This window comes from Saimiri boliviensis, chromosome 2 (assembly GCF_048565385.1).
Source record: "Saimiri boliviensis isolate mSaiBol1 chromosome 2, mSaiBol1.pri, whole genome shotgun sequence".
NCBI lineage: Eukaryota > Metazoa > Chordata > Mammalia > Primates > Cebidae > Saimiri > Saimiri boliviensis.
This window is the reverse complement of record NC_133450.1, coordinates 133,682,265-133,826,443: the sequence shown is the minus strand read 5'-3', so window position 1 is coordinate 133,826,443 and position 144,179 is coordinate 133,682,265. Positions and strand designations below refer to the sequence as shown.

General features: G+C 41.3%; 3 pseudogenes and 4 gene segments (V, D, J or C); 6 read left to right on the top strand and 1 right to left on the bottom strand.

Annotated features, from left to right (window-relative positions):
• Positions 1 to 8,613: 8,613 nt before the first annotated feature.
• Positions 8,614 to 9,076, top strand: LOC101052471 (immunoglobulin heavy variable 1-18-like). The segment is given in 2 exon segments: positions 8,614 to 8,674; positions 8,760 to 9,076. Coding segments are annotated over 2 exon segments (363 nt in total).
• A 24,083-nt stretch (positions 9,077 to 33,159) lies between these two features.
• LOC104650424 (immunoglobulin heavy variable 3-23-like) lies at positions 33,160 to 130,587 on the top strand. The segment is given in 3 exon segments: positions 33,160 to 33,246; positions 127,066 to 127,484; positions 130,480 to 130,587. Coding segments are annotated over 3 exon segments (573 nt in total).
• LOC101054271 (immunoglobulin heavy variable 3-72-like) lies at positions 53,586 to 54,292 on the top strand. The segment is given in 2 exon segments: positions 53,586 to 53,688; positions 53,792 to 54,292. Coding segments are annotated over 2 exon segments (547 nt in total).
• On the top strand, positions 104,806 to 105,290 carry LOC101052781 (immunoglobulin heavy variable 5-51-like; annotated as a pseudogene).
• Positions 116,890 to 117,849, top strand: LOC101037490 (homer protein homolog 2-like; annotated as a pseudogene).
• Positions 124,180 to 125,124, bottom strand: LOC141582808 (F-actin-capping protein subunit beta-like; annotated as a pseudogene).
• A 1,545-nt stretch (positions 130,588 to 132,132) lies between the features above and the next one.
• On the top strand, positions 132,133 to 134,358 carry LOC101035993 (immunoglobulin heavy variable 1-18-like). The segment is given in 3 exon segments: positions 132,133 to 132,216; positions 132,301 to 132,613; positions 134,172 to 134,358. Coding segments are annotated over 3 exon segments (546 nt in total).
• The last annotated feature ends 9,821 nt before the right edge of the window (positions 134,359 to 144,179 follow it).

Genomic DNA, 144,179 nt, shown 5'->3' with positions numbered 1-144,179 from the left:
GCTAAGTATTTTTTGTGGCACTATCACGTAATAAGAAATATTTCCCCAGGTTCTTTTATTGCCACTGAACTTCTCCAGGACTGGGCCCTGCCCTGTCCTGTCATCCCACCTTCGAGCTTCTATGTAGTAGGAAACTTTCAAATAGGGCTCTCCCTCTGCTGACAAAACCCACCCCAGTTCTGGTCCTGCATCTCTGGGAGAGGAGCGCCAGCCCTGGGATTTTCAGGTGTTTCTGCTTGGTAATCAGGACTGAACACAGGGGATTCAGTATGGGCTTTGAACTGAGCTAGATTTTTCTTCTTGCTATTTTAAAATATTATTCATAGAGAATTAGAGCTAGTCAGCGTAACTAAATAGAAGTGAGAGGAACAGTGAATGCCTTTGGCAGTTTCTAACCAGGATGTCTATGTATATGAGTTTCAGCTGGTGGAGTCTGCAGAAGGGCTAAAACAACCTGGAGCTTTCCTGAGAATCTTTGTGCAGGCTCTGGAATCAACTTTAGTATCTACTGAATAAGCTACTGAATGAGTAGCTACTGAATTAGCTTGGTCTACCAGCCTTCAGAGAAGCTGCTGGGGTGAGAAGTGAATATAAAGTAACATGGAAGTCAGATATACCAGGCAAACTCTGTGAAGGACAGATTCTCCCTCCCAAGACAATCCCAAAACCTCGCTATGTCTGTGAATGAACAGTCAGAGCAGGGAACATGAACTTGTGTATTACTTTACATAAGGTACCAATTGAGGGAACATCAGCATCAGCCAAAACACAAAATTTCTTGCAGCAAGAAGAAAGGAGGCTGTGGCTGCAGGGGGTAGATGCGTCCACAGAATTTAGGGACATCCCCAGGATAGGTGTAGTTGAATGTCAAAGTCTGCTTTCCTTCAGGGTCTGTGGCTTCCTTTGCATCAGTTTCCCTTGGAGCTTCTCTATATTTATGTTTCTGTGCTTAACACTGAGATCTCTGGATTAGAAAAGTTTAAAAAATTTTTATTTGTACCAATGTCAGATGCAAATAATGGAGGCAGAAAAATATACAGGAGGCCAACTGAGGCTGTAGACAGTATCAAACCAGGATGCCAGTATCACAACCAGTGATGGAGAAACATGGAAGTTTGATGGAGCTTCCTAGTTAACCTGTGTTCCAAGCTAAGTCCAGAGAGGCCATTGGTGCCTCCCTGATTACTGTTGCCCATCAGGAGTCTCCCATCAGTACCAGCAGCAGCCATACATTAATATCGCCCCGGTGCACAGCCGTTTTCTGGGAGGAGCTCCCATGATTGACGCATTTGAACACAAACCAGGTGATGATAGCTGTAAGAGAACAGAAACTGGTTGACTGTGTAAATATCAATTTCTGAGTCAGTGTTGTAAATATTTTGGAACACAGCCACTAGATCAATTTTCTTTTTTGAGATAGAGTTTCGCTGTTGTTACCCAGACTGGAGTGCAATGCCACAATCTCAGCTCACCGCAACCTCCACCTCCTGGGTTCAAGCAAATCTCCTGCCTCAGCCTCCCAAGTAGCTGGGACTACAGGCGTGCACCACCATGCCCGGCTAATTTTTGTATTTTTAGTAGGGATGGGGTTTCACCTTGTTGACCAGGATGGTCTCGATCTCTTGACCTCGTGATCTACCTGCCTCGGTCTCCCAAAGTGCTGGGATTATAGGCATGAGATACTGTGCCTGGCTCTAGATCACATTTTAACTCTACTTTTATCTGTGTTAAAAATGCCAAAATGTATTTCATTTTGTGCACATACCATTTTGGATTCCCACCAACCATGCATAATAGTTCTTGTTTCTCCACATTCTTACTGCCATTTGGCACTGTGAGTATTGTGCATTGTAATCATTTTAATAGGTCAGTAATGGTATCTAACTTTTCTTTCAATGCACACATCCCTAATGAAAAATTTGTACTTTAAAATTTTTATATAATTTTGATGAACTGCCTGTTCTGATATTTGGTTCATTTTTTTTCTGCATTTTAAATTTAGGTGTAAGTATACTTAAGTAACCATTATAAAAGTCATCAACTAAATTAAAATAAGTCATTTAACAAGTATGTTAATTGAAGATATTTTCTCCAAGTCTGACCTTGTGTTTTTACTCCCTTATTAGTGCATATTGCAGAAAAAAAAGTGTGTGTGTTCACACGTTTACAAATTTGGATAAATTAATATGTATAATGTTATTCATTGAACATGTTTTTGACATTATACCTAAAACCTCATTATAAAGTAAACTAGCAGTGATTATTTTTTCCATATCTATAATCTCAGGCTACAATCAATACATGAGTGTTTAAACCTCACCTACTTGATAAAAAAGAGTACCATCATTTTAAGATATTTTGAATGCTTCTGTAAGGGAGATGTGTCCTTCTTTCTGAGTTTTCTTTATTTAATTATCTATTAATAACAGTATTGTTTTATGGATGTTTAACTCTGAGCAAGATCCATGCTTCCTTATTTAAGCTATTGCTCAAATCACCACAGCTTTTTCAACACAAAGGCTGGGACCTCATTTAATTAGGATCCTGTGTCCTTACAGGATATCTTTTCCTTTCCTTTTGAACACTTTACTAATTCCCAGTATTATAAGAAATTCTAAGCTCATTTTCTGTACTATCTTTTTCATACATAGAATCAGTCATTTTTTCGAGGGATTTCTGCCTTCTGATCTTGAAGAATAGTATTAAAATAAAACATTGTTAAGTTGGGCGTATGTGTGGTTAATGGTCTATAAGTCCTTCTAGGACCTTTGAACTAACTGGCCTAGAGAATGTGAATGTGTATATTAACCCATGTTTACAGTCACATCTAAACTATTTATATATCTAATCTTATCTAATCTTGTGAACTTATATTACATTCAAAATGAGAACACGCTTATATCTCCACCCAACAAAGATACCACATGAACATTTCTAGCTTGACTGCCTTGCCTGCCAATCACCACCCACCTCAAAGTGAGGAACCCCATCCCACCATTGACATTGTATTACATATCTGCACAATTTCAGGAATGATGCATAGCAGAATTTCAGGAACCATGAATAGCAATAGTAAAACTGTGAAGCTGTACCCCAGTTGGAAACATTTTTACCTAGAGTATGGTGCTTATGTGCAGTTAACTTACAGTATAGACTTTCAGAATTCCCTCATTTCCAAAGTTATTTAGATCAGAGCCTATTTTCCACTTTCTTCAATGAAATATTTTAATCTAATTTATTGTATGCATATTATGCCAAATATGCAAAACTTACTAGCACATTCGCCCTAATCCAATACTATGTGGACATTTCTCACTCTTCTTCCTCGCTGTCTGTAACCTCCCACTCCGTCTGTGAGAACCCCTTCCTAACACACAACATCTGTTCCCTTTTTTGTTTAATTCTAGGATTCCTGTAGCGTGGACTCACAGTTGGTAAGCTGTGCTCCTTTGTGGAACATCATCATCAACTACAGGACAGTGCTGATGTGCATTGTCTTTATTTTTCAGTCTTACGGACTTTATTATTTCTAAAGCTATTTAGCAGCTCTTTTTATTTGGTCAAGTTGTTTCATACATTGGGAAAGACATCAAATATTTTCTGTATAGTCTGCATTTCATCTTTAGGTTCATAATCTCTTACTCACTTTTAATTTTTGTAGAGTAAGATCTAGCCTTCATGCTGTATAGTCTATGGGTTTTGACAAATTCATGAGATCACATATCTACCATTGCAATATTATACATAATAGTTTTGTCATCCTTTAAAGCCTTCTACTTTTTACCCATTCAAACTATCTTCTTGCCAGATTCCTGGCAAATACAAAATTCCTGGCAAATACAAACTTTGTTTAATGTTTAGCCATCTCCAGATTAGCAAATAAATAATGTATTATGTAGCTTTATCAGATTTAACAATACACATTTAGATTCATTCATATGTTTTCATAGTTTGATAGCTCTTCTTTAAAATGGCTATATTATCCCATTATGTGAATTTACTACAGATTGCTTATTAACCTACAGAATAATTTTTGAATGTTTATAGTTTAGGGATAATGTGAATGAAGCTATTGGAATTATTCATGTGCAGTTTTCCTCACGGACATATTTTTACATTCAAATAAATGAACACTTAAAAGCAAGATTGCTGGATTGCATAGTCAAAGTACGTTGGAATTTGACTAAAATTGCCTCTTGGCATTTCTGTGAAATGGGGGACACTCAGCTGACCCTGCCTTCTTGCTGGGAGGAAGCCCAGTGTTCAGGGTGGGGCCACCTTTGTGGATCATGGCCCAGCTTTCACTCAACCGTTAGAGACAGCAGCCCACCCTGTGGATGCACATATAGGAATCAGATGCCCAGACGTGCATTGTCCAGGACCACAGAGCTGCTCAGGACTCAGGCAGGGAGGAGCACACTGAGGAGCAATTGCTGGGATAGACGAAGAAGGAGATTCTGGACAAATCCTAGATCCTCTTTTATGAGCAAATTATGATTTAATTTCCAAGAATAACATCTCACACATACACACAAAGGTTTTTAATATTTGTTGTGTTTTCCATGATAATCTCTTACAGTGTTTTTTTTTAATCTCTTACAGTGTTTTTAATATTTGTTGTGTTTTCCATGATAATCTCTTACAGTGTTTTATATATATTTAATATATTTATTCTATTTTAATTTCATTAAGGGTCCTCACTCCTTCATGTGTGTGTTACATTCCCTGGAACTATCACGTATTTTATGTACTTTTTATGTGAAGCTCCTGGTTGCAGTTGTCTGTGCAGCCAGCAGGCGGAGCAGAAGGAAACGAGTCACACTCCTGACCCTCCCTGCACAGCTGCAGGCTCCAAAGCAGAGGCCCCTGCTCTGCCCTTTCCCTGGGACAGCTTTCTTAACGATGGGTCTTGAGTTAATAAGAGTTTCTGTTTTAGGTGCGTGGGCCCAGGTGCAGCTACCAAATCAAGTGCAGGAGTCAGAATAAGCTTCCAAAACACAGTGTCACCTGACAGGTAACTGAGTCCATCCCTGTATTACCAGCTGACGTCCAGCTTCCTCGGAAGAGCCTCAGAATCATAAAAACTTCTCATATGTGTCCTGTGCTGTGGGTCTTCTGTGTCACTGCATGTTCAGCCGCATCCGTGTGGTGCCACTTACACTTAATGAGATGAGATTCCTGCTGTTGTGTCAGGTCAGTGGTGATCTCTGAAGCTACTCCTGGTTTTTGCTTTAATATGTAAAGAGCATGTCAATCATCACCCACATTCTTACAATAATACAAGCCTGGAAAATTATAAATGATTTATTGGATCTGTTGAATAAATGAAACTGCAAAGGAAACCAGGACCCAAAAACTAGAAAGACATTAAAATAAAGGTCATCAGACTGATGGAACAAACTTTCTGTGGCAAAAAAATATCAAATCATAAACAATACCTAAGGCCATGCCAGGCAAGGATTAAGTCATTCACCCCTACTCTTAAATAATAGACTATGTTGTAATTCCACAGGGATTTTTATTTTTCTCTAGCAGCCATACAAGCACTGATTCTGATATAAGCAATATTAAGACATTTATAGCTCATGGAACTCAAGACATGGGGTAACTGTGCCCCTGTTTCACAGCCATAAATAGAGCTTTGATTGGACAAGAGACTGATTTCAGTAAATTTCTCCTGATAAGAGAACACTGACTGTGGATTATACTGGCCAATTTTTGAAGGCTGTGCACTGTGTGTCTTTCTGTCCCTGCACAAAGCCCTTTTGATGTACAAGGTCCAACTGTAATTTACTTAGTTTTAAGTCCTCACCCCAAAGCAATCATGAAATACATGTAATGGTTGTGTCTTCCTATTACACATGAGAGTTTGGCCACCCACCACATGAATACCCATAGTTTCTTCTACAGCCTGTTGAGTGTGTACACTTGGTCAATCCATTCGCATGAGTTCATTTCTCATCTTTCCTTCTCTTGAAGTGCCTAATCACTGTCACTTTCGGAGGCTTTGCTTCCCAGCCTGTTAAGTTGGCTGTTCTGCAGCTTCAACCCTTTATCAGAAATAAAGTTTCCTTTCTAAATTTATGAGTTGAGTGATTCCTCAGTTGACAGCACAAGCTGGTGGGACAGTTACATGGTAATTCCAGAAAAGCCTAGAGAACAGGTGTGGCCAGGAATAGGGTAATAACTCCTGGGGATTGCACATCCCACACACTTTCATGGAATTTCCCTCCAGAAACTACTAGGTTCACAAGATGGGACTCCAAACAGATTCCCTCATGGCTCTGTTCACCAGGAAATATATTCCTGATAAATGTGCCCAGAACTTTCTCCAGACAGACCCTAAAGAGAAAAAAATATTTTTCAAGATCTCTATTCTATGTGAGGGGAAGGGATTCTTCTCCATCACAGACAGTTTCATCTTAGAGTTTCTGTGTCATGAAAAGGGGTACAATTAATAAAACAACTGGGGTCAAATTCAAGAAAATAATATGTGGATACTGCAGCCAGGAGGGGGAGTAGAGGATGGAGGAAAATCAGCTGAACCACTGGAGACGCCTCATAAAGGGCACAGCATAGAGAAGAAACAGCAAGAAAACATTGGAATTCAATTTCCAGAACATATCTTGCTCCCCTGCCCATCATATCACCTCCTCAACAATATGATTAATCTGGATTAAAGAGAAAAGTGTGGCAATGAAGACTCTGTCTGAGGACTAAAATTTATGGAAACCAAAGGCAGCGGGAGACAACAAGTCAAGGACAGTGAAGGGATTTAAATCCTCTGAGACCAACAGCTTCAGGACCAAGATCATGGCCCCTCCCTCAATGGCCTTAGATTTACCTCTCATGGGGCATCTGCAGGGCTCCGGGTGAGAAGGGGCAAAAACAAGGTTAACACACTTTCCAAATCTCCAGTAGTACTGAGTTTGCTTTAGCTCTGTTTGGAAAAACAAAACAAAACAACCACCACCACAAATATAACCAGTACTAAGCTCAGTTTTGGAAGCACTTTTTTTTTTTTTTTTTTTTTTTTTGAGGCAGAGTCTTGCTCTGTCACCCAGGCTGCAGTGCAGTGGTGTGATCTCAGCTCACTGCAACTTCTGCATCCCATGTTAAAGCAATTCTCGTGCCTCAGCCTCCTGAGTACCTGGGACTACACATACACCACCACCCATAGCTAATTTTTGTATTTTTAGTAGAAATGAGGTTTCACCATGTTAGCCATGACAGTCTTGATATTCTGACCTCGTGATCTGCCGACCTTGTGATCTGCCCACCTCCGCCTCCCAAAGTACCAGGATTACAGGCATGAGTCACCGTGCCTGACCAGAAGCACTTTTCTTCGGCAACACCCTAGAATGGAGGGCAAATTTGAGGCTTGTTACTGTGATATATGGCACTCTGATTGTGTGTGGGGGCCTTTGAGACATAGGGTCTGTGAGTAAAGTTAAACTATGATGTGATTTTTGACCAAAGAATCCTAAAACAATGTGTCTGCCCCAAAGTCCCCATCAGTTCCTGGACTTGCCATATGCCTGTTTCATATCAGTGCATTTGGAGCTTAAGCGAAGCTGTTTCCCTAAGTTCTAGTCCTGAGACAGAGTCTGTGCTTTGCCACACTTTTCTTTTTAATCCAGATTAATCATTATTGGTAAGGAGATGATGTGGTAGGCAGGGGAGAAGTATATTTTCTGGAAATTGAATTCCTTGCTTGCTGTGCTAAGGTGACCCTGTAGATTATGTTGGGTTTTCTAAGGTCTATTTCCCATTGTAAGAGGTGGTGTGAGAAGTAATTTCTGCCATGGAAGGAGCATCCTGAGACAGGGAACAGCCACTTCATACTGTGCTTGAGATGCTTGGAGACTTCTCCGTGAGCTCAGACAGGAACTTCCCTGCAGGGCAGGAGCTGAGCTGCAGGGGTGCACTCAGGATGCGCCCAGCACAGGACCCAGCCCTGGAACAGGTGCACAGTAGGAGGGGAGGGTTTTTTCCCTCTGGGATTGAACATTCGTTTTTTCAAATCAGTAATGACATAAAATTTAAATAAGAATTTAGTAAGTACTGATATGTCTTTAGGTATTCTCTCACATATGCAGCCTATACCTAACCCAATAATTTAGCAAACCAAACTTCAAAGGAGAAATGTCTAGGCCTTTCAAATGTAATTATAGTTAGGAACTGAGGGGTGATTTTATTAATTCAGTGGGTGTTACTATCAGGAGACACACTCATCCCAGAAGTTAGATGTGCAGAGGGCAAGGCCCAGGAAATGCTCAGTTTGTAAGTGTGCCATAGGAACAAGGACTCACACTGAGGACCATGTTCTGTGAGACTCTGGGTTTCTGGAGAGGGATTCTGTCTTCATGGACTTCTGAGAACACCAGAGGACAAATATCATTAAACAAATTTCCAGGCAGGAAGCTCAGCATCCCACTGTGGCATGGTCCAGGTGCCAACTCTCTTCTTCCTCAGGGTGGGGTGGCTTGAGCTATGAAACACCTGCCTCATGAATATGCAAATTCACTGGTGTCTACCGAGGTAAATACAGATCTGTCCTTGCCCAGAGAGCATCACACAACAACCACATCCCTCTCCTACAGAAACCCCAGAGCACAGCACCTCACCATGGACTGGACCTGGAAGATCCTCTTCTGGGTGGCAGCAGCTACAGGTAAGAGAATCCTCAGTTCTAGGACTGATATAGGAACTGGGTCCGGTCAGGTGAGATCTCACCCACTCCTGTAACCTCTCCACAGGTGTCCACTCTCAAGTGCAGCTGGTGCAGTCTGGGGCTGAGGTGAAGAAGCCTGGGGCTTCCATGAAGGTCTCCTGCAAGGCTTCTGGATACACCTTCACTGACTACTACATGAACTGGGTGCGACAGGCCCCTGGAAAAGGGCTTGAGTGGATGGGAGATATTGATCCTGAAAATGGTGAAACAAGCTATGCACAGAAGTTCCAGGGCAGAGTCACCATGACAGCAGACACGTCCACAAGCACAGCCTACATGGAGCTGAGAAGCCTGAGATCTGAGGACACAGCCGTGTATTACTGTGCAAGATACACAGTGTGAAAAACACATCCTGAGAGTGTCAGAAACCCTGAGGGAGGAAGCAGCTGTCCTGGGGCTGAAGAGATGACAGGACATATGAGGTTTAAACGTGTTTAGAAAATGGGTTAAGTTATGAATGAAAAGAAGCAATAGAAGGATGTATACACTCTGATTGTATAGAAACAGTATTTCAACTTCCATCCTGTAAGTAACACCCACAGAGTGGGAAAGGCAGCAATCAATCCAGCTGATGCAGACATTCCCCTGGAGGCTTTATGGGGCATAGGGTTTAAAATCAAATGTATAAATCATTAGGAACAAGATTGCTGCATCACATGGTAAGACTAAATATAATTTATAAGATGTGGCCAAATTTTTCCAAAATGTCTTAGCCCCTCTTTTTACATTGAATTCATTTTATAGCAGTTTTAGGGTCACAGCAGAGCTGAAGAGAAGAAGCAAAGTTCCCGTGTACTCCTGCCCCACACGGGCTCAGCCTTCCCTGCTGTCAACACCCTGCACCAGAGTCATAAAGCAGTTACAGTGGATGAAACTACACAGACACATTGGTCGTTTCCTTTTCTGGTGGTCCCTTGTGCAACAAGCCCCAATTATCTGGAAGCATCCCAGATTCTTCAACTGGGTTACTGGGAATGATGCCAGGCAGAGGGAAAGTGGGTGGGCCATTTCCCTTTACATTCTTTCCTCAAGGGTCCAAAAAACGCACATTGACTTGGGGATCCTCTTTCTCCTGGTTTTCTATGTCCCTTCCTAGAGGGTACGGTCTCCAGGCATTTACAGCAGGAGTTGCCAAAACCCAGGCTGTGGACTCCTTAAGGTGTGCAGTGTGTTAGGAGCCGGGCCGCACAGCAGGAGATGAGTGGGAGCCTGTGAGCATCATTGCCTGAGCTCCCCCTGCTGTCAGATCACTTGTGCGTTAGATTCTCCTAGGAGCCGTATTCTTTTTTTTTTTTTTTTTTTGAGACGGAGTTTCGCTCTTGTTACCCAGGCTGGAGTGCAATGGCGCGATCTCGGCCCTAGGAGCCGTATTCTATTGTGAACTGCGCATGCAAGAGATCTAGGTTGAGTGCTCCCTATGAGAATTTAATGCCTCATGAATGTAGATGCAACAGGTTTATCCCGTAACCACCCACCATCATCATCCATGGAAAAATTGTCTTCCGTGAAACTGTTCTCTGGTGCCAAAAATGTTAGGGACCAATGGGGTAGAGGCAGGTCTGTGCAACTGAAATGCCAGCAGCTTCTAGTGAATCCCATAATTAATGTCATTTAATGAGCAGTGGAGACTTTTGTCATGAGAGGCTTTTGGAATAATTCCTTTCAGCTGGATTCCAAACACTATAAGCTCTTGGGGTGTTTCTAGGTAAAGCCCTTTGTGCAGAAAATGCAAACATATGCATGGGATGCAGGCAGTAACAAAGCTTCCCTTACAAAGTGGTTTGGCACCTGGAATGAGCCCTCAGGTTTGGGCACTGGATCCCTTGCTGGCTGCACTTCAGCCAGAGGCCTCAGCCTGATTGGTCTTGCAGTAGGAGCGCCTCAATGGTGTCACGGGTTACAAAAATGCCTGTCATCCTCCAGCTGAGCAAGCCCATCTGCCTGCTTGTCAGTGTCAACCTCACGATGGGTGCACTCTGGAAGATGGCAAGATGCACACAAACCTCCTCCCACTAATTATACACTACTACACACTCAACTGCAACCTGTGCTCTAGAAAGGGACAGGCGCCTGCAGGGATAAACAGAATGTAAATATTGTCTTACCTGGGAAAGACACTGCCAAATATCACATGTTTCAGGAAGGTTAACTCATAAATATTCAGGAGGTGACTGAAGGGGAATGGTGAGTGAGGTGACGTGACAGCCTCAGGGCCGCACCTGAGGAGGGCTCCCTCCCCCATGCAGACTTTTCCTCCAGGACCCGCACCAGGAACTCATACAGGATCATGAAGTACTCTGAGAACATTATTCTGTGATGCTACCTAAAGGGAGAAGATAAATTACACAAAAGCAATCAATTCTAAACAAAATATGGCATTTGTTAATGGAGACTATTTCTGAAACCTGTGGGAATCTTGATATCAGCCACCATTATCTGTGAACAAACATTTAAACCCTCCTTCCATGGGGAGGTTGACTAGGTTGGATCTGTTCTTTCATGGATAATCCCCAAACTCTTCTCTACTCCCTGCATATCCTGATCTCTCAGTGACAAGTTTTCCTCAGCAGAATGTGGTTGAGGTAGTGAGATCTTCAATTTTCCTGTCTTCTGTGTTCTCACGTTTCTCTCTTCATCTGAGCTTTAGAAACTCGCCTGCATGTAGTACACGACAGCCCAATGTCTCTCATGGACAAAATAGTGGCCAAAAAACCAACCCCGTGGATTCTTGTGACCATTGGCAGCCACCATCCCCTCCACAGCCCTGTCGGGACATCAAGTGAGTAATTGTGTTAGCAACTTTCTGTGAGAATCATCTTAAAAATGCTGTGTCCCATTTCACATGAAGATGTCATCCATCCATTTTTCTCTTCATTGAAAAATAGAAGGAGATGAATACCAAATACACATCATATCTCCAGATTATTCAAATATAAATGTTGCTTTATCATCTTCGTATTTTTGGTCCACACAGAACATTCCACAATTTTTTCTCACTGGTGTTATACCAAAACTGTTATATATTCCAGATACTGAAATAATTTTAACCTACATTATTATTCTAATAATTCTAAGAATTTAGAATTACAATTATCTGCACTGTGGAGGTTGTCACCTGGCCTCCTTCAGGTCCTAGATAGTGGAGGCCTCAGGAACTGTTTCTCATTTGTAATGCATTTGCCTCAGCAGATTTTGCATTGGGTTATTCAGTTCACCCTTCAAGTTAGTAGGTGGCTTTACAGATTCTAGCTGACTGTGGTGGAAGTAAATGAGTCATGCTTGATATCTGTGCACAGGGAAAAGTTCTGTGTCGCCTCAGGCAATGGACTGGTCTGTTGCACAGTGTACAGTAACCTGAGTTCTCTGCTCAGCCCCTGAGAGGGGGACAAAGCTGGACAGATGTGAGCCACCAAGCCTGACAAGCAAAAGCAGTAGCCTTGACAGAAATGGCCAGGTGAAGAGCATCTACTCTGTATGATTTCTTTTGTATTAATAGCTTCAGCGTGGTGGCTTTTTCAAATTCCAGTAGTAGTAATATACTGGGCATGTGAGCAGCCCATGGTCTTCTGCGGAGCTGTAATCACCGAAGTACTGAGACGCGAATCTAGTTTTCACGTGCTGTGCACTGGTGGTGGTGACTCTGTATTAGGTCGTGCAGTTTCACCGTCAGGCCAGTAGGTGGTGCATGAAGGTAAGAGCCGGCTATGGTGGCAGTAGGAGGGTTTATGCTTCACCCGTTTTAGTGGGAAATTTGTCCTTTTCCAGATCCAAGAGGAAAGACTTTTATTTATTTATCATCCCATATGATACTACATGAAAGTCTCTCGAATATAACCTTTATTATGTAGAGATGTGTTCCTTCTATACCCTTTTTTTTTTTTAAGAATTTTCTTTTTCTTTTTCTTTTCTTTTCTTTTTCCTTTTTTTTATTGCATTTTAGGTTTTGGGGTACATGTGATGAACATGCAAGATTGTTGCATAGGTACACACTTGGCAGTGTGGTTTGCTGCCTTCCGTGCCCTCACCTGTATCTGTCATTTCTCCCCATGCTATCTCTTCCCACCTCTCCACCCCCCGCCCCTCCCCCATTTCCCCCCAACGGACCCCAGTGTGTAGTGCTCCCCTCCCTGTGTCCGTTTGTTCTCATTGTTCAACACCCACCTATGAGTGAGAATATACGGTGTTTGATTTTCTGCTCTTGTGTCAGTTTGCTGAGAATGATGGTTTCCATGTTCATCCATGTCCCTACAAAGGACGTGAACTCATCGTTTTTGATGGCTGCGTAATATTCCATGGTGTATATGTACCACATTTTCCCTATCCAGTCTTTCATCGTTGGGCATTTGGGTTGGTTCCAGGTCTTTGCTATTGTAAACAGTGCTGCAATGAACATTCGTGTGCACGTGTCCTTGTAGTAGAATGATTTATAATCCTTTGGATATATACCCAGTAATGGGATTGCTGGGTCAAATGGGATTTCTATTTTTAGGTCCTTGAGGAATCGCCACACTGTCTTCCACAATGGTTGAATTAATTTACATTCCCACCAACAGTGTAAAAGTGTTCCTATTTCTCCACATCCTCTCCAGCATCTGTTGTTTCCCGATTTTTTAATGATCGCCATTCTAATTGGTGTGAGATGGTATCTCAATGTGGTTTTGATTTGCAAATCAACGTGCAAAAATCACAAGCATTCCTATACACCAGTAATAGACTTCAAGAGAGCCAAATCAAGAACGAAGTGCCATTCACAATTGCTACAAAGAGAATAAAGTACCTAGGAATACAACTAACAAGGAACGTAAAGGACCTCTTCAAGGAGAACTACAAGCCATTGCTCAACGAAATAAGAGAGGATACAAACAGATGCAGAAACATTCCATGTTCATGGTTAGGAAGAATCAACATCGTGAAAATGGCCATACTGCCCAAAGTAATTTACAGATTCAACGCTATTCCCATCAAGCTACCAATGACCTTCTTCACAGAACTGGAAAAAAACACCGTAAACTTCATATGGAACCAAAAGAGAGCCCGCATAGCCAAGTCAATTCTAAGCAAAAAGAACAAAGCAGGAGGCATCACACTACTGGACTTCAAACTATACTACAAGGCTACAGTAATCAAAACAGCATGGTACTGGTACCAAAACAGAGATATAGACCAATGGAACAGAACAGAGGTCTCAGAGGAAATACAACATACCCACAACCATCTGATCTTCGACAAACCTGACAAAAACAAGCAATGGGGAAAGGACTCCCTGTTTAATAAATGGTGTTGGGAAAACTGGCTAGCCATGTGCAGAAAGCAGAAACAGGACCCCTTCCTGACACCTTACACCAAAATTAACTCCAGATGGATTAAAGACTTAAACATCAGACCTAATACCATAAAAACCTTACAAGAAAATCTAGGCAAAACCATTCAGGACATAGGTGTAGGCAAGGACTTCATGACCAAAACGCCAAAAGCAATGACAACAAAAGCCAAAATAGACAAATGGGACCTAATCAAACTCCACAGCTTCTGCATGGCAAAAGAAACAGTCAGTAGAGTGAATCGGCAACCAACAGAATGGGAAAAAATTTTTGCAGCCTACCCATCTGACAAGGGGCTGATATCCAGAATTTACAAAGAACTAAAGCAGATCTACAAGAAAAAAACAAACAAGCCTATTCAAAAATGGGCAAAGGATATGAACAGATTCTTTACAAAAGAAGACATACAGGAGGCCAACAAACATATGAAAAAATGCTCATCATCACTGGTCATCAAAGAATTTTCTTTTTCATAAAAGAATGTTTAGTTTCATCAAATGCTTTTTCAGCATCAATTGAAAAAAACATATGTGGATTAAAGATCTAAATGTAAAACCTAAAACTATAAAAACTCTGGATAAAACCTAGGAAATACAATTTAGGACATAAGAACTGACAAAGACTTTATGATGAAAATGCTAGAAGCAATTTAACCAAAATCAAAAATTGACAAATGGGATCTAAGTAAACTGAAGAGCTTCTGTATAGTAAAAGATACTGTGAACAGAGTAAACAGGAAACATATAGAATGGGAAATAAAATATTTGAAACCTGTACATCTGACAAAGTACTAATATTTAAAACTTAAATGGAACTTAAACAAACATACAAGAAGAAAAGTGGCCATAAAGCATAAAAAAGACCCTTAAAAAAAGACCTAAATGTGGCCAAAAAGCATAAGAAAAAATGCTGAATATCACTATTGTTAGAGAAACACATATCAAAACCACAGTGAGGTACCATCATACATAAGTCAGAATGGCTAATTAAGAAAATAAATAACAGAGGCTGCTAAGGTTGCAGGATAAAAGGGAACATTTACACACTTCTGGTGGGAATATAAATTAGTTCAACCATTGTAGAAAACAGTGTGGTGATCTCTCAAATAATCTAAAACAAAAGTTTCATTTGACCCACCAAACCCACAGCTGGACAAATGTTTAAAGGAATAAAAACATGTAGGTTCATTGCAGCACTATTCACAATATCATAGTCATGGAATTCACCTAAATGCTCATCACTGGCAAAATGGATAGAGAAAAATGTGGTGCATATACACGTGGACTACTATGCAGCTAAGAAAAGAAAGAAATTTTATCCCTTGAAGGAACGTGATGGAACTGGAGGTCATTACTCTTAGCAAACGAATGTAGGAACAGAAAAAAGATAATATATGTTCTCATTTATTTGTGGGAGATAAATAATGAGAAATACTCTCTTAGGGCTTGAGTCTTCCTTACTTTAAAAAAATCATTCTAAATAAGTGTACACAAGTTGCTGATATGCATTTATTTTTTCTGGACCATTTATATCACTTAATAAAGCAATGAGAACTATATTTAAAAGTGGGATTCTATTATAATAATTATCCTAATAGTAAGAATATGAAAGATATGGATGGTTTTATTAATTCAATAGGTACATAGCTGTGGGAGACACTATATTCCAATGAATAAGATATTCAGATTTCAGAGCTAAGTAATGTTTCCTACGTTGTGTCTGTGACTCGGCAGTGGTGGATTCCAGACTGCGGCAGGTGCACAGACCAAGAAGATCAGAAATCAATATGGAAAGACAATGATCTATGGCTATGAATGAAAAGTATGTATATACTTCAAATAATTCTATTTAATGGAGTTTGAAATAAAACCCAACTTATTCAAAATGCAAAATACTTGGTAATTATTTGAGGACCTATGAAGTCATCGAAAAACTCAAAAACCTATTCCTATTTCAAATCCTGATTTCTTCTGTCAGTGGGAGGGAAAACTTAGAACCCATCACACATTACAGGGCAAACCTGTAAACCAAGAGTCTTTCCATTTAAGGGCCTGGGAGCTCAGGACTCTCAGGCAGGTGCTGGGGAGTGCCCAGCAGATCTCAGAACTGTCCATCGGCCCTGCTGAACACTCATGTGGATAACCATTGGCCACTTTTCGGTGTTACCAGTGAGCTCTGACTGTTCCTAATGGGACCAGGATGGAGTCAAGGTCCCTGCTCAATGTCAGAGACAGTGATGGCCCCAGATACAATCCAGGTAATCTCTATGCCAATAAAATGTGGGTTCACAGTGAGGAGCACATCCTGGAGTGGGGCTTGTTCTTCAGTGGGAAGAATGCTGCCCACAGAAAGCTTAGAAATGGGGCAGGGGATGCATTTCCTCAGGCAGGATTAGGGCTTGGTCTCTCAACATCCCACTCTTGTATGGCTGAGGTGGCATCTGTGTTTTCCTTCTCATCCTAGTTCAGGCTTCAAGCTGTGAAATACCATGCCTCATGAATATGCAAAAAACCTGAGGTCTTCTGAGATAAATATAGATGCGTTGGTTCCCTGCAAGCATCACCCAACAACCACATCCCTCCTCTGAAGAAGCCCCAGTGGGCAGAGCTCATCACCATGGACTGGACCTGTAGGATCCTCTTCTTGGTGGCAGTAGCTACAGGTAAGGGGCTTCCTAGTCCCAAAACTGAGGAAGGGATCCTGGTTCAGTCAACAAGGATTTTATTCACTCCTGTGTCCTCCCCACAGATGCCCACTCCCAGGTGTAGCTGGTGCAGTCTGGGGCAGAGGTGAAGAAGCCTGGGGCCTCCGTGAAGGTCTCCTGCAAAGTTTCCGGATACATCTTCACCAGCTATGGTATGGACTGGGTGCGACAGGCCCCTGGCCAAGGGCTCGAGTGGATGGGTTTTATCAACACCAACACTGGTGGCACAGACTATGCACAGAAGTTCCAGGGCAGGGTCACCATGACCATGGACACGTTCACAAGCACAGCCTACATGGAGCTGAGCAGCCTGAAACCTGAGGACATGGCTGTGTATTACTGTGCGATATACACAGTGTGAAAACCACATCCTGAAAGTGTCAGAAACCCTGAGGGAGGAGGCAGCCATGCTGGGCTGTGGAGATAAAAGTGGTTATTAAGTTCAAGGCTGTTTACAAAATGGATTATATATTTGAGAATAAAGAACAATAGAAACAAGTACACACTCTCATTTTAAGAGAAATATTCCATTCAATTATCATCATATAAGTCAAATTCACAGAGTGGGAAAGGCCACACTCAATACAGTTGATTCAAACATTCCATGAAGGTGGTACTATGAACAAGGTTTCAAATTAGAGAAATAAATAATTTGCAGCAAGGTTATTTGATCATGTTTTAAGACTAAGTATGATTCTTCAAATAGTGACAGAGATTTCTTTCAAATGTTGTCACTCCATATCACAAAATCTATTTTAGAGCAGTTTTAAAATTACAATGAAATTGTTTGGAGGATTTGAGAATTCCGATGAGTCCCTGCCCTAGTGGATCTCTCTTCAGTTTATCTTTTGAATACTTAGGTAACATTACAAACTAGTATAAAGCTGCCTATTCGGCAAAACGGTCTGCTGCAGAATGTTCATCTTCTATGTATCTCTTTTGCGGTAAATCTAAGTTTATATTAGTCGTGCATCCAGAATATAGAAATATGTCCTAATGTTCTTTTATTTTTAAAAAGTTTGTAGGGTTTCCAGAAGGTGTGAGAATTCTCCTTACTTATAAAATACCTGATTCCATATTGTTAAATAGTTTCCTCTTTGCCTATCTCCTCTCACATTATATTACATTAAGCAAGGATAAATCAAAACACGCCATCCATACTTTACTCAGAAATCTCCTCAATGAAATTTTAATTGGCACTTGACATTAGAGATATGCAAATTAAAAACACATTGAGATACCATCTCATGCCAGTTAGAATGATTATTATGAAAAAATCTGGAGACAACAGATGCTGGAGAAGATGTGGAGAAATAGGAACACTTTTACACTGTTGGTGGGAGTGTAAATTAATTCAATGATTGTGGAAGATGGTGTGATGATTCCTCAAGGATCTATAAATATAAATACCATCTGGCCCAGCAACCCCATTGCTAGGTATACACCCAAAGGATTATAAATCATTCTATTACAAAGATGTATGCGCATGTATGTTCATTGCAGCACTATTTACAATAGCAAAGACTTAGAACTAACCCAAATGCCCATCAATGATAGACTGGATAAAGAAAATGTGCCACATATACAATGTGGAATACTATGCAGCCACAAAAAAAGGATGAGTTCATGTCCTTTGCAGGAATATGGATGAAGCTGGAAACCATCATTCTCAGCAAACTGACACAAGAACAGAAAACCAAACACTACATGTTCTCATTCATAAGTGGGTGTTGAACAATGAGAACACATGGACACAGGGAGGGGAACATCACACACTGGGGCCTATTGTGGGTAGGGGTGCTAGGGGAGGGATGGGGAAATTGGGGAGGGATAACATTAGGAGAAATACCTAATGAAGGTGACGTGGGGAATGGATGCGGCAAATCACCATGGTGTGTGTATACCTATGCACAATCCTGCAAGGTCTGCACATGTACCTTAGAAATGAAAGTATAACTAAAAAGAGAGATCACAAAGAAAATTTAAGTGTCACTAATTTTAATTTTATCCAATGTAACCTAATTAAGATAAATTCTGTAACAAGGTACACATGCTTTTGAGGATACAGTACCATGTTTGTGACAGAAATAAAGCAGGTGTGTTCTCTGAAATGTGGTCATCTGAGGCCTGAGATGAGGGGGCTACACAGGTATTGTTCTGGTTTCTAAGGGTGGGGAAAGCAATAGCGATAACAACTCCAAACAACACTGGCTCCTATCTAAAGGGTTACAGGTAAACTTACTGCTGCAATTTTGTATTAACACCTTGTTAGAATGAAGCTCAGAGGAAAAGGCCCCATCCTAGGTCACAAAGTGAGGAGGAATGGAGCTGTGCTCTGCTCTGCACACTACTTACAACATCCCAGGCAGAATTCAGGTTCCACTGACGCATGGCATCTAGAGTGCAGTTCTCAGGGGGATGATCTTAGGGCACCTGCTTCCTGAGGCAGGATGTTTCCTTCTCTCAATTGTGCACTTGCTCCTTCTGCAAACTATGGAGTGAGCACTTGCATTTCCATGAATTATGCATGTGCTCTCCCCTAACATGGCAAATATATATATATATATATATATATATATATATATATATATATATATAAAATTTTCAGTTTTATTTCCTCTGAAGCACATTGGGTGAGCAGAAAGAAATAAATCACATTCCTTATCCTCCCTCACAGCCAAAGATTCTTGAAGATAGAGCTGATGTAATGTACTCATAGGCAGATCTCTGCCCCTCAGAGGTGGTCTTAGTCTTCAAGTTTAGCAATTCTGGGAAGCCAAGGACACCTTCATCTCCTGCTCCCTGCTCTGAAACTCACTTGGAAATGGCTTTCTCATTGGAATATCTTGTGTTTAAGGAATAAGAGAACCTGTTTCAGGTTTAGGCCTGGCCTGGGGCTGCCATGTAGCTGAATCCCAGCCATGCTTGCTGTAGAATAATTTAATTCTAATAAATGGAGTTAAAAACTAACCCAAAATTATTCAAAACACAAATTTCTTGACAATTACTCTGTGAGTAGAGAGTTTATAAAGAAATCCAAACTCCTGTTTTATCTTCTGATACCCATTGTCTGTGAGATGAGAAAACCAGCCCTAATTATGCATCATGGGGAAAATCTGTAAACCAAGAGTTTCTACTGAAGAGCCTGGAGGATCAGGACACCAGGCAGGTGCTGGAGACACTGTCAGGAGTGCAAAGTAGACCTCAGAGGGACCTGCTGGACACTCACTTGGGGCATCAGCAGTCACTTTCTCAGAGTTGCCAGTGAGCTGTGCTGCTGCCTGATGAGTCCAGGACAGGGCCAAGGCACCTGCTCAGTGCCATGGAGAGTGACAGTTCCAGAAATCATCCAGGTGGTCTCCATGATAATCAGATTTAGATTCCAGTGAGGAGTGTATTTTCTATGGGCTTATTCTTCAGGGAAAGGACCTCTGCCACAGATATTTGTAAATGGAGAATGGCATGGATTTTCTCAAGCAGGATTAGAGCTTGGACCATCAGCATCTCACTCTTGTATGGCTGATGTGTCATTTATCTTCCCTTTCTTATCATAGATCTGGCTTTGATCTATGAAATCCTTTGCTTTATGAATATGCAAATAACCTGAGATTCACTGAGGTAAATATGGATATGTCTGTGCCCTGAGACCATCACCCAACAACCACATCCCTCCTCTAGAGAAGCTCCTGTGAGCTCAGCTCCTCACCATGGACTGAACCTGGAGGATTCTCTTCTTGGTGGCAGCAACTACAGGTAAAGGGCTCTTAAGTCCCAGTGATGAGATGGAAACTGAGTTCAGTCAAGGGGGCTTTCATTCACTCTTGTGTCCTCCCCACAGGTGCCCACTCCCAGGTGCAGCTGGTGCAGTCGGGGGCTGAGGTGAAGAAGCCTGGGTCCTCAGTGAAGGTCTCCTGCAAAGCTTCTGGATACACCTTCACCAGCTACTATATGCACTGGGTGTGACAGGCCCCTGGACAAGGGCTTGAGTGGATGGGAGTGATCTACCCTAGTGATAGTAACACAAACTACACCCTGAAGTTCCAGGGCAGAGTCACCATGACCAGGGACACATCCACGAGCACAGCCTATGTGGAGCTGAGCAGCCTGAAATCTGAGGACATGGCCATGTATTACTGTGCGAGACACACAGTGTGCAAACCACATCCTGAGAGTGTCAGAAAAACCCAAGAAGGGGGCAGCTGTGCGGGAATGAAGGAGACGACAAAGATTATTAAATTAAAGACGTTCTTAGCAAATGGCATTAAGTCATTAAACAATGAACCATATTAATGTGTATTAGAGAAATTTTAATTACTTGAGAGATTTTTCATACATTTGTTCTGTAAGCAAATTTCAGGGATTAGAGAATGAATCACAGTAACAAATCTGATACAGAACTTGCTCTAAACATATCTTTGTAAGCATCAATTTCTGAATCAGTGATGTAAATAGTTTGGAATGCAAACACAAGTTCACATATTAAATCTATGTTTCTTTATAATGAAAATGCCAAAAAGTCTCATTTTGTGCATGTAGCATTTTGAATTTCCACCATCAATGCATGATAGTTCTTGGTTTTCCACATTGAAATGGCCATTTGTTATTATGAGAATAACCATGCTAATAGGTGAGTAATGTCATCTAATTTTTATTTAAATGCAATTGTCCCCAATAAAAAATTCATATTTAATAATTTTATATAATTTTTGGTGAGATGCCTCTCCTGATAGTTGGTTCATTTTTAACTGCATAGTTTTATTTTTGATTAGTGGTCAGTTTACTTGTATATTGATTATAGATTCATTTACTGAATGAAAAGTATTCATTTAACAAATAGGTGCCTTGAAAGTATTTTCTCCAAGTCTGTGGCAGCCTTTTACACCTTTATCAGTGGGCACTACAGAAAAATATGTGTGTGTGTTTGCACAAATTTAGATAAAAACATTACAAATTTTATTCACTCGTAGATTTTCTTTGGCATTATATCTGAAGTCTCATTATAAAACGGGATAACAGTCATCATTTTTCTTCATGTCTCTAATCTCAGGCCACAATCAAATCATGAGGTTTAACCTTTACCTACCTGATTGGAGGACTATCCATCTAAGGTATTTGGAATGCTGTAAGGAGATGTGTTCTTCTTCCCATTATTTCTTTATTTAATCATCTATTAATATCCGTACTGGTTTATGGATGTCTATTTCATACTCTGAAGTGGATCTATGCTACCTTACTCATTTTATTGTTGAAATCACCACAGATTTACCAGGCGCTGGGAGCTCATTAGTTTGGATCCTGCATCCTTACAGCACACCTCATCCTTTGGTTTTTGAACACTTCCCTGCTTCCTGGTAATACAATAAATTCTAAGCTTGTTTTCTATGTTACATTTTTATAATAGAATCAATCATTTTTCTAAAGATTTCTTGTTTCTGATTTTAAAGAATAGTATTAAAATAAAAAACGGTGACACTGAGTGTGTTGTTAATGTGGTATGACTACCTGTAGGGCCTCTCCACCAACTGAGCTAGTAAATGTGCATGTTTACATGAGCTCATGTTTATGGGCACATAGAAACTATTTATGTATCTAGTGTCCTGTAACTTCATAACATTAATAATGAGAACGCTCTGGCCTCTCCACCCAACTATGTCTCCACATGGACCTTTCTAGCCTTCTTTCCTTGACTGTCCATGACCACCCACTACAAAGTGAGGAACCCCATCCCGCAATATGCCATTGTATTACTTAGCTGCACAGTTTCAGGATACAGGAATGGCCGTATCAGAAAAGTAAAGTTGTACCCTAGTAGGAAACATGTTTATCTTCTAGGATAGAGTGGTTTTGTGTGGTTTCTTTTCCCTTTAAACTTACAGAAATTCCTTATTTTCAAAGTTCCTTAGGTCAGTAACTTCATTTTCCACTTTCTTCAGAGAAGTCATTTCTGTGACACAGTATAGTTTCATTTATTTGAAATTCTAAAAAAGCCAAAACTACAGACAAATATACAGACAAGATATTCAGGAAGTTAGAGAGTGTGTGTAAAATAAGTAAACCTGGCACTGTGTAGGAAGAGTAAGACTATTTTTAATGATACACTATGGTGGAGACATGGCACAATTAATTTGTCTAAGCTCATAACTTTGTGGTGAGAAATATAAACATAAATATTTAAAAATTAAATATATCTTTAGCAATTTATTAAGCCCTGAATTAAATGCAGACTGTGTAAAATTATCTAACAACTTATTTGGGAGTTTGGATGTGGTATGAGATGCACGCAACAAAGAATGAAGTCATGCTCTTCACTTGCATATACAGCATTTCCATTCACTAAATACCTTTTATTTATTTTAAAAAAAATTCTACTTGATGCAGGTTTTTTCTTCATGACAAGCAAATAACCAAGAGGATCCTTTCCTTTCCTTGATTGAGAAAGATTTCCCACAAAGTTCAGTTTAGTTCAGACATACACTGTCCCTGAATGGGCATTTACCCTCAGATGGGTGCACACACCTGTCAACACACGGACTCTTCTGTCAGAGAAACACACCTTTGCTCTTGTGGATTCTTCCCTCAGACAAACACAGCTGTCCCCACATGGACTCTTTCCTAGACTACCACATATGCCCTCACATTTACTCTTTCCTTAGGAAACCAACATTTCCTCATGTGGACTCTTGCCTCAGACAAGCAAACATGTCTCCATGTGAACACTCAGAAAAGTATACGTGTTTCCACACCTACTGTTCCCTGACACAAGCACATATATCCAACATTGAATGGCTTTATGGCAAAATGAACTCAAGATAATGAAACGGTAAATGCCCTCCATGACAAGGTGTAGATCTGCATTTTTTTTTTCATTTTAACTTAACTTTGCCTCATTTTCAGGAAAAGTGGTTTGCAGTTCTAAATGCACTGATTACAGACAGATGTGAATTTTCTCAGGAAATCTATTTCTTAGGTTCTTAGTGGACTTATTTGCTGATAATGTTTGCTACTGTGAAGATACCTGGACAGTGTCCACATTAGAGAACAAGAAAGAGTAATGGGCAGATTAACCCTGTGGATCCAGATCCAGGAATCCTATGACCCTGCCCTCCCTGAAATGGAGACACAGGATGGATGAGCAATGCTGAGCGGTGCACCATGATCACAAAAAGAAAGACATGGAAAAGTGTCCCCTCCCCTCCGGATGAAAGGCAGCTCATCCCTGTTCCTTCAGGCCCTGGTGAGGAGCCACTCCATGTCTGTGCCCTTCCCCAGTGTCCACACCGTGAGGTCCGCACTGATCTGGATTCCCTTCAATATCAGGATCCCTTGTGGATCAGGTCCAGCTGTGGCTGCACCACATGGGGCTGTTCTCAGTCTGTTCCCTCTGTGTCTGCAGAAGTCTTGTGTGAAGTTAACTGGTGGAGTCTGGAGGGGGGGGGGGGCGGAAATTGTACAGCCAAACAGTTCAATAAGCCTCTCCTGCAAAGCCTCTAGATCCACCTTTACTGATTGCAGCATAAGCTTGGTCCAGCACTTCAGTTTGTGTGGGTGGCAACAGGGAGAAATTCAAGAGGAAGTTCTCAGCGGTGCCCTCCATGGGTACACAGAAGCTTCACGGTCCCCAGAACTCCCTTACATACATGGTCTCACTGATATCTTTACTTCTTCTACCCTGTTTGCTCTGTAAATCACAATGATTGATGCTTTCTTCATCAGTTACATATTTGGTAAGGCTTTTTTTCGTGTCTTTTAAAACACTGGTAACTTTATCCTATATAATATCCCTGTTAAGACCTAAAAGTTTTTTTTGATGTCTACTTTGTCTGAAATTTACACAGCTATCATAACTTTCTTTTGTTTCATATTTTCATAATCCATGTTTTCTCATTTTATCTTTTCTATTTCTGAATATGTAGGGTAACTTTCTTGTACATAGCTAATAGTTGGGTCTCACCTTTTTAAATCAACTATAATAAATTCTATTTTTAAACTAATATGACTTTTTTCTGTTAAATTTGTTTAAATAAGCATTTCATAATGATGTTTACCTATTAATTTATTACTAAATTCCTTTTCTAACTGTTGTATTTGTTACTGTAAGGTTTACAATAAGAATTGTATGTAACCAGATTCTAATGCAAATACTGATATGATCTTGATATGAAGTACAGAGAGAGTATAACTGTGTGCTTTGAATTTCTCCTTCCCACCACTCTCTTGTTTATTCTCACTTACATACACTATGAAATGTAATATTTAATTTTTTATTGTTTTATAAGTTTCATATTATAGTAATTACAAAGATAAAAACTGCAATTCATCTTGATATTCCCATTTTTTACAATCTTAATTTCTTTGCATAGATTAATGTTTTGAATTCATATCACATGGTTACTAGCAGAGAAACTTTGTTAAAATGTGCACTGAAACATAAATGTGCTGACAGCAAATTGTGTCAAGATCTTTTTTAATGACAGAGTTTTATTTGCCTTTCACTTTTAATAAAATTGTAATGCCAGTAGAATTACAGTTAGCATTTCCTGTGCAATTTATTTTCTTTATGTATTATTTTCTTCCTAGACATGATCACATATTATATCTGCTGGGCCTTTATTACCGTGTTTCTGTGAATCTAGTCAGGGTTGGATTTCAAATTTATGTTTGCCAGGACTGTCAGAGTTGAAGTCAGCTTCTCCTCTTCACAAAATCTTCAGGTTCTTCTGGCACTACCTGCTTTTGTATTCCTGTTTGGGTTTGGGTCTTCACTTTTCATTTTCCCCAGAGCTTTTCAGCTGTGACAGGTGTATTCTACTGACAGTTTTACTTGATGACTGTTTGTGTGGTGAAGGGGCTTGAACACAGGGGGACATTTTCCAGCCTTCTGACTGAACCTCCTTGTTAGCTATGGTGGTGAGACTGGCTCTGAAGCACAGCCTTCCAAGCATTCCTGTTCCTTCCCTTCCCCAAGTGTCGGAGTGTCTCTTCCCGGCCACAGAGGTTTCTCATCAGTGTCCACAGCTTCTGACCCACTGTCCTTACCCCACAGATTCAGGATTTCATTTCTCAGGAAAGAAATAAGAGGTGTTTCTGGGTAGAGTTTCCCTGGTGTCCTGTGTTTCCTTGTGTTCTAGTTGATTTTATCAGTGCCCCAAGACACAAGATGTAATCAATGTTTCCCACATATAGTGAAGGGGCATTGATTGGAGGTGCTGTTCAACCTCCTCAGTCAACACCACAGGACAGCAGGTGGGTGAGTTGTCTTGTCTGGGGACTTCCCCATTTCTGTGGGAAAAGCCTACAAGTACCAGGAGTTTCATACTCTAACATCATTAGCACACACATCCAAGCAACTCAGTAAACATTTCCAAGTTAGCTTTTTCCTATCTTAAATACCATGCTGTGAGTGTCACCTGCCCTAGGAAGTATAATAAATGGTCCCTAGTTCTCTCTACAGGCCCCTATTTTCTCAGAATTTAGGTTTTTTCTCTGTGACGTCATCTCAGATATTCTGAAGGGTTAATTTTTTTGTTGTTGTTTATGTTTTTTGTTAATGAGGTCAGAATAAGATAACCATTTTCTCATTTTTTACATTCCCATGCTTCATATTGGTTTTCTAAATAAAATTCGTAAACTAACACAACATATCAACTGTGCATTATTTGATGCATTTTTAAAAGAATTTGAGAAATATTCACGTACTGAAATGCAAGCAACCATTGAAATCAAGGCATGCCTCATTCACATAAGAACACAGGGACATTATCCAATAATTGTGCTACGTGAAGGAAGCTAAAGAATTAACAGTAAATTTCATGTGATTTCATTTGTGTAAATTGTAGAAGGTGAAACTATTCAAAATTGACATGGAGAAGATCTGATTTTTTCTGAGAATAGGGTGGTGAGAGTAACAAGGTGGTGAAACAAAACTACAGAGAAGTGGGAGGAAAAAACAGAGGTTAATTTAATTGCTAACAACATGATTGAAGTGCTGGTTCAATGTCTGCACACATATATCAACATTTTCCAAATGCTGAACTATACATTTGAATTGACTATTGATTGATTTTTTTAATAAAGCTGCAACAAAAATGAATCTATTGGCTAAGAAAGAGAAAGAAAGAGATGAATATTGGCACTTGAATAATCACAGAATCCTTAAAGAACACACATGTGAACACTGATTGTGTATTTCAAGTAAACACTACAAAAAGCAAAATTAATTAAAGTTGTTATGACAGGTGGGTCACCCTGAAAACCTCACTGGGCATGTCCCACACTGCCCTGGAGCTGTCTCAGGGGAGCAGTCTTCTCCAGTGTTTACAGGTGCAGGCACAGATAATGTGGCTAACTCTGTCCAGATGTGTGATATTGGACACACTGCACAACTGCTCTGTTCTGCATGTAATTTATCTTCTCTAAAAATGTAACATTGACACTCAAATTAAACATATTTGGCAAATATATAATAGTAAATAAGATGATGACTGCTAAATGATTATCAAGGCAGAATCACATAATCTGAAGATATATTTTCCTGAGAGACAGGATTACAGCCAATGTTTTCCAGGACACTCTCATCTGCTCTGGGCCCTGCCCTCTCCTCAGCCGCCCCACCCGAGAACTTGCTATATAGCAGGAGACATGCAAATTGAGCTCTCCCTCTGCTCATGAAAACCAGCCCAGCTCTGACCCTGCAGCTCTGGGAGAGGAGCCCAGCCCCAGAATTCCCAGGTGTTTCTATTCAGTGATCAGCACTGAACACAGAGGACTCACCATGGAGTTTGGGCTGAGCTGGGTTTTCCTTGTTGCTATTTTTAAAGGTGATTTATGGAGAACTAGAGATACTGAGTGCGAGTGGACATGAGTGAGGGGAACAGTGGATATGTGTGGCAGTTAATGACAAGGGTGTCTCTGTGTTTGCAGGTGTCCAGTGTGAGGTGCAGCTGGTGGAGTCTGGGGGAGGCTTGGTCCAGTCTGGGTGGTCCCTGAGACTCTCCTGTGTGGCCTCCGGATCGACCTTCAGTGACTACTACATGCACTGGGTCTGCCAGGCTCCAGGAAAGGGGCTGGAGTGGATTGGACAAATTAATCCTAATGGACGTAGCACATACTTCACAGACTTCGTGAAGGGCCGATTCACCATCTCCAGAGACAACGCCAAGAACTCGCTGTATCTGCAGATGAATAACCTGAAAACCGAGGACACGGCGGTGTATTATTGTGCTGGAGACACAGTGAGGGGAGGCCAGTGTGAGCCCGGACACAAACCTCCCTGCAGGGGCGCTGGGGGCCACTAGGGGGCGCTCGGGACCCACTGAGAATGGGGCAGGTCCCAGGAGCAGGTGCAGGGGTGAATCTATTTCTTAACTGCAGGAGGCAGGCTTGTTTTTGCAGGGCTAAGCAGTCTTATGAGATTGTCATATTTTACTGTGGTTAATTATCATGAGTTTTTATTGAGATTTGCATTTCGGTAATTTTTAAATTTATATGTAGGGGTATTTTTAAAAAATACATGCTTTCAAGAAATAATTTTACTTATTAATTTGCACTTATTCTTCCAGAGTTTTTAAAATATCTGTTGATATCATCAACTACATAGCTATGGGGACATTAATTTACATCCACAGAAATATGTATAAATACACAAACATGCATATATCTGTAGTCTTTTTTATTTAATATAATAAAATAATTATGAAATATGTCCTAAAGAATGAAACTTAATGATTAACAAAATATAAATTATAGTAATCCATAACTGATTTCAGCCATTCTCTATAGTTTACATAAATTGATGTCTATTTGTAAGCTTAAAGACAGTGTACTGCTTATTTTAAAATAGCCAAGAACAAATTACAAACGTCCTTGTCATACACAAAAACATAAGGATTTGAGGATTTGAGGTGATATATATGTCAATTACCTCGATTCAATTATTCTATATTGTATTCATAAATCATTATATAGCTTTGTACCCTATAAATGTATACAACTAAAATTTCTCAATTTTTAATAAAATTTTAATTACATATTTTCGAATCCATCCTATGTCATGAATTTTTCTCCCTGCCCAGGTGTGATTAGATTGTCTTGAGAAACTCATTTACCTTCCTGTCTCCTGAAGCCTTCAGCAAGTAGCTCCTAGGTGGGCAGAAGCAGGCAAACCATGTGTGTCCCTAGAACTTGAAGCCTCTCTCTCCTTGGATTAGGCCACATCCTCAAGATTACAGGACTCTTCAGTTTTTTCAACATGCTGTCGTACCAGATAAGCACAGAAACACCTAATTTCATTATGCTTTGCTTCAATTTTTCAAAACAACATACATGAGACCCTTCCTGTGCTTCAAAATTTCTTCTGAGGACCTTGTATGTGTTACATACTTTCAACTTTTTCTGAGATGGAATACTTACTAGAGATTACTATTTTAATTTATCTCTTAGAATTATTTTTTCCAGAGTCCCCACCCTCCCATTCAGAACCATGGAATGGAGTGGTGCCAAGGATGAGCCGGGTGTCCGGGGCCACCGAATGTGCCAAGTGGGAAGCGGATGCTGAGTGAGCTGCAGGCTTTTGTCAAGGAATTATTTGAAGACACGAAGAACGCAGAAGTAAACAGTAGAGCAGTGGTTATAAGATGCTGGGAATGGGAGGAGACAGAGAGATAAGAAAAAATTTGTTAACAAACGCACAATTACAGGTAGACAGGAGGGACATGCTCTGGTGTCCAGCAGCACAGTAGGGTGACTCCAGTTAGAAATATATTGTATATTTTATGTTTACAGGTAGACAGAAGAGGGGATTTTGTATGCTACCAACACAAAGAACTGTTAGTGTCTGAGTTCATGAATTTGCTCCTTGTTCTGATTTCGTCACACCACATGGCACACATGTATTGAAATATTACACTGTACCCCATAAATATAAACAGATTTCATGTGCCAACTTTAAAAAATTCTTTTAATTAAAAAGAATTATATTGGCATGCATTACACATGATTTAACACAGAGCCAGGAATGAATGCCATTTTTATTTGAAATAGTGAATTTCCTAACAATGTAGTTGCATTCATTTGCACAAGCTGAGGAAATGTGTGCATAGCATGTGATATGTGAGCCCTTTCTTTTCTTTTCTTTTCTTTTTTTTTTTTTTTTTTTTTTTTTTTTGAGACGGAGTTTCGCTCTTGTTACCCAGGCTGGGGTGCAATGGTGGGATCTCGGCTCACCGCAACCTCCGCCTCCTGGGTTCAGGCAATTCTCCTGCCTCAGCCTCCTGAGTAGCTGGGATTACAGGCACGCACCACCATGCCCAGCTAATTTTTTGTATTTTTAGTAGAGACGGGGTTTCACCATGTTGACCAGGTTGGTCTTGATCTCTCGACCTCGTGATCTACCCGCCTCGGCCTCCCAAAGTGCTGGGATTACAGGCTTGAGCCACCGCATCCGGCCATGTGAGCCCTTTCTTGTGCACCACTCTGTCCATGGTGGATGTGTGGTGTGTGTGTCTGTGTATATTTGCATTTGTTCTGCTTGGGGTTCTCTGTGATTCTAGGATCTGTAATTCAGTGTCTTCCACAAAATTGAGAACATTCTCAGCCATTATTTTTTCAAATATTTTTTCTGTATTATAATTTCTCCTTTTCAGATTTAAAACATATATATAATATACTTTTTGATATTGATGTTTAGTTTATTTCTTCACTCTTTTTTCCTTTGCAATTTACTTCGTGAAATTTCTAGTGATGTTTTATGCATATGGTTTCATTTAAAACTGACTCAGCTCTATTGATGGACGTGCCCAAAGCTTGCTCAATGTTTATATTGCACAGCTTTTAACTTCTTATGCATTTCCATTTTTTTTCCTTTTTAGTATTTTCATATTTTAGTTCCCTATCTAGTCTTACATTATATCCACAGTTTCTGTAAGAGATGTTACAAATGAATTGTAGTTACTTTATATATTTTATTTAATTAGATAGTTACAATATCTGTATCATTTAGAAACCTCGTGATGGTCATTTGTTTATTATGACTTTGGCATTTCTCATTGATGTACTTAATAATTGTCGATAGACACACATGTTGGTTTAGACAGTTGATATTGGCTTATTATTTTATTTTATGCACTTTCTGTCTGTATTTGTCCACACTACCTTTGCGGAGCCTTTATTGTGTAAGTGTCTGTGAATCTTCTCAGGGCTACATCTGAAATTTACTTTGGCAGTGGTCGTCAGAGTTGAAGTCTGTTTTTCTGTGTCCCCCAGAGACTTTAGATCCTCCAGTGATACTCTGTTTTTCTTTCCTGCTTGGTTTTGCCTCTTCACAGTGTTTTCTGCCCCAGAGAATCTCTTTCAACTCCCTCAGGTGGATTAAAATATTATTTAACTGACAATTGTGAAATTCGTGGAAGGCAGCAGAATAAATGGAGATTTTCTGGCCTTTCTTGGGTCCAAATTGTGCCTATGAATCTGAGTGTGACCTTTCGCATGTTTGTGAACTTCCTCCAGATGAGACGTTGATATGTGTGTTCTTGCTCTTTTCCTGAGGTAGAGTCCTCTTGTTTTCCCCAGTTGTTCCCTCCCACAACTCCAATGTTCTCTTCTGGTGTTATCACCTTCCAAATTAACTGACCTGACCCACAGATTAAGACTGATTAAATAAAAAATAGAGCGGAGACAATTCTCAGTGGAACTTAGGTGAAGGCCTCTTTTCCCATCTCAGTTCCTAAGGGGTTGCACCAGTGCCATTAAGATGCTGATTTTGGTGGCTGGTCCCTGCAGAGTAATTTCTTAGTTCTGCAGTGGGGATAAGGGAGGTGGGTCTAAATGCATTTCAGAGTGTGGGCTCCTTTTCTCTCTGACAGACACATTGGGACAGAAAGATTTTTGTGACTGTCCCCATTTTGGGGAAAAGGGATTCAAGAGACTAGGAAAGCTCTTCAGTGTGTGGTCCCTGAGAAATTCACACTTCAACACATTTACCACACTTGACTTCAAGGTGTCCAATATGGAAGTGTGTTTTTATCTTGTAATAGCTTACTTTTTTTTTTTTTTTTTTTTTTTTTTTTTTTTTTTTTTGAGACGGAGTTTTGCTCTTGTTACCCAGGCTGGAGTAGCAATGGTGTGATCCCGGCTCACCGCAACCTCCACCTCCTGGGTTCAGGCAATTCTCCAGCCTCAGCCTCCTGAGTAGCTGGGATTACAGGCATGCGCCACCATGCCCAGCTAATTTTTTGTATTTTTAGTAGAGACGGGGTTTCACCATGTTGACCAGAATGGTCTCGATCTCTTAACCTCGTGATCCACCCGCCTCAGCCTCCCAAAGTGCTGGGATTACAGGCTTGAGCCACCGCACCCGGCCAATAGCTTACATTTTATATGCCATAATCTGCCTCAGTTCAGCTCATACCCTAGCTTTCTTACTCACTGCAAGAACTTGCCTCTCCCTAGATTTCACATTTGATGTTTACCTTGAAACTTCAAGTATCTAAAGTATTTTTTAAAAATTGGCCAGTTGTGGTGCCTCACGCCTGTAATCCCAATATATTGGGAAGCCAATGGGAGTGGATCATCTGAGGTCAGGAGTTCTAGACCAGCCTGGCCAACATGGTAAAACCCACCTCTACTAAAATTACAAAAAAAAAAAAAAATATCCAGGCTTGGTGGTGGGCACGTGTAATCCCAGCTACTCGGGAGGCTGAGACAGGAGAGTCACCTGAACCTGGGAGGCAGAGTTTGCAGGTCAGACCATTACACTCCAGGCTGGGCAAAAGAGTGAGACTCTGTCTCAAAAAAAATGCAAATTCCAGCTTCTCTGTTTATCTATTATTGTTAAAGTTATGGTGGTAAAAAATAAGTAAAATATACTATTCATCTATGTACATTTCTAAGCTGTGTAGCAGATTTTTTAGTAAGACCAAGAGTAATAGAAGAATGCAAATATTATTTAACTGGTTAAGAGGAAAACAAATGATCATAAATGTGTTTCACTGGAATACTATCCATAATTTATAATAAATAAATGCCTGATACACAGAACAACAAGGTAAAATATCAAAGTATTTATGTTGAGTAAAATAAGCCATCTGTGGCGAAATGGAGAAAATACTGACATAAAAAAATAGCTGACACAAATATTTAAAAATGAAATAGGGTGATCAGGGCAAAATGTTTATCACAGCACAATTTCATAAGACAGTATATGTTCCAAACACCATCATTGTCAGCAAACTTCTGCAGGGCACCGTCTTCTTATCTGGGCACAGCCTTCTCCTCAAGCGTCCCGCCCTAGAGCTTGCTATATAGTAGGAGACATGCAAATAGGTCCCTCCCTGTACTGATGAAAACCAGCACAGCCCTGACCCTGCAGCTCTAAGAGAGGAGCCTTAGCCCGGAGCTTCCAAGGCATTTCCACCTGCTGATCAGCACTGAACACAGAGGACTCACCATGGAGTTGGGGCTGAGCTGGATTTTCCTTGTTGCTATTTTAGAAGGTGATTTATGGGAAACTAGAGAGACTCAGTATGTGTGGACATGAGTGAGAGAAATAGTGGATGTGTGTGGCAGATTCTGACCAGGATGTCTCTGTGTTTGCAGGTGTCCAGTGTGAGGTGCAGCTGGTGGAGGCTGGGGGAGGCTTGGTAAAGCCTGGGGGGTCCCTGAGACTCTCCTGTGCAGCCTCTGGATTCACCTTCAGCAGCTATGGCATGAGCTGGGTCCGCCAGGCTCCAGGGAAGGGGTTGGAGTAGGTCTCATACATTAGTAGCAGTAGTAGTACCATATACTACGCAGACTCCGTGAAGGGCCGATTCACCATCTCCAGAGACAACGCCAATAACTCGCTGTATCTGCAGATGAGCAACCTGAGAGCCGAGGACACGGCCGTGTATTACTGTGCGAGACAAACAGTGAGGGGAGGCCCGTGTGGGCCCGGACAGAAATCTCCTGCAGGGGTCCCCGAGACCACCAGGGGGCGCCCGGACGCTGCGCAAGGGGCTGTCTCGGGGCAGGTGCAGGTGCAGCTGAGGGCTGGCTTCCTGCTGTGGTCTGGGGCTGCCTCGTTGTCACATCTCCCCAGGGAACCTCCCAGATTCACAATTCTGTGCTAACATCTGATGTCTCTAAAGGCAAAACTTTTTTTCTTTTCTTTTTTCTTTTTCTTTTTTTCTTTTTTTTTCTTTTTCCAACAGGAGGAAACATCCTCACCTTCACAGAAGCTACAGTGTCACTTTGGGCGCAGAAATAATCCTTTCGTGGTCAACAAGATGAGAGTCCTGAGGAATCCTAGCCAAACCTGGGAGTGTTTTCCAATTAGACTCAGGCCAGAGACCTCCATAGGAATCTCTGATTAGAACAGGCTTTGAGTTCTGATGGGAGCCAAGGGACAGGCTCGCCCATGGCCGGAGTCCTTAAAACCTGATGGCTTTCACAGCTATCTCCCCTCGTCTCGTAAAACTATGTACATCTGACTCAGACTGATTCAGTTAACCCTGTTTCTGCTAATCCATTTTTCTTCCTTGTAGACTCAATTCTCACAGTCCCCTTTCTTTTTCTCTTCCCTGAAAACGGAGGATGTGTTTTCTGTACTCAAAATCCCAGGGCTCAGGTCTGCAGGACCTGGATAGGCTGAGGGACTTTCTCACTCACCATTTCCTGGATGCTCCTGTTGTCTTCTGTGTATGGAGGTATTTGGGAAATGAAGGGGACATTAGCCATGAAGGGAATACTAGTTTTCTTAAATGGGATATTAATGTAGAGCTGATCTTGAGCTTCTCACACTGTCACACAGTGTGACTTTGAGGAAAGCTGAGGACAGACACTCCATTGTGCTCTGATCTCTGAGTAACAATAATTACAGGGTCTGGCTAGGCATGCCTAATAGGGTCAATAGTGCTGGCCATAAGGAAAGACAGGCTGGAATTCCTGGGAAGACCTGCATCTGCCATCCACCATGGCATCCCATCATCTTCTGTTATTCTCTGATTCAATCAGCTTCACCTAGATTATCTAGAACACTCTTTGTGACTTAGGAAAAAAATTTGCAGGCTCTCCTAACACCTGTATAATGCCATAGGAGCAACACCTGGGTTAGTGTGTGATTCAGGAGATAAGACTATGGTCTTGTCAAGGTGACATGTAAAATTGACTGTTGCCATCATGATATTTTATTTTATATTTAGTAATACGATCATCCTCATATTGTAGAGGCTTTGGAACAAGAACAACTTCATCTTGAATAAGGGCTAGGAAAATAAGACTGAGACCTGCTGGACTACATTCCCTGTAAGTTAAGGTGTTCTTAGTCACAGGATACCCAACAAGTCTTGTGCATATCTGGCCCTTATCCATACTATATTTGTGTCCCTTGGAAAGAGCAGAGATTTGCCTGACTGCAGAATCCCTCAGACAGGCACATGCTGTCCCAGTGTGGACTCTTCTCTAAGACAGGCACACAGATGTCCACATGGTTAATATCATCTGCTGGGGCTCTGCTCCCTGGGGATCCCTGTTCTCACTGGGGCAGGTTAACACCTCAATTCTCATCCACACTGTGGTCTTTGATGCCTGTGGCCTGCACACCCTTCCCTCAGTGTCCTGAATAGTGAAGTGGCCCACCAGAGGGATGGAGGAAGATCTCAGATTTCCCTGTGAAGGAGACAGAATGGAAACCCCTCACATTCCTGTTGGGTCATGTTCTGGGCAATGTCTTTGAAGGCACCCCTGGGGATATGTCCTAAGATATCTTCCTGTATTTCCATAGGAAGGACCCACAGAAAGACAGATAGAAAGGTTTTCTACTAGGACATCAAGAACTTGTGCTTTACTTATGTGACAGATGATTACTTTGAATATTCTTAAATTAGGTATGATATTAATTATAGCAAACACTATACATAAACATATATATGGTATATGTATATATAATGTATATACAGTGTATATGTGTGTATATATATACTGTATATATAATGTATATGTATGTATATATATATATATTATATGTACATATAAAACAAAATTTTATGATATCTTGAAATTTAGGGTTGTTTATTTGTATATATACCAATATACACCTTGGTGGACATGATAAAATTAATTCTAATATTTTTGTGGGCCATGATCACTTTCAAACAAGGTGTAACAGGGAGATGCGTCTTTCAACCAGAAATAATTATGGAACTCAGTGAAATTTCTTAAACACGATTTTATGATATGCGACATCAGGTAACAACACAGTAATTGCTGTGAGAGGAGAAATTAAAGAAAGGAGACTTCTGTTGAATGCACACCTCAAATTCTTCTTTAAGGGGATTTCCAGACCACAGTGCTGAAGTGGGACCTGGCAAATATGAAGTTGAGGAAAAGGAGCTGAGATCCCAGACCAGGCTAAGAAATGTGGAGTCCACAGATTAGACAGTGGATTGTAGAACCCTGTTCAGAGAGTGAGCCTCACAAATGACAGGAGGGAGACTCAGCCTTGATAAGAGTGCAGATCAGTGTGTGGAAACCAGGCAAGTTGTACATAAGGACACGCCTTGCCACAGGGAGCTCTCCTTAAAATGTAAAACTACCCTAAAATATAAAAATATTTACTTAAAAATTTAAAAATATGCAGAAAGACCCCATGATAAAGACAAATAAAGGAGAGGTGGATTTGCTATATTAAAATATGAAAAAGTATATTTCTGAGCAAATGATAATACTCATGAGGACAGACAAGTTTATTCCATCATGAAAAATTATTTTTCAAAGAGCAACGTTCAAAATGCTTAGGGCGCTAATGAGGAAACCTCAAATAGAAATATGAACAGAGTTATCTCATTACCAGAGTGATGGCGTGAGGAGCCTCGAGCTTTCCAATGAAACAACCACATCTGGTAAAAACTATAAAATCCCAAACATTTGAAGTCAATGCAAATTATTCTAAGGATATACAGTAAATAAAAGGCATTGACTGATAAACTCTGCTTCTCTAGACTGAATAGTGATGACCACCATGATGCACTTGTTGCAGTCTTCACCCGAATAGAAGGTTGGGGCTCTAGGTCTTCTTTGGAAGGTGGTCAGGATCCGTCCTCATGAGTGGAATTCGTGCCCTGATAACAGACCAGAAATCTACGATATGGTTTGGCTCTGTGTCATCACCTAAATCTCACCTCGTATTGAAGTAATTCCCACATGTCAAGGGTGGAACAAGGTGCAGATAATTGAATCATGGGGGTTGTTTTCTCCTATTCGTGAGTGAGCTCTCACAAGATCTGACACTTTTATAAGGAGCTTCCCTCTTCACTTGGCACTTCTCTCTCCTGTAGCCATGTGAAGACACACTTCCACATCATGATTGTAAGTTTCTTGTGGTCTCCTCAGTCATGCAGAACTGTGAGTCACTTAAACTTTTTTCTTTATAAATTATCCAGCCTCAGGTATGACCTTATTTCGAAGCATGAAATCATAATTGAGGTGCAGAAACAGCTGGATTGCTTACCAGTTGGATTCTGCAAACCAGTCTTGGCTCCTTGAGCTCTGTCCTAGAATTAATTAAGAGCAACTGAGGCCAGCTGTGAAGAGCATAGGCCCAGATACTGGGACTCACTCATGCCAGATATGAGCCCTTAGACACACACATAGCCCCTCCATGTGTGTGGGTTCACAACTGTAACTGAAGAAACCACGGACTCCTAAATGACATAATTTATGCACATAGGTAAAAATTACTAAAAATGTGATAGCTATGAAATGTTTATCACAGATACTAAGGTTTTAAAAAGCTACATACCTCCTTCAAAATTTGACCACAAGGAAAATCCTTGTGGACCAAGGACAGACAGAGTCATTTCTCTGCTCACATAAGTCAAATGAGTGTCTCAGTGCTACATTGGCTCTATTGTTTCGCTAAGCCAGACTAATGCCTACATGACTATTCCTGTAAATTGTGCATTCAGTTAAAGGCTAATCAGAAACTCAAAATAATGTAACCATTTGTCTCATACCTACCTATGATCTGGAAGCTCTCTCCCCACTTCAAGTTGTCCTGCCTTTCTGAACCAAATCAATACACATCTTACATTTATCGATTAATGTCTCAAGTGTCCCTAAGTTGTATAAAACCAAGCTGTGCCTGACACCCTGGGCACACATCATCAGGACTCTTTGAGGCTGTGTCACTGCCATGTCCTTAATCCTGGAAAAATGAACGTCCTAAATCTATTGGGATTAGTCTCAGGTGTTCTTTGGTTTACAGGTTTCTTTCTTATCTCAGAACTTAAATTATCTGAAATATTACAGAAAATTTGGCAAATAGCGCATTCTCTTGTTACTGTTGCTGCAAAAAATATTTATATAATTTATGTATAATTTATTATCTATGTACATTAAAGAACTGAGTAGCAGATTTAAAAATTAAAATATCAATTAGCAACTTAATAGAAAAACAAATTATGCTACATTTGTTTACTAAAATGCTACCCAATATTTGTAAGAAATTAAAAAATGCAACATAAAAGGTATAATTCTCTGTCGACAAAAATAAGCCAAATATAAAAGAGTATATACTGTCTTATTTCATTCTTATAAATTCAACGAAATAAAAATGAGTTTAAAGAAATAGGGAAACATGAGTAGTTTTATAAAGAAATGGTAGAAGAATGGAAGGAGAAAAAAACAAAAAAATATAAAAGAGCAAGAGGAATGCTGGGGGGAGTTGACTTGTCATCTTCTTGAAAATAGAGATTTGTTTTGAAGTTTATTATTGTACAGGTTAAATATGTGAATTTTATCATCTGTCAGTTGAAACATAAAATTTATTACAAGTAAACAACTGAAATTTTAGACATAAGGGATGATAGGAAGGAACAAATAAATATGTTAAAGATCAGATACAACTAAAATTTGTCTGCCTGACACCTAGTTGTCTCTGAATTCATAGGTAAATACAACAAAATCACACAGGTTATCATGGCAGGTAGTGGATTCTGCAAACCATGCTAGGCCCGTTTTGCTCTGTCCAGTGTTGGCTAAGAGAGCAATTGAGGCCAGCTGAGAGGGGCATAGTCCTGGATACTGGGACTCACTCATGGCAGATATGAGCCCCTAGACACATACACAGCCCCTCCATGTGTGGGTTCACTTTTACATCTGTAAATGAAGAAAATACTGACTCCTAAATAACATAATATATACACAAGGGTAAACATAATTAAAATGTGAATGTTGTCAAATGTTTATCACAGAACAATTTTACAATAAGACAGCATGTTTTCCCAAATTCAGTCATTGTCATCTAAATTCCCAGGATGCTCTCATCTGCTCTGGGCTCTGCCCTCTTCTTATGCATTCAGCCCCAGAGCTTGCTATAGTAGGAGACATGAAAATAGGGCCCTTCCTCTCCTGATGAAAACCGGCCCAGCCCTGACCCTGCAGCTCTGGGATAGAAGTCCCAGCCTTGGGATTCCCAGGTGTCTTAATTCAGTGATCAGGACTGAACAAACAGGATTCACCATGGAGTTTTTGCTGTGCTGGGTTTTCCTTTTTGCTTTATTAAAAAATGATTCACGGAGAAGTAGAGACATTGAGTGTGGGTGGACACGAACGAGAGGAGCAGTGGATATGTGTGGCACTTTCGGACCACGATGTCTCTTTGTTTGCAGGTGTCCAGTGTGAGGTGCAGCTAGTGGAGTCTGGGGGAGGTTTGGTTCAGCCCGGGGGGTCCCTGACACTCTCCTATGCAGCCTCTGGATTCACCTTCAGTAGCCATGACGTATACTGGGTTCGCCAGGCTCCAGGGAAGGGTCTGGAGTGCGTCTCAGCTATTAATTCTAATGGTGTCACATACCAGGAAGACTCTGTGAAGGGCCGATTCACCATCTCCAGAGAAAATGCCAAGAATTCTGTGTATCTTCAAATGAACAGCCTGAGACTGGAGGACACGGCTGTGTATTACTGTGCGAGACACAGTGATGTGAATTCAGTGTGAGCCCAGACACAAGCCTCCCTGCAGAAACGTTGCAGGGAAATCAGCTGCAGGGGGCGCTCAGGAGCCACTGATCAAAGTCAACCCCAGAGGCAGGTGCACACGGAGGCTGATTTCCTGTCAGGATGTGGGACTTCATCATTTTACAGTTTCTCTAGGGATCCTCACCAAGTTTAGAATTCTGTGCTTACCAATGTCATCTCTACATATTTAAAAATGATTATTTTAATTTGAGAACCTATTGTCATCTGCACAAAATGCAGACTGATGCTTAGAAATGAGAAGTCCTCAACCATGGTCACCAGGATCAGCGTCTTGAGGAAACTCAGGAGTTCCTGGTGAGTCTTCTCCAATCAGACTCAGGACAGAAACCTCTGTGAGATTTCCTGACTAGAACAGTCTTTAGGAATTTTGATCCCAACCAACAGTGAGGCTGGGCCAGGACCAGTGTCATTTACAATCTCACATGCTTCATGTCTGACCCTTCTCCTGACACTAAAGGAGGCAAATCAGCATCAGCACTGAACCAGGGCCCCTTTTGCGAATTGCCCATTCTATTTCTTTTTATTTGTTGTTGTTGTTCTTGCTTTTCCTGGTACTCTTCCTGCTCCCTCTAAAGTGGGGATGTGGTTCTTGCTGCTAAAGCTCCAGGCCTCCAGCCCTTTCCCTGCAGCTCAGGTGGGGCTCATGCTGTGACTCCTGCAGCCACGTGGGAGCGACTGACAATACTTTCTTCTCTCCCATTGTTCAGCACCCTCCAGTGTGTTGTCTGGAGACTCACCTGGGAATGCAAGTGGCCAATAGTAGTGAAGGGAATGAGCTTGTTTGGTCAGAATGGGATGTGGATGTGAAATTTATCCCATGCTGTGCAAACTATCACAGAGTCACGTTCCTCACCAGTAGTGTTAGAAGGAGAGTGTGAACGTTGTCAGAATCAAAATGGAGCCACTTGTGTTAACACCCTGACAAATGGAACTAGGAGCGACATGCAGGAGGGTTCTCAGGCACACACTCCTGATAACGAAAACTATCATAAATGGATGCTGCTTAACCACAGCCTTGGATAGAAGCCACCACAACCTTACAAAAATCTCTTCCACAAGGAAATCTTCCCAGCAACTCCCCATTTAACCCTACACTGATGCCTCCCTTGGTACTGATTCTACAAGCACAGGATAATCTTCTGAAAACAACTTATGTAACCCACTTCATTTGCATTTCTTAGTCCTATGGATTGACAACCTGGAGTCACTGCTGTGTGTGTTGTTGTGTTGTTAAGCCTCTTTTACAATATTTGAGGCCGTTTTTCTCTGATATCTCTTCTAATATAAAGAATTTCCAAGTTGATGCCAATAAAGAAGCCAGTTAGGAAGATGTGATGGGAAGGCATCTTTAACACCACGTGGAATGTTTCTGCATAGAACATCAATCCCCTGAAATACCTTGCTGTATTGGCATGTGATGAATCAGAGTAAAATATTGACAGTAAAATGGAAAATACATGAGCTTTTGATGAATCAAGTGACAGGGTGATAATGTTCATGCCTTGAGGAAGCAGACCATGGGTGGTAAGTTCTAGTGGGAGTACCTTTGGCAAAGGGAGTTTCTGAGTTTCTGAACAGTATGCTACTTTTAAATTAAGAATGCAATTTGTGATTTACTTTTACTGAAATCTATTCAGAAGATTTTTGGCAGTAAGGGCAGAGTAGCATTTGTGCACTACTGATGATTTAAATAGTTGTTTTGTAATTGCTCCTGTAAAGTATGCACATTGCTCACTTGATACAGTTCAAATGTCACAGTTAGGAAAACAGGAACAAAGCAAATTTTATGTACTGTCATGGCTGTACTTTTTGACAAAGAAGTGCTTCATGTCAACCTGAAAACAAACAGACAACAATAAAACATATTCAAATCCACAGGGAGTCTGATAGCTTTCTCTCTGTCTCTTATAAGTACAAGGCTTTGCCACATGCCAATTATATTCAGGCTCCAGGATATAAAATGCTTCTGGAATGTGGAAGCTAACAGCTCTCCCCTCAGGCAAAGCCAAGGTATCTGAAGAACGCAGAGTTGTGTTCATGAAGAAGATGGCATTATTGTATCTTCCCCTGTGCCTGGTGAGAGCTCCCCAGGGTGTGTCTTGGATGTCAGACAGTGGTCTGTGGGGTGAACGCAGGCACTTGTGACAGACAGGCATGGATCATCCATGTACTCACATGCCCTGTCCCAGGAGCAGCTGCAGCAGTCAGCCCTGGACCTGAAGAGCCCGCACTGTCCCTCTGCCTCATCTGCACTGCATCTGGCCGCTCCATCACAACCAGTTCTTACTATTGGACTTGGATCTGCCAGCTCTCAGGGATGGGCTCAATGGATAGAACACATTGGTAGTGGTTGTGGGAATCCACTTGTCTTGTGGACAAGACAAAAAATGGCAGCATCTCCTTATTTTATAAGGCAGAATAATGTTGTGTACATGTACCACATTGTCTTTATCCATTTGTCTATTGACAGATAGTTTCTGTATCTTGGCTGTTGTGAATAGTGTTGCAATAAGCCTAGAAAGGCAGGTATCTTCACAAGGCGGTAATTTCATCTCCTTTGAGTATATTTTCTTAAGCTGGATTGCTGATCATATGGTATTTCTGTTTTAATTTATTAAGAAGCCACTTTACTGTTTTGCATAATGGTGGGAATATGGAATGTCATAGCCACTGTGAGGAGCAGTTTTAGTTTTGAGGTATAATCTAAAAACAAATAATGTTTGATTATGGTTCTTCGTATGAGGCTCTAATAACTCTAGTCAAAGTCCCGAAACTTTTCCACATTGGGCAAGGATAAGTTTGCCTCTAATTATCTTTGAGGGAGAAGATTGTCAGAATGTGAGATGGAGGCTGTCGGCAGGATTCAGGATGATTCAGTAATAAATAGTAATGACAGAGGAAAATAGAGATACAGAGACATGATGAGAAAGAGACAGAGAGAATATAAATCTATAAGAGTAAAATGCGCTGAATATCAGTGTGGGGTTTTCAGTCTCAGACACATCTACATGAGTGAGGAACCATGAAGTCAAGTGAGGTGTGGAGAACATGTTCAGTTTAAATCAACGTATTCTCGGAGACACCCATTGCCCCACCACACGGGTGAGAATCTTTCAAACCAGTGAAGTGGGAACTCATAGTAAGTTATGAAGTTACCATGTTTTCACAAACTTTCATTAATATGTCAAGGACTTCTATAGATCACTCGTACAAATATTCAAGATGTGTTTGTTCATTTATGGATGTCTAGAGAAAAATAATGTTTTGAGAAAACTTTTACAAGTTACAGAGATCTGCTTAAGTTGGAACTCTCAAAGGAGAGTGTGAGTGAATACTGGTCTATTACTTAAATAGGACAAAATTTCCTCTGTTGGAGTAGTCTTCCAATTACATAGATTTCTTTATCGCTTCTTGAGTTGTAAAACATAAACCCAAGGATTGATTTACTGGAATTTGACTGCTGTGTTGATAGAATTTCTGATGAGTTTTCTTCCAATGCTTTGAGAATGCCTTTCCTGTTTCTCTACTACAGGAAATGAATTTTCATGAGGTCTCAGGACATCACGTTTTAGGTGCTTTAGTTAAAGAGACTGACTTGCCTGGGGGAGGCAGCTTTCTTCTAACCATGAGCTCACCTCTTCTGCACATGATTCAGGTTGTAGCTCTATTAACAAGAATTATGAAGATGTTACACTCAAATGCACTGAAAATCCTTCCCCTTCAATTAGATGTTGATTGGCATGGACATGAATTGGCCACTCTAGGATATGTGTCCTCTGTTATGGGCTCAACCTATTAGTGGACTGAGAATCCTCCATTAGCTGCCTCTGATTGTGGCACAAAGCAGATTGACAATCCTCAGAGTCATCCATGAAAAAAGGAGTCCTAAGGTTCATGTGGTTCTTGAAGACATTCAGGTGAGTGGAGGGGAGAAACAGGATTGGGGCTGCCAGCCATTCCAACAACTCTGGGAATGATTAGCACCTAAGTATAAAGGTCTACATTATTCTAAACACCCTCCATGACAGGCTGATAGGAAGAAGTCCAGCCCCACAGCAGCTTTATAGTAACCCTTTAGGATACTTGGTAGTGAAGCTGTTTCAAGGAATAAATGTCTGCTCAGGTGAATCAGTGATGCTGCTCTGAGCTACAATAAACAGTGGATTGGACCCAGGTTTCTCTGGGTTCAATGTGATTATTACACTCAGCTGCTGCCCCGGTGTGTTTAAATGAGCATGTGACAATTTAGCTGAGCCTAGCTGTGTGGTTTGTTGTATATAAATCTGAACTGCATAAACACAGAGGGCTGGTCTGACCTAGTGTGAGGGTGTGAAATCCTGGAGACCCCACACTCCACACTTTTGTGTTTTTTTTGCTCCAGGAACCTCCAAGTTCTTTGGGTGAGAATTGAGATAGATTATTTCATAGCAAAGTCATCGAGACACCTAAACTCTGAGAAACACACAGAGAAACTTCTCCAGATAGACCATCCAGGGGAAGGACATTTTTAGCACCTTATCTATGTGGGGAAGGTTGTCCGTCTCCATTACAGACCCTCCCAGCAGCCTTCTTTCATCATGAAAATGGGTCAAATTAGCCAATAGGGTAAGGATCCTATAATGCTGCAGCCAGAAAAGGGAAAGCATCAGTTTAGTCTCTGGAGACTCTGTGTATAGGTCACATTCCAGAGAAAGAAGTCCACTAAGTTAATTAAGATTCAATTGTAACAACATGTAATACTACCAGGATGCACAGATTGCCTTCTCACCAGTATGGTTATTCTGGATTAAAGATGAAAGCCGGGCAATGCACAGACTATTTGAGGAGGAGAACGTAGGGAAAATGAAAGAGAATGGCAGAGAACAAGACAAGGTCAGAAGAGTCATCTGAAACCTCTAATATCAATTCTGTAAAGACAAGGTCTTGGCAACTCCCTCATGACTGCAGTTTGTTTTATCATGGGACACTTGCAGGGTTCCTAGCAGAGGAGCAAATAAAGAACTGCATGCACTTCCCAAGTCTCCACTTGTGTCCTGTTTACACTGGATTTCTAGGAGATAAAAAGGCATAAACCTAGACCTAGTGTCAGTGCAGGAGGCACCTTCTGTAGGCGGGATGCTGGGAAGAAGGGAAAATGTGTGCTATTGGAAGAGAAGATACAGAGACGGCTGTAATCTGAATGTACATGCACCTGCAGGTATTCTCAGATGCAACGTTCAACTACAAGAACCTAATGAAGAAACGGGGGCTTCCCAAAGTCCTGCAAGTTCCTGTATTCACTGTGTGTCCGCTGATTCAAAGCACCTGCAGCTTCAGAGAAGGGTGTCATAGAATCTTTTCTTTGGGTCTTTCTGCAGAGTTCAATAGGTTTAGTTAGGCTAATCAATTGTTTCAAGAGAAGTGTTGGCAGCAGATGTTGTAGCTGAAAGAGTATTCTAGACCAGGACACGGCCACTTTATGCTGGACTAAAGACTCTGGAGGAAAATGCTTTGTGAGCCCTGACAGGAACCTGCTTGCTGGAGGGGGCGCTCAGGAGCCACGCGGCACAGGGTCCAGCCCAGAGCAGGAAGCTGGAGGGAGGTTTCCTCTCAGGGCCTTGGTTTTCTTTAGTCAGAAAAAAAAAACAAAAAAACAAAAAACAAAAAACAAAACAAACAAAAAAAAAAAAACCCCGCCTAAAATAACTGTTCTACAAGCTGCTGATGTGACATTAAATATCCTGCCTCAGTGGAACAATTCATGTAACTTGGGGCATTGAGAACTATTTTTTAAACTGAGCTTCTAGGATTACAAATATCTTAATAGTGAGAATATGATGAATAGGGATGGTTTTACTAATTCAGTGGATGCAGAATTGTGAGAGTCACTATATTCCTATAAAAAATTCACATTTCGCCGGGCGCGGTGGCTCAAGCCTGTAATCCCAGCACTTTGGGAGGCTGAGGCGGGTGGATCACAAGGTCAAGAGATCGAGACCATCCTGGTCAACATGGTGAAACCCCGTCTCTACTAAAAATACAAAAAATTAGCTGGGCATGGTGGCACGTGCCTGTAATCCCAGCTACTCAGGAGGCTGAGACAGGAGAATTGCCCGAACCTGGGAGGCGGAGGTTGTGGTGAGCCGAGATCGCGCCATTGCACTCCAGCCTGGGTAACAAGAGCGAAACTCCGTCTCAAAAAAAAAAAAAAAAAAAAAATTCACATTTCACTGTCAGGTAATGTTGCCTACATTGTGTGAATGACAGGGCAGTGGAGGATCTGAGAGTGTGGCAGGTGCAGAGACCTAGTGAGTCAGAAATCAATATGGAAAGGTGAGGATCTATGGATATGAACTGATAGTATGTAAATACTCCATGAAATTCTAATAAATGGAGTTCAAACGTAACTTAAAATTATTCAAAACATAAATTTCTTTATGATTATTTTGGGTGCAGTGAGTTCATAAAGAACTCCAAACTCTGGTTTCATCATGTGATTCCTATTGTCTGTGAGATGAGAAAATCAGCTGTAATCACACATCACAGGGAAAATCTGTAAACCAAGAGTGTTTCTATTGAAAGATCCTGGGGGATCAGGCACCAGGCAGGTACTGGAGACACTGTCTCAGGAGTGCCCAACAGATCTCAGAAGGACCTGCTGGACACTCACATGGGACATCAGCAGTCACTTTCTCAGAGTCACCAGTGAGCTGTGCTTGTATCAGATGGGTCCAGGATAGGGCTAAGGTATCTCCTCAGTGTCATGGAGAGCGAAGGTCCCAAAATGATCCACGTGGTCTTTATGCTAACCAGATTTAGGTTCACAGTGAAGAGCCTGTTCTGTGTGGTTTTATTCTTCAGTGAAAGGACCTCTGGCCACAGATGTTTATAAATGGAGCAGGACATGTATTTTCTCAAGCAGCATTAGGGCTTGGACCATCAGCATCTCACTCTTGCAAGGCTCATGTGTTATTTACCTTCCTTTTCTTATCATGGATCAGGCTTTGAGCTATGAAATGCTCTGTCTCATGAATGTGTAAATAACCCGAGATCCACTGAGGTAAATATGTTCTGTGCCCTGAGAGCATCACCCAACAACCACATCCCTCCTCTAGAGAATCCCCTGAGAGCTCAGCTCCTCACCATGTACTGGACCTGGAAGATCCTCTTCTTAGTGGCCGCAGCTACAGTTAAGGGGCTCCTAAGTCCCACTGATGAGAAGGGGATTGAGTCTAGCCAAGGAGGTTTTTATCCACTCCTGTGTCCTCCCCACAGGTGCCCATTCCCAGGTGCAGCTGGTGCAGTCAGGGGCTGAGGTGAAGAAGCCTGGGGCCTCAGTGAAGGTCTCTTGCAAGGCTTCTGGATACACCTTTACTAGTTACTATATGCCCTGGGTGCGACAGGCCCCTGGACAAGAGCTCGAATGAATGGGATGGATCAACCTTGGTAATGGTAACACAAAGTATGTGCAGAAGTTCCAGGGCAGAGTCACTATGACCAGGGACACGTCCACAAGCACAGCCTACGTGGAGCTGAGCAGCCTGAGATCTGAGGACACGGCCGTGTATAACTGTGTGAGAGACACAGTGTGAAAACCACATCCTGAGAGTGTCAGAAACCCCAGGGAGGAGGCAACTGTGTTGACGTGGAGGAGATGACAAAGAATATAAGATTGAAAAATTTCTTAGGAAATGAGATTAAGTCATTAAAGAAAAGGAACAATATAAATGTGTATTTGATAAATTTTAGTTATTTCAGACATTTTTCATACAACAGATATTCTGTAAGTAAATATCAGTGACTGGAGAATTAATCAAATTTATAAAGCTGATATAGAACTTCCTCTGAAGGTATCTTTGTAAACATCAATTTCTGAATCAATTTTGTAAATATTTTGGAACACACACACAAATCACATTTTGACTCTACTTTTATTTGTATTTTTAAAATGCCAAAAAAATCTCATTTTGTGTATGTAGCATTTTGAATTCCCACCGTCAATGCATGATAGTTCTTGTTTTTCCACATTCATATTGCCATTTACCATTATAAGAATTGTGTATTTTAACCAATCTAGTAGATGAGTAATGATATCTAATGTTTATTTAAATGCATTTCCCTAATTAAAAAAAATTATATTTAAAATTTTTTCATGTAATTTTTCATGGGATGCCTCTCCTGATATTTGCTTCACTTTAGCTGCATTGTTCTCTTTTGATTAGTTGTAACTATACTTGCATATTGATTATAAAAGTAATTTAACTAATTAAAAGAATTAATTTAACGAATATGTGACTTGGAAGTATTTTCTCCAAGTCTGTAGCTATCTTTTACTCCCTTATCAGTGTGTATTGTAGAAAAATATGTGTGTGTTTGTATAAATTTAGATTAAAAACATGTAAAATTTTATTCACCCATAGATCATGTCTGTGGCATTATACATGAAGCCTCATTATAAAATACACTAATAGTAATTATTTTTCTCCATGTCTCTAATCTCAGTCCACAATCAATTCCTGAGTGTTTAAGCTTCACCTGCTTGACTAGAGGACTATCAACCTAACATATTTGGAATACTTTTGTAAGGAGATGTGTTCTTCCCATTATTTTTTATTTAATAATCTATTAATATCCATATTGGTTTATGGATATGTATTTCACACTCTGGAGAAGGTCCATGTTACGTTATTCATTTTATTGTTGAAATCACCACAGCTTTACCAGCTGCTGGGAGCCCATTTAGTTTGGATCCTGCATCCTTACAGCACACCTCATTCTTGTTTTTGAAAACTTCCCTGCTTCCTGGTATTACAATAAATTCTAAGCTCATTTTCTATATCACCTTTTTGTACATAGAATCAGCAATTTTTCTAAAGATTGCTTGTTTCTGATGTTAAATAATAGTATTAAAATAAAAAATGATGATACTGAGTATGGCTGTTGTTAATGTGGTTTAAGTATTAGTAGAACCTCTCAACCAACTGGCCTAGTAAATGCGCCTGTTTACATGAACCCATGTTTATGGACACATCAAAACTATTTATGTGTCTAATCTTCTGTAACTTTATTAAAAATGTGAACACACTTGTCTCTCCCCACAACTATGTCACCACATGGGCCTTTCTAGCCTTCCTTCCATGATGTCCGTAAATACCCACTGCAAAGTGAGAAATCCCATCCCACCATATGCCACTTTATTATTTAGCTGCACAGTTTCAGGACATATCTATAGCAGTATCAGAAATGTAAACCTGTAACCTGGTTGGAAACATATTTATCCACTAGAATAGAGTGCTTATGTGTGGTTTCTTTGCAATTTAAAGTTCCTTAGCTCAACGACTTCATGTTCTACTCTCTTCACTGAATTCATTTCAATTACACTGTAAAATTTGATTTATTTGAAATTATGTAAAAAACAAAACTATAGTCAAGTAAACATATAGAGAATATTCCAGGAATTCAGAGTGTGGGTATAAAAAAAAGTGTAAAAGTCACTGTTTAAGAAGAGTAAAAGTATTTTTAGTGATATGCAATATGAGACATTACACAATTTATCTAAGCATGTGCTTTTGTGATGGAAAATATAAACCTAAATATATACAATTTACAAAACATATTTAGTGGTTCATTTACCCCAGGATTAAATGCAGACTGTGTAAAATTATCTAATAACTTATTTTATGAGGGTCGGGAAGTCTTGTGATGCATACAACAAAGAATGAAGTAATTTTACTCATTTGCATATAATATAAGATGTTACCATTCACTAAAGACTTTTAATTTAATTTAAAACAAATCAATTTTGTATGTGACCCAGGCTTTTTCTTCCTGACAAGCAAATAATCCACAAGATTCTTTTATTTTGTTGGTTGAGATAGATTTTCCCTAAATTTCAGCTCAGTTTAGGCATACACTGTCCCTGAATGGGCATCTACCCTCAGATGGGTGCACACACCTCTCAACATGTGGACTCTTCTGACAGACAAACACACCTTTACTCATGTGGATTCTTCCATCAGACAAACACACCTGTCCCCACATGGACTCTTTCCTTAGACTACCACATATGTTCTTATATTTACTCTTTCCTCAGAAAATAGACATTTACTCATGTGGACTCTTGCCTCAGACAAGCAAACACGTCTCCATGTGAACTCTTCACTCACCTAAGTACACGTGTTTCCACATGGACTGTTTCCTTACAGAGGCACGTATATCCAATGTTGAACTGTTTTGTGGCAAAATGATCTCAAGATAACGATAACTATAAACTCCCTCTCTGACGAGGTATAGATCTGTTATTTTTTCATTGTAGTCTAATATTTCCTTATTGTTAAGAACTGTAGTTTGCAGTTAAAAATGCACCAATTAGAGACAGGTGTCAATTTTCTCTGGAAATGTATTTTTAGGTTCTTACTGGACGTATTTGTTGATAATGTTTGCTACTATGAAGATACCTGAACAGTGTCCACGTTAGAGAATAAGAAAGCAACAGGCAGAGTACCACTGTGGATCCGGACCCAGGAATCCTTTGACCCTGCCCTCCCTGAAATAGAGACACAGAGGATGGATGAGCAATGCTGGGCAGTGCACACTTTACCACAAGAAGAAAGATATGGAAATGTGTCCCCTCCTCTCCTCAAGAAAGGTGGCTCATCCCTCTTCCTTGAGGCCCTGGTGAGGAGACAACCCCATGTTTGTGCCCTTCCTCTCTGTCCACACCGTGGGGTCTGCCCTGGTCTGGATTCCTTCTCATCACCCTCAGTATTAATGCCCTTTGTGAATCAGGTCCAGCTGTGGCTGCTCCACATGGGGCTGTTCTCAGTCTGTTTTCTCTGTTCACAGGATTCCTGTGTGAAGTTTGCTGGTGGAGTCAGAGGGGGAAACATTGCACAGCCCAGCAGTTCACTGAGACTCTCCTGCAAAGCCCCTGATTGCACTTTTACTGGCTACAGCACGAGCTTGGTCCAGCAGGCTTCACAGCAGGGATTGGTGTGGGTGGCAACATGAGTGACCAAGTGGGAGTTCTCAGGGTTACTCTCCATGAGCACAAATAAATTAACATTCCCAAATGACACCCTTTCAAGGGCAGTCCACCTCACAACGACCAACCTGAAAGCCAAGGACAAGGCCATGTACTGCAGTGAGGGACACAGGAGTGGGAATATCTGGGTGAGCCCAGACGCAAAAATCTCTGCAGGGAAACAGGAGGGAACTGCGTGGCAGATGCTGCTCAGGACCACCAGGGGGCGCCGAGGTCACCACTGGGAGCTCAGTCTACGTGGGTTCTCTGTGGAGGCAGCTTGACATCAGGAGTCTGAGAGACTGGTTTCCTTTTACACTTTGGTAATTCCTGATCTGGTCAAGCAAGTCTTCCTCAGGGTCTCTCAGCATTTTTTCCTTGTAACTCCATGATTTCTTTTACCTACAAAACATTGACTTAGAAGAGGGATTTCATTCAACCTTTAATGCCGCATATTTTCCATCTAATACTAGCAATGATCTCTCAGGACAATTATTCAAATAGATTATTTATTTATTTTGTCAAATGGTAGTTTTCTCATCCAGCCTGCTGTTCCTGAACCACACTGTGTGAAAGACCTCAATAAACTCTATGTCTTGTTCACTGATCTAGGTTTATTTCTTTAGCCTATTGTATATGATGCCAGTCCTATTGGAGTCAATATTGGTTTGACATGACATCCAGTAAACCTGGCAAAGGTAAAGAAAAAGAAATCTCAAGAGCACCCAGAAAATGAAATCTAAAAAGAGGAGACCCCTATAGAAATCCCGGACAGGCTATGAATTTTTATTTGGGGCCCAAAAGCTGCTGTCTGTGATGGATGGGGCCGAGTGCATGAGTATGGGGATGCTGCAGAAATGCCGAAGGTTCTGGAAGAACCACTACAGAGGGTGCCTCTTACGAAGTGCAAGTCAGATGCCCGAGCTATTGCATTTGCAAATGGCTATTTTCTCCTGGCTGCACTCTGAGCAACTGCTAAGGCAGTACTTACTGTTTAAGCTACAGTTAGTCAGTCCCAAGAAGAGCTACTAGAAAAACATGCCTGACTAGCTCAGACTAATCAGAGACCTTTCTGTCCTGGTGCATAAGCAGAATGGTAAATTGGGGATGGTGGTTTGTTGAGAGCACATTTGAAGGATTTCTGACCATCACATGAACTAGGTAGGGCTATGATGACTAAATTTTGATGGGGCCCTAAGACCTAGGATCCCCTGAGGAGCTCTAGGCTGGACACGGTGGCTCAGGCCTGTAATCTCAGCAACTTGGGGGGCCAAGTTAGGTGGATTGCCTGAGTTCAGGAGTTTGCAACCATCCTGGGCAACAAGGTGAAACCCTGTCTCTATTAAAATACAAAAAAAAAATAGCTGGGCATGGTGGTGCACATCTATAGTCCAAGCTACTCAGGAGGCTGGGGAAAAAGAATTGTTTGAACCTTAGAGGTGGAGGTTGCAGTGAGCTGAGATCATACCACTGCACTTCAGCCAGAGCAAGAGTGAGACTCCATCTAAAAAAAAAAGAGCCCTAGTGGGGAGGAGGATGAATATTGGGGTAAGTCCATGGGGGTTCCAGTCCTCTCCACACATCTGGTGGCCACCACCAAGATAAAAAATGGGCCAACTGTACCAGCAGAGGCTAGACCCTCAAGACAGTTTCCCACTTGAAATAAGGAGGCACACCACAATGTGCGATTTCCCCACTGGGAATTGCTGAAACTAAGAAACAGGTTGAGATAGAAGTAGAGAGAGTTGATCATAGGGTGGCTTCTCCATCTATGAGGCATGGTGGAGGAGGGCATTATACTTCCTGAACTCAAGATTAGTGAAATGGCATCCATCACAAACCATCTGGGCCAGAGGCAGCCTCGATGGTGTCAATGGAGACTGGACCATCCTCCTCCTTAGATGGGTGATTGCAGACTGCAAGGGGCCCTGGTGAAATGAGGAAGATGTCCAATTTATTAGTTTGGTCTCTCATCACTAGTAAGTAATACCTGAAACTGAGTAATTTATAGAGAAAAGAGGTTTAATTTATCCATGATTCTGCCGGCTGTAGAGGAAACATGTCGATGGAATCTGTTCAGCTTCTGGGGAGTCCACAGGTACATTACAATGATAGCAAAAGGCAAAAAGGGAGCAGACACTTTATGCAGTGGGAGCAGAAGCAAAGAAAGAGTGAGGGCGGAGGTGCTACACACTGTTAAACAGCCAAATCTCATGAGATCCCATTTACTATTATAGCAAGGGGATGGTGATTAAACCATTTATTATAAATCTGCTCCCATGATACAACCACAGGGCCCCATCTCCAACGTTAGGGAAGCAAAATCACAAAAGGTTGTGACAGGTGGGACATCCTGAAAACTCACTAGGCATGTCCCACATTGCCCTGGAGCTGTCTAGGGGAGCAGTCTCCTCCAGTGTTTAGAGGCAAAGGCACAGATACTGAGTCTAACTGTCCAGATGTGTGATATTGGACACACTGTGCAACTGCTCTGTTCTGTGTGTAATTTATCTTCTCTAAAAATGTAACATTTGACACTCTAATTAAATATATTCTGCAAATCATAGTAAAATAAGATGATGAGTACTAAATGATTATCAAGGCACAATCACATAATCTGAAGATATACTTTCCTGAGAGACAGGGTTACTGCCAATGTTTTCCAGGACACTCTCATCTGCTCTGGGCCCTGCCCTCTCCTCAGCCGCCCCACCCGAGAACTTGCTATATAGAAGGAGAGATGCAAATAGGGCCCTCCCTCTGCTCATAAAAACCAGCCCAGCTCTGAACCTGAAGCTCTGGGAGAGGAGTCCCAGCCCCAGAATTTCCAGGTGTTTGTATTCAGGGATCAGCACTGAACACAGAGGACTCACCATGGAGTTTGGGCTGAGCTGGGTTTTCCTTGTTGCTATTTTTAAAGGTGATTTATGGAGAACTAGAGATACTGAGTGCGAGTAGACATGAGCGAGGGAAACAGTGGTTGTGTGTGGCAGTTAATGACAAAGGTGTCTCTGTGTTTGCAGGTGTCCAGTGTGAGGTGCAGCTGGTGGAGTCTGGGGGAGGCTTGGTCCAGCCTGGGGGGGTCCCTGAGACTCTCCTGTGCGGCCTCCGGATTCACCTTCAGTTACTACTACATGCACTGGGTCCGCCAGGCTCCAGGGAAGGGGCTGGAGTGGGTTGACCGTATTAGAAACAAAGCTAACAGTTACACGACAGAATACGCCGTGTCTGTGAAAGGCCGATTCACCATCTCAAGAGATGATTCAAAGAACACGCTGTATCTGCAAACGAGCAGCCTGAAAACCGAGGACACGGCCGTGTATTACTGTGCCAGAGACACAGTGAGGGGAGGCCAGTGTGAGCCCGGACACAAACTTCCTGCAGGGGCGCGCGGCCACCAGGGGGCGCTCGGGACCCACCGAGGACGGGGCAGGCCCCAGGAGCAGGTGCAGGGGGAGGTTTTCTTTCTCAGCGCAGGTGGCGGTTTTGTTTATGCAGGGCTTGGAAGTCTTATGAGGTTGTGATATTTTATTATCTTTATTTATCATTTTTATTGATATTTGTGTTTTAGTAATTTTTTACATTTATATGTGGGGTGCTTTTTTTAAAAAAAATACATACCTTCAAGAAATAATTCTTCCTGATCATTTGCAACTGGAAGAATAGTTCCAAATGATTAGGAAGAATTATTTCAACATCTGTTGATGTCAGCAACTACATAGCTATGGGAACATTAACTTACATCTATAGACATAATTATATAATATGTCCTAAAGAATTAAACATAATGATGTTTCAACTTGTCTGTATGGTTTACATAACTCAGTGTCTACTTGTGACCTTAAACACTGTGTGTTGTTCATTTTGAAATAGCAAAGAACAAATTTCAAATGTTCTTGTCACCAAAAGTGTTAAAGATTCGAGGACTTTAGGTAATATATATGTCAATTGGGTCGATCGATTATTCCATATTGCATTCATATATCATACCTTTGTACCCCATTAATATATGGGATACCACCAAAATTTCTCAATTTTCAGTGACACTTTGATAGTATATTTTTTAAACCGAACTGTCTCCTTGAATGAGGCCACCTCTTGAGGATTACAGAGCTGTTCGGTTTTCTCAACATGCTGTTGTACCAGATAAGCACAAAACACTTAATTTCCTCATGCTTTGCTTTAATTTTTCAAAACAACAGAAACATAATAATTTTAAACATAAAAATATTACAACCTACTGTACATGAGTCCTTTCTTATGCTTCAAGGTTTCTTCTCAGGACTTTACATGCATTGTATATTTTCAACTTTTTTTCTGTCATGGAATTCTGATGTCTCTTTACTACAGATTATTCTTTTAATTTAACTCTTAAAATTATTTTTTTCAACATCCCACTCAAAACAAGCATACTATTAGAACACTGAGGTGAAATAGTGGACCAGCATTGAGAATGAATTCAATTTAGTTCATGTACTTTGCAATATCTCTTTTTCTTTAAAAGTTTTCAGTTGTAATATCACACATAATAATAATTTATACTAATGACACAGGTTAAAATATTGTATAAATAATTTAATGACATTTGATTAGAAAAAGAATACATATTCCACAAGTCTTGACTATTTTTTCTTCTCCATGAAAGGTATGCTTATTAATTATTAAGTTTCAGATGATACCCTTAAGTTTTTTATTTCTGTTATTTAATTTTAGTTGTTTTACTGGAATGCATTTTATTAAGTCATATAATAGTGTTTACATTTTGGATAGGGTTTTAATGTTAATTGTATTATTTACTGAATTTAAACTATTCTACATTTTATTTATTCTTTGTTTTTATGAGATAAAATTTACATATAATAAAAAATGAATAGATCTGAAATGTGTCATTAGGGAGTTTCTGGCAAGCATGACTATCCTTGTCCCCAACACCTAAGGTAGCCTGAAGAGCAAGTCTATCCCCCAACACGGGTCTTTTTAACTCCTACATGGGGAAATGTTTTGATTTCTGAGACTATAGATCCATTTTTTTCTGTTTTGAAATTAATATAAATGGAATCAAATATTATAGTCATTATTTGGAAAGGGGCTACTTTGCTATTTTTAAGGTTAATTCATGCTATTTAATGTGTGAAGTTAGATCAACATAGTGTCATTTATGGAATCAATGAATTGACTGTGATATGAAACCTTGAAGTCTTCATGTATGTATGGACAGAGAAAGAGAGGAAGGACAGAGATTTTATATCTGAGTCAGTCCATTAATTAAAAACATAACAATATATTGATCTATTCTTTTGTCAGTGGACTCTACATTTGTCTCTAGTTTTCTGAATATTGTAAACAAAGCTGTTATAATTACTTCAATGTAAGTTTTTCTATGTTGTCTCATTTTTATTGAGAAAATATAAGGTATATATATATTTATTATAAGTAAGTTTAATTTTTTCAATTTTATTGATGTGCAAATGAAATATTTTTTAAAATATATAGGTTTAAAACAGTGCACCAACTGATGTTTTGATGGTGTATTAGTCCATTCTCACACTGCTGTAAAAAAATCCCTGAGATTGAGTAATTTGGAAAAAAAAGATGTTTAATTGCCTCATGGTTCTGCAGGCTGTACAGGAAGTGTAGCGGCTTCTTCTGGGGAGACTCAGGAAAGTTAGAATCATGGCAGAGGACAAAGGGGAGCAGGCACATCACATGACCAGAGCAGGAGCCACAGGAAAGGGAAGGGGGTTTCTACACACTGTTAGACCACCAGATCTTGTGAGAACTCATGCACTGTCATGAGAACAGCACTAGGAGTTGATGCTAAACCATTCATGACAGACCCACCTCACAACCCAGTCATCTCCCACCAGGTCCCACCTTCAGGACTGAGGATTCTCATACAACACGAGATTTGGGCCAGGACACAGATGCAAACCATATCAGATACTCATTGTAAAATGTGCATCATGGTTAAGGTAATTTTGGTATCTGTCATCTCACAGAGCTACTTTTTTTTGAGACAGTATCTCGCTCTGTGGCCCAGGCTGGAGTTCCATGGTGAAATCTGGCTTTACTACAACCTCTGTCTCCTGGTTTCAAGAGAGTCTTCTGTCTCAGCCTTGAGAGTAGCTGGGATTACAGGTGCCCACCACCATGCCTGGCAATTTTTTTTTTTTTTTGTATTTTTAGTGGAGATGGAGTTCCATAATATTGGCCAGTCTGGCAGTCTGGTCTCAAACTCCTGACCTCAAGAGATCCACCCGCCTTGGCCTCCCAAAGTGCTGGGATTACAGACATGAGCCACTGTACTCAGCCCTTTTATTTTTTAAAAAACGTGCTCTCTCTCTCTGTGTGTGTGTGTGTGTGTGTGTGTGTGTGTGTGTGTGTGTGTGATGAAAATATCCAAGATCTGCCCTTTTACCAAAAATTATGTGTACCATTCAGTATTAAATACAGGAACATTGCTGTATGTTAGATCTCCAGAACTCATCCCACCTGTGCAACTTAGACTGTATGCTTTGACCAACATCACACAAGTTCCCTCTCCTCACAAGTCTTGGGACCCACTATTCTACTCTCTACTTTCAAGAGCTTGGATAGTTTAAATCCCACACATAAATGAGTTCATGAAGGATTTGTCTTCTGCATCTGGCTTATTCTACTTAGCATCATGTCCTTCAGGCCCATCATTGTTGTTGCAGATGTTAGAATTTCCTTCTTTTCAAAGCTGAATAAAATTTAGTTTTACGTATATATGTTTTCTTTATATATTCATCAATCTATGGGCATTAAATTCTTTTACAAATCTAAGCTATTATAAATAGTCTTGCAACAAACATGCGTTTGACATAATTTTATTTCATCTGAACATATAACAAGAACTGGGATCACCAGATCACACGATAGCCTTATTTTTCAATACATCGCATAACCAATCCTACCACACCATAAAAGGATTTTCTTTCCCCACATTCTTGCCAACATTTGTTATCTTTTGTCTTGCTGACAATAGCCATTTTAAGTGGTGTGAAGTGACATCTCATAATGCTTTGGATTTGAATTTCTCTGAAAATTAGTAATGAGAACGTTTTTATGCTCTGTTTTTCATGAGTGCATCTTCTGAAAAAAATCTATCCAGGTTTTTTTCCCTTTTTATCAGGTCATTTGTTACTTGCTATTGAGTTATATGGGTTATTTATACATTTGGATAGAAATTATTGTTGGATATATAATCGCACATAGCTTTTTCTTTCCTGTGCTTGCTTTTGGTATTAAATTCAAATAAGTCATTTCTGAATCAGTGACAAGAAGTTTTCTTTCCATGTTGTCTGTGAGTTTATGGCTTCAGGTGATGTTCATTTTTAGATGATTTTTGTATATGGTGTTAGAGAAGGTCTAATTTTATTTCTTTTGCATATAAATGTTCAGTTTTTCCATCATTTATTGAGGATACTGCCCTTTCTTCACTGTGTGTTCTTGGCATTAAAAATCAGGAAGACACGTAATTTAAAAAGAAAGCATCAGATGAATATTCCTGATGAACATAGACCTAAAAGTTCTGAACAAAATACTAGCAAATAGGATCCAGAAGCACTTTAAAATGTAACACATCGTGATCAAGTGGGCTTTAAGGCAAGGTTCATTCAACATCCACAAATCAGTAACTGATTCACCATGTAAACAGAATAAAAGCAAAAACCACGTTTAATGGATATTGAGAAAGCTTTTGAAAGGATCCAACACCCACTCATAATAAAAACCCTCAACAGACTAGGCATTAAAAAAAAGCACTTCCAAAATAATAAGAACCGTCTATGACAAACCAACAGTCAGCAATATACTAAATGAATAAAATCTCAAAACACTCTAGAAATGAAATAAGATGAAGATGCCCTCTCACCCCTCCTATTGAACATAGTACTGGAAATTCTAGTGAGAGCAACTAGGCAATAGCAAAAATAAAAGGCAGATGATATGGTTCGTATTAGTGTCACCACTCAAATTTTATGCAAATTGTAATTCCCAGTGTTGGAGCTGGTGCCTGGTGAAAGGTGATTAGATCATGGGAATGGGTCTCCCTCTCTTGTGCTGTTCTTGTGATAGAGCCCTCAGGAGGTCTGGTTTCAAATATGTGGCACTGCTCTCTTCCTCCTGCTCCAGCCATGTGAGACATGATGCTTCCCTTTCTGTCATGATTGTCTGGTTCCTGAGGCCTCCCCAGCCACACTTCCTGGACAGTCTGCAGAACCATGAGACAATCACAAATCCATACAAATTACCCAGTCTGCAGCAGTGCTTCTTTATAGTGTGTGAATGGACTAACACAACATCCAAACAGATAAAGAAGTCAGTGTATCTGTCCAAACTGATTATATAATTCTATACACAGAAAATGCTGAAGACTCTGCCAAAATAATTCTGGACTACATAAACTTACAACTTTGGTAATGTCTCAGGATACAAAAATCAATATACAAAATCACTAGCATTTCTATAGCCCAGCTACATTCATGCTGAGAGTGAAATTAAAACCACAGTCCTAGCCTACTTGTAATATTCACAAACAAGTAAGGGCCTGGAAATAGGGGTAACGAACAAGGTGAAAGATCCCTTCCAGGTGAACTATAAAACACAGAAGAAATAAGTCATAAATGACACAAATAAATGGGAACACATTTTATGCTTACCATTGGAAGAATCAATAGTGTAAAAATTCATACTGCCCAAAGGAACTTACACAACCAATATTCTTTCTATAAAATTATCACCAGCATTCTTCACAGAATTTAATATATATATATATATATATATATATATATATATATATATATACTAAAGTTTATATGGAACCAAAAAGACCCTGAATAATCTAAGCAATCCTATGCCAGAGGGATCATGATACCCGACTTTAAACTACAACATAAAATCACAGTAATGAAAACAGCTTGATACTGGAACAAGGGCAGACACGCAGAAAAAAATGCAACAACGTAGGAAACAGAAATAAAGCCGCATACCTACAACCATCTGATATTTGAAAAGTCTGACAAAACAAGCAATGGGGAAAACACTCTGTACTCAGTGAGTGATGCTGAGACAACTGGATTCTGGCAGGTATGCAGAATGCAAGAGGGAAGGAGGCTGGGCAGCTTCTGCCTGGATTTCAGAAGATTGTAGAGGGCCCTGAACACCCAGGAAGAAGCCTGCTGCAGGACTGGAGCCGCCACAGACAGCCTCTACTAGGTCAGTAACAAAGATGGGGAGAGATGGGGTTGGAGCCCACATTCAGAGTCCCCACTAGGACACTTCATAGTAAAGCTGTGGGAATGTGGCCACAAGCCTCGAGATACTGAATGCTAGAGCCAAAGGCAGCTTGCACTCTCAACCTGGAAAAACTTCTGGCACTTGACTTTAACCTGTGAAAGTAGCCCCATACGCTGTGCCCAGATATAGGGACGAGATGCCTGAAGTTTTTGGGACCCCATTTGTCCCAGTGTGCCCTGGTTGAAGTACATAAAGTAAAGTGAGATTATTTTGTAGCTTTAAGATTTAATATCTGCCCTGCTAGGCTTTAGGTGTGTAGGGGCCTGCTGGCTGTTTCTTTGGTCAATTTATTCCTTTTGTATTGATGATATTTACCCAATGCCTGTGGCACTGTTGTGCCTTGGGAGTAAATGACTCCTTAAAACATTTTGCCAGCTCATAGCTGGAGGGAAGTTGCCTTAAGACTCACAGAGACTGGAATTTTTACTTGGAGTCTTGACCAAGTTAAGCTTTTGGGGAACTGTTTTAAACAGATGATTTTGTAACCTAGGAAGGACATAAGATCAGGGGCAAAAGATTAAAACTACATAGCTTAGATGACTGTCACCTCCAAATCTCATGGCGAAATGTGCTCCGCAGTATTTGAGGTGAATCTTACTGGGAGGTATGGAGCCATGGAAAACCATACTTCAGGAATGGCTTAGTATCCACCCCGTTGTAATTATGGAATTATTTCTGTTTTAGCTGCTGTGAGATCTGACGTTTCAAAACAGTCTGGCAACCCTCGTATGCTCTCATGTTCACACCCCTCACCGTCTGACATAAGGTTGTTCCCCTTTGCCTTCCACCACGATTGTAAGCTTGCAGAGGCTCTCACAAGAAGCAGATGCTGGTGCCACACTTCTCACTTAGTGTGTAGAATTGTAAGCCAAATAAACCTCTTTTCTTTGTAAATCACTTGATCTCAGGTAATTTAATTTATGTCAATGCAAAATGGACTAACACACTGCCCAAAGCATTATACAGATTCACTATTTTTATCAAATAACCAATATAATTGATTACATATTTAGAAAAAAAACCCTAAAATTCATATAGAACCAAAAAACAGACTGAATAGCAGAAGCAATCCTAAGCTAAAAGAACAAAGCTAGAAGCACCACATTCCCTGAGCTCAAATTATACTACATGAATATAATAAGAAAGACAGCATGGTACTGGTAGAAAAAAAAACAGAGATCCCAGAAATAAAGCCAAATATCTAAAAACGAACTGTACTTTGAAAACACTGACAAAAATATACACTGGAGAAACAACCCTCTATTCAGTAAGTGGTGCCTGGAAAATCAGATGGCTTATGTAGAAAAATAAAATGAGACTTCTATATCACCATAGACAAAAATTAACTGAATATGAATTAAATGTTTAAATTTAAAAACTAAAACTATATAAAATACTTGAAGAAAATCTTAAAAATTCTTCTGGACATTGGCCTAGGTAAATAAAATATGGCTAAGACTTCAAAAGCAAATGCAATGAAAACAAGGGTCGATAAATAGGACTTAACTGAACCAAAGATCATCTGCCAGCAAAATAAATAACAGAACATGGTGAACAAACAACCTGCAGAATGTAAAAAAAAATCTGCAGTCTATTCATCTTGCAAAGGACTAACATACAGAATCTACAAGTCATTCAAATAAGTCAAATAGAAATAACAAATAACTTCTTTAAAGAGTGAGCAAAATCCAGACATTTCTCAAAGAAGACATAGAAGTGGCCAACACAAATAAGAAAAATATAGAAAGCATCACCAAACATCTGATCCATGTAAATTAGAAACAACATGATACGGCATTTTCCACCAGTCAGAACGGCTGTTACTACAAATAAAAACAGCAGGTGTTTACAGAGAAGCATAGGAAAAATAATGCTTTATACATGCTTGGAGAGAATGTAAATTTGTACAACCTCTATGAAAAACAATACATAAATTTCCCAAAGAACTAAAATTAGAATTACCATTTGTCCCAGTAATCCATCCCAGTGGGTATGTTCCTCTCAAAAGCAAACTTTCATATCAGAAAATGTCACCTGCACTCCTATGTTTATTCAATAGAAAAGTCAAGTAATTTATCTAAGTGTCAATCAGTGAATGATTAGATAGATAAAATATAACATATGTAAATCAAGAAATACTATGTAGCCATAAAAAATGAAATTGTGTCTTTCACAGCAAGATGAGTAGAGTTGAAGGACATGATCCTAAATAAAAGAACTCAAAAACACATCTCTCTTGTATTGGAATGTGAACAACGGGTACACATGTACAGAGATAACAACAATAGACACCAGGGACTAAAAAGAGGGCAGGTGAGAGGAAAATGAGGGTCAAAAAATTACCTGCCGGCTCCAATGTTTGCTGTTGGGCAGTAGTTACACCAGAAGCCCAAAGCTCAACTTTATGAAATATATCCATGTAGCAAAACTGCACACATACAGCCTGATTCTATAAAAATGAAACAAACAGTAAATATGAACAGAATTTTTAGGCCACTAGCTAGATTTACCAACAAATAAGAAAAACACAAAATGAGCAATTCTTTGTTTCAGAGCCCTTTCTCATTTTCTGGTATTATAAGAAATTGTAGACTTTTATGGCAGGATCTTGGCTCACTGCAACTTCCACTTCCCAGGTTCAAGTGATTCTCCTCCCTCAGACTCCCAAGTAGCTGGAATAACATGCATGTGGCACCACATGTGGTTATTTTTTATATTTTTAGTAGAGAAAGGTTTTCACTATGTGGACCAGGCTTGTCTCAAACTCCTGACCTAAAATTATCTGCCTGCCTCAGCCTTCAAAAGTGCTGGGATTACAGGTCTGAGGCTCCCCACCTGGCTGCTATTTCCTATTATAGCAGAATAATATTAAAAACTGAAGGCAGCAAACCACACTGCCATGGGTGTACCTGTGCAACAATCTTGCATGTTCTTCACATGTATGCCAAAACCTAAAATGCAATAAAAAAAAGAAAAAAGAAAAGAAAGAATAAATAAATAAATATTCATCAGGAAAAACTCAAATCTTGAGTCTGGGTGTATTTTTTGTTAACATGCTGTCATTTATTATAGAACCTCTCAGATACTGAATCTAGGAAGTATGTGTTTGTGTATTAACACATAAATACACACCCATCTAAAGTATTTTATCTAATTTATGTACCTGTATTACGGTAAACATGCAAATATACTGACATATTCACCCTAAGTTAGTACCATATGAATGTTTATTACTTTCCTTCTATGCCTGTCCCTAACTTCACACAACCATGAGGAACCCTCTCCCACCACACACCATCCATTCCCTTTGAGGTCCCATTCCAGGATTCCTGCAGAGTGGAAACATTGTGTACATTGTGCTTTTTAGTAGAACATCATCAACTGGAGTCCAGTGCTGATGTGCAGTTTCTTTACTTTTAAATCTTATTGACTACATCATTTCTGAACCTACTTAGTACCTCTTTTGATTTCACACATTTGTAATGGCATTAGACTTTTTCTATGTAGTCTGCATTCCAACTTGGAATTTCTAATCTCCTTTATTTTTTTAATTTCTTGTGAATTAAGATTGTATTAGTCAGTGTTCTCTAGAGAGATCGAAAAAATGTAATAGACAGATAGGCAGATATATAGTTTATTAAGGAGTATTAACATGCATAATCACAAGGTCCCACGATAGGCTGTCTGCAAGCTAAGGAGCAAGGAAGCCAGGCCAAATCCCAAAGCTGAAGACCTCAGTGTTTGATGTTTGAGATGAGGGAGCATCCAGCATGGGAGAAAGATGTAGACTGGAAGTCTAAGCCAGCCTAATCTTTTTATCTTCTTCTGTGTGCTTTTTATTCTGGCCTCACTGGCAGCTAATCAGATTTTGCCACCCAGATTAAGAGGGTGTCTGTTTTTTTCAGCCAGCTGGCTCAAAGGCTAATCTCCTTTGGCAGCACCCTCACAGACACATCCTGGATCAAAACGTTGCATCCTTCAATGCGATCAAGCTGACAGTCAGCATTTACCATTACAAGTCCACCCCTTGTCAACTTGAACCCATACACATCTCCTGAGATTATACATGATCTTCAAATAAACTCAATAATAAAGTCATATTTGCTCCTAATATAATACAACTATTCTTCATACAACTGGAAACTCACCAATCCCCAGTCTAAACACTGTTGCATGTGGTCCACTCCCTCAAGGACACAGCCATGATCATCCTACGACTTAGTGTCTGGAAGACTCATGCACTCTTAATTTCACCTCCAATATTACACTCCCCTTTATCACATGCAGACAGAGTGGAATATTTTAAGACATTGACGTGTTAAGGCTGAAAATTTGAACAATATGTAAAAGTAGCCTTCCTAGTACAGCCAGTTTTCACTGCTAAATAAGGATCTGCTGTCCCCTGGGAGGAGCTGTAATCAGTGATCTGCACTGTTAGTGGATATGGAAATTGATCCATTGTGGCAAATAGCAAATGACAGCATGTCTTCTTTTATAAGACTGAATCATATTCTGTTGCGTATAGGTACCACATTGTCTTTATTCATCACTTATCTGCTGACAGACTGTTTTCACATCTTGGCTGTTATTAACAGTGTTTCATAGCATGGCATGCAGATATCTTTACAAGGTGGTAATTTCATCTCCTTTGAGTATATTCCCAGAAACAGGATTTCTGGTCATATAATATTTCTGGTTTTAATTCAGTTAGGACCTTTATACTGCTTTCCATAACTGTGGAAATGTAGAATGGTATAGTCCTTATGAAAAACAGTTTCTGTTTTGAGGTATAATCCATAAACAAATAATGTTTGATTATGGCTTTTAGTGAGAGTTTCTAATAAATGTGATGGAAGTCTAGGAAGATTTCTCACCTTAAGTCAAGGATGGATTATGAATTTGCCTCTTATTTCCTTAAAATCAAATGATTGGAAGCATACATGATGGAGGTTGTTGGAAAGTTTCAGGATGATCTCATAAGAGGAGAATCTGTTAGATAAAAATCTTGTGTTTTCAGTCATTTACATACCTACACTCAATATGAAATGATGAAGTCAAGTGAATATCTAGAATGTGTTCACTTGAAGCAACATATTATCAAAGGTGAGTGATGAAGTTATCACCTATACATGAAGTTAGTTTCATATGTCAAGGGCTTGTACAGATTAATCGTACACAAATATACACAATGTATTTTTGCGTACATAGTTGTCTACAGAATAACCCAATTAGGGAAACTTCTTCAGGTTACAGAAATCTGTGTAAGTTGTGGATCTCATGGGAAAGTGCCTCTTTATGAATACTGGTCTATTTTTCAAGTAGAATAAAATTATCTCTGTTGGAATAGGCTTCCAATTGTGTAGATTTCTTCATTGCTTCTTGAGTTGTGATAAATAAATGAAAAAACTTACTAATTGGAGTTTCATGGCTGTCTTGACAATAATTTCTTATAAGATTTCTTTCAATTATTTGAAACCAGTTTTCCTGACTTTTTTTTCCACTAGATAAGTTTTCACAAGATCTCAGGAAACCACCTCTCAGGTTTTTTAGTTTAAAAATCTAACTTCCTAGGTAAAGATGCTTCTGTCTAAACATAATGAATTCACTTTATCTGCAAACCATCCAGCTTGAGACCTCATTGTCAAGAATTATGAAAATTTTTACTCCAGTATACTAAAAATCTTTATTCTTGAATTCAATATTGATTGGCATTGACAAAAATGGTTCATTCTCAGATGTGTCCTATGTTTCTGACCCAACATGTCAGTAGACTGAGAATTCTCCATTATTTCTCTCTGTCTGTAACACTGAGTTGATTGACAATCTTCAAAATCATCAGTGAAGGAGAGAGTCCTGAGGTTCATGGGATTCTTGTAGACACTCAGGTGAACAAAAGAAAGAAATAGGAGTGAAGGCTGACAGCCATGTCCACAACACTAGGAATAATTACCATCTAAGTATAAAGGTCTACATCATTCAGAATTCCCTGCATGACAGGCTGACACAAAGAAATCCAAACTTACAGAGGCTCCTCAGCAACCCTTACAGTTCATTGGGGGAAGAAATAATCTCCAATTTAAGTGAGTCAGTAAAGCTGCTCTGAGCTACAGTAAAGGGGATGGGGACCTGATTTGTCTGAGTTCAATGTGATTATTTTATTCATCTGTTGCTCTAATATGGAGTGAGTATGGATAATTTAAATAAGCCTGCCTGTGTGGTTTGTTATATGAAAATCTGAACTAAATAAACATAAAGGGCATGTCTGGACTAGCATAAGGAAGAGAGATCCAGGGATCCCCACCCCATATTCTCATCACCCTTTACTCCAAGAACCTTCAGGTTCTCAGGGAAATAATCTATATAGATCCATGCATGGCTCTATTGCCAGGAGATGAAATCTCTGATAAATACACCCAGCCCTTCTTCAGACAGACAAACCAGGGGAGGGGAATTTTCAGATCCTTATCTATCTGGGGAAAGGTAATCCATCCCCATTACAAGCCCATAACACTAGCCTACCTTCATCATGAAAATGGGTGAAATGATGAATGGGTGAAATGACCCAGCCAATATGGGTACATTCAAGAACATTTTCCTGTAATATTCCAACCAGAGAAGAGCAAAACCAGCTTTACACATGGAGGCTTCTTGTATAGGGCACAGCCCAGAGAAAGAAGACCATGGCAGCATTAAAATTCAAGTGTAAGAACATGTAATGCTTTCGTGTTCCACTCATTATGTTTTCACCAGTTTAGTCAATATGGATTAAATATGAGAGTGTTGCAATGCACAAACTCTATCAGAGGAGGAAAACAGGAGAAAAAAATTAAGAAAAATAGAGCACTTTGTACCTAGGAATACAACTAACAAAGGATGTGAAGGACCTCTTCAAGGTGAACTGCAAACACCTGCTCAAGGAAATAAGAGAGGGCACAAACAGATGGAAAAACATTCCCTGTCCATGGTTAGGAAGAATCAGTATCATGAAAATGGCCATACTGCCCAAAGTAGTTTACAGATTCAATGCTATCCCCAGCAAGCTACCATTGACTTTCTTTACAAAATAGAAAAAAAAAATACCAAAAAAAAACAAAAAAAAACCTTAAACTTCATATGGAACCAAAAGAGAGCCCACATCACTAAGATATTCCCAAGCAAAATAAATAACTACATAAATAAATAAAATAAAATGAAAACCAAAGCTAGAGGCATCACATAACCGGATGTCAATCTATACTACAAGCCTACAGTAATCAAAACAGCATGGTACTGGTACCAAAACAGACATAGACCAATGGAACAGAACAGAGGCCTCAAAAGTAACGCCACACATCTACAACTTTCCGATCTTTGACAAACCTGACAAAAACAAGCAATGGGGAAAGGATTCCCTGTTTAATAAATGGTGTTGGGAAAACTGGCTAGCCATATGCAGAAAGCTGAAGCTGGATCCCTTCCTTACACCTGATACAAAAATTAACTCCAGATGGGTTAATGATTTAAACATAACACCTAAAACCATAAAAACCTTAGAAGAAAACCTAGGCAAAACCAGTCAGGACATAGGCCTAGGCAAGGACTTCATGACTAAAACACCAAAAACAATGGCAACAAAAGCCAAAACAGACAAATGGGATCTAATTAAACTTAAGAGCTTCTGCACAGCAAAAGAAACTCATTAGAGTGAACTGACAACCAACAGAATGGGGAAAAATTTTTGTAATCTACTCATCTGACAAAGAGCTAACATCCAGAATCTACAAATAAACAAATTTACAGGAAAAAAACCAAACAATCCTATCAAAAAATAGGCAAAGGATATGAACAGACACTTTTCAAAAGAAGGTATTAGTGAGGCCAACAAATATATGAAAAAAGCTGATCAGCACTAGTCATTAGAGAAATGCAAATCAAAACCACATTGAGATACCATCTCATGCCAGTTAGAATGGTGATCATTAAAAGATCAGAAAACAACAGATCCTAGAGAGAACGTGGAGAAATAGGAATGCTTTAACAGTGTTGGTGGGAGTGTAAATTAGTTCAACCATTGTGGAAGGTAGTGTGACCATTCCTTAGGGATCTAGAAAAGGACATGCCATTTGACCCAGTATACCCAAAGGATTATAAAGCATTCAGTTATAAAGACGCATGAACACAAATGTTTATTGCAGCACTGTTTACAATAGCAAAGACTTGAAACCAACCCCAATGCTAATCAATGATAGAGTGGATGAAGAAAATGTGGCACGTATACACCATGGAATACTATGCAGCCATTAAAAAAAGATGAGTTCATGTCCTTTGCAGGGAAATAGATGAATCCGGAAACCATCATTCTCGGCAAACTGACACAAGAACAGAAAACCAAACACCACATATTCTCACTCATAAGTGGGTATTTAACAATGAGATCACATGGACACAGTGAGGGTTACATCACACACTGGGGCCTGTCAAGGGTTTGGGGGGCTAGGGAAGGAATAGCAGGGGGTTGGGGTATTGAGGAGGGATAACGGTGGGAGAAATATCTAATGTAGATGACGGGGGATGGATGCAGCAAACCACCATGACACATTATACTTATGTGACAAATCTGCAGGACATGAACCTGTACCCCAGAACTTAAAGTATAATTTAAAAAATAGAACAGTTTGGAGCTGCTGACACCAGCAACTTCAGCACCAATAAAATGATTTCACCCTCATTGGCCTCAAATTTACTTTGCATGGGGCAATTGCAGTTCCAAAGTGAGAACAGGTGAATTCAATGTGCATGCACTTCCCAAGTGTCCACTTGTATTCTGTATTCTTCTGTTTGCAGAAAGTAGACACATACTCAACCTTAATACCAATGTAGGGTGTGCTTTCCATGAGAGGGATACCAGTAAAAAAGGGCAAACGTGGGATTCATTAATGTAACAATCAACCACTGTATATGTGCATATGTGTGTGTGTGTATGTGTGTGTGCGTGTGTGTGTGTGTGTGTCTGTGTGTGTGTGTTTTGAATAGTAGAATTGGAGTGGGACTCTAGCCAACTACACCTGCACCTGAAGGTACTTTCATGTGCAATAATCGGCTGCAGGACCCTAAAGGAAATAAGAGTCTCCCACAAACCCCCAAAGAGTTTTTGGATTCACCACGTGTCCAATGATTCAGTGCCTCGTCAGCTCCAGTAAAGGACTCCCTGGTGATGCATGAGAGCTTTTCTTGGGGTGTCCTTGCAGAGTTCACCTGGTTTCCTAAGGACAATGCACTATTTCAAAAGATGGTGTAAGAAGCATATGGAGTCACTAAAGGAGAATTGCAAGCCAGGGCACAGCCACTTTATACGGGGCTAGAGACACTGGTAGGATTACGCTCTGTCAACTCTGACAGAATCCTCCCTACAGGGTGGGGCTGGGCTGCAGGGGGCACTCAGGATACACCCAGCACAAGCTCCCACTCCAGAGCAGGTGCGGAGGAGGCTGGGGAGGAGTTCCTCTCATGGCCTAGGACTTCCTTTAAAAATATCTAAAATAAGCATTTAACAAGGACTACTGGTGTTTGTAGAAATATCCTATTCAATTGTGAGCATTTATGAAATTCGATGTTGTAATGAGAACCACTTACAATGGGGAGTTCAAGTTCTGCCAGACATCTTAATAATAAGCAGCTGGAGGACAGGAAGAGTCTTTCTTATAAATAAGTGCAATTTTTGGAGAAACACTCATTTCCAAGAAAACGCATTCACGCATTCACGCATAATGGTTCTCCCACCGCTCCTCCAGGCCTCTGTGGGGGTTTTACTGCTCTTGGTTCTCCAACTGCTTCTTCAGGCCTGCGTGGGGGTCTCCTCGCTCTTGCAATTTTGTGATCGAGCTGGTTGTCCTGTGTCAGACCCTGTTTCCCCTGTAGCTGTGAGCCCAGTGCTTTTCTTGTTGACAGTTATAAGTTTATGTTTAACCTCTATTCTTGCTAAGGTTTATGGTTTCTATGCTGATGCACAGAAAGTAACTTTACATCGATCTGCTTTTACAATACCATATTGTGATTTTTGGTCAACAGTTTTAACTTATGTTCTTTTTGTATAATTATCTTGGAAACTTTGTGTAACCTCACTCCCCCTCCCCTAATGAAAGAACATAATAAAAACTGAGGTTTTCAGGGGAATGTTAGACATCCATGGAGCAGCAGTATGTAGTGTCTCCCCTGGGCCCAGCTTTGAAAAAAACTGTTTCTTGTATTTTTTGTCTTTTTTCCTTTTCACCGACCACTTGATCACCTTGAGAGATCTTGAATCTATGTTGATATATTAGGAGTTGGTCTTCTAATAATGGGTGTATGTATGAGGTGAAATTTGCAAGGTCACAAGAGAAATGTTTAAGGTGACCCTGGGGAATGTATAAGGTGACCTTGTGGATGTGTGAGGTCACCTAGGGCATATGTGTAGTCACCTGGGGGAAATGTGAGGTGCCCTTGGGAAGATACTCTTCAGTTTTCTGACTGAGCCTCCTTCCTAGGTCCAGGTGGTGAGCCAGGTTCTGGGGAGTGGTCTTCAAAGTGTTCCTGCCCTTACCACTTCCCCTGGGAGCAGAGTGTCTTTTTCTAGCCACAATACTTTCTCACCAGTGTCCTCAGCTTCTTACATACTGTCCCTACCCTACAAATTAAAAATTTTATTCCACAGAAAAGATTGGAGGTGGTTCCAGAGGGAGGGTTCATGGTGTCCAGTGTCTTCATCTATTTCTGTTGACTCCACCACTACCAGGAGGAAACAGATTTGGTGGATTTTCCACTGCAGATAGTGGCGGAGGATTCAGGAAGTGAACACTGGCTGATGTTCTTCTCCCCCAGTCAACACAGTCAACACCATGGGACAGCAGATGAAGAAACTTTTTGGATATTTCCCAACTTTTTAAGGAAAGTCTGCAACAATATATGGCACTAGAAGTTTCACACTCCAACATCATTACTGCACACATTTTCAAGGAACTCTAAATATTTCCAGGTTAACTACAATGCTATGTAGTGACACCTGCCCCAGGTACACTCATAAATGCATCCTGGTTATCCCTGCCAACCCCTATCTCCTCAAGTTTTAAGTTTATGTTTGCTCAACTCTGATATGTCAAAAAAATTTTTTATTTGTAGTCATTCAGGTTTGTCATTAATGAGGTAAGAATAAGATCACAGTTTTATTATTTTGTATTTTCTCATGCTGACTAGTTGTTTTTTATATAAAAGTCAGAGACTGAGAGAACAATTTAAATAGTCATAATATGTGAGGAGATGGGCAATGTTACATATGTCAATGTACTGAAATACAACTCATTGCAGTCAAGGCATACCTGATTCACAAGAAAGCATGGCTACATTTTCAAATGTGAGTGCTGAGTGAAAGAAGCTAAATAACTATGAGAAAATATCATTTGGACCTGTGCTTCCAGCCAGTGGAGGAGACTGGCCCCCAGGAATACTCTCGGACTGTGTGGTTAGAAGCACAGGTCCAGATAATAGGGCTAAATTAGTCCAGATGTGTGATCTTGAACACATGGCTGAACTGCTCTGTTCTGTATATAGTTTATATTGCGTAAAAGATAACATTGGTACCGGCATTGACTATATTGTACAAATATATAAAAATAAAATAATGAGAGTTAAATGATTATCAAGAGACAATCACATAACATAAAATTGTATTTTCCTGGATAAAAGAATTACTACCAGTTTCTTCCAGGACACTTTCATTTACTCTGGGCAGCACCCTCTCCTCAGGTGTCCCACTTCAGCCCGTGCTGTATAATAGGAGACATGCAAATAGGGCCTTCCCTTTTCTGATGAAAACCAGCCCTGACCCTGCAGCTCTGGGAGAGAAGCCTCAGCCCTGGGATTTTCAGGTGTTTCCGTTTGGTGATCAGCAATGAACAAATCGCCATGGAGTTTATGCTGAGCTGGGTTTTTCTTGCTGCTCTTTTAAAAGGTGATTCATGGAGGACTAAGGATACTGAGTGTGTGTGGACATGAGTGAGAGAAACAGTGGATGTGTGTGGCAGTTTCTAACCTTGTTGTCTCTGTGTTTGCAGGTGTCCAGTGTGAGGTGCAGCTGGTGGAGTCTGGAGGAGGCTTGGTTCAGCCTGGGGGTCCCTGAGACTCTCCTGTGCAGCCTCTGGATTCACCTTCAGTAACAGTGACATGAACAGGGTCCGCCAGGCTCCAAGGAAGGGGCTGGAGTGGGTCTCGGGTATTAGCTGGAATGGCAGTAGGACACACTAGGTAGACTCCATGAAGGGCCGATTCATCGTCTCCAGAGATAACACCAGGAATTTCCTTTACCTGCAAATGAGCAGCCTGAGACCTGACGACGCGGCCGTGTATCATTGTGTGACAAACACTGTGAGGAGACCTAAGTATGAGCCCAGACACAAACATTCTGCAGGAACGCTGGGGGAAGTCAGCTGTTGGGGGGCGCTCAGGATCCCTTCATCACCCCCTCATCAGAGTCTCTTCCCTCTTCAAGTTGTCCTTCCTTTCTGAACTAAATCAATATACATCTTACATACATTAATTGATGTCTCATGTCTCCTTAAATTGTATAAAACCAAGCTGTGCCCCATCAGCTTTGCACATACCATCAAGACTCCCTGAAGTGGTGTCACATGTTTGTATTCTATCTCATAACTTTAATTATCTGAAATATTAAAGAAAATTTGCCAAACAGCACATTCTCTTGTTTAATGTTATTGTTTTTGTAAAAAGAAATATATTTATCTAATTAATGCATAATTTACATTACTGAGCTGAGTAGCAAACTTATCAATAGGACTCAAAGTAATAAAAAATTCAAGTATCAATTATCAACTTAATAGAAAAATCAGATGATGCTACATTTGTTTGCTGAAATGCTGAACATTATGTATAAGAAATGAACACAACTACAAAAAGGTTTAGTTCTCACAATTTCTATTAAAAAATAAGCCAAATAGATAATCATATATATTATATTAATTTATTCTTATAAATTCTAGAAAATAAAGCCTAGGCTAAGGCAATATCAGAACATCAGTAGTTTTATAAGGAAACGGTAGAAAAAGGGAAGAAGAAAAATATAAATAAGAGCAAGAGGATTGCTGAGGGGAGTTGAATTTTTACCTTCTTGAAAGTAGAAATTTTTGAATGCTGGGAAGATGGTCGCCTAAGAACAGCGCAGGACTTCAGCTCCCAGTGAAAGTGCAGAGGGTGAGTGGACGCCGCATTTCCAGATGAACTCTTATTGCCCACAGACCACGAGATACCCAGGCAGAGGGGTTGCCAGCATCGCAGTCCCAGCCGGTGCGGCTGTTTTGGCCCCCGCGGGGCTGATTCCGGCCGCGTGGCTGCTGTGACCACTCCCTGTTGCTGTGGTTCTCCGTACAAAAGCCTCTGGTCTGGGAGCCCTCTTAGCTGGCGAGAAGAGCCCTGAGACTTCAGAGTTCCCCACTCATCTGAAATAGCGAGTCAGACCAGGAGATTCCTAGGCAAAAAGTCCGCCAGGAGCCGGCGCTGCAGTTCCAGCAGACTCCGTGAGTCACAGCTCGGGAGATCCCAGCGCCTTTTCAACAAGCGACTGGAACACAGGGTCGTTCAACTTAAAAGAAAAGACTCTGAGTCAGGGAGCCAGGTGATCAGGCTCAGTTGGTCCCACCCCTCCACCCCCAACAACAACGAAAACAAAAACAGTAATTGGAAACCCTCTGGGTTGAGCCCTTCAAACCAAGCACAGCTGAACCCGGACTGTCCGGCTCCGTGGGGGAGGGGCTTCTGCCATTACTGAGACTCTCCACCGCTATGGAGGCAGGCTGCTGTTGCCGAGGCAACCCGCCGTTACCGAGGCAACCTGCCACAACAGTGAGAGTCCGCCATAACAGAGGCGGGGCCACCATTGCCCAGACAGTTCTAACTACATCCATATAAAAAGGACTACAGGGAAGAGCTCAGGGCAGTTGGGCAGAGCCCACAGCAGCTCAGCAAAGCCCCTGCGGGCAGGCAGTGGCTAGGCCTGCTGCTAGCTGGGCGGGGCAGACCTGAAAGAAAAATCAAAAAAGGCAGTAGTGCAATGGAAACTCATAAAGCTCCAACTCCCTGGGACAGAGACAGACAACAGGTGGATAAACCCACAAAAATGGGAAGAAAACAGCACAAAAAGGATGAAAACTCCCGAAACCAGAACACCTCTCCTCCTAAAAGGGATCACAACTCCTCACCAGCAAGGGAACCAGACCGGATGGAGAAGGAGGGTGATGAAAAGACAGAATCAGACTTCAGAAGGTGGGTAGTAAGAAACTACAGTGAGCTAAAAGAACATGTTCTAACCGAACACAAAGAAAAGAGGAACCTTGAAAAAAGATTGGATGAACTGCTGAAGAGAATGGGCAGCACAGAGAGGAGTATAAGTGAATTGATGGAGCTGAAAAATGAAACACGAGAACTTCGCGAAGCATGCACAAGCTTCAACAGCCGAATTGACCAAGCAGAAGAAAGGATATCAGAGGTCGAAGATCAACTCAATGACATAAAAAGAGAAGGCAAGAACAGAGATAAAAGCACAAAAAGGAATGAACAAAATCTTCAAGAAATGTGGGACTATGTGAAAAGACCTAATCTACGTCTGATAGGTGTACCTGAATGTGATGAAGAGAATGAATCCAAGCTGGAAAATACTGTTCAGGATATTATCCAGGAAAACTTCCCCAAACTAGCAAGGCAGACCAATATTCAAATCCAGGAAATACAGAGAACACCACAAAGATATTCCTCAAGAAGAGCAACCCCAAGGCACATAATCTTCAGATTTACCAGGGTTGAAATGAAAGAGAAAATGCTAAGGGCAGCCAGAGAGAAAGGTCGGGTTACCCACAAAGGGAAGCCCATTAGGCTTACAGCAGATCTCAGAAGAAACCCTACAAGCCAGAAGAGATTGGGGGCCAATATTCAACATCCTTAAAGAAAAGAACTTTCAACCCAGAATCTCCTATCCAGCCAAACTAAGCTTCATAAGTGAAGGAAAAATAAAATCCTTTGTGAACAAGCAAGCACTCAGAGATTTCATCACCACCAAACCTGCTCTACAAGAACTCCTCAAAGAGGCTCTACACATATAAAGGAACAACCAGTACCAGCCACTCCAAAAACACACCAAATGGTAAAAGAGCATCAACACAATCAAGAATCTGCATCAACTAACCAACAAAACAGCCAGGTAGCATCAAAATGACAGCATCAAATTCACACATAACAATACTATCCCTAAATGTCAATGGACTAAATGCCCCAATCAAAAGACGCAGACTGGCAAATTGGATAAAAAGCCAAAACCCATCAGTGTGCTGTATCCAGGAAACCCATCTTACATGCAAGGATACACAAAGGCTCAAAATAAAGGGATGGAGGAAGATCTACCAAGCAAATGGAGGGCAAAAAAAGGCAGGAGTTGCAATTCCCATCTCTGAGAAAATAGACTTTAAAGCAACAAAGATCAAAAGAGACAAAGAAGGACATTACATAATGGTAAAAGGATCGCTGCAACAAGAAGAGCTAACGATCCTAAATATATACGCACCCAATACAGGAGCACCCAGATACATAAGGCAAGTTCTTAATGACTTACAAAGAGACTTAGACTCCCACACAATAATAGTGGGAGACTTTAACACCCCATTGTCAATATTAGACAGATCATCCAGACAGAAAATCAACAAGGATATCCAGGACCCGAATACAGACCTGGAACAAGCAAACCTAATAGACATTTACAGAACTCTCAACCTCAAATCCACAGAATATATATTCTTCTCAGCACCACATCACACCTACTCTAAAATTGACCACATAATTGGCAATAAATCACTCCTCAGCAAATGCAAAAGAACAGAAATCATAACAAACAGTCTCTCAGACCACAGGGCAATCGAGTTAGAACTCAGAATGCAGAAACTAACTCAGAACCGCATAGCTTCATGGAAACTGAATAACTTGCTCTTGAATGTTGACTGGATAAACAATTAAATGAAGGCAGAAATAAAGATGTTCTTCAAAACCAATGAGAACGAAGACACAACATACCAGAATCTCTGGGACACATTTAAAGCAGTCTCTAGAGGAAAATATATAGCAATGAGTGCCCACATGAGAAGAAAGGAGAGATCTAAAATTGACACCCGATCCTCAAAATTGAAAGAGCTAGAGGAGCAAGATCAAAAAAACTCAAAACCTAGCAGAAGACAGGAAATAACTAAGATCAGAGCAGAACTGAAGGAAATAGAGACACAAAAAACTCTTCAAAAATCAATAAATCCAGGAGCTGGTTTTTTGAAAAGATCAACAAAATAGACAGACCACTAGCCAGATTAATAAAAAAGAAAAGAGAGAATAACCAAATTGATGCAATAAAAAACGATAAAGGGGATATCACCACAGATTCCACAGAAATCCAAACAATCATCAGAGATTATTACAAACAACTCTATGCACATAAACTAGTAAACCTGGTAGAAATGGATAAATTCCTGGACACCTGCATCCTCCCAAGCCTAAACCTGGAAGAAGCCGAAGCCCTGAATAGACCAATAACATGGTCTGAAGTCGAGGCAGCAACAAAGAGCCTACCACCCAAAAAAAGCCCAGGTCCAGATGGGTTCACAGCTGAATTCTACCAGACATACAAAGGGAGCTGATACCATTCCTTCTGAAACTATTCCAGACAATCCAAAAAGAGGGAATTCTTCCCAAATCATTTTACGAGACAAACATCATCCTGATACCAAAACCCGGCAGAGACTCAACAAGAAAAGAAAATTTCAGGCCAATATCCATGATGAACATAGATGAAAAAATCTTCAAAAAAATACGGCAAACCGATTGCAACAGCATATCAAAAAGCTCATCCACCATGATCAAGTAGGATTCATCCCGGGGATGCAAGGCTGGTTCAACATACGCAAGTCCATAAACGTAATTCACCACATAAACAGAACCAAAGACAAAAACCACATGATTATCTCGATTGATGCAGAGAAGGCTTTTGACAAAATTCAACAACCCTTTATGCTAAAAACCCTCAATAAACTAGGTATTGACGGAACGTATCTCAAAACAATAAAAGCTATTTACGACAAACCAACAGCCAATATCATACTGAATGGGCAAAAACTGGAAGCATTCCCTTTGAAATCTGGCACTAGACAAGGATGCCCTGTCTCACCACTCCTATTCAATAGAGTACTGGAAGTTCTAGCCAGTGCAATCAGGCAAGAAAAAGAAATAAAGGGTATCCAAATTGGAAAGGAGGAAATCAAATTGTCTCTATTTGCAGATGACATGATTGTATGTCTGGAAGACCCCATCATCTCAGCCCAAAATCTCCTGAAACTGATAAACAACTTCAGCAAAGTGTCAGGATACAAAATCAACGTGCAAAAATCACAAGCATTCCTATACACCAGTAATAGACTTCAAGAGAGCCAAATCAAGAACGAACTGCCATTCACAATTGCTACAAAGAGAATAAAGTACCTAGGAATACAACTAACAAGGAACGTAAAGGACCTCTTCAAGGAGAACTACAAGCCATTGCTCAACGAAATAAGAGAGGATACAAACAGATGGAGAAACATTCCATGTTCATGGTTAGGAAGAATCAACATCGTGAAAATGGCCATACTGCCCAAAGTAATTTACAGATTCAACGCTATTCCCATCAAGCTACCAATGATCTTCTTCACAGAACTGGAAAAAAACACCTTAAACTTCATATGGAACCAAAAGAGAGCCCGCATAGCCAAGTCAATTCTAAGCAAAAAGAACAAAGCAGGAGGCATCACACTACCGGACTTCAAACTATACTACAAGGCTACAGTAATCAAAAAAGCATGGTACTGGTACCAAAACAGAGATATAGACCAATGGAACAGAACAGAGGCCTCAGAGGAAATACAACATACCTACAACCATCTGATCTTTGGCAAACCTGACAAAAACAAGCAATGGGGAAAGGACTCCCTGTTTAATACAAGGTGTTGGGAAAACTGACTAGCCATGTGCAGAAAGCAGAAACAGGACCCCTTCCTGACACCTTACACCAAAATTAACTCCAGATGGATTAAAGACTTAAACATCAGACCTAATACCATAAAAACCTTACAAGAAAATCTAGGCAAAACCATTCAGGACATAGGTGTAGGCAAGGACTTCATGACCAAAACGCCAAAGGCAATGGCAACAAAAGCCAAAATAGACAAATGGGACCTAATCAAACTCCACAGCTTCTGCACGACAAAAGAAACAGTCCGTAGAGTGAATCGGCAACCAAAAGAATGGGAAAAAATTTTTGCAGCCTACCCATCTGATAAGGGGCTGATATCCAGAATTTACAAAGAACTAAAGCAGATCTACAAGAAAAAAACAAACAAGCCCATTCAAAAATGGGCAAAGGATATGAACAGATACTTTACAAAAGAAGACATCCAGGAGGCCAAAAAACATATGAAAAAATGCTCATCATCACTGGTCATCAGAGAAATGCAAATCAAAACCACATTGAGATACCATCTCACACCAATTAGAATGGCGATCATTAAAAAAATCGGGAAACAACAGATGCTGGAGAGGATGTGGAGAAATAGGAACACTTTTACACTGTTGGTGGGAATGTAAATTAATTCAACCATTGTGGAAGACAGTGTGGCGATTCCTCAAGGACCTAAAAATAGAAATCCCATTTGACCCAGCAATCCCATTACTGGGTATATATCCAAAGGATTATAAATCATTCTACTACAAGGACACGTGCACACGAATGTTCATTGCAGCACTGGTTACAATAGCAAAGACCTGGAACCAACCCAAATGCCCAACGATGATAGACTGGATAGGGAAAATGTGGTACATATACACCATGGAATATTACGCAGCCATCAAAAACGATGAGTTCACTTCCTTTGTAGGGACATGGATGAACCTGGAAACCATCATTCTCAGCAAACTGACACAAGAGCAGAAAATCAAACACCATATATTCTCACTCATAGGCGGGTGTTGAACAATGAGAACATATGGACACAGGGAGAGGAGCAGTACACACTGGGGTCCGTTGGGGGGAAATGGGGGAGGGGCAGGGGTGTGGGGAGGTGGGAAGAGATAGCATGGGGAGAAATGACAGATACAGGTGAGGGGACGGAAGGCAGCAAACCACACTGCTATGTGTGTACCTATGCAACAATCTTGCATGTTCATCGCATGTACCCCAAAACCTAAAATGCAATAAAAAAAAAGAAAGTAGAAATTTTTTTCAACATTTACTAGTGCAGGTTGGACACGTGAATTTTATTATCTGTCACTTAAAACTTATAAAATTTATTACAAGTAAACAACTGAAATTTTAGACAAGAAAGGAATGATAGGAAGGAACAAATAAATATGTTAAATGTCAGGTATATCTCAACATTTGTCTGCCTGAACCTTGTCTCCATATTTTTCAGGAAATGCAGCAAAATCACACAGGTTCTCAGGGCAGGAAGTGGATTCTCCAAACCACAGTAGGCCCGTTTAGCTCTGTCCTGGAGTTGATTAAGAGCAATTGAGGCCAGCTGTGAGGAGCATAGTCCCAGGTACTGGGACTCACTCATGGCAGATATGAGCCCCTAGACACATACACAGCCCCTCCATGTGTGGGTTCACTTTTACATCTGTAAATGAAGAAATCACTGACTTCTAAATAACACCATTTATACACATAGGTAAACATAATTAAAAATGTGATAGTTGTTAAATGTTTATCATAGAACAATTTCACAATAAGACAGCACATTTTTCCAAACACAATCATTGTCATCAAAATCCCGCAGGACAGTCTCATCTGCTCTGGTCACTGTCTTCTCCTCAGGCGTCCAACCCCAGAGTTTGCTATATAGTAGCAGACATGCAAATAGGTCCTTCCCTCTCCTGATGAAAACCAGCACAGCCCTGACCCTGCAGCTCTGGGACAGGAGCCCCAGCCCTGGGATAACCAGGTGTTTCTATTCGGTGATCAGTACTGAACACAGAGGACTCACCATGGAGTTTGGGCTGAACTGGGTTTTTCTTGTTGCTATTTTAAAAGGTGATTAATGGAGAAATAGAGATATTGAGTGTGAGTGGACATGAGTGAGAGAAACAGTGGATGTGTGTGGCAGTTTCTAACCTTGGTGTCTCTGTGTTTGCATGTGTCCAGTGTGAGGTGCAGCTGGTGGAGTCTGGGGGAGGCTTGGTTCAGCCTGGGGCGTCCCTGAGACTCTCCTGTGCGGCCTCTGGATTCACCTTCAGTGACTACTGGATGTACTGGATCCGCCAGGCTCCAGGGAAGGGGCTGGAGTGGGTCTCAGCCATTAGATACGATGGGGCTAGCATATACTACGCAGACTCCGTCAAGGGCAGATTCACCATCTCCAGACAGAATGCCAAGAACACACTGCATCTCCAAATGAACAGTCTGATAGCTGAGGACACGGCTGTCTATTACTGTGCAAAAGACACACAGTGAGGAGAAGTCAGTGTGAGCCCGGACACAAACCTCTCTGCAGGAACGCTGGTGAGAATCAGCTGCAGGGGGCGCTCTGGAGCCACTGATCAGAGTCAACCCCAGAGGCAGGTGCACGCGGAGGCTGATTTCATGTCAGGATGTGGGACTTCGTCTTTTTACAGTTTCTTTAGCGAACTTCTCTAAGTCCAGAATTCTGTGCTTACCGGTGTCATCTCAGCATATTTTTAAAATAATAATAATAATTATATATATATATTTTTTTTTTGAGATGGAGTTTCGCTCTTGTTACCCAGGCCGGAGTGCAATGGCGCGATCTCGGCTCACCACGACCTCCGCCTCCTGGGTTCAAGCGATTCTCCTGCCTCAGCCTCCCGAGTAGCTGGGATTACAGACACGCGCCACCATGCCCAGCTAATTTTTGTATTTTTAGTAGAGACGAGGTTTCACCATGTTGACCAGAATGGTCTCTATCTCTTGACCTCGTGATCCACCCGCCTCGGCCTCCCAAAATGCTGGGATTACAGGCTTGAGCCACCGCGCCCGGCTTAAATAATTATTTTTAATATGAGAAGCCATTCTCAGATGCACAAAAGGCAGATTGATGCTTTCAGAGATGAAAGGTCCTCCACCACAGTCACCACGACCAGAGTCCTGAGTTAGCTCAGGGCTTCCTGGTGAGTCTTCTCCAATCAGAGTCAGGACAGGAACTTCAGAAAGATTATCTGACTACAACAGTCTTTAGGGATTCTGATTACAGCCAGGAGAGAGCCTGGGCCAGGGTTGGTGTTGTGTAGAACCTCACAAGTTTCACCTCGGATCCTTCTGACAGTAAAGTATGCAAATCACAATCGGCACTGATCTGGTGATGCCTTTGCCTGCCATCTATGTTTTTCCTTTTTCTTTTTAGTTGTTGTTCTTCCTTTGTCATTGGCTTTTCCTGCTCCCTGCAAAGTAAAATGTACTTTCTATGGTCTAAATTCCAGGGCTCATGTATTTCCTGGAGCTGAGGTGAGTCTCTGGCTGTGGCTCCTGCTGCCATGTGTGGGAGACTGATGAGACTTTCGTCACCCTCATTGCTCAGGACCCTACACTGAGTTGTGTTTAGACTCATCTGGGAATCCACATGGCTGGTGGGAACTGCAGGGGATAAGCTTGCTTGGTCAACACGAGATGTGGATGTGGAATTGATCCTGTGCTGGGCAAACCGTCATTGAGTCACCTTCAGCAGTGGTGTTATGAAGTGGGTGTCAATGTTGTCAGAATCAAAATGGAGCCACCGGTGAATGAAGCTGGAGAAGGCCATGAGGAAGGTTCTCACACTCATCCTCGATAACAAGAACTTTCATAAATAGACTACAAAACCGCAACCTCACACAAAGGCCATGACAACTATAAATTAAACGACAACTATTTTATTATTTACAGTTATTTTCCTGTATTACTACTTTGTATAGAGTTTTTGTAAATTAATTTCTTCGCCAAGTACATCTGCCCAGCAACTGCCTGTCCAACCTTACACTGACATCACCCTTGTTCATCCTTCTAGCCCAGGATAATTTTCTCAAGACTGTTCATGTAACCCTCCTCATTTTTCTTTCAAAGCCCTGGTCTTCCTTTCCCTGAATGCACCATGCATGTTCCCATTGTGATGGCCATCCTCAAATAAATATTGTTTTGTCTTTTTTTCCGTCTGGTTTTCAGGTTTGACAAACCACTGATGGACATGCCAGTTTTCTATAAGATGTAGAGGATGACAGTTTGAGGGGATGGTTAGGGAAGTACAATGTCCATGAGACAAGTCATCAGTACATGCAGCCTGGACGTCGCAGAGAGAGCTAAAGTGACAATCACCATGGAATGTCACCTACTCCAGTTCTGCTCTGATTGAATCAGGCCCACCCAGGTTATCAATGACTATCTTCCTAACCTAGAGCCAGCTGATGACACTTTTAATAACATTTATAAAGTATATTACAGTACCACCTAGGTTAGTGGTGGATTGACTAACTACAAAGTATAGCCTAACCAAATGTACCCTAAAATACATGCCTGCCCAGGGAGAAGGAGCTTTAACATGAGATCTATATTCTTATTATTTTGTAAGGTGTAAAACTGAACATCTTACAATTAGACTATGATAATTTTGCTAGCAAGTTTTAAAATGTACATGTATAGTTTGGAATGTATAGTTTGGATATTCACACTTTTTCAGATGCATGGCTTGCAAGTATATTCTCCCTTCTGTAGATTGGAACTTTTTCCCTGCTTTGCAGGATCTTTCTATTCTGATGTTGTCCCACTTGCTCAATTCTGCTTTTGTTGTCTGTGCTTTTAATGTAAACTCTAGAAAATTATTTCTATTTTTTTTTTTTTTTTTTTTTTTTTGCTGGAGAGCAAATTTTACAATTGCAGGTCATATGTTTAACATTTTATCTCATTTAGAATTGATTTTTTAATGAATTCTAACCCAAAATTCTTAATTATTTCCATGTGTAAATCCAGCTTTTCTAATAACCTCTTCAGGAGAGACTATGACTTAGCTATTATATATTCTTGGTTTTCACCTTGGAAATTAATTTGCCGTTAATATATCTGCTTCTTTCTGACCTCTCTACATATATTTATGCCAATAACATCTTGTTTTTATTATTCAATTTTGTAATTAATTTTGAAATTTAGAAATAAGATGTTTCCAAGTTTATAGTTGCCTTGTTACAAATACTGGAACAAAATATTTTAAACTTTCACCAGTAAGCAGGTTAATAGCTATGATTTTTCATAACGACTTTTATTATTTACAGGTTATTTTCTTGTATTACTGCTTTGTATAGAGTTTTTATCATGAAACTTTGCATTTTAAAATGTGATTTCTTGTGTCTGGTGAGAATTTAATGGAATTTTTTCTTTTACTCTCTTAATTGGACATACCAGATTTATTGATTTGAGGACATTGAATTATTGCTGCATCTCAAAAGTAAATTTGAATTGGTAATGGTTTGTGATTCTTTTAAAGTCTTGTGGAAGATAGTTGATTACTATGGGGCAGGTGGTTTATTTATGTATATTAGGAATATTGGTCTGTAGCTAATTTTACCAAAGACCATGTACATATTTCTGTCTCCTCTATAGGAAAATTTGAGATCTTCCCTCCTTTAAGGAGCTGCTTCATCATTCTGGACACTGAGGAACAGACAGAGGGTGTGGCAGGCCATAAACCTCAATGGCGCCAGTGTCTTTAAGGATAGAGACGCTAACCCTAATCAGCCAAAGCAGGGACCCGCATGGGGCAGAGCCTCCGCGTGTAACCCTAACCATGTGGCCATTTTGCCAAATACTATCTATATAGTGTATGTTATATATAATGTATGTGTACTATATATAAGCTGTATGATTTCTACAAAAATGTCTGTTGGATATCTATATGTAAATACTGCAAGATAAACCTAAGTAGACATTATAATATTAGTTTGAATAACTGTGTTGAAGATCACTTCCATACAAGGTGTAAGAACTGAGATCAGATCTTTCCACCAGAAATAGCTGGAAACCACAGTGAAATTTCTTTTTTTTAAATTGTACTTTAGATTCTGGGGTACATGTGCAGATCATGCAGGATTGTTGCATAGGTACATTCATGGCAAGGTGGTTTGCTGCCTCCATCCCCCCATCACTTATACCTGACATTTCTCCCCACCTTATGCCTCCCCACCCTCCCTGCTACTATACCTCCCCTAGCCTCTCACAACAGACCCGGGTGTGTGATGCTCCCCTCTCTGTGTCCACATGTTCTCATTGTTCAACACCCCCATGAGTGAGAACATGTGGTGTCTGATTTTTTGTTATTCTGTCATTTTGCGGAGAATGACGGTTTCCAGTTTCATCCATGTCCCTATAAAGGACAAGAACTCATCATTTTTTATGGCTGCACAGTATTCCATGGTGTATATGTGCCACATTTTCCTTGTCCAGTCTATTGTCAATGGGCATTTGGGTTGGTTCCAGGTCTTTGCTATTGTAAAGAGTGCTGCAATAAACATACATGTGCATGTGTCTTTATATTAGAATGATTTATAATCCTTTGGGTATGTACCCAGTAATGGGATTGCTGGGTCAAATGGAATTTCTATTTCTAGATCCTTGAGGAATCTCCACACCGTCTTCCACAATGGTAGAACTAATTTACACTCTCACCAACAGTGTAAAAGTGTTTCTATTTCTCCACATCCTCTCCAGCATCTGTTGTCTCTAGACTTTTTAATGATTGCCATTCTAACGGGTGTGAGGTGGTATCTCAATGTTGTTTTGATTTGCATTTTTCTAATGACCAGTGACACTGAGCATTTTTTCGTATTTTTTGTTGACTTCATACATGTCTTCTTTTGAGAAGTATCTGTTTATATCCTTTGCCCACTTTTGGATGGGTTTGTTTGTTTCTTTCTCAGAGAAATTTCTTAAACACATTTTAAGCTGTTTGACATCAGGCAACAAAGGTGGTGACCAATGAGAGGAAGAAAATAATCAAAAGGAGCCCTTTGATGAATGCACACTCAGACACTTCCCTAAGGGAGTCTCCAGGCCACAGAACTGGAGTAGAACCAGGTAGATTTGGAATTGAGGAAAGGGAGCTGGAAACCCAGAGAGGCCCAAACATGTGAAGACCAGAGAATACAGTGGATGGCAGAACACTGTTCAGAGAGAGAGCCCTGCAGATGGCAGGAGACAGACCCAGGTTTCATAGAGTGCAGGTCAGTGAGAGGCAGACCCAGGCTTCACAGAGTGCAGGTGAGTGAGAAGGAGACCCATGCTTCACAGAGTGCAGGTCAGTGAGTGGGAGACAGGGCAAGTTGGGTGTGAGGACACACCCTACTAGAGGGAACTCTCTTCAAAATCTGAAACTATAAAAATATACACAAAATACTTGATAAAAGATATAAAATATACAGGAAGGTACCATAATAAAGCCAAATAAAGGACAGATGGATTCACTACATTAAATCCTGGAGAAGCGTAATTCACAAGCACATGATAACTCCAAAGAGGGAGGACAAATTAATTCCACCACGGCAATCAGCTTAAGAGAAAAACACTCAGAATGTGGAGAAGCTTCAAATACAAATATGAATGGAGTTATCTAATTACCAGAGTGGTGGCATGAGGACTCCTAATCTTTCCATTGAAACAATCACATCTGGTTAAAAAAATAAAAATCTCAACCATTAAAAATCAATGCAGATTATTCTGAGAAAATACAGTAAATAAAAATTATTGATTGATAAAATGTGCTGCTATAGACTGAATATTTGTTTCCTCCACAATGACAGTGTTGCAATTCTGAGCCCAACGTGATGGTGTTAGGGGATATAAATGTTTCCAAGTACTTATCCAGGTTACTACAAAATTGCTGTTAACACAAATATCTTTATTGGAATTCTTGCATCAGATAATTATTTTATGACATTTTGATTTTTGTAGATGATTACAATCCACCTTTTCTAGGCCTATCTTGTGGACAATTGCATGAATCTAATCAATGAGTCTCAGTGATTTGAAACTCATTTTTGCAGTGGCTGCCAGAATCAAAGTTCATTTCTGCTCCAGCCATCAGACACTCGGATTCCCACAGGGACACCCTGGTTTTGTTTCCTGCTTGGCTTTGACCTTATCCTTTTGCTAACCTGAGAGATTCTGTATCTTGCAGCTCCCCCAGGTCATCCTAGAGCCATATGGACCTGTCAACTGTCAGCCTGGCAGGAAGGGTTGCACTGAATGCGACCTTCTCTGTCCTTGTGGGGGAGCCAAACTCCGGCAGGCATCATGGTCCTGAGTCAGGTTGTACCCTTCCAGTGTCCGTGTTTCCCCTGCAGGTGAGATGCTGATCCATGCATCTTACTCCCATTCCTGGGAAGAGTGTCTCTTCACTGTTTCCAGATGTTCCTTCAGCAGCCTCTATGTCTTCCCACTGATTTCTGCAGTTTCCTCTTTGCTACCTTTTCCTTTAGAATAAAGCTGTTATTCCTCAGGGAAGATGGGAGGTGGGTCTGGAAACAGCCTTGGTGCATTCCTCTCTCCCCTCCCAGTTCTTGTTGCTCTCTCCAGTGTCTCTAGAAGAGTGGTTTTGGTGGCTTTACCTCCTCTGATAATTTCTCTTGCAATGTAGTGGTGACAGAGAATGCTTCTGGATGCATTTCAGCTGTAGTTGCTATTTTGTTTTCCCAGACAGAACTGTCCTATTTTGTGACATTTCACCAATACTGAGGAAAAAGAGTTCAATAGCAGGAGGAATTCCTCAATGGTATACAATCTGAGAATTTAAACAATAATTTCTCTATCACATTCAAATTCAGACCACCCACTGAACATGTATCCTTTAATCTTGTATTAACTTAAATGACATTTGGCAGCCTCTGCCCCAAATAAGATTATCGTCTGCTCCTGATTTTTTACCCTCCAAGTCCTCATCTCTTCCAATTTCAGATATCTTGTTTGTCCTATAACATCAAAAATCTGATGTATTTAAGAAAATTTGTTAATTTGTAGATCACTAAAGTTGGTAGCTGTTGTAAGAATAAGAATATATTTATATAGGAAGCCTACATCTCCAAGCTGAGCAGCACCTTTATATGTAATACTCAGAAACTGGAAAAATGCAAATATCAAGAAGATATACAGATAAAGAGTAATGACATGATAATTTGTCATAATAATATCCATCGTTAGAATCAACACACTGTTGATGGTCAGCATGGTTGTATCACAAGATGAGTGAGAAGCTACACAGATAAAACACACACTATATAATTTCTGTATGATAAATTTTGAAAATCACAACTAAAGTAATACATATGTAATATTGATTCAGAATATGGTGAGGGAAGAAAATAATTGGGAAGGAGGAATTGCAGAGGCGCACAGGGGAACTTTTCAGTATGGTTTGTTTGTTCATTATCTGGATGGTTCTTGTGGATGCACAGGTGAGAACCAGTGGAATTACGTTTCATTTTGTTTGTTTTTGTCTTTAGACATGCGGTCTTACTCTTTGACCCAGGCTGGACTGCAGTGGTGGGATCATAGTTCAATGTAGCCTCCAGCTTTTGATCTCCAACAATCCTCCGGCATCTGCCACCTAAGCAGCTGAAACTGCAGGTGTGTGCCACCGAGCTCGGCTTGTGTACTTATTAAACAGCACACTTTATGCAATATTTAATGTATAGCAATAATATCTCAAGAAGAGTGTTACAAACAAATTAATGGATAATTTGTTCAGTATGCTTTGATGGAAAAATAGACATTAACATGATGAAAGTCTGACACGTATAAAATACAACTGCATAAAACGTGCTTCTCTTTACATTCATTATGTAAACACGATGGTGCATACACATCACACCACATTTTCATTACAGGAAGGAAGTTCTGAAAATATCACTAGGGGTGACCCACCATATGACGGGCTTGGCTCAGGGTGCAGTCGGGCAGTGGCGAGAAGCACCGGCCCAGATACCCGGGCTCACCCTAACCAGATGTGAGTTCTGGGAACATTGTACTCGCCATCTGCGCTTCTGCTGATAATTTTACATATGTAACGTGGGAATAACATTGGTACTACACAGCATGATAAGACGTTTGGTGCTAAGTTTAAATGTATGCAGTTTTTAAAGGTCCATTGCACTTCAATAAAACTATATTTAAATTAAAAATACAAATACAGTTATAGGTTTAAAGAGTGTATCACAGAACAAACTTTTAATAAGAAACTACATTTTCCAAAATTGTATCAATATATCCAAACTCCCGCAGGACATTCTCACCTGCTCAGGGCCCTGCCCTCTCCTCAGGCATCCCACCCCAGAGCTTGCTATATAGCACGAGACATGCAAATAAGGCCCTCCCTCTGCTGATGAAAAGCAGCCCAGCCCTGACCCTGCAGCTCTGGGAGGGGAGCCCCAGCCTCGGGATTCACAGGTGTTTCTACTGAGTTTTCAGGGCTGAAAAAGGAGACTCACCATGGAGTTTGGGCTTTGCTGGGTTTTCCTTGTTGCTGTTTTAAAAGGTGATTCATGGAATATGAGGTGAATGTATGTGAATATGAGTGAGAGGAACTGAATCTGTGTGGCATTTTCTGACCAGGATGTCTGTGTTTGCAGGTGTCCAGTGTGAGGTGCAGCTGGTGGAGTCTGGGGGAGGCTTTGCAAAGCCTGGGGGGGGTCCCTGAGACTCTCGTCTCGTGTGCGGCCTCTGGATTCACCTTCAGTAACTATTGGATGCACTAAATCCGCCAGGCTCTGGGGAAGGGGCTGGAGTTGGGTTGGACGAATTCATCCTAATGGTGATAGCACAGGCTATGCAGACTCCGTGAAGGGCCGATTCACCATCTCCAGAGACAACGCCAAGAACTCGCTGTATCTGCAGATGAGCAGCCTGAGAGCCGAGGACACGGCCGTGTATTACTGTGTGAGAGACACAGTGAGGGGAGGCCCGTGTGGGCCCGGACACAAACCTCCTGCAGGGGTGCCTGGAACCAGCAGGGGGCGCTCAGGATAAACCGAGGACAGGGGTCGCCCAGGGCAGGTGCAGGTGGAGGTCAAGGGCTGCTCTCCTTCAGGGCCTGTGGCTTCCTCTGAGTGTAACGTTCCCCGGGGAGGGTCTGTGTATTTCAGTTATGTCCCTACCACTGAGGCTTCTACGTTTGTGACGTTTATTACTATAGCAAGAGCCATGAGCACATGCTCCAGGGCAGGTGCCACTGATGGAGAAAGAAAAGTGTGCAGGAGGCCGGGTGAGGCTGTGGACACTGTCCGCCCAGGATTCGCGTTTCACAAGCAGTGAAGGGGAAATGGGGAGTTCGATGGGGCTCCCTAAGTACCATGAGGTCCACACTAAGTCCGGCACAGCCAGCAGACACCCCTGAACCATAGGAACCCATCAGGGACCGGCTGTGTGCCCCACAGACACCCACCTTCTCGTCCCCGCTGCTCAGTCTCTGTCTGCAAGGAGCTCCCGGGAAGTGTGTGTTTGGCCCAAACCCGGTGACGGATGTCAGAGAGCAGCAGCTGGCTCCGGGTCCTGGGCTCCTAATGCTGGAGGAACGGGGAGCGTTCTCAGGGACAGGACTCTGTTTATGGATTTGTATCTAGAAACCACGAATTTACTTGCTTCTCTCAGTGGACGTAGAGAAGCAGGCATGCAGTTGGCAAATAATGACAATCTCTACAATGACCCCCAATGGGTTCTTCCTTAATTCTGTGTGGGATCCAACCACCAATCGCCTTTCTCATGAGGAATTGCTGCATCTACAGTGAGTCCACATGGTTCTCATATTCTTTTGTTTCTGTCCATGTACAGAGATTTAGAATAGAGTAAGTTTGTACCTTTCCACACACGAAGCTTCTCCTTCCCACAGAAAGAGCAGAGTCTTTCCCTGTTCCTGAGTCTGGGGTGGGGGCTGGTCCTGTGCACTCAGAGCCTGCAGAGATCACCAAGTCAGGTTTATAGAATCAGGTGTTTTCTCCTTCAGGAGGGGTTACCTCCACTGCCTCTGATTTCTGCTAAGAATTAACTGTGATTTCAGAGTTAACACGCTATTAGGGTATCATGCTTCACTTCTATTCTGAAAATCACCCTCTTTCTAGTAAAATAAAATAGCTCAATGTTCATTCCTCTGAAAGCAGTTTTTTTTTTTTTTTAATTTGGTTGCAGGTATACCATATATGTGCCTGAATTTTATCTCCGAATCTACTGAATTGTCTAGAAATCTCACAAGCTGAACAAAAGTAAATTCTCCATTCTTACCAAAATGTGTGTACGTAGGAATTTCAGTACATCGTCCAGAACCTGTGCACACTGACCACTGTGCTTCCTGGTCATTCACTGGCCTGGCGAGGCCTCCCAGGTCCCTCCCTCACCTATGCTGTCTCTGGATTCTCCATCATGACCAGCACTTCCTACGGGAGCTGGATCCCCCAGTCCTCAGGTCAGGGAGTGGATCAGGGCATAGGTCACGAAGGAGCACAAGTTCTGACCCCCTCCTAATGAGCTCAGTCACCATCTGCAGATCCACGTCCAAAACCCAAATGTTCTTGCCGCTGAGCTCTGTGACCAACAATGCCACAATGTGTATTACTGTGAGAGACACACGTAGAAGATGTCAGTGTGACCCCAGCCACAAACTTCCCTGGAGAGGGGCCCAGGACCACCAAGGGCACTCGGACTCCATGAAGACAGGGCCCAGGCTGGAGAATGGGTTTCCTGGAACCCTCACATTTCAGCACTAGATACTCTGCACTATGCCTATGCTGAGGTACATGCACAGTACAATTAGAACATGGAATTTATATAGATATATAATCATATTTAGTGCAGCAATTTGTTGTTTCCAGCTTATGTGACCGTTAAAGATATCATCTTCCACCTTATTCAAGGACCTTATAAATTATAATACTTCATGTAAAATGTATCTCCTTTTTGGAGTTTCTCTTATTATCTTTGTTCTCTCTCTCTCTCTTTCTACATACACACACACACACACACACACACACACACACACTCACAGTGGTTGGCAGTATATAGGCTACTTAAGAATATATTACCATATAATTTAAAAATAGCAGTATTACAACAATTGTCTTTAATTTTTTGAGGAAAATTACATCCAAATGCCATTGATTTTTTATAAGACTTTTATTTATTTTTTTAAATTTATTCATTTTATTGCATTTTGGGTTTTGGGGTACATGTGAAGAAACTGCAAGATTGTTGCAAAGGTACACACGTGGCAATGTGATTTGCTGCCTTCTTCCCCATCACCTATATCTGGCATGTAATTGCTAGTTTTTGTTTTCATCAATCCTTACCTGTGTACTTTGCATTTTTTCAGAGCATCGGGTGCCTTCACAGAATTAAACATGCCAAACTCTGTCTGGTGAGCAAAAAGTAAGAAGTCACTCTCCTGATCATTCCCCACAGCTGCAGGCCCATGAAGGCAGAGCAGGTGCCATGACCTCACAGCAGACCACGGCCCCCAAAGGTGACCGTGGACCTTGAGGTCCAGCACGTGAAAGAAACATTACATAGCTGTGACAGTTTCTAACCAGAATATCTATATCTGTGTTTGCAAGTGGCCAGTGTGAATTGCAGCTTATGGAGCCTGGGGGAGAGTTGGTGTAGCTTAGAGGGGCCCCTGAGGGTCTCCTGTGAAGCTCTTGATTCACCTTCCGTAGCTATGAGAGTCGCTGGGTTGCCAGGCCTCAGGGATGGGCCTGGAGTGGGTCGCAGTTACGTGGTGTGGGGAAAGTCATCAATACGAAGCAGACTGTTAGGGGCAGACTCACCGTTTCCAGAGACAACACCCCGTTGATGCCGTACATGCAAATGAGCAGCCTGAGAACCAAGAACATGGCAGCAGATAACTGTGCAGGAGACACCCTGATGGATGTCCAGACCGCCCCCTGAGAACCAAGAACACGGCAGCGGGTAACCGTGCAGGAGACACCGTGATGGACGTCCAGACCGCCCCCTGAGAACCAAGAACACGGCAACGGATAACTGTGCAGGAGACACCGTGATGGGACGTCCAGACCGCCCCCTGAGAACCAAGAACACGGCAGTGGATAACTGCAGGAGACACCGTGATGGGACGTCCAGACCGCCCGGCAGGACACAGGGGTGGCTCGGCTGCAGGGAGTGCTCGGCACCCACAGAAGACAGGGGCCGCCCAGGGGCAGGGGCACGTGCAGTCTAAGGGCTGCTTTCCTGTCGGAGTCTGTGGTTCTTCTGCATCAAAACCATTGTCCTGGAGCCTCTCTGTATTTATGGTAGGTTCTCTGCCTACCACTGAGGCCTCTGGATTGGAAAAGCTCATTACTAGAAAAAATAAAATAAAACATTCTCGTATGCCCCTAAGGACTGCATCACTAATGGAGGCAGAAGATGTCACAGGAGGCCAGGGGGGCTGTGGAAACTGTGGGATGTGGGTGCAGAACTGATGACAAAGACATAAGTATCAGAGGCATCTGATAAAACCGCCTACTTACCTCGTGATCCACTCTAAGACTAGTAAAACTGCTGATGCCTCCCTGAGCCAAATCCACCCGTCAGGGATGAGTCCTGTGTTCCAGCAGCAGACGCGCCTCAGTGTCTCCACTGTGTGTAGTCACTGTCTGCAGGAGCTCCCAGGGCACGTGTCTTTGCATCAACCAGGTCATGGGTGTCACTATCAGAGCTGGGCGCCTGATCGATGGCTTCCCTGATGGTGGAGAAGTGGGAGGTGCAGTCTCAGGGCCAACATTCTGCCCATGCATTTTTATGTAGAAACCATGATTTTAATGCTTCTCTCGGATGACATAGAGGAGCAAGAAGACAGTCTTCAAACAGCTGCAATGTCCACATTTCTCCTGAACACATGCATTATGTCTCAATTTTGAGTATGGATTTAGCAGAGCATTGGCTTTCTCTTAAGAAACTATTCAATCCCAGCTGAGATCACAAGGTTATCATACACCTTGGTTTTAATTCAGCTGCAGAGATCCTGAGTAGATCAAATTTGGTCCTTTCCACACACTAAGCCTCACCTTCCTCAGAGAAAAAGCAGAGATTTATCCAACTGTGTCTGAGGTGGAAGCTGTTTCTCCACAGCTTAGAGCTTGCAGAGACCCCTGAGGGCAGATTTATGGAGTCAGGTGTGTCTCCATGTGGGGGAGCTCAGCTGCCAGTGATTGCTGCTCAGTTAGAACCATGGGTTCAGAAATTAGGACATTTAGGTTACCATGCCTCAATAAATTACCATCATTATAGATAGAAATAATAACACAACACCAATTGTTGTCACATTTATTATTATTATTGGTGTGCACCTTTTAAGGACAAAATTGTTACCATAAATCTGCATAAATCTAGTGTCAGAATCTCCTGAAATGTTCTAGAACACTTGCACACTGCATAGAAGCAGATGCTTCTTTTTTCTATACTCTTGTGTTTTGGATTGCTGATAGTTTGTCCAGAACCTGTGAGCACCAATTATTGTGTGGTTCATGCCCCTTCTTGGGTTCCGTGACAAGGAATGCCATTAGTCCCTGGCAGATTGAGACAACTTTGAACAATGTCAGAGCAATCATCTGTAATTGCTTCTAAATTTCAGCTTTATCAATTCTAATGCTTTCTCTATTATTTCAGATCTTGGTTATTAAAGGATTCTCGTGTTTTCTCTTAATCTAGCTAAGAATTTGTCTATTTTATTTTTTTAGAAAAAAACTCTTAGATTTGTTGATTTTTCTACAGCCTCATAAAGTCTGTTTTTCACTTATTTCATTTCCTCTGAAACCTCATAAGCACATTGATGACATGCAGATAGAGAACTTGTTTGTAAATGCCATATTTTTGTTAGACTCAGCTGAGCATGTCAGGAAGCCCCCTGAGGGTTCTAGGGACTGAGTGTGGCTCCCACACTGGACAAGGATGAGAACCTCCAAGCTTTGGAGATAGGAGACAGGCCGGGCAGTGTGAAGGAGGAGGGTGGCCGGTAGGTTCAGGGTTTCTTCCCCTGGCAGCACCACTTACATCCGTCCTCACTCAGAGATTCAGTCATTTCTGTCTGGGTGGTAACATCAGCTAACTTCAACTTTCATAGATGGATGAGAGCCCAAGACAGAGGCTTGCCAGTCACTGTTTCTGTGCCTGCCCCCTTGGGAATGTCCACATTTCTTATGCTTTGTCCTGGGTCTATACCCCGATGGCTCCCCTGCTCCATGACATCACCTGTGCTTGTGCATGGCCCCTGCCCACACCCTCTGTGAAATATCTCTTGGCTCAGGAAGAGCCCCCTCCCTTGTCTTCCTCCTGCCTCTGGTCCACATTCTTGTCCATCCACAGCTCTCAGTAGAGCCTCCCATCTACGGTGACCCTACATGGGGTCAGACCCTGTCCACCACTTCTTCTCTGCTTTCTTCTGAGCCTTTTATCCCAGCAGCCTGTTTCCATCTCACCTGGACTTGTGTAAAGGAAAAGTTTACCGAGCAGCCTTGGGGTGTTCAAATCCTGAACATTCCTGAAAATATCCTTTCTCAAGCCAGGTCCACATTCAGCTCCTGGGAGATGACATCTGCTTTTCTGTCATACTCCTCCTGGTAACATTTTTGAAGCCACTTTATTAAGGTAAGGTTTACATCTATGAAACTATACATTATTTAACATCCTTACCTCAGTGAGTTTGGAGTAAGTGTATACCTGCAAAGTTATTATCACCATCAAGGTCATAACCACAGCAATCACTTCCAAAACATTCCTGTATTCTTATTATTTTTATTATTTAAAAAGTGTGTGTGTGTGTGTGTGTGTGTATCCTGGGTGCACCGTATCCTAGCTGTTTCCATAATGACTTATGGTGAGTACCCATCATTGCTGAAGGAGCTCTTGTCTGAGCGCTGGAGGTGAGGTGTGCAGGTGCCACACACATCTGTGAGGGGTTCCAATAAACCGCACTGGGCACCAGCACTCAGGTGAGCTTCCCTGTGAACAATGCCTCACATGTGCTGTCATTCATCACCACTGGGAGAATTGGGGACAAGAGACTCCTCAGGGAAAGAACACCTGGGAGCTCATGCTTGGATTCTCAGAACCTTCCTCCTGGAGCATTTGCTCATTAAAATTCACATGTCTCTTCTAGAATAAAGCTGTACCCATGAGAACGACAGCTTGTCCTGAGTGCTTTATTTCTACTGACTATGGGTCCTGAGGATGCTTTTGGGACATTCAACACAATTACGCTAAAGGTGGAAATTGCTAGAAAGACCCTGACGACTGACACATGGCTAGAACATTGTTTATAATATCAAAGGATGAGGAAGGGTGGCATAAAAGACATCCAACGCCCGGATGGCTACAGAGTCACATGGCATGAGATGGCCTGTGCGCTCCAGTAACTAGCAGGAAGAAAAAGTAATCCATGGAGATTTGAAATGATAGACACAACTCCCAAGGAGGTGATCCCCCAAAAAGGAAAGTAAAATAATGAATAACAACCTGAATATGCAATTCATATCTGTGATAGCCAAAATAAAATACAAAGATGCTGCATCCAGCCCTGCACTGTGCCCTGTGAGCCAAGGCTGCTACACTCCCATCCACCACCGGTGAATACAGTTGTCCAGAAGAAAAACACACAACATACAGTAGCCACACAGAAGGTAGCCCAGGGGTTGGGCTGTGGAGGGAAATCCACTAGAGAGCTAGAACAGGGAGGATAGTGTGGAAGAGTGGCATCATTTCATGATATGATTAATATCATTAATTACTCTCATTAGAACATGAACAATATTAGCCAATGTACTGAGAATGACTGATGTAGCAGATTCTCTTTGGTTTTGTGTGCTGCAGAAGGGAGGGGCATGTCTGGGAGGAGGCTGGACCCACAGCACACAACAGTGACATTGCAGATGACTTCAGCTGATCCCAGATTGTGTAAAGTTTCTCTGCCCTGAGAGTAAACTTTCCTTTACTTTCTTTGAAATACAAAGTGGGCTCCCCAGATGGGGAGGCTGATGCTTCACATTCTGCATAACTTGCTGCTGGGAATTTCTGTTGATGCTGACGGTCATTGCTTTGCCTGCACTGTCGTGGACCGTCCGGACGGGTAGGCACGTCTGCCCGGGGGTCTCTCGACCTGCAAGAGGGTCCCAATACCTGGAAGAGGGAGTGCGCCTGAGAAAATAATAAAGACAGAGAGAGAGAAAGCGAGGCGTCTGGAGGGCTGATAGGCTGTGCCTAGACAGCAAATTTTATTTTTCAAAGGCCAGGAATAAATACACTTTCTTGGCTCTGGTTTACATCATAGTAAGAGGAATGTAAATGTATACCTCACATGGCCTATACAATAGAGAAGTCAAATACACAATGGTTGCAAGAGGAAATACAAATGTATACCTTACATGGCCTATACAATTGAAAAGTCAGATACACAATCAGTGGTTGTAAAAGGTAACAATTTCCTGTGATCACAAAGCTTGTTCACATCCAGACATTATTCCTCCTGGCTGCAGGTATCTCTGGTTTTGCTTATCAGAATATCTTTTAACCGGATTCTCCTTTGTCTACTCCTAACTCAACTTAACTCAATTTCCCCATTCAGGAATCTCTGAGTCAGGAATCAAAGCCATCCCTTATGGTGGTATTTTGCTTTGCAAATATTGACAGTTAAACCATTATCTAGGGTACAAGGCAGTCTGGTAAGTAAGGTTTAAGGATTATTCTTAAAGTCATGAAAAGGTTAAAAGCAGGAACCGGTTGCCGGCAGGGGGTCACTCGGTCTAGCAGCAACGCATAGTTTTAGGCCCAAATGATATTGTGGTTGATATTAGAGACTGATCATTCATCTTTCAGTTCCTATATTTCCGGATAGCTCGACTGCCTCCAGTAGGAAACTGTGTTTGGGATCAAACTCACCGTATAGAGAGACTCACGCCTTTTAGGGGTTTCACACGGGAGTGTTCCCCACAATTCCCTCTTTTTTTGTTTTTAAATGCAGCTCAAAAAGTTTGAGCTGAAGGTGCTGGAGGGAGGAGAACACAAGGCAGAAGAGGAACGGCAAGAGAATGATGAGTACAAGGAGAAAACCTCCAATGCCAATTAAGGTGGAAAGGGAAGGTAAATGAAAACCATGAGTCCAAGAGGACAACGTGTCCACAATGTCAAGGGCAATGGTGGCATCCTGCAGCAGCTGTCTGCGAGAAAAGTCAATAGCATGAATTTGACGCTGTAAGTGAAAAATGTCTAAAGACAGATTGTTGTGACTCCAAATGCCTTGTAGATGGGCACGGACCAGAGGCCAGTCCCATTCTGAGTCATTATAAGGAGCACTAGTAACACAAATGGAATTATAATCAGCATGACAACGGAAATGGAGACGAGACTGAAGATTATGAACCTTGTCACCCAAAACAGTAACAGTTTGTTCTAAAGCATTAAGCTTAGCCTCCAATTTAGAATCAATATCAATTTGAGTACCCAAAGAAACAGAAACATTGTGGGCTAGATGGTTAACAAATGTGGCAGCTTGAATACTGTGAGCTAAACTTACAGCTGCTGTGGCAGCCATGGCCACAACACTAACAATAGTCAAAATATTAGCAATCAGAATGCCCAGAAAACATTTGGGGCAGACAATTAAATCACAGATGTCATGTAAAATTTGCAGGCTATATTCATCATACCAGGGGCCAGAAACATTAACAGGAAGCATAACATAAGGGGGTTGATGAACGACGAGAATAGTATGGGCAGGAAAAATAGAGGAATCAATGCAGTTGGTAAGAGTGCAAGAAGGACAAGAAATATGGTAGTGACCAGAAGAGACGGAAATGTTAATATGACCATAGAGTAAGGCGTAAGGAGAAGCAACACAGGCTTGAACATAATGTTGGGAACAAGAAGGGTAAGAAACACTGCGGGTACCGGCCTTCCAATAACTAGGGGTAAGAGCAGTAAAAAGACACCAGAGAGATGTATAGGTGCGGCCAGAGGAGGTAGAAAAAATAGGAGTGGCCCAGCCACCAGGGGACTGGTACCGATCAAAGGAGGTGGAAAGCGGCGCAGGGAGAGACCAATCATAAAGAGTAAAACCACTAGAAAGGGTATAGGTAAGGGCAGTGTGGTGTTTAGGGTAGCAGAGTTTCCAGGGAGGAGAAGGGTCAAGAGAGGAGTTAACAACATGACAGCGAGAGCGGGGAATAGATGGGAAATCAGGAGAGGAAGAATTCCATGACTCTTTGATACCAAGATAGGTGAGAAGCCAGTCCCTAGCATAGAAAGAGGTTTTGCCCTTAAGGAGGGCAGAAGGGCCTTCAAATGTGGTGAGATGCTTCATTCCTAATTCAAAGCAAAAGGGACCATTGGTAGAGGGGAGAATAGGTAAGAGGGGAATGCGAATACTGAGAGCGAGTTGGTCCCATATTTTCGACGCATAAAAACACATAGGGGGAGAAGCAGCTCAGGCAAAATAAGAGTAATTGGCAGTTTGAGGGGTAATATGGGTGGAGGAAGGGAAGCCAAAAAGAGAAGTATCATTCAAATAAACAGGAAAAGCAGGGTCAGTCCAGGTAACAGGACGGAGGATAGGAGGGTCTGGGACATAAGCCCAAAGGATTTGAGAAGAATCAGCAGAGTGAGCATGGGAGGGGGAAACCTGGCAGGACAATATGGCCATCATGGCAATAAACATGACTGCAGGGGAACGGGAGTGTCCTTGTTCAAGAACAAGCTGGGTCGCTTCAGCAGTCAGACGGCGAAGTTGAGACCAGGTCGGCAGGGCATTGCCGTGGAACGGTGTGCAGATTCGTTGTGCCCATCGCAGGTGGCGGCGTCTCCTGGTGGGGTGGCGGTGTCAGTGTCAGGTGACGAAATCGAGGAATTGGGGTGTTTGCTCTGCCATCGAACTGGTCCATGCTTGACAAGACGTTCAGGCACCCAAATTGGCGAGGAAGCAGACCTGGGAAAAACACAAACATGTCCTCATCCCCAGATGAGGACTGGATCTGGTCCATGCCATTGGTTGGCTAAAGGATCTTTCCACAAGACCTCAGCCGTAGCCTTATCCTGAGGGTGCCAGAAACGGTTGGCGGCGGAGAAGCCATTGGCATCCAAAGTTAAGAAATTGAGGACATATAAGGCATGACGCAACCAGTTGTGAGGCGTCTTATGAATAAAGTGAAGGGTACTACCCTGTTTGAGCTTGTGTAGTAAAGTTTTGAGGACAGCATGGGAGCGTTCCACAACGCCCTGACCCTGAGGATTAAAGGGAATGCCAGTGCGATGACAAATCTGAAACTGAGAACAAAAGTTAGCAAAACCTTTGCTGGTATAGGCAGGACCCTTATCAGTCTTTAAAATCTTGGGGGATCCTATAATAGAGAAAACTTGTAAACAGTGAGAAATAACATCCTTCACAGCTTCACCTGTATGAGCAGAGGCCACAACAAAATGAGAATAGGTGTCAATGGTAACATGTACATACTGTAATTTACCAAAGGGTGCAAAATGAGTGACATCCATTTGATAAATATGGCCCGCCTGCAAGCCTCGAGGATTAACCCCGTAATGTTGGGTAACAGGCAGGTGAGGGAAACAAGCCATACAGGTTTTAACAATTTGTCGATCCTGCTCTCTAGTTATCTTAAATTGCAAACGAAGGCTGCGCGCACTTTGGTGATGCAGCGCATGAGAAGCCTCGGCCTGTTGGATAGGAGATAAAACAGGGAAAACATGTTGAGTAAGTTGATCAGCAAAGGAATTAACCTCAGTCAGGGGGCCAGGCAGGGTAGAGTGAGCCCTGATATGTCCTATAAAGAAAGATGAAAATGTTTTCTCACCGCTTGCTGCAAGGGAAGGAGGAGATGAATTATTGGAGAGGAGTCTGAAAAGGAAAGAGGAGCAGTTTCTAAATTTTGTATCAAATTAACCACATACTGACTGTCAGAATAGATATTTAAGGGCGTATCCCAATTTTCTAAAACATACTGGACTGCTAGTAACTCCACACGCTTTGCCGAATGTTCATTTGTCTGGAAGGAAAATGGCTGTTTGTTGACCGTTCCAGCTGCAATCCCAGAAGAGGAACCATCAGTAAAGTCTAAAGAAGCAGAAGGCAAGGGCGATTTAAGGCAGGTTTGTGGAAAGATAAGAGAGCACTGTGAATAAAATTGTAGTAGTTTATCAGCAGGATAATGACATAAAATTTGTCCTGAAAAACCTGCAAAAGCAATTTGCCAAGAGTCAGAAAACTGCCACAGCCACTGCTGTTGGGCATTAGTATATGGGACAACAATTTTCAAAGGATCAGTGCCAAACAAAGTTAAGGCACGTTGCCTGCCCTTAGCAACCAACGTAGCCACCAGGTCAAAGTAAGGGGAAATAACTTTACCACGACTGGCTGGAAGATGGATCCATTCCAAAATCCCTTGTTGCCAAAAAACTCCAGTAGGGGTGTAAGCAGTGCGAAGAATGCAGTAACACCATGGCATATTGTCTTTAATTCTGCTCAATTTTTGTTGACGGAGGGTGTCATGCACAAGTTGCAGAGCCTGTTTAGCAGGATCTGATAAGGATCTAGGAGAGGTTGGTTTGGAAGGACCCTTTAACATATCAAAGAGGGGCTTAAGTTGACCCATTGTAAGTTTTAAACTAGGGCGAATCCAGTTAATATCACCCAAAAACTTTTGGAAATCATGTAAAGTCTTAAGATTACCTGTGGACAAAAGTGGAGTTTTAAAGGAGACCTGGTTAGACTCAATGAGTCTTCCAAGATAATGATAAGGAGTAACAGTTTGAACCTTGTCTGGAGCAATGATAAGATTAGCTCTATTAAGACAATGTTTTAGGAGTTCATATGCCTGAAATAAAAGAGACTGCGAAGGGGCAGCCAGCAACAAATCATCCATATAATGCAATAGCAGAGCATCAGGAAAAGTCCTGACGTACTGGGTAAATGGCCTTGGCAACATAGGATTGACATAAAGTAGGACTATTTGCCATTCCCTGTGGGAGAACGACCCATTCATATCTATCATAAGGCCTCTCAAAATTGGTAGATGGAATGCTAAAGGCAAAACGTTTGCAATCAGCCAGAGCCAGAGGGATGCTTAAAAAGCAGTCTTTTAAATCAATAACTATAAGATGCCACTCCTTCGGCACAACAACAGGAGAGGGCAAGCCTGGTTGTAGCAGCCCCATAATTTCCATGGTTTCATTAACTTTCCTTAAGTCCTGTAATAGTCTCCATTTACCAGAACGTTTTTTAATGACAAAAATAGGAGAATTCCAGGGACTCTTGGTAGGCCAAAAATGACCCGCATCAAGCTGTTCCCGAACCAACTCTTGAGCGGCAGAAATCTTTGAGACAAGGACCATTGCTCTACCCAAACTGGGGAATCAGATTTCCAGCAAATAGGATCAGCATGGGCATCAAGAGAATCAGTGGCCCTTAGGAAAAATACCCTAAACCTCGTTTGTCATATTTTGGAGAAGGAGAAATAGGCTCCGGTGCTCCCTGTAAATTTTTACCTAAGCCTTTTCCTTCTTGGTAATCTTGTCTTTTCATAATCTGCCAAGCAAAATTTCCAGTAGTAAGTTTTGCTTCCATCGCTTCTAAAACGTCTCGACCCCACAAATTAAACAGGAGTCCTGGAAGGATATAAGGACGAAAATATCCCTCATGTCCCTAAGCATCAGTCCACTTTAATAAATTAGTAGATTGTTCAGAATTATTGCTCATTCCAATTCCTTGTAAAGAAGTCATAGAAGGGGAGGAAGGCCACTGTAAAGGCCAGTGATTAGATGAAATAACAAAAATATCAACTCTAGCATCTAGCAGACCCTTAAAAGGCTTGCTAGCAATCCATATAGTCAATTCAGGGCAAGAAGCAGTAATAGACTGCACCCAATAAGTGTGATTTGAGGATCCAAAAGCGGAGCAACCTCAAGTCTCAGTGGAAAGGGGTTTCCCTATAGAGGTATTCACAGGTATGACAAGAAGCTGCGCAATAGGCTTATCAGGAGTTAGAGTAAATATTCCACGAGGTGCCCAAACAATAACTTTAATTTTTCTAAAAAAACTAGATTTACTGAGGACTTGAACCAACAACCTTATAGTTGCAGGCCTCACACTTTAATGAGCTAACAAGTCACTTGCTTTACAGAGTTAGAAAGCTTTTCTTAAATTGTATTTTGGATGCAAATTTGGCCACCTGAGGTGGTGTAGCTTGCCTGAGAGCTGAGCGGGTGGGGCTTGCAGTCGGCAGAGAAAGGAAAAAAAAAATGTCAGTTTAAAACTGAGCTAGCAGTTTCTGGGCCTTTGGCCCCACTGTGAGTACCCCCGCCCCAATCATGCAGAGGCAAAACTTCTGTGGTCAAATTTTCTAAGAGAGAAACAGATGGACAAACACATTCACAAAGCTTTCTCCAAACAGCAGTCAATACAATAGTTTGAGGTAGATTATTACCTTGAAAGCAAAATTGATTAATCTTTTCTCCATTAAGTCCCCAAGCTTTTTCATCCAAACTTTTACCTTCAGGGATCCAAGAACACAATTCACGAACAATTTGCAAAAATTTCTGTACATGACTAAACTTTACATCATGACCTCTAGTCTTAATCATAAAATGTATAAATAACTTATATTCCTTAGAATCTAAATGCCCCATGTTTTACTCCAGCCTGAAAACTTGAAAATCAACACTTGTATATACACGATTAAGAAAACAACTCAAAAACTTACTGCTGCAGCCTCACTCCTTAATTGATGTGCGTCACTGTAATCCCTTGTGTCCAGGCCCCGTGTCGTGGTCACCAAATGTCGTGGACCGTCCGGACGGGTAGGCACGTCTGCCCGGGGGTCTCTCGACCTGCAAGAGGGTCCCAATACCTGGAAGAAGGAGTGCGCCTGAGAAAATAATAAAGACAGAGAGAGAGAAAGCGAGGCGTCTGGAGGGCTGATAGGCTGTGCCTAAACAGCAAATTTTATTTTCAAAGGCCAGGAATAAATACACTTTCTTGGCTCTGGTTTACGTCATAGTAAGAGGAATGTAAATGTATACCTCACATGGCCTATACAATAGAGAAGTCAAATACACAATGGTTGCAAGAGGAAATACAAATGTTTACCTTACATGGCCTATACAATTGAAAAGTCAGATACACAATCAGTGGTTGTAAAAGGTAACAATTTCCTGTGATCACAAAGCTTGTTCACATCCAGACATTATTCCTCCTGGCTGCAGGTATCTCTGGTTTTGCTTATCAGAATATCTTTTAACCAGATTCTCCTTCGTCTACTCCTAACTCAACTTAACTCAATTTCCCCATTCAGGAATCTCTGAGTCAGGAATCAAAGCCATCCCTTATAGTGGCATTTTGCTTTGCAAATATTGACAGTTAAACCATTATCTAGGGCACAAGGCAGTCTGGTAAGTAAGGTTTAAGGATTATTCTTAAAGTCATGAAAAGGTTAAAAGCAGGAACCGGTTGCCGGCAGGGGGTCACTCGGTCTAGCAGCAACGCATAGTTTTAGGCCCAAATGATATTGTGGTTGATATTAGAAACTGATCATTCATCTTTCAGTTCCTATATTTCCGGATAGCTCGACTGCCTCCAGTAGGAAACTGTGTTTGGGATCAAACTCACCATATAGGGAGACTCATGCCTTTTAGGGGTCTCACACGGGAGTGTTCCCCACACTGCACCTTACACAGCTCGTGGCCTGTGCTATGGTAAAGGGAAGTCCTTTTGCTTCTGCTCCTCAGGTATAATCCCCTTGACTAATCTTGCAAGTATTTTAGAACCTGTGTAGTTTGTGTCACCTTGGCTTTTCATCTGAATCAAAAGATGCTAAGGAAATAAGTGTGGTTCACAAGAAAATGGGGCAGAAATGGGATAGTTAAGGGCCTCCTCCAAGCAATGTGGATAACATAAAATAAAAGGTAAAGAACGAAAGAATTGAACAAAAAGGAGCTGGGGTTGACACAAAGGACTTAAAACAGCACTGCCAGGAGTGGGTGTAGCAATGGGAATCTCTTCAGGTCCATTAGCAATTCAGAGACCAAAGCAAGCTTTCCCTATTTATGTTGAATTGGCAGAGTGTAAAATCTAGAAGACAAAATGACCAGGAAAGATGTGCGATTTTGCGTGGGTGAAGGTCTGACAAGTTAATCAAGTTGAGGACTGTTGAGGGCCTTGGGTGGTCCTGCCCTTGTTGGGGGCCCAGGCCATAGTCACGGAAATTACCAGGGAATGGAGAGTAGTTTTTTGGCTGCTCTTGTTATCAGGCATATGTGCATCTGACTTTTCTCTTCATGGCCTCTTCTGGCTCTATTTCTAATTTTTAAATACACATAATTTCATCTAGATTCTCCACTTTCCCCGTGTCACAGAGAAGTGTGGAAGAAGGGAGGCCCTGGTATGGCTCTTCTAGAAGCACAGACAAGAGTGGGAGGGGCACGAAGAGATGTAAGGAATTACTGAGACCTTATTCTGCCTCTCTCAGGAGGCGCAGGCCGGCCTTTTGTCTGCAATTGCATTTCTGGGTTATAAACCCTGTAGACTCTTCCCTTCAGGCCAGGGCGTCAACTATGCAAATTCAAGTGGGGTCTCCCCACTTAAACCCAGGGCTCCCCTACACAGTGCGTCTCCCTCACCACGCAGCTGGGATCTCAGGGCTTCCTTTCCTGTCCTCCTCCAGGATGGGGTCTAACACCGTCCTCACCCTCCTCCTGGCTGTTCTCCAAGGTCAGTGATACCCAGGGTTTGAGGTCACAGAGAAGAAGGGTTTGAGGGCACAGGTAGTCCCTGATTCAAATTTTGTATCTCCCACACAGGTGTCTGTGCCGAGGTGCAGCTGGTGCAGTCCGGAGCAGAGGTGAAAAGGCCCGAGGAGTCTCTGAAGATCTCCTGTAAGGCTTCTGGATACAGCTTTAACAGCCACTGGATCAGCTGAGTGCAACAGATGCCTGAGAAAGGCCTGGAGTGGATGGGGATGATCTATCCTGGTAACTCTGATACCAGATACAGCCCGTCCTTCCAAGGTCACATCACCATCTCAGTCGACAAGTCCACCAGCACTGCCTACCTGCAGTGGAGCAGCCTGAAGGCCTCGGACGCTGCCATGTATTACTGTGCGAGAGACACAGTGTGAGAAACCAGCACTGAGCCCATCTAAAACCCCCCACAGGGCAAGTGCAGAGTGAGCTGCCAGAGACGCCTCCCCAGGGCCCCCCTCTCCATTTCCCCTGGGAGGAATCACTGGCTGTTTATGTCCTCGGGAGCCAGAACCAGAGAACAACATGGGAGGGTTTGTAGCCCCTATGGCAACTGGATGGGGGACCTGCTCCTGGGAGTTTATTCTCTGAGGGGCTCCCACTGTGTGTTCTAGAAGGTCGTTCATGGAGTATATTACATGGTTAACATCAAAAGGCTGTCTAACAGGCAGCTGTTAAGTATGACAGTCTTTTAATTAGTGAAGATTTTACACAGTTAATCATTGCTGGCTATTCTCCCTACTATCCTCTCTCACTCCCTCCTTTTATTTTCTACTTAATTTTACAAAATCATTTAATCCCTTTTTGAACTATTAGTAGGTTCTCTTGTTTTGATCATTCTTTGTTGTCATTTTCCTTTCAATGATAAATACACCCAAATTTTGGCCAATTCATAAGTATTTGGGTGTAATAAAGACTTCTTTCATAAAAATTTGATAAATTAAAATAAATAGATAAAATTTAAAAACATACAACCTATCACAACTTAACCATTAAGAAATAAAAAATCTGGATCATGTGTGGTGTCCCACACCTATAATCCCAGCACACTGGGAGGCCAAGGTGGGTGGATCATCTGAGGTCCAGAGTTTGAGATCAGTCTAGACAACATGGCAAAACTCAGTCTCCACTGGAAATAGAAAAATCAGCTGGGAGTGGTGGCATTTGCCTGTAGTCTCAGCTGCTCAGGAGGCTGAGGCAGGAGGTGGAGGTTCAACTGCTTAAATCCAGGAGGTGGAGGTTGCAGTGAGCCAAAATCAAGCAACTGCACTCCAGCCTGTGTGACAGCGTCAGACTCCATCTCAAAAAAGAAAAATCTGAAGAGATCCATGGTAAAAAGATTGAGTCTGTGATTTTTAAACCACCTCAAATCAAGGAAAAGTCAAGAACTTGATTGTTTCACTACTGAATTTCATAAAACATTTAAAAAACTAGAATCTTCACTCAATTTTTCAACAAAATAATGAGGAAGAAATATATCCAAGGTTATTTTGGAAGGTCCCATTTCCAAAGCATGGAAAAGACACTACAAGTAATAAAATTACAGGCCAATATCCCTGATTATCATAGTTTCCAAAACTCTCCAGAGTGATGACAAATAAAATTAAACATATTAGCAACATGATTCACCATGATCAGGTTGGTTTATCTCTAGGATATGATGAAGTTTCAACCTGCACAAATAAATGTGATATATCAAATTAAAATATTATAGGACTAAAAACATGTCCATGTCAATAAATTCAAACAGGTTTCTGTCGAAATCCACAACACTGTCATTACTAAAAGTCTGAACAAATTATGCATAAAAGATATAGACCTCAACACAACGAAGAAGGCCACATATCACAAGCCCATACCTAACATTATACTCAATGAGGAAAATTTTGTTTTCCTCTAAGACTAGAAACAAGACATGATACTCAGTATCACCAATATTACTCAACCTAGCACTGGGGTGTCTAGACAGAATAGACAGGCAATAATAAAAAATAGACGTCATTCACATAGCAATGAATAAATTTTAAATTTATTTTTATATATTATATGGTCTTACACAAATCCCTAACGTTTACACCAAAAAGTGGTTGGAACTAATGAACAGATTCAGTGAAGTCGCTGATGCAAAATCAAACTTACCTTCCAAGAAGGCAGGTTAGAGGCATTGCTAGCATACCTCTTCCACTGGGAAGGACAAGCTGAGGTGGCAAAGTTAACACTGTGGACTTATTTTTAAGAAGCAATGCAGGAACTGAACAGAAACACTGAAATAATCTACAAACTTTCTGAAAAATCACAGCCTACACTGTGAGACAGGTGAAGGGCTTGGGTCTGCAGAGTTCGAGGGGAGAGATTGCCTCTGGGATACACACTCCCAAATGGAGACCTGAAAGTCGAGGCCACAGAAGGCCCTAACCTCGCCCAGGGCAGAGATCCACGGTGGAGGGCGGTGGAATATAAAGGAAGGAGCAGTGGCAGGAAGACTCTTGCATAAACCCCCAGATCTCATTGTGGTCTGAGGGCAGCTATTTTTTAATGTTCTTCACAGAGCACCCTGGGGAGAACAGCCAAAACTTTCAGGCAGTAGTGGGTGACATGTTGAAAGAAGCTCCCAACAGGGTTTTGTGATATAACCTCATGTGCGGACGAACTCCCTTGGCCACGGCCAGGGCAGGGAAGAGTGGAAAGTGAGCTGCAAGGTCAGGATCTGTGGGAGCAGGAGCTGGTGCCCAGCTTTGCAGCAGACAGGAAGGGACATGGCATGAAACCCACTGCTGCAGCCTCAGGGGGAAGGCGTATGACTCCTGGCATTTGCAGGTATTGATTACAGGCTCACGAACTCATCTCACTGCTGCCAGTGGAACACCAAGGGAGTGGATCTACCTCACCAAGTGTGTGAGAACTGTGAGGGGCTGACCACCACCTGCCCCTCCCCACTCCCTAACCAAACTTCAGTGCAGCAGAGGCAGCAATACACTCCTGTGGAGCATCAACCCAGTGGCCTGAGAACCAGCCCTGGCCCCCCACACCCATGGGGGCTGCTGCTTGCCCTACACACAGAGTCTCAGAGCACAAACCCACCTGGCCCAGCCCTCACCTTTCTTTGTGCAGTCCCCTGTCCTGGCAGCCTAACACAAAGGACGACATATTTTGGGAGCTACATGGCCACACCCACTGCCTGAGAATCCATAGTACCCCACAGTCTTGGGCAACATAAGGCATGCAAAAACCCACTGCTAGTTCAGCAGCTGATGCTCTTTTGCAAGTACCACACCGAAGCAGGAGTAAACCAACAGTTCATCACAGTATCTTCTGTTAGAATAACACTACTGCAGAAGGAGAAAGTGACTGTGTGATCTCAACTATCAGCACTGCGCACACCACTGTGAATGAACAGGAGATCCTGAGTCTGTCCATGTGACCAGTTCATTACTATTATAACCGACGTTCAAAAAGGTCAGCACACAAAAGCTATCAATATCCGAGAAATTTCACAGTCTTCATCACTCCCTTGCCACCTGCATCAGACCTCTTCTGTGGCTCACTGCTGAAAAATGTGAGTACAGATTACATCACCAGATCCCTTGCAGACATTTCCCAACACCAGGCTGAAGTGTGCCAACTTCACTGGGCAGCTATACCTAGAGAAGCCACAGCACTCACAGTAGCCTGGCTCCCAGGTTCTTCTACTTCTAGATGAAGGGAGTACAGCAAACTGAGGGAAAACCCCACAGGACAAGAGACTCTGGATGGCAGATCTTGAACCCCAGATCCCTCCCCTGGTGGGAAACTTCTTCTAGCAGACACACAGTTGCCCTGCTGTGCTCAGCAGGGAAAGTCTTCAGCTCTGTCACAACAGTCAGACAGCCCTGGTGCCTGTGAAGGGTCTTGAAGAAGAGGAAGTCTTTCCCCCTTGTACACCACTGTAGACACTCTTGAGGCCTCACGTGGTCAGCATGGCTGTAACTATAGACAGCCTTTCTGGAACACATCATGTTGACTGCATCCCCACAGTACAGTACGAACACCCTCCAGGTTCAGGCTTGCATGAGACAGAGTCAGAATTCCTTTCTATTTGGCACATCAACATTTGTACAGGTGAAAAGACATGCCCATCTGATCTGAATAGCTGGAATTCTGGAACAGAAGTGTGTCTTAGAGGTGCATAACTTTCCTTCTGATCTGGCAAGAGAGCTGAGGTAGCTCTAATCCTTCCCCCTGATAAGACCTCAGTGTGACTCACTAAAAGCTCCTATAGACACCTCTATCAAAGCTGGGACTTCATTTACCCACCGGCTTTAGCCACAGTGGTTTCTACCCAGGGACAATTCCCCCACTGACCTGAAACCTGAACCAACAAACCAGTTAATAAATCACTGGTGAAAAATAAATAAATATGTGCATGCCACAGAGGAATGAGATAAGCTTTAAGAGACCTCTAGCATTCTAACCCCAAAGAAGATAGTGAACTTCCTCACACACTAAGAAAATTTCTGCTGCAACCAATGCATAAGAAAGTCATCATGCAAAGAGGCTCCATAATCATGGAACCCTTACAGAGTCTTCACCCTGGTAAACACCAAAAACCAAATTAGGCTATAATTAATTATAAGCATTAAATTGTCATCCTTAGGGGACAAATATATTTAAAAACAAACAAACAAACATAAAAACAGTCAAACCAAACATATATTTAATAATAATTAGAGGATACAGTCTACAAAAATGAGAGGAATTGAGAAAAATAACTTGGGTAATATGACAAAACAGGGTGCTGTCACATCCCAAAAAGGTCACGCTAGCTCTCCAGCAATAAACTTTAAGCAAAATGAAGTCTTTAAAATACCAGATAAGGAATTCAAAATGTTGAATATTAAGCTACTTAAGAAAATATCAGAAGAAGGTGAAAATCATCATAAAAATTTATAAAAGTAGTTCAGAATATAAATAGAAATTCTATGGAGAGATAGATATCATAAAACCCAAGGGGCCGGGCGCGGTGGCTCAAGCCTGTAATCCCAGCACTTTGGTAGGCTGAGGCGGTGGATCACGAGGTCAAGAGATCGAGACCATCCTGGTCAACATGGTGAAACCCCGTCTCTACTAAAAATACAAAAAATTAGCTGGGCATAGTGGTGCGTGCCTGTAATCCCAGCTACTCAGGAGGCTGAGGCAGGAGAATTGCCTGAACCCAGGAGGCGGAGGTTGCGGTGAGCCGAGATCGCGCCATTGCACTCCAACCTGGGTAACAAGAGCGAAACTCCGTCTCAAAAAAAAAAAACCAAAACAAAACAAAAAAAAAAACAACAAAAAAAAAAAACAAAAAAAAACACCCAAGGAACTTGTAAAAATAAAATACAAAATGCAAGAATTTAGTAAGGGAATTACAAAATGCCATGGAATAAAAATAGAACAGATAGACTAGAAAAAGTAGATTAAAAATATAACAATAGACTTTAAAAAGTACAAAATAAAAGAAAAAAGTGTAAAAAAAGTAGAAGAAAAGAAGAAAAAAACTAGAAAGGCTATACTATTTTTGAAATAACCCAATCACACAAAAATACATTTACAAAGAATGAAAAGAATTGAGCAAAGTCTCCAGGAAACATACATAAATAATAAACTCAGAAAACTTATTTGAGGGAATAATTGGGAAATACTTTGCTGGCCTGCCTACATACCTCAATATCCAATTCCTAAAAGTTCAAGGAACTCCTGGGAAATTCATTGCAAAAATACCTTCACCAAGCATATAGTAATCCGGCTACCTAAAGTCAACACGAAGGAAATAATTCTAAGAGCAGTAGAAGAAAACAAAGAAACCCATTAGAATAACGGCTAAGCTCTCAGCAAAAACTTTACAATTGGATGGATTAAAGTTCTATCTACAAACTCCTTAAACAGAACAACTTTCAACCAAGAATTTCATATCCTGACAAATTGTTTTATAAGTAAAAAACAAATAACATCATTTTCACAATGACAAATGTGGAGGGAATTTGTCACTACCAAAGCAGCAATACAACAAATGTGACAATAAATTCTAAACCTTGAAACAAAAGCCCAATATTCACATAAAAGCCATCTTTTAAAAGTTTAAAACTCACAGGGCCTGTAGAACAATAACACAATGAAAAAAAAGTAGCTAACAGCATGAAAAAGAGAACAGTAACTCATATCTAAATGTTCACACCTAACGTAAATGGCCTAAATGTTCCACACACAAAAACACGATGGCAGAATAGATTTTTAAAATGACAATTAAAATATCTGATATCTTTAAGAGACTTGGCTAACACACAAAGATTTATATAAAAATTCAACAAGAAAATATTTCTATATAAAATTGATATGCACCAAACACTGGAGGAAATAGATTCATAAAACAAGTACTAATAGACATCTTAAAGACAGAAAGTCAACAGAGAAGCAATGCACTTAAATGACTCACAGGAACAAATGGATGTAACAGATATTTACAGAACATTCTGTGCCAAATCTGCGGATTATACCTTCTAATCATCACATGCAACATCCTGCAAGATAGAACATATAACAGATAAGCCACAAAACGAGTCTCGATACATTTTTAAAACCATGAAATCACATCAAGTAACTTCTCAGACCAGAGCAAAATGAAACTAAAAATAACTCTCAAAGGAACCCTCAAAACTAAATGAATACATGGAAAAAGAAATCAGCTGCTGAATAATATCTGGGTTAACAATGACATCAAGATGAACATTTAAAAATTATCTTAATTAAATGGTAATAATGAGACAAGTTATTGAAACCTCAAAAATGCAACAAAAGCAGTGGCATGAGAAAAGTTTATAGCTCCAATTGCTTACTTCAAAATGTAAGAAAGAGCACAAACTGACAACCTAATGTCACACCTCAAGAAACTAGAGAAATAAAAACAAACTAAACCTAGATCCAGAAGAATAAAATAAATAACAAAGATCAGAGAAGACTAAATTAAATTCAAACAAAAAAATTTTAAAAATCAGTGAAACAAAAAGCTTGACATTTGAAAAATCAAAAAAATTCACAGACCATTGCTAGAATAACAAAGAAGACAAAGAACCAAATAAGCTCAATTAGAAATGAAACAGGACATTACAGTCTACACCACTAACATAAAAAAATAATGTGAAACCACTATGTACACCTTCATGTGCACAATCTAGAAGACTTAGAGGAAGTGGACAAATTTCCAGAAACCTACAACTCTCCTAGATTAAATCAAGAAGAAACAATAACTTTGAATAGATGAATTTAAAAAGTGAGATTGAATCAGTAATTTAAGAGTTTCCAACAATAACAACAAGGATATAGGACCAGGTGAATTCACAGTCGAATTCTATAAAAAATTCAAAGAAGAATTACCAACAATTTTGCTGTAACTGTATTTTTAAATTTAGAAATAAAAAAAATCTTCCCTAATGTGGCAGTTCAACTAGGGTGGTGGAAATAATATTAAGGGAGAAATATTAGAGAAAGTTATAGAATATAGTCTCAAGCCCCTTTGGAAGGCCTAAGAGTTTTTTTTATAGTTCTTGGCTGAAGGCAGCTGGGGTCTCTTTGCAGGAGCTGGAGGTGCAAATACAAACCAATGTGAGTACTTTACCTAGCTAGCTTGTTTACTCATGTGGTTCTAAAATTAACCTTTGATCATTTCATATGGCTGTCTTCGGGGAGGTCAACCAGGGATATTACCCATTAATGGTGTTTGCCTGAGACTTGGAAACCTGTGTTTTAATCTTCTCTCTACTGGTGTTGGCTCAAGCCTTTGTCAATTAAACTTTACTAAATAAATACAATTCTCACTGGCTGCTCAAGGCCACTGGTCACAACTGTTTACAGCACTCTCCAGAGAGTCTGTAAGTGGCCAGACACTCAGTCAAACTGGCAAAGCATAATATCTGTGTGTCAGTATACTTTATTCATCCATCGCTAAGTCAGGTTCTACAGGATAGACCCCCACAGATGGTCACCCCAATACCCTAAATTATTCTATGAAGCTAGTATAACCCAGATACCAAAACTAGAAACACACACGCACACACACACACACACACACAAACTTCAGATGAATTTTCCTTATAAATATAGATGCAAAAGTACTAAAAAAAAATAGCTAACCAAATCCAACAGCACATCAGAAAGATAATTCATCATGATCAAGTGGGATTCATCTCAGAAATACAGGGATTATTTAAACATACACAAGTCAATAAATGTAATACATAACATAAATTGAATTAAAAACCATACAATAATCTCAATAAATTCAATAAAAGCAGTCAACAAAACACAGCAGTTTTTAATGATAAAAACTCTAAATAAATTAGGCATAGAAGGAACCTACCTCAAAATAATAAAAGATACACGTGAAAAACCCACAGTGAACACCATGCTGAATGGGAAAATGTTAAAAGCATCCCCCTGAGGACACAAAAAATCCATGAATGCCCATATTCAACAATTCTATTCAACATAGTTCTAGAAGTTCTAGCCAGAGCAATTAGGAGAAAAAAATAAAGAACATCCAGATTGAAAAGGAGAAAGTCAAACTATCACTGTCGACAGATGAAGTGATTATATGCCTAGAAAATCCTAGCCCTCTCCAAAATACTGTTAGTTTTAATAAATATTCAGTTAAGTCTCAGGCTACAAAATAAATGTACAGAACTTAGTAGCACTGTGGTACATCAACAACAACAGAGTTGAGAATCAAATCAAGTATTCCATCCCTTTTACAGAAGCTGGAAAAAGATAGAACTTTTAGGAATATAATTAAATAAAAAGGTAAAAGATTTCTACAAGGAGAACTACAACACACTGCTGAAAATATCATAAATGACACCAACACATGGAAAACGAATCCCATGCTCATGGATTGGAAGAATCAATATTGTGAAAATAACATACTGTGCAAAGCATTCTGCAAATACAGTGCAATTCTTATGAAAATACCCACATTGTTTTTTACAGAATTAAAAAGCAAAAATGCTAAAATTTATATAAAACCAAAAAAACCCAAATAGCCAAATAAACCCTAATAAGAAAAAAAAAAATTGAAGCCATCACATGAATGAAATTTAAATCATAGCACAAGGCTGCATTTACCAAAACAACATGATACTGAAATAAACGTGGGCACATAGACCACTGGGACAGAATGGAAAATGCAGAAAACAAGCCAAATATGTAAAGCCAGCTGATGTTTGGCAAAGCATACAAAAATATAAATTGGAAAATGGACACCGTATTTAATAAATGGTACTTGGAAACTATTAACCCACAAAGAAAAGAATATAACTGAATATCTGTCAGCACATAAAAGATCAGCTCAAAATCAGTCAGATACTTGAATGTAAGGCATTAAACTCTAAAAAATTCTAGAAAAAAATATTGGAAAAAACACTTTTAGACATCAGGGTAAGCAAAGAATTTATAACTAAGACCCCAAAAGCAAATGCAACAAAAACAAAAATAAACATATGGAACCTGTTAAAATAAAATGTTTCTGCACAGCACAACTAGTAGTCAACAGAGTAAGAACATAAATAGCAGAAGATGTGCAAATAGGGCTCTCCCTCTGCTCATACAAACCAGCCTATCTCTGACCCTGCAGCTCTGGGAGAGGAGCCCCCAGCCCTAGGATTTTCAGGTGTTTCTATTTGGTGATCACGACTGAATACAGAAGATTCACCATGGAGTTTGGGCTGAGCTAGATTTTCCTTGCTGCTATTTTAAAAGGTAATTCATGGAGAACTAGCGATGTTGAGTGTGAGCGGACATGAGTGAGAGAAACAGTAGATGTATGTGTGTGGCAGTTTCCGATCAGGATGTCTCTGTGTTTGCAGGTGTCCAGTGTGAGATGCAGCTGGTGGAGACTCGGGGAGGCTTGGCAAAGCCTGGGAAGTACCTGAAACTCTCCTGTGCAGTCTCTGGCTTCAACTTCAGTAGTTCCCACATGAACTGGATCTGCCAGGTTACAGGGAAGGGCATGGAGTGGGCTGGACAAATCAATCCTGGTGGAGGTCGCACATACTATACAGACTCCGTGAAGGGCCGATTCACCATGTCCACAGACAACGCCAAAAACAAGCTCCTTCTGCAAATGGCCTGAAAACTGAGGACATGGTCATCTTTTACTGTACTAGACACACAACAAGAGGATGTCAGTGTGAGTCCAGACACAAACCTCCCTGCAGGGGCGCGCGGGTACACTAGGGGGCGCTCGGTACACACTGAGGACCCAGGAGCAGATGCAGGTGGAGGTTCTCTTTCTCAGCTGCAGGCACGAGGCAGGCTTGTTTTTGCAGGACTCTGGAGTTTTATGAGGTTGTGATATTTTACTATGGTTATTTACCAGGATTATTTATTGGGACTTGTGTTTTTAAAGTAATCTTTAAATTTATATGTAGGCTTTTTTTTAAATTGCATTTTAGGTTTTGGGGTACATGTGATGAACATGCAAGATTGTTGCATAGGTACACACATAGCAGTGTGGTTTGCTGCCTTCCGTCCACTCACCTGTAAAATACATACCTTCAATAAATATTTTTTCCTAATAATTTTCACTTATTCTTCTAGAGTTTTATTAACGTCTGTTGATATAACCAGCTACATAGCTATAGGGACATCAATTTACAAATATAGAATAATACAGAATATGTGTAAACAGATAAACTTATTCATACATCTGTAGTCTTCATATTTAAACTTAAATAAAATAATTATAGTGTGTCCTAAAGAAAAAACTTAATGATTAATTGCATATAAATTATACTATTCTCTAATTGATTTCAATCATTCTCTATAGTTTACATAAATTGATGTCTATTTGTAAGCTTAAACATAGTGTACTGATTATTTAAAAATAGCCAAGAACAAACTTTAAACATCCTTGTCACACACACACACACAATAAGATCTGGGGACTTGAGCTGACATATATGTCAATTAGCTTGATTCAATTATTCCATATTGTATTCATAAATCATAATACAGCTTTGTATTTTATAAATATATACAACTCAATTTTCAGTGAAATTTTAATTACTTTTTTTTTTTTTTTTTTTTTTTTTGAGACGGAGTTTCGCTCTTGTTACCCAGGCTGGAGTGCAATGGCACAATCTCGGCTCACCGCAACCTCCGCCTCCTGAGTTCAGGCAATTTTCCTGCCTCAGCCTCCTGAGTAGCTGGGATTATAGGCACACGCCACCATGCCCAGCTAATTTTTTGTATTTTTAGTAGAGACGGGGTTTCACCATGTTGACCAGGATGGTCTCGATCTCTTGACCTCGTGATCCGCCCGCCTCGGCCTCCCAAAGTGCTGGGATTATAGGCTTGAGCCACCGTGCCCGGCCTAATTACATATTTTTAACTCCATCCTAGGTCATGAATTCTTTTCTCCCTGTCCAGATGTGATTAGATTGTTTTGAGAAAATCATTTACCCTCCTGCCTCCTGAAGGCTTCAGCAAGTAGCTCCTAGATGGGCAGAAGCAGGCAAACTGTGTGTGTCAACAGGACCTGGAGCATCTCTCTCCTTGGATTAGGCCATCTCCTCAAGATTACAGGACTCTTCCGTTTTCTCAACATGCTGTTGTACCATATAAGCACAGAAACACTTACTTTCATTATGCTTTGCTTCAATTTTTCAAAACAACATACATGAAACCCTTCCTGTGCTTCAAAGTTTCTTCTGAGGACTTCGTATGTATTACATATTTTCAATTGTTTTCTGAGATGGAATGCTGACACCTTCTTATTAGAGATGACTCTTTTAATTGATCTCTTAGAATTATTGTTTCCAGGGCCCTGGCCACCTAAGGAGCACCACAGAATGGAGCAGTGCTGAGGCTGACCGGGCAGCGCAGGAGCCGCCACATCTTCCACCCCATGAGCAGATGTAGACATGGTGGAGAGTGAGCATGAGACATCTGGTCTGATCGGTGCCAGAGATGGCACAGCCCATCTTTGCCCGAGCCCGTGTCTTCCAGATTGATCCCAACATCAAGAAGAACTGGATCCTGCAAGCAAGCAGCGGTCACCGTTTCCTCCTTCTATGACGTCACAAGGAACCGCTATGGGATCGTCAGCATGGCCGAAGCCAAGGTGACTATCAACAGCACAATCGCACCAAATACGACCTTCCCCAAAACGCCGCAGAACTCTGGGCAGGGGGCCGACAGCAGAGCCCACATGGTGTTTGCTTTGGGGTTTTCCTCTGAGCAGCAGCTGACAACGTTTGCAGAGAAATTCCAGGAGCTGAAAGAAGCTGCGGAGATGCCCAAAGACAAGGCCCGGGAGAACACCGAGAGCTGGAGTCATGGTTCGCAATGCTCTGGGCGTGAAGCCCCATCTTCTGCTCCGGCCTCCAGTGTCAAGGTCAGTGATGAAAAGGCCTCTCAGCCGCCGCAGCCGACACGCACCGGAAGTCTGAGAAGGGCCCACCGGAAGTCTGAGAAGGGTGCGCAGAGACCGCCGGGACGCAGAGCGCGTGGCCACCGAGCCGAAGCGGGAGCTGCAGCTGCAGCCTTGAGGAGAGCCAACGCCCCGCGGACCACGGACGGGACACCCACAGAGAGGAGAAGAACAAGCAACTCAAGAGAAGGGTGGAGGAGCTGGAGGCGGAGCTCCCAGAACAGGAGAGGATCTGAAAGGTCTCCTAAAACGAAGTGAAATCCCGCCTCAGCTCCTCTCAGAGCACAGCTGTGTCTCTGAGAAGCTCCAGGCTGCCAAGAGAGAATGAAAACCCGGAAGTCAGTGGGTGCTCCCTAAAGACAGACACTGAGGCAGGTAAACGCCCACAGTGCCACCTGGAGGTGGAGGCGAACAGCTTCCCGGAGCTGCTGGACCGGAAGTTCTGTGACCCACCCGACTTCCGCTCAGGCCTCCCCACGCTGAGTACCAATAGCTAGGGCTGTCAAGACCTGGGCCCACCCGTGAGTCCCGTGTGTGTGCGAGACCAGACAGCACTAGGACGTTCTCCTGTATTCACCAAATGGTGTTCGGATTGCTGGATTCTAGCTGATATGCCAAATGCAAGAGTAAAAGAGGCTGAGCAATTTCTATCTAGATTTTAGATGTGCAGGGAATCCTATATGCCCAGGAAGAAGCCTGCTGCAGGGGTGGGTCCACCTCAAACATCCTCTACTAAGGCAGTGCCAAAGGTGGGGAAGACGTGGTTGGAGCCCCCATTCAGAGTCTCCACTAGGGCATTTCATAGTAAAGCTGTAGGAATGTGGCCACAACCCTCAAGATCCCAGCATGGTAGAGACAAATGCAGCTTGCATTCTTAGCCTGGAATAATTTCTGGCACTTTACCCTGGCCTATGAAAATAGCCCCATGGGCTGTGCCCAGCTGTAGGGATGAGATATCTGAGGTTTTTAGGACCCCCTATCTCCCAGTGTGCCCTGGTTGAAGTACATAAAGTCAAGATAGATTATTTTGTAGTTTTAAGATTTAATATCTGTCCTGCTAGGCTTTAGGTGGGTGAGGGGCCTGTTGACCATGCCTTTACCCAATTTATTCCTTTGTTATTGAGAATATTTACCCAATGCCTGTGGCAATATTGCACCTTTAAAGTAAATAACTCTTTTTTTTTTTTTTTTTTTTTTTTTGAGACGGAGTTTTGCTCTTGTTACCCAGGCTGGAGTGCAATGGCGCGATCTCGGCTCACCGCAACCTCCGCCTCCTGAGTTCAGGCAATTCTCCTGCCTCAGCCTCCTGAGTTGCTGGGATTATAGGCACACGCCACCATGCCCAGCGAATTTTTTGTATTTTTAGTAGAGACGGGGTTTCACCGTGTTGACCAGGATGGTCTCGATCTCTTGACCTTGTGATCCACCCGCCTCGGCCTCCCAAAGTGCTGGGATTACAGGCTTGAGCCACCGCGCCCGGCTGTAAATAACTCTTTAAAACATTTTGCCGGATCACAGCTGGAGGGAATTGCCTTAAGACTCAGATGAAACTTTGGAATTTTGGTTGATCAAGTTAAGGTTTTGAGAACTATTTTTCAAAAAGATATTTTTGCAATCTAAGAAGGACTTGAGATGATAGGGCATAACAGTATAATGATATAGTTTGGATGATTGTCCCCTCCAAATCTCATGGTGAAATGTAATCCTCAATATTTGAGGTGGGGCCTACTAGGAATTTTTGCATCATGGGAAGAGATCCTTCAAGAATGGCTTAGTATCTACCCCATGGTAATTAGTGAATTATTTCTGTATTAGCTACTGTGATATCTGCTTGTTCACAACAGTCTGCCAACCCCCCTCCACTCTTCTGTGCCCCCTTTCACCATGTGACACACCCTGCTTCTCCTTTGCCATCCACCATGATTGTAAGCTTCCTGAGGCCCTCACAAGGAGCAGATGATGCTAGGGCCATGCTTCTGATACAGCCTGCAGAACTGTAAGCAAATAAGCCTCTTATTTTTGTAAATAATTTGGTCTCAGGTTTCAATTTATAGCAATGCAAAATACACTGCCCAAAGCAATATGCATATGCAATGCATTTTAATCAAGTAACCGATATAATTGATTACCTGTTTTTAAAAAAATCCTAAAATATATGGAATCAAAAAAGAGCCTGAATAGCAAAAGCAATAATAAGAAAAAGGATCAAAGCTGAAAGCACCACATTGCCTGACTTCAAATTAAACTACACAGATATACTCAGAGAGACAGCACGGTACTGGGGAAACAACCCTCTGCTCAATAACTGGTGCTGGGAAAATTGGATAGCCACATGTAGAAGAATAAAACCGAACTTCTATCTCAGCATAGACAAAAATTAATTGAATATGAATTCAATATTTAAATGTATAAAGAGAAACTGTAAAAGTACTTGTAGAAAATGTAGGAGAAAATTCTCAGGATATTGGCCTAGGCAAATAAAATATGACTAAGATTTCAAAAGCAAATACAATGAAGAAAAGACAAATGTGATTTAGTTGAGCTAAAGAGCTTCTGCACAGAAAAGGAAATAATCAACATGGTGAGTAAAAAACCTACAGAATGACAGAAGATATTATCTCACCTCACTTAAAATGGCTGTTGTCATAAAAGAAAAAAAATCCATAACAAATGCTGGTAAGGATTCAGAGAAAAGAAAACTGTTATGCATTGTTGGGGAGAATGTAAATTAGTACAGTCACTATGGAGAGCAGTGTGGAGATAACTCAAAAAACTACAAATGAAACTACCATATGATCCAGCAATTCCAGTCGTGCAAATTTACCCAGAGAAATGAAAATCATTATCATTATGTCAGAGATTTCTGCACACCAATGTATGTGACAGGGCCTTTCACAATAGCCAACATATGTAATCAACCCTGGTGCTGGACAAGAGATAAATGGTTCAAGATAATGTGGTGTAGATACATGGTGAATACTAGTCATCCATAATAAATGAAATCCTGTTATTTGTGGCAATGAGGATTGAAATGAAAGACACTATGTTAAATGAAGTACGCCCAGAACAAAAAGTAATACACCTTGTTTTTTCACTCATACATGGAAGCAAAAAAGTACAAATAAAAAAATAAAGAATAAAAAAGGTCTCCTAGAAGTAAAGGTAGAACAGAGAATTTTATAGGCTAGGAAGGGTAGTGGAAAGGGGGAGATAGGCAGAGATTTGTTATAGAATACAACATTTCAGTTAGGTAGGAGGAATAGATTATAATGTCCTTTACCACTGTAGGATGAATATAGTTAACAATAATAGGAAGTTTCAAATAGTAGAAGAAGTATGTTAATATTCTCAATAAAAAGAAAAGGATTTAGATGATGGATATGCTAATTATCCTAATCTGGCCCCTACACATTATATGTATCAAAACATCACTGTGTAACTCATGAACATTGACAATTATTATTTGTTTATTATAATTATGTTTAAAATAACACACAGTTCATTGGAAGTGACATAAATGGAAGCTCCGGGACAGGTGTGGGGATAAAGGCAGCCTCTGCAATGCATACCTAACATGTCAATGGGAAAAGGAGCTTCCATTAGCATTTTCTATTTTTATCACTGAGTAGATCCGACATTTCTCAAAGCTTCCCTCTGCAGTAGAGAACTGAGGTCCAGGGAGGTCTTGCAGACAGTCAGGTATGCAGAGGGAAGAAGCAGGAATAGAGGATTGCTGGCCCATTCAACAATAGTAGGAATGATTATTATGCATGTAGAGAAGTCAACGTTGTTTTAAAATAAACTACATCACTAAAATACATGAAAAAATTTCCAACAGAAATTCTTAAATATTATTGGCAGTGAAACTGTTTTTGGTGATGAAATATTCACGAAGTTAAATGAGCCAGTAAAGTTGTTAAGAACTATAATAAACATTGGATTGGATTCAGCTTTGTCTGAATTCAATGTGATTATTACTGGCTCGGGTAGGGTCAGACATCAAGATAGATAGCTGGTAACAACAGAAAAAGCTATGGACCAGAAAGATTCACAGCCATTTTTTTTTCAGATTTATAAACAAGAGTTGCACCAATACTACTGAAACTATTCTCAAAAAATGAGGAGGAAGGACTTCTCCCTGAATTATTCTATGGGAACCGTATTCTGATAACAAAACCTGACAGAGACTCAATTAAAAAAAAAGAAAAGATAACTTTAGGCCAGTATTCCTGATGCAAACCTGCTCAATGAAACGCTGACAAACTGAACACAGCAGCACTTCAAAAAGCTAATCCACCATGATCAAGTAGGCTTTGCTCCTGGGATGCAAGGTTGGTTCAACATATGCAAATCAGTAAATTTTATTCATCATATAAACAAAACTAAATACAAAAACCATGTTATCAATCGAGTCAGATTCACAAAATACTACTAGCCTATGAGAATGAGTAAAACACATAGTATAGAAAGTACCAAATGGTAATGAGGAAGCAGAAAAACAGGAACTTTCACTCCTTGCTGGTGGAAATTCTGAAATGGCACATAGACAACTACAGTTAATATTTTAGTGTGTATTTCAGAAAAAGTAGAAAACAAGATTTAGAATGTTCTTAACACAAAGAAATAATCGATTATTATGGTGAAGGATATTCCAGTTATCCAGATTAGATTACTACATATAATATTATTTTATCAAAATATCACATGTACCCCTTACAGGTTTTGAAGTATTCTGTATCTACAGAAATTAAACATTAAAGAACCCCAATGCCTGGAAATCCAGCTAACTGCAGGTTCCTATTAGGCGGGATGTTCTGCATAATCTGCAAACTAATCAGAATCACTGGGTTTGTAAAGAACTTTAGAAATCTACTAGACTATTTGTTTATAAAGATAAGTCTCCCAAGTTTAATTATTTTCCCAACGGGTGGCGATTTTGAACATAGAAGGAATGCTAACATTTATTTCTGGTAAGTTTACTTCTAGTGTCAAGAGAAAAGGTTTTCAGAGAGGAATCTGGCATCTTTCAAGTCTCAACTTCAATGTGGTTACCTCAGTAAATAATTTCCGATGCCCCTGACTAGGATAGGTTCCTATAACCTATTCAAGATCTTCTGGGACTGTGTCACAGGGCATGGTCTTCACATTTGGCTCAGAATAAATCTCTCTAAGTATTTTGCAAAGTTGGATTTTTTATCAATACTTCTAAGAAAAGCTACTCTCTGGTCTTTTATACATTCACAAGCATGACATTAATAAAGTATTAGTAAAATTAAACACATGTTGGCAATTTTTTACGGAGTTACCTATAGACTAACTGTGGGATCAAGTGTAATGTTTGAGAGTACTTAGGCAAATTATTTCCAAATTAATGTTCCCTGGATGCTTCTCTCAGATTCCTTATGTCCGCTAATTATTTGTTTTGTGATTTTTGCAATTTTTGTACATGATCAAACCCTGTCTTATCTAGGCATTTATTGTAGGAAATTGTGTGAAACTAATCAGGGATACGTTTGAAAGTCATTATCACAGTGGCTGCCAGAATTGAAGTGTGTTTCCTCTGCAGACACCAGACACTCAGATTCCTCCGGTGACACCTAAATTTTATTTCCTGCTTGGCTTTGGGCCTTAATCCTGTGCTAAACAGAGAGACTCTGTCTTTCAGATCCCCCAGGTCATCCCAGAGGTAAGTGGACCTGAGAGTTGGCAATGGGGTGGGAAGGGTTGCACTGAACAGGCACTCTCTGCTTTTCTGAGGAGCCATGCTCCAGGCAGACATCACAGTCCTGGCTCAGGGTGTGTCCTTCCAGTATCCCTGCGCCTCCTGAAGGTGCAGTGCTGATCCATGCATCTTCCTCCCTTTCCTGGGGAGAGTGTCTCCTTGTTGTTGTTTTTCCAGATCTTCCAGCAGCCACTATGTCTTCCCACTGATGTCTTATGCTTTCTCTTTTCTGCCCCTCCCAGCAGACGAGGCTGCTATTTCTGAGGAAATAAGAGGAGGTGGGAGATGAGCCTGTCATTCCTGAAAGAATGGACAGAGCTTTGGAGCTTTTCTTTCTTCTATCCCAGTTTCTATGAATTCCTCCAGTGCCAGAAACAGAGACGTGTTAGCGTCTTTGCCCCTGCAGGTGAATTCTTTGGTAATGTAGTGGTGGCAGAGGAGGTGGGTCTGGATGCATTTCAGCCACGGCTGCTGTTCTGTTTCCCACACAGAAGCATCTCAGGAGGTGGAGGGTGGAGTTTTTTTTTTTTTTTTCTTTTTTTCTTTTTTTTAAGTATGGAGGCTCAAGTATAAGATGTAGATTTTTCTTAAGCTTTACAGAAAAACAAAATAAAACAAAAACCTCCTTTTGCATTCCATAGAAATAGACAGAAAAGCACCTGGCTGGAAGAGCTGAACGGTCGGCGCGCCCCCCCGGCCCCCACACCGCAGCCTCTGTGGGACGGGCGAGTCTGCGCAGGATGGCACCGCGGGCCACCTCTGCTCCCAGAGCTGTCCCGACCCCCAACCCCAAGCAACTCCCAAACACACATGGAATCAGATTTCCAGTTTTTCTTCTCTCTTTCACACACCACAGTTAGTTCATAATTTTTTTTTTTGTTTTACATTTTTTACACCAATGTAACAAAAAGGTGGGAGGGAAGGGAGGCTGGCAGACAGTTGATTTTATGCCTATAAATGTGGGGATGGGAAGGAAGACCGTCTCTATGGAAATGTGGAGAGCTGAGAGTGAGGTGTGGTGGAAGCAGGCTCAGAGCCGGGGGAGCGTGGCTATGGGGCTTTATTCTCAGGGAGAGATGGCGCTGTGAGGTCAATGATGCAGCTTTTATGTGACTTGTGGGGAGGGAAGGGACCAGGGGAGGGAGCAGAAAACAGGTTTTCTAAGAAAGGACTCTAACGAGTGCACGGCGTCTGGTTAGCTTGAAGCAGAGGTTTAGCATTGCTGCTTTCTCTTCAAAGCCTCCACCAGGTCATTCTTCAGAGCCTCTTGTTTTGATTTGTCTGCAAAAGTCTGCACAGACCTCAGCCCGTTGACAATATCCTTTGTTTTTCCAAAGTAGATCTCGTTCAGTGTACTTCTGATTTTATTTTCCATGTCCTCTACCGGGCGCCCAATGTTGGCTATGTGTGGGGAGCAGTCGCTCACAGTTTTATCTTTCTCCATCTGTCTGGTGAGGCTGCCTCTGAGGTTCATGGTGCCAGAGCCGGATTTGTTGGTCTGCAGCCACAGCATCACCGTGGAGGTCAACTTGTAATGGGCGGTGCAGCCGCTGGATTTCTCCTGCACTTCCACCACGTGGATGGAATCTCAGCAGCCTTTGATCTTCTTTGATCCATCTCCAGCCTTCTTTATGAGGATCACTCCAGCAAAGCCATGATCCAGATCCCAGAGGTAGACAGATGAGACACCACCTTCAAAATACAGGTCTCGGTACTGGTCAAAGGCATTGTTGGCTTCTACCTCCAGCTTTCGAAGCCAAGCTGACGGCATGGACCCATCCTCCAAGGGAGGGTTGTACTTGTTACTCCATGGTGACCTATAGGAGTCCCCATCTCTGTTGTAGTCACACAAAAGGTAATCCTGTCCCACCACCTTGTCTCTGGCAATTTTCAGTGACTGGTCAACAGAAGACAGGAGATCCTCACATAGACTGGGGACCAGGTCAATCAGGTCGCTGAGGTTTTTCTCGATTTGCTGTGGAGGCAGGCGCCTCATTAGGTCCAAGGCAAAGTCCAGCTGTTGATCACTCATGCTGGCGGCGGTGGTGGTGGTCCCCGTCCCTGCCGGGTGGAGATTTTTGTGACGTATCCTCAATCCTGAGAGAAAAGGTTTCAGTAGCAGTAGGAATCCCTCAGTTGTGCATGCTCTGAGAATTTAAACAATAACTTCACTACACTAAATTTTAAATAATCTAAAGAAAATGCCCAATTTAATCTTGTTTTATCTTATATGACATTTGCTGGCCTCTGCCCTAGATAAGGTCATATTCTCTTCCTGTTTGTTTTTGTAAGACACTGAGTTTCTCAAGATGTAAGGACTCTTGTTTGTCCTATAACATCAATAATCTTATGTACTAAAGAAAATATGTCAATTTGCAGCTCAGTAAGGTCAGTTTTTGTAAAAATAACATACTTTTCTTGGATGCCTATATCTCCAGGCTGAGTATAAACTTTATTTTCAATATTACAAACTAGAAATAACACAAATATTATGATGCTTTATAAATAAGTAATAGGGTTGCTCTCATTAACTGCAATACTTATCCTCATTAGAAGCAACACATTTTTTATACACAACCAAATTACTGACTCACAAGTAATTAGGCTGAGGAAAACGCCACAGAAATGAAATTGAAGCTACAAGATTTCACTTTAACAAATCTTGAAAAATAGATCTAAAGTAACAAAGATGAAAGTTTGTCTCAGTATAAGAAGAAGGAATGACTGGGAGGCAGGAATTAGAGAAACAGGAGGAAGTTTTTTAGTGTAATCATTGATATCTTGATTTAACAATCAAGATTGGCTGCACAGGTGAGCACATGTGAAATGGCATATTTCCTTTGGAGACATGGTCTTGCTCTTTCAGCCAGGCTGGAGCTCAGTGGTGAGATCATAGCTCTCTGCACCCTCAGATCCTGGGTCTGCAGCAATCGTCCTCCCTCTTCCCTGCATAGCTGGGGCCACAGGTGTGTGCCACCATGCTCCGCTTCACTGTTTATTCAACTGCACACATTAATTATGCAATATTTATTAAAAAGCAATAATGCCTCAATAAGGGTATTGCCAATAAGTGGATGGGTAATTTGTTAGATAAAGATCGATGGAAAGATAGACACCAATATAAGAAATGTATGACACTGGAGAAAATACAAATGTAGGAAATGTGCTTTTCTTTACATTTGTCAGGTAATCACAACAGTGAATACACATGACACCATGTTCTCATTACAAAGAAAATGTTCTGCAAACTTCACTAGGTGCCACCCACTGTGTGCTGGGCTTGGTTCAGGGAGAAATCGGGTCCAGTGGTGAGAAGCACGGGCCCAGACACCCAGGCTCACTCTGACCAGATGTGAGCTCTGGGGACATTGTACAACCTACCTGTGCTTTTCCTGGTAATTTTTGATCTGTAACATGGAAATAACATTGATACCACATACCATGTTTTCTCTGCATATGTAAACATAAAAGATGATTGCTGCTAACTTTAATTATATGTGGTTTATATAGATCTATTTTACTTCAATAAAACTGTTTTAAAATAGAAATTAAAATATGTAAGGGTTTATCACAGAACAAACTTACAATAAGAAAGCACAATTTCCCAATACTATCAATGTCACAAATCTTCCCCAGCACACTGTCCTGTGCTTTGAGCCCCACTGTCTCCTCAGGCCTCTCAGCCCACAGCTTGCTATATGGCAGGAGACATGTAAATAGAGCCCTTCCTCTGCTGATAAAAAACAGCCCAGCCCTGACCCTGCAGCTCGGGGAGGGGAGCCCATCCCTGGGATTTTCAGGTGTTTCCATTTGGTGATCAGGACTGAACACAGAAGACTCACCATGGAATTTCAGCTGAGCTGGGTTTTCCTTGTTGCTATTTTAAGAGGTAATTCATGGAGAACTATTGAAATTGAATGTGAGTGATAAGAGAGAGATAAATGGTGGATGTTTGTGACACTTTCTGACCAGGGTTTCTTTTTGTTTACAGGTGTCCAGTGTGAGGTGCAACTGGTGGAGTCTGGGAGAGGCTTGGTCCAGCCTAGGGGGTCCCTGAGACTCTCCTGTGCAGCCTCTGGATTCACATTCAGCAGCTATCACATGCATTGGGTCCGCCAGGCTCCAGGGAAGGGGCTGGAGTGGGTCTCAGCTATTGGTACTGGTGGTAGCACATACTACACAGACGCCGTGAAGGGCCGATTCACCATCTCCAGAGACAACGCCAAGAACTCGCTGTATCTGCAGATGAACAGCCTGAGAGCCGAGGACACGGCCGTGTATTACTGTGCGAGAGACACAGTGAGGGGAAGTCAGTGTGAGCCCAGACACAAACCTCCTGCAGGGACACTGGGGGGAATCAGCTGCAGGGGGCGCTCAGGACCCACTGATCAGAGTCAACCCCAGAGGCAGGTGCAGATGGAGGCTGATTTCGTCAGGATGTGGACTTCATCTTCTTACATTTTCTCTAGTGAATCTCTCTAAGTTTAGAATTCTGTGCTTCCTAATATTATCTCTACCTTTTTTTAAAAAGATCATTTTAACATGAGGATTTTTCTCACATGCAGCAAATGATGATGCTTACAGAGATTAAAAGTTCTCAACCATGTTCACCAGCATCAGAATCCTGAGGAAGCTCAGGGGTTCCTAATGAGTCGTCTCCAATCAGATCCAGGACAGAAACCTCAAGGAGATTCCCAGAATCAATAGAGAGCCTGCATCAGTGTCAGCATCTTGTAGACCCTCACAGGTTTCACGTCCGATCCTTCTCCTGACCCTAAAGCCAATCGAATCAGCAGTGACCTGGGCTTATTTTACCCCTAATCCATGTTATTTCTTCAGACTGTTTATTCTTCCTTTTTTATTTGCTTTTCCTGCTTTCTAATATATAAAAAGATGGTCTCTGTGGTCTCCATTCCAGGCCTCAAGGCATTTTCTTGGAGCGCAGGTGGGGCTCAGGCTGTGGCTCCTGCAGCCACGTGGGAGAGGCTGATGGGACTTCCTTCTCTCCCCATTTTCTCAGGACCCTCCACTGTGTTGTGTGTAGACTCATCTGGGAGTGCAATTAGCTATTAATACTGAAGGGGATAAACTTATTTGATCAAAAGGGTGTGTGGATGTGGAATTAATCCTGTTCTATGCAAATTGTCAGAGTCATCTTCTTGAGAAGTAGTATTAGAAAGAGCTTGTGAAATGTATCAGAATCAAAATGGAGCCACGTGTGTTAAAATCCCAATGAAAGAAACTGGGGAAGACCATCAAGGAGGGTCTAACATACATATTCCTGGTAACAAGAACAGCCATAAATAGACTCTGCACAGCCACAACCTTGCACAGAGGCCACCACAATCTTTTCTTTTCTATTTTTCTTTTCTTGTCCTTTTTTTTTTTTTTTTTTTTTGAGGTGGAGTTTTACCCTTGTTGCCCAGGCTGGATTGCAATGGTGCAATCTCGGCTCACCAAAACGTCTGCCTCCTGGGTTCAAGCAATTCTCCTGCCTTAGCCGCCCCCCCCCCCACCCCCGAGTAGCTGGGATTGCAGGCATGTGCCACCACACCCAGCTAACTTTGTAGTTTTAGTAGAGATGGGGATTTCTCCATATTGGTCAGGCTGGCCTCGAACTCCTGACCTCAGGTGATACACCTGACTTGGCCTCCCAAAATTCAGGGATTACAGGTGTGAACCACCGCACCTGGACCAGGCCACCATAATCTTAAAAGAATTGCTTCTCTAAATGTATCTGTCTAGCAACTGCCTATTAACCTCACATCAATGTCATCCCTCTTATTAACCCTTCCAGCCCAGGATAACTGTCTCAAAACAGCTGATGTAACCCTCCTCATTTTCCCTTCATTCTTTTTTTTTTTTTTTTTTTTTTTTTTTTTTTTTGAGACGGAGTTTCGCTTTTGTTACCCAGGCTGGAGTGCAATGGTGCGATCTCGGCTCACTGCAACCTCCACCTCCTGGGCTCAGGCAATTCTCCTGCCTCAGCCTCCTGAGTAGCTGGGATTACAGGCACGTGCCACCATGCCCAGCTAATTTTTTTGTATTTTTAGTAGAGACGGGGTTTCACCATGTTGACCAGGATGGTCTCGATCTCTCGACCTTGTGATCCACCCGCCTCGGCCTCCCAAAGTGCTGGGATTACAGGCTTGAGCCACCGCGCCCGGCCTTCCCTTTATTCTTTATCTTCCTTTACCAACCCAAATGCACCCACACATATTTCAAATGCAATATCCATTTTTGGATAAATATTTTTGTATTTTAGAGTCTCTCTCTGTTATTCAGAGTTGACAGACTACAGATGAACATGCCACTGTTTTGCGAGGCATAGGGGATGACCATTTTTGGAGATGGCTAGGGATATCCAACGTGCATAAGATCATCCATCAGTCATTACAGGCTGGAAGTCCCAGAGAGAGGTGAAGCTGTCAAATCGCCATGGAATTTCATTTTCTCCAGTTCTGCTCTGATGGAATCAGGCCCAACCATTTTATCAATGACAATTTACCTAACCTAGAGTCAGCTGATGACAGGTTGAATAACATCTATTACGTAAGCTGACATCATCACTTATATTAATGTTGGATTGAATAACTAGAGTTTACCTTAACCACGGGTGCCTGAAAACTAACCATTACCCATAGAGAAGAACCTTTAACATGAGATCTATGTTCTTAAATTTTTTAAGGTATAAAACTGAACCCTTTACAACCAGGCATTTATGATTTTGTTAATGAGTTGTAGAAGTTGCATTCATATTTTGGGTATTAACACTTTTTCAGATGCGTGGCTTGTAATTATATTCTCCCATTTTGTGTGTTATAATTTTTTCCATGATTTGCAGAATCCTTCTATTGTGATGCAGTTCCACTTGTTCAAATCTGTTCTTGTTGTCTGTGCCTTCAATGTGAAACATAGGAAATCTCTGTTAACATTATTTTTGGGTGAGGGAAATTGTACAACTGCAGGTTATGCATTTAACTAGCCCATTTAGAGTTGATTTTTGTGTTTATTCTAACCTAAAATTCTTAACTTTTTGCATGTGTAAATCCAGTTTTGCCAACAGCCTCTTAGGGAGAGACTTTAGTTTATCCATTGTGTATTGTTGGTTCTCACGTTGAAAATCAGGTTGTCCTCGGTTTATCAGTTTATTTCTGAACTCTCCATATCTATTTATGCCTATCTCATCTTGTTTTTATTACTCTAATTTTGTAATTATTTTTGAAAAATCTGGAAGTAAAATGCCTTCAAGTTTATTCTTGCCTTGTTACAAATACTATAGAAAAATATTTTAACATTTTACTATTAATTAAGTATGGTAATAGATATGGCTTTTCATAATGACTTTAATGGTAAAATTAGGCAATAGGTATAAATTTAAGAAAAATTTCCTGTGATGTTTCAGCCAGAAAAGAGCAAAAGTCAGCTTTACACCTGGAGACTTCCTGTATCTGTCACAGCCCGGAGAAAGAAGACCACTACAGCATTAAAATTCAGCGGGAAGAACATGTAATGCTTCCGTGTTCCACACGTTACGTTGTTACCAGTTTAGTCAATACTGATTAAATATGAAAGTGTGGCAATGCACAAACTCTTTCTCAGGAGGAAAGTAGGAGAAAAAATGGTTGAGGAAAATAGAGCCATTTGAAGTCTATGACACCAGCAACTTCAGCACCAAGGAAATTATGTCACTCTCAGGGCCTCCAATTTACTTTTCATGGGGCAGCTGCAGGGTTCCAGAGTGAGAACAGGTGAATTCAATGTGCATGCTCTTCCCAAGTCTCCACTTGTATTCTGTTTTCTTTACTTCTGTTTGCAGAAAGTAGACACATACTCAGCCTTAGTGTCACTGTAGGGAGTGCTTTCTGTGAGATGGATACCAGACAAAGAGGGAAACCATGAGACCCATTAATGTAAAAATTTGCCACGATATGTGTGTGTGTGTGTGTGTGTGTGTGTGTGTGTGTGTGTGTGTGTGAATGTGTGCAGGTGCATGTGTGATTTGAATAGCAGATTTGGAGTGGGCTTCTAGCCACAGCACTTGCACCTGCAGGTATCCTCAGATGCAATAACAAACTGCAGGACCCTAAAGGAAATAGGAGTCTGCTCCAAACTCCAGAAGAGTTTTTGGATCCACCATTTGTCCAATGATTCAGTGCCTCTTGAGCTCCAGGAAAGGGCTCCCTGGTGATGCAGGAGATCTTTTCTTGGGGTCTCCCTGCAGAGTTTGCTGGTTTCCTAAGGCCATTTTAATATTCGAAAAGATGCTGTGAGAAGCATATCGCATCAATAAAGAAGAATTCCGAGCCAGGTCACAGCCAATTTATACTGGGCTAGAGACACTGGTGGGAATGTATTCTGATCAGACGGAAACCTCCCTGCAGGGCTGGGACTGGGCTGCAGGGGGCGCTCAGGACACACCCAGCACAGGCTGCTGGCTCAGAGCAGGTGCACAGGAGGCTGGGGAGAGGTTCCTCTCAGGGCCTGGGACTTCCTTTAAGGATATCTAAAATTAGTATATCACAAGAACTGGCGATATTTGTAAAAATATAGTATTTAATTGTCACCATTTATCAAACTGGACGTTATAATGAGAACCACTTTTGCAATAGGTATTTCAAACTCAGCTAGATCTCTTATGAGTAAGCAGTTGGAGGTCAGGGCAAGACTCTTTCTTAAAATAAGTGAAATTTTTGGAGAAACACATTCATTCCCAAAATAACACGTTAGCATATTAAGGTCTAGAAATGGTTCAAGTTGCCCCTGAGACATTCAAATGTGGGTTCAAAATGACATGTGTGTCCTGAGGAAGCCTGTTACCCAGTGAGGAAAGCTCTGTCAACACAGTTCAGGGATGTGTCGGGGATGCATGATTTTTAACAGGATTACAGCTTGAACCCTCAGCTTCCACAATTGTGTCGTCCATGTGTCATCTATTTGCTCTTTCTCATACTGGGTCAGGAATTGGGCTATTAAATAGCATCCTTCATGCATATGCAAATAACTGAGGTGAATTTAGACATCTCTGTGCCTAAGAGTATCACCCAACAACCACACCCCTACTTGAGAGAAGCCCCTAGAGCACAACTCCTCACCATGGACTGGACCTGGAGGATCCTCTTCTTGGTGGCAGCAGCAACAGGTAAGGGGCTCCCCAGTCCCTGGGAAGAGGGAAAATCCAGGCCAGTCGAGTGAGACTTCATCCACGCCTGTCTCCTCTCCACAGGTGCCCACTCCCAGGGGCAGCTGGTGCAGTCTGGGGCTGAGGTGAAGAAGCCTGGGGCCTCAGTGAAGGTCTCCTGCAAGGCTTCTGGATACTCCTTCACCAGCTATGTTATCAGCTGGGTGCGACAGAACCCTAGGCAAGGGCTTGAGTGGATGGGAGGGATCTACCCTGGTAATGGTGGCACAAACTATGCACAGAAATTCCAGGGCAGAGTCACCATGACCACGGACAAGTCCACGAGCACAGCCTACATGGAGCTGAGCAGCCTGAGATCTGAGGACATGGCCATGTATTACTGTGCGGGAGACACAGTGTGAAAACCACATCCTGAGAGTGTCAGAAACCCCAGGCAGAAGGTAGCGGCATTGAATTTGAGATTACAGGGCTTATGATCTTCAAAGTTGTTTAGAAAATGGGCTAAGCAATTGAGGAACATGAGTAATAGAAACATGTACACACACCATATAGGAAATATTTCTTTCAAAGGTGGCTGTATATGCAAGATTCTCAGAATGGTAAAGGCAACAATCAATCAAGCTGATGGAAAGTTTCCCATGGAGACTTTGTGCAAACATAAGTTTTAAAATCAGATAGATAAATAATTTGGAGCATAATTGCTCATAATATGACTAAATATCATTCCTAAAAAGTGGCCACAATGTATTCCAAAATGTCGCTGCCACCCTTTTTACATAAAACGTATCAAAAAGTAGTTTTAAGACCACAGCAAAATTGAACAGAAGGAGTAGAGAGCTCCCCTATGCCCCTCTTCATATATGCACAGCCGGCCCCACTGTCACCGTCCTTCTCCGGAGTCAGAAATGTTAGAACGAATAAACTTACATAGACGGATCGTTTCTTTCCTCTTCTAGCTGTTCCTTGGCATACCAAGCTTAAATTATCTTGAAGTACCACAGGTTCTTGAAGTGGGTTCCTGGGAATTATGCCAGTTATAGGAAAAGTGGGTGGGGCTATTCCTATTAGGAGTCCTCCTTAGAGGATTCTTAAAATGTGTATTTCCTGTAGGTTCTGTAATTTCTGTCCCTTCTCAGAGGTTAAGGTCCCAAAGTGCTTAGAAGTAGATCCATGCCTACGGAAAGCCAGCAAGTTCTGGGGAATCCTATCAGGAATGTCCTTCAATGAGAAGTGGAGACTTTGGCCATGAGGCACATCATGTATGATTCTCTATAGCTCCATTAGATTCACTGTAAGCTTTTGTGGGTGTTTCCATGTGAGTCCGTTTTACAGAAAATAAAAACACGTGCACCCATTTCAGGCAGAAACAATAGTTTCCATTTAGAAAATGGGAGGTAAATAGAAGTAACCCTCTCATGGGTGAGCACTGATCTCCCTTGTAGGATGCACACTAGCCAGAGAAATGAGCCCGATTGGTCTTGGAGTGTGAGAGCCCCACTGGGGTCACTGGCTATGGAACTTAAGTATTTTTTTAAATAGGGAAGACACTGCCAAATGCCAAGTTTAAGGAAGGTTAACTCAGAAGTGTTGATCAAGTGACTGAAGGGCAGTAGTGGTTGAGGTGGTGTGGCAGCTTCAGGGCTGCAAAGGAGGAGGGCTCCCTTCCCCATGCAGGCTTTTCCTCCAGGACCTGCACCAGGAGCTCACAAATGATTAGGGAGAATTCTGAAGACATTCTGTGGTGCTGCCTAGCGAGGAAGTACACGCTATGGGGGAAAAAAACCTAGATAAAGTATTATGTTTGTTAATATAAACTATTTCTGAAACCTTGTGGAGGTCGTGACATAAGCCATCATTAGCTGTGATCAAACATTTAAACCTCCTTCCATGGGGAGTTCAGTTATGCTGCATCTGTTCCTCTATGGACAATATCCCCCAACCCCTCACCATCACAGGTCGAGTCCCTTAGTGGGCCATCTGCAAGCTGAGGAGCAAGGAAGCCAGTCCAAGTCTCACAAGCTCAAAAGTAGGGACGCTGAAAGTACAGCCTTCAGTCTGTGGCCAAAGGCTGGAGAGCCCCTGGCAAACCGCTGGTGTGAGTCCAAGAGTGAAAAGCTGAAGAACTTGGATTCTGATGTATGACGGCAGGAAGCATCCTGCATGGTAGAAAAATGAAAGCTGGAAGACTCAGCAAGTCTAGTCCTTCCATCCTGTCAGGGCATGGTTGGAGTGATTGAATTGACAATCCCCCTGGAGAACCATCTTAAAAACCACTTGTCTCATTTCCCAGGAAGGTATAGCCCATCCATTTCCTCTTCCTAGCAAAATGGAAAAGGATGAATACTGAATACACCAAGTGTCTCCTGGTTTTGCAAGTTTATGATTTCATCCCTTTTGAATTCCTTATATGAGCAGACCATGTACAAACTTTCTTTTTTACTGAAATGACCAGCATTTTGGACATTAAATATAATTGACCTTCTTCATATACAATTCAGCACAAGTATCTCAGAGTTTGTGTCCTCAGGTATCACTCTAAACATACATAACTTGTTTATTTATTTGTTTTATTTTCTGGCATCTCTACTTGGCATCTTCCTTATACCCATTTTTTTGTTACTTCTACTGATGATTGATTGTTAAATTTCAAATTTATAGGTACTTAGATTTTTTACATATTCAGGAAATAGGATAAATTGAATGTAAAGTAAAATAAAAATAAATAAAATAATAGTTAAAATAGAGGAGCCATTTAAAAATCTGGAGACAACAGATGCTGGAGGGGATGTGGAGAAATAGGAACAGTTTTCCACTGTTGGTGGGAATGCAAATTAGTTCAACCATTGTGGAAGACAGTGTGGCAATTCCTCAAGGACCTAGAAATAGAAATGCCATTTGACCCAGCAATCCCATTACTGGGTATATATCCAAAGGATTATAAATTGTTATATTATAAAGACACATGCACATGTATGTTCATTGGGGCACTGCTTACAATAGCAAAGACTGGAACCAACCCAAATGTCCATCATAGATAGACTGGATAAAGAAAATGTAGCAATGTAGCACATATACACCATGGAATACTATGCAGCCATAAAAAACGATGAGTTTGTGTCCTTCATAGGGGCATAGATGAATCTGGAAACCATCATTCTCAGCAAACTGACACCAGAACAGAAAACCAAACACCACATATTATCACTCATAGGTGTGTGTTGAATAATGAGAACACCTGGACACAGGGAGGGGAGCATCACACACTGCGGTCAGTAAGGGGGACTAAGGGAGGTACAGTGGGGGTGGGCAGGGTGGGGAGAGATAATGAGGGGAGAAATACAAGATATAGGTGATGGGGGGGGGATGAAGGCAGCAAACCACCTTGCCATGTATATATCTATGCCACAATCTTGCATGATTTGCACATGTACCCCAGAACTTAAAGTACGTTAAAAACAAATAAATAAATAATAAATAAAAAATAAAGGAGCCAGCAGCTGAAAGCAAGGAAAATCCATTCTGGTGGGTCAGACGGTATGGAGAACTCATAGTACAATTTCTTCTGCAGGCTAATCATTACTTCTACTCAAGTTCCAGTGTCCTCCCTCTTTATATCAGAGCTTTCCCTTACATGTGCAATGAAGACTGAGATTAGATTCCTCCCAACAGACAGACCTAGCATCTCAAACTTGGCCTGAGCTGATAGTGATGGATACCACATTTGTCTAACAAAATAAAGACACCTTGTAATGTTACCCACCTGTGAATGGAGACAATTCGAATAACGTAAATAAAGTCCAAACTTGATAGGTAGTCATTTATACTTAGAAGGATTGACTGTTATCTCTATATGTGTGTGTTCTTTTATCACACAGAAGCTACTAGTGCCACTGTCCAAGTTGCTGAATATTTCATTTCCTAGCCTGAAATACTATACAATATGTTCTAACATGAAGGAAAGCAGCTGTGGTTTCAGGATAGTAGATATGATTATGAAATGCGAGCATGGGATCCAGCAGACATTCCTCTTTCACATTTGCCCAGAAACAGAAACCTCCGTAGAACAATGAAAGGATTGACGTCAGTCTCCACATTCTGATGTGAGATTTACACCAGATGTTTTCTGCCACTGTTTTACAGTAGAAAACATGATCTCTAAAAAATGTCCATTTTGAGGACAATACTATCCTCCAGGAAGTTGTGAATTCCCTGTAACAGTGAGAATTATAGTGCCTTGTTGCCAGGAGCTACAACAACTGGATGTGGAAACCGATAGGCAAAAGTATCAGGTTTTCTTACCACATCTATGATGAAAATTTGAAGAATATTTATTTTCATCTCCATCATCACAGGCTGTGATAGACTGGAGGTCCTGGTACGTAAGAAGGAATGTGTCCACAGTGGGAACAGAATTAGGACCATAAAATGAGTGTTCTACTGGAGTCCCCATGCTGCTGGACCAGCTGACCAGGAAAGTGTTGTAAGAGCTGCACTGTTTATTGAATACTGTACTATTTTCGACTACCTTTGAAGCTGCCAAGAGAACAGAGATACATCAATCTAGCCTAGGGAGACTCTGAATTTACTTTATTTCCCTCAAAACGAGGTAAACAATTGCATCATCTGACATACAGGTGATAATCAAGTGGTCGAAGACAACAGCCACCCAGTGTTTCAAGTGTGAATTATCCCAAAAGTCACACAACATGTGAGAAGCTGAAATCTGAAATGTCCTGGCCATCTCTGAGAAGAATCTAGAAGGTGGGCTGAGCCTCTACCACAGTATGATATCCATGGAGACAGGGAATGGCTGCTGTCTCAATTCTATCATTACAGAATAGTCTTAATATGAGTCTGTGTGTACTTGGATCATTGTGTGTGTGGGCTTGTGTGTGTCTGTATTTTATTTTAAAATAAGTAATTTAGTTTGAGATTGTTAGACTGTGTCTTTGAGGGAGTGTGTGAGAGAATGTGCATGTCTGTGTCTGTGAGTTAGTTTGTAAAAGTGTATGTTATATTGAATGTGTGTGAGTGAGCCCTTCAGTATCTGATTCTATCAATTTGCATGAACGTGGTTTTTTTGAGGGAGTGTGTGTATAAAACTTTTGTAAATGTAATTGATTGAATGCTTGTGTGTGCAGGGCTATTTGAGTGCGAATGTGTTACTTGCATTTCTCGGTGAGTGTGTGCCCCTGTGTGTGTTTGTGCAGATGAGTCATTACCTGTGACTCTATGTGTGAAGGTGTTGAACGTGTGTGAGTGCGTGAGCATGTTTATGTGCATATGGAGTGTTGTTATGCATACTTTTAGAGACTCGTCTCTTGACATCAGTTTCATGTGTCTGAAAATACCAGGTATGTTTGAGCCCTTAGAATCTAAGGAATAGTTATTATTTAGTATAGGTCCTTTATAAAATAAACAACTGTTTTCTCAGCAAAAATCAGAAAGCCAAAACTCACTGGAGTGGCATATCAAAAGTGCTAATATACACTGTCAAACGAAAATTCCATACTAGCAAGAACACCTGCAAAAGTGAAGGACAATTCAAGATAATAGAAATTAACAAAAGCCATGGAGTCCATCAAAACCACCAATTCCTAATGAGAAATACTAAATAGAGTCCTACAGGCTGAAATGAAAAAAGAGCGGAGGATAATTCAAAATTTTTCACCTAAAAAGAACAACAACAAGAAAAGAATCCCAGTAAAGTAATCACATTTGTGTAAGGAAAGCCAATATGATTTTATTTTTTTCTAGAGTCTCGTGTTCTATTCATTTATTATTTAAGACAAGTGGATATAATAGTAATGATAAATTTGAATAATGTGCCTATAATTTATGGAGATAAGGTTAATTATAAATTTGGATAATGTGCATGTAATTTATAATGTACTAATATGTAACAACACAGTACACAAAAATGGAGAGCTGTAGAGAAGCACAGCTGTATGCTCTACTGAAGCTAAGGTAATTATAATTTAAAATACTTTGTTGTAAATTTGAATTACCAATTGTAATGTCCAGGTTAGCCACACAAAAAATAAATAAAAGTAAAACAACAAAACAAAACAATGACAACAATACACATCAGCAGGACAGCTGACTAAATGTGCCTGACATTTTTCAACCCCTTATGAAATAACCACGAAAATGAATGAACAGCTAAGACTAGACTGGTGTGTTGAAGGGAGAGACCAAGAGGGCAGCAGGGGAGAGGAGAGGTCCCTGTGGTTATTAGGAGCCCAGTAGGGCTGTGTGAAGTCACCCTGTCTCTGCAGCTTCCTACTTGAAGGCTCACATTGACACAGAATCATGTGGGATTATCCCTGGTCAGAAAAGTTAATTAGAAGAACCTTCCTTGGGAATTTGGATTGCCCACTGTAATCACACATATTAACAATTCTTTTTAATTTTTTAAATATATATTTTATTGCATTTTAGGTTTCGAGGTTCATGTGAAGAACATGCAAGATTGTTGCATAGGCACATACATGGCAATGTGATTTATGCCTTCCTCCCCATCACCTATATCTGGCATTTCTCCCCATATTATCCCTCCCAAACTCCCCAGCCCCTACTGTCCTTACCCTAGTTCCACCCCCCACCACAGACCCCAGTGTGTGATCCTCCCTTCCCTGTGTCCATGTGTTCTCATTGTTCAATTCTTAGTACAAAATAATTCCACAGTAATTGCAAACCCTGAGCTCAGTTTTGAATGCTGGAAGGAATTCATGCAGCTGTATCACACCAGATTAGGAGCAAAAGCTGTACTCCCTGACCACTACTCATCCCTTTAGCCAAGTCGCTGCAGCCAGGCACAACCTTGAAACCAGAGACACTTCTGGAGGGCGCCCTTCTTTTGGGCCAGTGGTCATTCCTGTTTCAACAATGGGCCTCTGTTTCCATTCCATCAAACACAAGTGGCTGATGCCACAATATTGGCTGCACAAAGACCAGACCAAAGATCACCTTTGACTCTGGTGTTGCCCAACAGGAAATCAACCTGTGAACAGACCAATAAGTCACAACATTGAAGCTGTACTAAAGGGTCTCCCAGAAAATAAAAAAAAACCGCAGGACTCAATGACTTCATTGCTGTCATAAAAAACATTTAAAGTCGAAATAATACTTATCCTCCTCAAAATATTTTTACAAAAGGGGAGGGAGTACTTTAAACTTGCATATGAGGCCAGTATTACCCTAATATGAAAACCAGAGAAAGACATTAATAAATAACGACAGACCAATAGCTCTGATCACTATAGATGCAAAATTCCTCAAGAAAATCTTAGCAAACAGAGTTCAACAACACATTAAAAAACTCCTCCCTGTGTCCATGTGTTTTCATTGTTCAACACCCACCTATGAGTGAAAATATACGGTGTTTGATTTTCTGCTCTTGTGTCAGTTTGCTGAGAATGATGGTTTCTAGGTTCATGCATGTCCCTACAAAGGACGTGAACTCATCGTTTTTGATGGCTGCATAATATTCCATGGTGTATATGTACCACATTTTCCCTATCCAGTCTATCATCGTTGGGCATTTGGGTTGGTTCCAGGTCTTTGCTATTGTAAACAGTGCTGCAATGAACATTTGTGTGCGGGGGAGGGGCGGGGGGTGGGGGGGTGGGGAGGTGGGAAGAGATAGCATGGGGAGAAATGACAGATACAAGTGAGGGGACAGAAGGCAGCAAAGCACACTGCCATGTGTGTACCTATGCAACAATCTTGCATGTTCATCACATGTACCCCAAAACCTAAAATGCAATTAAAAAGAAAACAAAAAAAAAACTCCTTCGTCATGACAAAGTGCAGTTTGTCCCAGTGATGCAAGGATGGTCCAACATATGCAAATCAATCACTGTGACATGTCACATCAACAGACAGAAGGACAAGAGACATAAGACCACGCCTGACCTTGTCCTCTTCATACCAAGTCTCCTACAGCTGGTCCTCTTGGCCAGTCCTGCTGTACTCAGTGTCCCATGATTCTTTTCCAAGATCCAGAAACACTGGGCTTCTACTTACCTGAAGTCTCTCTGCTCCTTGGACATGGAGATCCTGTAACCTCAGAAGAGGATGCCTCATCATGGTTCCCATGGCCCATGCAAACCATTCCTACTACACTCTCATGTGTTTCCCTGTAGGAAATTGAAAGGGGATTTGGAGACTGGTGTGTGTGTGTGTGTGTGTGTGTGTGTGTGTGTGTGTGTGTTTCCACAGTGGTACAAAAGTTGTCCTCAGGCATGCTAAGATGTTGTTATAAATTTGAAATACCAATTGTAATGTCCAGGTTAGCTTTAAAAATTTATGTAAAAGTAAAAAAATAAAATCAGTAGGACATAGGTGATATTGTCACTCAAGATGACCCTTGGGACTCCAGGAATAGAAGTCTATAAAAAGATAAGATGATGAGCAAAGAAGCAAAACCTGGGGAGTAGCAGGGAGGGGAGAAGCAGGGGTGACTCAGCCAAGCAAGGAAAACCACAGAGGGTGAGAATTGTGTGCTCAGCAGAGAGGAGAACTCACTCAGCATTTTTCCCCAATTCTCCCTCCTGAGGGACAACTGCCAGGAAAGTTCACAATAGAGTGAATCCAGGTAGGAACCAAAAAGAATCAGAGGGAGATTAAGCTGTAGGTCCTGGACACAAGATGTTTCCCTGGTTCCTACCCATTTCCTTCCTTCTCTGCCCAGCAAACCTGCTTGTTTCTGTCACCTGCCTTCCTGCCGTGGGAGTGGGAATGGATGCCTTGACACCCAGCAGAGGGATGCTCTTTCAGAGGAGGAATGGGTTTGTGTCCTCCGACGCCTGAGCAGGACACTCACTCCTGGGAAGAGGCTCTGACACAGAGGATTGCCTTGTATTCTTCCCCTTATATGTGCGGGACTCCTGTCACATTTAGGATGATTTATTAATAAATAATATTGCCTTAGAAAAATAGAGACATAGAAAGAGTCAGAGATTATGAATCTCATAAGAGGAAAATTCGCTGAACATCAATGTTGAGTTTTCAGTCACAGACACATCTGTATGAACGAGAAACCATGAAGTCAAGCGAAGAGTGGAGAACATGCTCAGTCCAAAATCAGCACTGTCTCAGACGCACCCATTGCCCCGTCACGCGGGTGAGAAATGTTTCAAAGCAGTGAAGTGTGAGTGCACCGTAAGTGATGCAGTTATCACGTCCCATGAACTTCCATTAATAAGACAAGGACTTCTATACATCACTCACACACAGATACACAAGATGCGCTTTTGCATGTGTGGCTGTCTAGAGAAAAATGATCTGTTGAGAAAACTTCTTCAGGTTACACAGATCTGTTCAAGCTGGAGATCCCATAGGAGAATGTCTTTGAGTGAATACTGGTCTATTAATCAAATAGGTCAAAATTTCCTTTGTTGGAGAATCCTTCAGATTATGTAAATTTATTGATTTTTAAAATTTGAGTTGTGAAACATAAACGCAAGCATTGACTTACTGGAATTTGACTTCTGTGCTCATAAAACTTCTGAAAACATTTCTTCCAGTGATTTGAGAATAACTTTCCAGTTTCTTTACTCCAGGAAATGAATTTTCACAAAGTTTTAGGACACCGTGTTTCAGGTGCTTTAGTTAGAGACTGAATTCCTTGGGGCAGGCTGCTTTCTTCCACCGATGAGCTCACTTCTGCAAACCATTCAGTTTGTGGCTCTATTGCCAAGTGTCATGAAGCTTTTACACTCCAGTGCACTGAAAATAACATGCACTCTTTCCTTAGACTACCACATATATTCTCATATTTACTCTTTCCTCAGAAAACAGACATTTCCTCATGTTGACTCTTGTGTCAGACAAGCAAACATGTCTCCATGTGAACTCTTCACTCAGATAAGTACATGTGTTTGCACAATGACTGTTTTCTTACAGAGGCACATATATCCAATGTGGAAATGTTTTGCGACAAAATGATCTCAAGATAATGATCATTATGACCTGTGTGGTCTGTATGTTTTTCATGGTAGCCTACCTTGGCCTTACTGTCAAGAACTGGAGTTTGCAGCTCTAAATGCACCAATTAGAGACAGTTGTCCATTTTCTCTGGAAATCTATTTTTAGGTTCTTATGGGACGTATTTGTTGATGTTTGCTACTATGAAGATACCTGGACAGTGTCCATATTAGAGAATAAGAAAGAGTAATGGGCAGATTAACCCTGTGGATCCATACCCAGGAATCCTTTGACCCTGCCCTCCCTGAAATGGAGCCACAGAGGATGGATGAGCAATCCTGACTGGTGCACCATGACCACAAAAAGAAAGACATGGAAAAGTGTCCCCTCCCCTCCTGATGAAAGTCAGCTCATCCCTGTTCCTTCAGGCCCTGGTGAGGAGACACTCCATGTCTGTGTCCTTCCCCAGTGTCCACACTGTGGGGTCTGCACTGATCTGGATTCCCTTCAATATTGGGGTCCCGTGTGGATCAGGTCCAGCTGTGGCTGCTTCACATGGGGCTGTTCTCAATCTGTTCCCTCTGTGTTTGAAGAAGTTCTGTGTGAAGTTAACTGGTGGAGTCTGAGGGGGAGAAATTGCACAGCCAAATGGTTCACTGAACCTCTCCTGCAAAGCCTCTGGATCCGCCTTCACTGATTGCAGCATAAGCTTGGTCCAGGACTTCAGTTTGTGCGGGTGGCAACAGGGAGGAACTCGAGAAGTTCTCAGCGGTGCCCTCCATAGGTACAAAGAATTTTCACGGTCCCCAGGGCACCCTTACATACATGATCTCACTGACATCTTTACTTCTTTTATCTTGTTTGTTCTGTAAGTCACAACGAATGGTGCATTCCTCATCTATTACATATTTGTTAAATTACTTGTTGATGTCTTTTTAAAAACTGGTAACTTTATCCTATGTAATATCCCTGTTAAGTCCTAAAAAGCGTTTTTGTTGTCTACTTTATGTGAAATTTACACAACTGTTATAGCTTTCTTTTGGTTGATATTGTCATAATCCATGTTTTCCTGTTTTATCTGTTCTATTTGTGAATTTGTAGAGTAACATTCTTGTACATAGGTAATGGTTGGGTCTTCCTTTTTTAAATAAACTATAAATTTTATTTTTAAAAATATTGCTTTTTCTGTTAATTTTTGTTTAAATTAGTATTTTCTAATGATGTTTATTCCTCTATTAACATGTTTTTTAATTCACTTTTTATAAATGTTGTATTGGTTACCATAAGGTTTACAGTAAGAATTGTACGTAATTAGATTCTAATGCAAATATTGTGATGGTCTTGATATGAAGTACAGAGATAGTGTAACTGTGTGCTTTGAACTCCTCATTCTCACCGCTCTGCAATTGCAAGCTGAAAATATCAATTCATCTTGATTTTGCCATCTTTTGAAATCTTAATTTTGTTTTATAGATCTATGTTTTGAATGCATATCACATGGCTACTAGCAGAGAAACTTAGTTAAAATGTGCACTGAAACATAAATGTGCTGACAAAAAAAAATTGTCTCAAGATCTTTTTATTAATGACATAATTATATTTGCCTTTCACTTTTTTTTTTTTTTTTTTTTTTTTTTTTGAGACGGAGTTTCACTCTTGTTACCCAGGCTGGAGTGCAATGGTGTGATCTCGGCTCACCGCAACCTCCACCTCCTGGGTTCAGGCAATTCTCCTGCCTCAGCCTCTTGAGTAGCTGGGATTACAGGCACGCGCCACCATGCCCAGTTAATTTTTTGTATTTTTAGTAGAGACGGGGTTTCACCATGTCGACCAGGATGGTCTCAATCTCTTGACCTCGTGACCCACCTGCTTTGGCCTGCCAAAGTGCTGGGATTACAGGCTTGAGCCACTGCACCCGGCCGCCTTTCACTTTTAATGATATTGTAATGCCTGTAGAATTCCAGTTAAATTTCCTGTGTAATTTGTTGGCGGACATGGCCACACATTACATTCTGCTGGGCCTTTATTAACCA